Source organism: Tachypleus tridentatus, chromosome 8 (genome assembly GCF_004210375.1).
Source record: "Tachypleus tridentatus isolate NWPU-2018 chromosome 8, ASM421037v1, whole genome shotgun sequence".
NCBI classification, from domain to species: domain Eukaryota; kingdom Metazoa; phylum Arthropoda; class Merostomata; order Xiphosura; family Limulidae; genus Tachypleus; species Tachypleus tridentatus.
This window is the reverse complement of record NC_134832.1, coordinates 35258299-35371101: the sequence shown is the minus strand read 5'-3', so window position 1 is coordinate 35371101 and position 112803 is coordinate 35258299. Positions and strand designations below refer to the sequence as shown.

Genomic DNA, 112803 nt, shown 5'->3' with positions numbered 1-112803 from the left:
TAGACGATTATGTCACAAAGCAGAAAACGTGTTTCAAGCCTGCCATGAGAAGCGGCCATGACTCATACAATACGTGTCTCAAAAAGAATGTAATTAATTAAGTAAATCATCATTAAATAGACGCTTAACACTAATTCATTTATAATTAAATAATTATCTAAAGGACAGTGAATGCTACTTCAGTAGTTAATTAATAATTAAATTATCTTACCACATGTCTCAACCATAATATAATTAACCTCTAATTTGAGAGTTAATTAATTTATTTATAATTATATTATTATAAAAAAGGACAGTGAACACCAATTCATAAGTTAGCTAATTAATAATTAGATCATCCTACTACAAAGTATATAATATATTTCTAGGCGACTATCACTCATGACTCATACAATGTATCTCATCATGTTGATAATCAATCAGTTAATGAAATTTCCCATTCTTAAAAGATGATATCTTAATTAAAACTTATTATTTTAATTATCAATCAAATGTTTTCAGTGGCACGATATATTATTTAATGAAACATATTCACAATTATATAGTTTTACCATGCATACAACACGTGACTATTGGTTTATATCACCCTAAAAGTGGTAATATCATACAATAACTACAAGGTACAAGACAGATACCAATTTTTACATGTCATTTATAAGTTAATAAAATTAATGAAATCATATGTGATGTCTGTAATATAAACGATTCTTTGTTACAACACGTGATCAAATGAAAAGCTTATACTTTTACTAATTTGACAATTTACAACAATTTACATCGTAAATAAAACATTTACAATGCAATTAAACTCTTACTAATTTGACTATGCAACAAAATAATTACACATGTTACTTTATCTCATGCTTTGAAAGGTATAATCATAGAAAATAACAGCACATATTATAGATGATTTACTTCTACATATTTATTTTAACACCGACGTTTGTGTTAGGTGAATATATATATTTAGAAATACATGTAATTTATACTGTTAAACGTGTATTGCGAATTTCCCGCTTACTCCTTACATTTATAGAAGACTCTCGAGTGTAAGAATCAACAATATATGTTTTACAAAAGCACTAGCGTATTGTTGCCAGCTGAAATTTCGAAAACCTCTCCTAACAATTATAATAGATCGACATAGCAACAGGCTGAGAGACATTATATTGATGTTGGTTTGCTGCAGTCGGTAAACTTTAAACCTTCGAAGCTATAACTGTGATTAATGCTTATTAATCAGAAAACAAAAGAGAGTTGACTAGAAAAGTTTATATATTTCTAGCATTACAAGCCATTTAACTTCAACGAAGTCACATTTAAAATTAGCATTTTTACGAAAATATGATATAACTTCAGAGATAGATAACTCGGCATGTGGTCAGCGAACAACACGGAACTTGCTAGCTCCCTGTTGTATCTAGATTAACTCGGAATTATTTTGCTCAGTCGGAATCCTCGACATGATATCAAGAATGTTCCAAAACAGAGAGAGGACTTAATATTGTTTGTAATTTTATAACACTTTTGAAGATAGATCATTATTTTTAATAATTATCATTGCAAATTGAGTTAATTTTTGCATATTAAAATACAACTGTATTAAAAAACTCTGTATACTTAACTTACTGGCATGCATCAAAAACTGAATACGAATAGATATTTATTTTATTATTACACTTAAATTATCATTTAACTTCAGGCTATTCGAGATTAAAATACGTTATATAATAAATTGCAGGTTCATCCAGGATAAACTGTGATATATAACACAATAAACCGGGAATTCATCCCGAGTCTGAATCAGAGACACAATTCAATCTAAATAGAAATTCAAATTATAATTCAATTTATATTAATCAGTGCCAAAAAAATTAGATCGTATTTGATTATCAAGATTTAATTGGATCACCTTCCCACAAACAACTAGTAAAATATAGCAAACTAGATGTTAAAAGATCAACGAGAAAAAACTAACTAAAACATCGTATTACTGAAATAATAGTCGGTCATGAGATATTGCCTGAAGAAGCATTAAAGGAAGATTCTAGTGTCGCCACTGGTCAGTCAAAGTCAAGTAATTAAGATAAGTTAGACATCCGGGTACATTTTAAAAAATCGAACTTGAACAAAGCTGAAAGAAAAAACAAATGTCTGGAGGCCAAAAAGTTCGCATTGAAGCCTAAAAGGAAATTAAACTGAAAGAAATGTAAATTAGACATAACTTTGATTGACCAAGGCAAAATGACAACTTTGAACTTAATCAGTATATCAAAGTACTACCATTTAATAAAAATTAAGTTAATAAATATTTCCAACATTTTAAGAAGGTTGCCCAAAACATGTAATAGCCCCCATAAATGGTCATTATTATTAGAAAATGTTTTAACTGATAAAGCACAAAAACCTTATGCCGCTCTTTTTCTAGAAGACTGTATGGACTATAATAAGGTTAAAGCAGCTATTTTTAAAATATACAAGTTAGTATCAGAAGTTTATCGCCAAAAGTTTCATTGTTATCATAACCAAGAAAGTCAAACTTATATGGAATTTTCTCACTGAAAAAGATGCTTATTTTGATCGATGAAATAATTTGATGCATATTGCAACAGTTCAACAAATTGAGATAATTATGTTTACTTGAAGAATTTAAGCATTGTGCAAGTGACAACCTCAAAACTTTCTTGGGTGAAAAGAAAGTTGAAACACTACAAGAACCAATGGCTCTTTCTAATGATTACATTCTAACCAATAAAACACTTTTTCTAAAAATAAATTATTGTTATCTCAACAATATCTGTATCTGTTCAATCCACTAAAGTAAAAGAATATTTTTTGATCCAGCTTATCTAACTCCAAACGTTATTACAGGCGGGATGAAACTTTATCCAAATCATCAAGGCCTGTCTGTCATTTTGGTACAAAACCTGGTCATGTTATGTTCAATTGTTGGAGTTTGAAAAAGAGACAAAAAAAAGGCAACACCCAGGGTTTTTGTGTCCACAAATGGACGTAGTATCTCCAGATCACCAAAAGTTGTTGATTCGGCCACTAATATAAAGACTGATGTAGTTAGGGAGGAATTTAAAGAGTTTGTTTCTTTCGATTCGGTGTTTTCACAAATACACCGCTAATCGCATACCCAGATATATATATTACGTGATACCGGAACGATTCAATCACTGTTGTTAGAAGGTATATTGCCTTTAGATTCGAGTTCTGCTACTGATGATTCTGTTATTATTCAGGGCGGCTTTATTAGTGTTCCTCTTTATAACATTTATTTAACATCAGACCTAGTTTCTGGACCAGTTGGGGTTGGAGTCAGACATACTCTGCCAATTAAGAATGTGTCATTATTGTTGTGAAACTATTTTGCTTTGGGAAAAGTTGTTGTCGAAACTAAAATGGCTAATAAGCCGATCACTGTTTCGTTTTAGGATGATGTTGTTGAGGAGAATCCCGATATGTTTCTCTCTTGTGTTGTAGTTCAAAGTCCCTTGAGAGTATAACAATCTTTAATATTTACAAATAACACAATTAAAATATATTTTTATAATGAAGAATAAAGGACGACTAGTAAAAAAAGAAAACACTTTTACAACATTAAACGTTCTTGGGTCAAGAAATATCAACGGTTACAAAACTATTGTAATAACGTTTCCCTTCTCTACTGGTCACCTTTTATTCTTTAACGTGAAATGTATTTCCCTCGTGTTATTTGTAAATATCAAAGATTATTATACTGTCAGAAAACTTTGAACCTCAGATAAAAATTGTCCAATTTGTAAGATGGATGATAGTAATATTTCTATACGTGTCTAAATTACATCTTCAAGAAGCTAGACTATCTATATACTTTTGTGTGTTATATTTAAACAAGTATATGTATTTTATATCAAAAACAGACAGAAATATCCTATAAATAGAAAATCACTTCCTATTGAATCATGAAGTATTGTAAAAATACATTTAGTTTTCCGTAATATTATATGAAATATGAGAATATATAAATCTATTTTGATACAAAGCCATTGACAGAGTTAATGTATGGTGGACGTACAGTTTGTTTTAGTTGCAAAGTTTATTCTATATGCATGTGCGATACTTTACTTACATCTATTTTACGCTGTACGGAAGTGGTATGTGACGATCATCACAACGGTATAACAGGCAATTTAGTTTTCAACCATTTTACATAGTTTCTAAAAAAATTTCTTTTTTAATTAGATGCCCTTATGTTTCATTTATAGTAATCTACATGAATAGGTATTATTATATTCAGGTGAATTTTATAAACTAACGAATTTCATTTGATAGCATATTAGCATATCTTGAAGTTTTGTTTCGAATGTATCAGTAAATTTGTTAAATATGTGATTTTACATATTTAAATATATACATAAGTATAATAAGTATTATGTATATAATAGCTATTTTACGTCGAAGTATGATGAAACATGAGTTTTCCGTATGAAATAGATGTTTGTTAGAAATTAATACTCATGGTGTATAACTTACCCATAAAATTCTAAGCTTCACATTTATTTTTAAACTGAGAAACTTTCGTAAATAGTATCATAGTGTATTTTGAAGTTTTTTTAACAAATGTTCTAATATATATCTTCAAAATTATGCTTACATGTTCTAAAAAAGTTATATTAGTCTTTGATGTGGAGTGAATTTAATATAAGAAAAATCACACAATTTTAATGATTTTTATACATTTGATAAAGTGTAAATTAGAGTTAACTAATATAAATACAGTCGAGCTACTCAGTGGTTCTGTGTAACATGAAATAGACTTTTCCAACTTAGAAGTGACCTTTATCACTCTCTTTACGTATTGTTAAGTCTGCATTCACTGTTGCAAAAGATTATATTTGCTGTGATAACAACCTAGGAATATAGCAATGTCAAAGATTGACTTAAATGTTACTGAACTCAAACAGATAATCACCCTTTTACAGTGGTGTAACTCAAGATTGCTTTTCATTGGTGTGATAATACATTGGTCGGACCTGATAATATTCACTATGAAATGTCATGCCATCTCTCTCTTGCCGCTTTTGCTCTTCTTCTGGTTATTTTAACCAGATCTAGCAGGATAGTATTTTTCGTATGTTTGGCACTATGTTATTGTTTCCTTTTTCTAAGTTGGAAAGGATCCTAAGATTCCTTTAAATTACCTTCCAATTTCTGTCCGTACAATTACTTAGAGAGGATTGTTAATGCTCGTCTTGTTTGATTCTTCGAATCAAACAACTTTCTCTTGCTCAACCAGTGTGAGTTCCTAACACAGCGCTCCACCGTGGACCACCTGATTCGACTTGAAATATCAATCAGAGGAGCCTTTCTCAAGTGAAAACGTTTTGTTTCTGTATTTTTTACCTTGAAAAGGCTTATGATACAATGTGGAAGTATGGCATCCTAAGAAACCTCCCCTCATATGGATTGTGTGGCCATTTGCCCATTTTTATTAAACATTTGTAATGAACTAACGATTCCAAATCCCTATGGGTTTGACACTTTACCATTCCTTCCCACACGAACTTTTCATTATAAAGATTAATACATCAGTGGACAACTTCCTCTACAGTTGCAAACGGTCTCTGTGTCAACGACTTCCACATCTCTTGTCAGTCATAGAGCATAAAATTTATTGAGCAGCAGCTACAGATTGCCCTCAATCATTTACTTGAGTGGATAACAGCAAATGGTTTTACCTTTCCTTTCTCAAAAACCGTTTACATGCACTTCTGCCACCAACAGGGTATTCACCCCAATCACGAACTCTGTCAGAGAGAAGTTATGCTTACTGTGGTCCTTCAAGGCAAAGTTCTTTGAGTGCATATTTGACTATAAACTGACTTCCATTCCACAGTTCAAGCAACTATGCATCAAGTGTACAAGGGCACTAAACATCCTCCATGTTCTCTCTTCCACCTCTTGGAAAGGGGATCAATGTTCGATGCTAAAGCGCTAAAATCAGGGGTTCGATTCCCCTCGGTGGGCTGAGCAGATATCCCTTTGTGGCTTTGCTATAAGACAAACACACACACTGTCGATGCTAAAGATCTATCATTTCCTCATTCGATCAAAACTGTACTATTGGTCAATGGTTATGTCCCTGCCAGGACCTCAGCCTTGAATATGTTGGACCCCATTTACCATCAAAGGCTTTGATTCTGCACGGGAGCTCTCCACACTTCTTCAGTCCAGAATTTGCACACTTAGTTTCATGAACCTCCTCTTCACCTCCACCATTTTCTACTGTATTTGCTGTGTGCTTCAAAACTTCGATTCTTACCACAGCATTCCACCTGAGGTTGTGTTTTCCTTCCTCAGTGGTCCAATTTTTTTTCAGGATAGATGGTCTGTAATTGTACCTTTTAGTTTTCATATCCAGGTGCAGTTTGCTGAATTGGATTTGTCCATGGATGACCTTGCTCTCTCCACTGGTCAGCCGACCCTACCATGGCTTATTACCATTCCCAAATGTTACTTTCTTTAAGTCATTTGAGAAAGTTGGATACTCCCAATTGGAAGTACCGTCTTCTATTTACCAAGCGTTTTTTGAACCATCCTTCCATTCCCTTTTATACAGATGATTCGAAATCAGGTGACTACAGGCTCTCTCATGTTTTGTGTGGCTCATTGGTTACACACAGGATTCCCTCTACAGTTTCTATGCTCACTGCATAACTGTACATCATTTTTCTCCCTCTGGATCATGTAGAAGTTATGTGATACACGAACTGTACTATTTATATTGATTTGCTCAGCTCTCTACAGGCCCCGGAATTGCTACACGTTAATTCTCACCCTGTTCTTGTCGATATTCAAAACCGACTGACCCATTTTTCTTTACCACCCATTTCTATCCAGTTTTTCTGGATATTAGGCCACGTTGGTATTCACGGGAACGAGCTCGCTGGCACTGCAACTAAGTCCGTCTGCTTTGATCATGTCTGTCTTATACATGGACTATGATTCTGTATTAAAGGCTCGGCTCCACGCCAGTTGGCAGTCGACTTAAGGTGAACAACGTGGTAACAAGCTTTTCCAGATCAAACCTTTTGTTGCTATTTGGCTTTCTCACTTCCATGAGGATCAGAGGGAGGAAGTTGTGCTGGTTTGGCTACGCAGTGGTCACAGTTTTTTAACTCATCGTTTTATTTATCTGGGACTGATGCACCAATGTGTGGTCTTATGACATTCAAGTCACAATAGACCACATTTTACTGTCATGACGTTGTTACGACCTTAAGTGACGGCACCATTTTAGACATGTTTTTACCATGGATTCACCCTTGACGTTGAAGAGTGACATTGGCGATGGTGACACTGTTCACCTTACTTGTGTTTCTAAAATGTTAGGGACCATGGTCTTTTCAATTCTATTTAAGTTTTTAATTTGAAAATTGGATTTTGTTTTAACATGATTTCTATTTTTATAATTTTACTTTTAATTTTTTACCCGTTGTTTAGCGTAGTTAGCCTAGTTGCTTTGGGTCAATAAACGTCAAACAACCTATTTCAATTTCCACCTGCTTGAAATTACGTCATGTACATTGCCTAGGGCACATGAATGGATTTTTCTATTGATATTTGTGTTTATTGATGACTGGGATATGACTTGTTACAAGTCTTCCTGAATGATCTAGGTTCGCTGAATTGATCACATTTCTTATTTTTCGATGTGATGTAAGAATAAAGAATAGCTGAATCTTAAAAATCATAAAACAACAATAATACAGAATATTTTATGACGGAATTGCCTGTTACGTACCATTTCCAACAATGATAATTTTTGGTAGCATTTTAAAATATATTTTTGCACGTTCTCTTCTCTTACAATTTTATATTGGCCGAGATTTTGATGTAACTTGCTAATTTATTTATTGAAAATTGTTTTGGTATTTATATTCTCTACCCTCCGTAGAAGATCAATGTGTAAATTCATAATATTGGTCATGACAAAATCATAGTTATTTCTTGGCACTTTGGTATAATGTTGAATTAAAAATAACATACAAGGTTAAAATAGGCACGAAATTAAAAACATTTTAATGAAGGCCATATAGAATCACTGAAAATTTCACTCTACGTTTTCTACATTGCAACGTCATCTTCAGGAGTGAGTTGCGAGACATAATTGCGTCTTATTTATACTTTGTTATTAGATTATATAATCTATGTACAGATTTACAATTCCACGTGAATATTTTAGAGAAGGTCACTTCCACATAGATTAAGTGTATGAAATGACATTTTGTCAATAACATTGACACGAAAAGACAGTTATACATATAGCATAAAGTTAAACTAGGGAAAGAGTAGATTTGTATGTTGAATTATTAATTATTCTATATTAGTTAGGAATTTAAAATATCCTCTTCATTATGATATACACTGCTGGCCAAAATCTTAAGGCCAACGAACATAAAGAAAAAAATATGCATTTTGCGTTGTTAGACTCAACCACTTATTTGAGTAGAGCTTCGAAAAATGACAATAAGTTTGTTTGTTTGTTTGTTTTGGAATTTCGCACAAAGCTACTCGATGGCTATCTGTGCTAGCCGTCCCTAATTTAGCAGTGTAAGACTAGAGGGAAGGCAGCTAGTCATCACCACCCACCGCCAACTCTTGGGCTACTCTTTTACCAACGAATAGTGGGATTGACCGTCACATTATACACCCCCACGGCTGGGAGGGCGAGCATGTTTAGCGCGACGCGGGCGCGAACCCGCGACCCTCGGATTACGAGTCGCACGCCTTACGCACTTGGCCATGCCAGGCCAATGACAATAAGAAAAGGGAAAATAAAAAACTTTTTTAGCATTTAATAGGGAAAATGTGAACACTATGAAATTAGCCGAAATACTAACTGGTCAAAGGTTTACGACCATACTGAAATACAGCATTAATCGGTAAACACGTAACGAAATTTAGTAATTTGTGTTCAAGCATCACCGTTGTCACATCTCCCACTGACATCTCTTGTGTTACATCAGGTAAAACATGGCAAAAACTAAAATGTTGACAGAGTTTGAACGTGGCAGAATTATCGAGCTGCAAAAGCAAGGTCTCTCTCAATGAGCCATCACTGGTGAGATTGGGCGTAGTAAAACTGCTGTTCCAAATTTCTTAAAAGACCCTAAAGGATATGGAACGAGAATTTCAAGTGATCAGCCCAAGAAAATTTCGCCAGCGTTGAGCAGGAAGATTCAACGGGTTGTCCACCAAGACACTAGTAGATCATCAAACCAGATTAAATTTTGAATTTATCTACAATATATAGAACAGTACAAAAGGCATGAGAAAAGAAAAAACATGAAATATGTAAAAAAATATATTAAATAGATCCAAAACAAAAACAAATAACATGATATATACAAGTGGAAAAAACAATAAATATATACAAAAAACACATAAGATATAGACAAGTGGAAAAAATATTAAATATATACAAAAATCATTAAATATATACAAAAAAACCATTAAATATATATAAAAAATATATACAAAAACATTTTTGTAAAAAAATATTTAATTTTCTACAAAAACAAAACAAAACTTTAATTATATAAAAAACATTAAATAAATACTAGAGAAAACAACAAAAACCAAAAAGCGAACAAATTGGCGAGACATCCAGCCGCCAGAGATGGTAAAAGGTCCTGGAACCCAGTTGCTGATAGTCTGCCTAAAGGTGGATTAATAGCCTATATCTGACCCTACCCAGCATCGAAAAGTACGACACTGGCGCCTGCTCGAAAACCAATTTGTTTTGAGCAAGCCAGATGACGTATTCAAAGATGGTTATGATATACTGAAAGGAAAAGACCAGATGGCCGGGAACAGGGACTAGTACATTGTACAGTATCGTTTCTGCCACACCTCTCCAGATCGAACCACAGAAATCCATGATGATCTCGATTGAAAGCTTTGCTCTGATCGAGGGACACAAAGATTGCAGGGATATCCTGATCCGTGATGCAATGGAACAGGTACCTGAGAAGCACCAGATTTTGTTGGATGCTTCTGCCCTGCACGCCACAAGTCTGAGTGCAACAGACCAAGGAATGAATGACCGCACCCAAACGGGCACACAGGACGTTAGAAATGATATTAACATCCACGTTCAGGAGAGAAATGGGGTGCAATGAGAAAAGATCTTCAGACTGGCTGGGATCCTTACAGATTAGCGTTCCTGGTGGCAGAGACCCCACAGCTAGACTGTCGTTAAATAGTCGGATAAAAGAGGGTCCGACGACATGCCACATGTGACTGTAAAATTCCACCGGCAGCTCATCTGGCCCAGGACACTTACTAAGCGGCATGAACCGAATGGCCGACGAACACTCGTAAAGGAGACTGGTTTTACCAGCTGTTCATGAAAGGAAGGGTCAAGGGAGGGCTAAAACCGAGTAATGTCATCTCACAACCTCTCGTCCACGGCCGAAGCCGAAAAAAAAACGGCGATAGTAGCCGAGGCACGCGTCCAGAATGTCTGAGATAGCAGATGAAGATTGACCATTCTCCAACACCAGACTGGAGATTGTCGGGTATTAGCCATCTCTCCTGCCTTGCACAGCAGAACCCTAGTGGCAGTACTGGAATCGAGCGACTCGATCAGAGTAGAGACGCTCGCCGCACGGAACAGCTTGGAATAATCCAAATCTATATCCCTACATAGTGTCTCAATGTTCGAGAGGGCTCAGCGATCCGTCGGCCTACCATGAAGCAAGGCAGCCAAGATGTCCCCTTGAGACCCACCCACCAAGACCCGGTGACAGACTCGACAGAACAGAGCCCCCGAACAAGGGCAAGCAAAGTGTCTCCAACTCCATTCTCGACAAGAAGGGAGACGTTGAGCCTCCACACACTGGGGCCCCGATAAATGGGGACAAAATCCCGGAATGTGGCGAGAATCGCCCGATGGTCAGACAATGAAAACAAGACATCCCCAACCCGATGAACAGCAGCCCCGCCGAGACTCTGTCATAGGCCAGGTGTCACATAGACCGGTCGAGGTGGCAGAAACACCCCGACTGATACAGCCATAAAAGCAGATCCATGCAATGCACGCGAGATATCGGAAAAGGCGAAATCCGACAGCACCGCACGCAGAGACCACGTACACTGATCATCGAGGGAAGGATCCAAAACGCAGTTGAAGTCACCCCCAATAACGATATAGGCCTGTGTAACCATGAACTTGTCCAAGCCCGAGAAGAAGGCATCCCACTTCCCGCTCTAGACAGGCGCATAAACATTGACAAGTCGAATCTTACGACCCCAATGACAACATCAATGTATACCACCCGCCCCTTAAGCACTGCTAGCGACGCGAGGATGGTCCCAAGAAAATGCGGGTGGAAAAGAATCCTCACCCCATGGGAACGTGTAGTACCAAACGACCAGAAAACACGGAGAGGGTAACGAGAAGTAAAAGAAAAATGGTACCTCCGAGCGGCAAAATGGGTCTCCTGCAAGAAAATTGCATCAACTGCAAAGCGGTTGAACAGGGAGAATGCGTAGAATTGCTACGCATTCCCCGGATGTTAAGAGAAAGGCAAGAAAAACCCATCAACCAATCAGAGGGAAAAACTCAGTGATGCGACTTTTCCGACAAGGTCGATGGAGGCAGGTGAGCATGCGGCCTCTTGAGGCTACCCGACCCCATCCACTCCTCGCAGCAGCTGCTGCCGACATTCGACCACTGCCGCTGCATGCATGGGACATCCAGACTGAAGTCCGGTAACATAATGGGGCTGCAAGGCCCCCACACCTCCCCACTGTCCTCACTCAATCTGAAGAGACAGGGAAGACTGGGGAAGTCCAACAAACTCATGAACAAGCTTGGTGACAGCAGTTCGTCCAATTTCGTGGTCTGCACCTCGGGGAAAGGGGCCAGAACAAACACCAACTCCAAAGCCAGCACCGAGGGTCTCTCACAACTCCCAGCCTCAGCATCACCAGCAGTGGAAGATAGGGGCTCCTCAGAGTTCCCGACCACCCCACTAACACATCCCAAAGAGGGGGCAGGACCTTCCTCAGAGGGACCCACCACCCTACAAACAGGGGAGACAGGACCCTCCACAGAGGGACCCTCCCAAACACTTACAGGACTGGTTGGATCTTGGACGCCCACACAACCCCTAACCCCCACCCGACAGTGAGGCTGGAGACGCCTCGGGGCCACCCGGGTCGACCTGAATCCCCACAATGGCCCCATCCAAACCCGTGCCTGCAAGATGGGTGGAAGCTCCCTCAGAGGCCTCTCCACCCGAACAGCACCCGAAGCACCACCCTCAACCGTAGTGAACACAGATTCCATGTTCTGAGTGGGCGAGACACGAGCCATCTTAAAGGTCTGTGACACACCCTCCCTCGATACTGCAGCCATCGGGATAGGCGCCCCCTCGGGGACCCCACCACCCACAACCGCCGCAGACGACGCGGGAAGAAGAACTGCCGCCCCCACCCGCTTCGCCCTTGCTTTCTTGGGCTGCACAACCGTTGGCAGCCCCACAGCCACTGAGGCATACGTCGCCACACGCCTTGGACATCGCGAGGGACACCACTATAAATACTACACTTAATAGCACATGCGGCATCCACGTGTCCATACGTCAGACATATCCCGCACTGCAGGGTCTGGCATTCAGTCAACAGGTGGCCCTCTTGGCCACAACGATGACACAGTCGACTCATTCCCGGGTAATTACACATGACCCGGAAACCGTTCACCACAATTAAGATAGGAACTGGCGTCCGCATGTACAAACATACACGCCAGTTCCCCGTGCAAACACTTGGGCGCGACTGCTGCGCTTCATGTTCCATTTTCCTGATAGTCCCATACGTCGACAACACGTCCTTGACGACGTCATGGGACATTTCAAATGGAGCCGACCGGAGGGTGATCCACTTAATGTTCTGCCCGGCCAGCTCCACGGGCACACGCTGGTCCCCAAAGGGAAAGTCCCCCTGGTCTAGTAGGCGACGGGTATGAGCGGCCGACGCCAGCGTCGCCACATAACACCCACCCTCAAAATGCTGAAGGCATTCAGTGTGACTACCCCCGACAGCGGCGTTCAAGGCGTTTATAACAACCGAGGATAGTGAGGCCGCGGGCACCACGAAGCAGATAGACCACGGTTGAAGAGAGTGTTGTCGGTTGGTAATGGCCATACCGACCTACACTGCACAGTCCACGCACACACACACACATCCGAAACGGCTGCTAAGCAGCACGGGACCCGCACACCACATGACCAAGACACACGACAGACAGTAAACACGATACAGCACCCGGTAACAAAACAACCCAATACCCGTAACGGGCACGGCAAACGACGGAAATTTGAAATTTATTTACAGCAATAAACGTCACAAAAAATGACAGGAAAGAGAAAGAAAACCATTTAATATATACAACATTAAATACATACAATGGAAAAAAACAGAAAAACAGATGATATATACAACATTAAATACATACAATGGAAAAAAACAAAAGATACAGACAACATGAAATAGATACAATGGAAAAAAATCTTAATATATACAACATTAAATATATACAATGGAAAAAAATCTTAATATATACAACATTAAATATATACAATGGAAAAAACATTATATATAGACAACTTTAAATATATACAATGGATAAAACATTAATAAATACAACAGTAAATATATACAAAAGAGAAAAAACAACAAATAAATAAAAGAAGTGAGAGAGGAGGCAGAGCGCCTCAGAAGCTGATCTCAACACGACCCCCCACCAACGCACAAAGGGGCGAGACGTCTGGTCGCCAGAGATGGTAAAACGTCCCGGAACTCAGGCACTGGTAGTCCGCCTTAAGGCAGAGCAACAGCCGATACCTGGCCCTACCCAGTATCGAAAAGTACGACACCGGAGCCTGCTTGAAGACCAAGTTGTTTCTAGCAAGCCCGATGACGTACTTAAAGATGGTAATAGTGTACTGAAAGGTAAAAGACAGGTGGCTGGGAACAGGGACAGGTACATGGTGCAGGATGGTTTCCGCCGAGAGGGATGGGACCCAGAAAAGGCCCGCAACCCTTTCCCAGATATCCGCCGACGTCAGACAGAGAACCAACCTGTGCAAGACAGACTCCACCTGGGCGTGACACACGGGTCACAACTTAGTTGGACATGAGTTCCACAGGTAGTAGTGGTCCCTCACCAGCAGGATGTTATGCACCATATGCCAGTTGAAAGCCTGGAGGTGCAACGCTGCCCCAAACAACTTCCCACTGTAGAGCAGGATGGTATAGCTCAATCCTGTGGGTATGTGCAGGGACCAGCAGCTGGTAGAGAGAATGGGAGTCCGTCGGTGCATCGGCAGTACACCGCCGTAACGCGGAGGCAGCGTCGACATACCAAGGAGGAGGGTCAAAACACATAGGTGTCTGCAGGCTCAAAGGAATACCAAAGAGCCTGCACCCCGTGCCAACCAAGAATCGCATGAGGTGGCAGCAGGGGTGACCCTCCAAAGACAGAATATGAAAGGAAACAGACAGGAAAAGGAAAAGACACTGAGTCCAGACACATGGGATGCCCAGACCACCCCTACAAGGCGGCAGCTTCAAGGAGTGCCGAGACACTGCCTCGCACTTGCCACCCAACAGGAAGGCATAGACATTGGGCTCGATGGCCCGAGCAGTGCAGTCATCCAGAGAAAGAATGGCCCCCAGGTAACAGACTAAGGGGCAGATCCTCCTCTGCACCACCTCCGCCCTGTCAAACAGGTTGGCAGGGCAGTAGCGGTAACCATGCACGGCCGAACCAACACGCTGAACTACCCCTTTCAAGGAACCCCAGGGCCCGTGAGAAAACTAACCCCAAACAAGGTGATCGGGAGGAGGTCCAATCCAGGCCAAACAGGGAGTCGGCAGACGAGGCCCATTTGCCAAAACTCCGCGCACGAGACATGGGGACATTCAGCTGGGCTGTGCTGGCCCAAAAGTAACGATGGACGATGGCCAGCGCTGAACCTAAGGATGTTAAGTTCTCAAGGAACAGGTTCACGTCTTCCACATGCGCGACATACGTCACGCTTGAACCCCCCGGCAACTGGAGACCACGCACCGAGACCGAGTGGTACAGATGAGAGAGCAGGTACTCAATAACTAACACGTAAAGTGTTGGAGACAACGGGTAGCCCTGATGAACCCCCTGCAAAATGAGAAAAGAGGATGTCAGGTACCCGTTAACCAAGAGCCTGCTCGAAGCGGTCACGAACAAGGCCTTCACATAGCGTACAAAAACTGGAGGGAAGCAACACCTCCCTAGAACGAACCACAGAAAGCCATGGTGAACTCGATCGAAAGCTTTGCTCTGATCGATGGACACAAAGACCGCAGGGATATCAAGATCCGTGATGTAATGGAACAGGTCCCTGAGAAGCACCAGATTTTGTTGGATACTTCTGCCCCACACGCCACATGTCTGAGTGCAACAGACCAAGGAATGAATGACCGCACCCAAACGGGCACACAGGACGTTAGAAATGATATTAACATCCACGTTCAGGAGAGAAATGGGGTGCAATGAGAAAAGATCTTCAGACTGGCTGGGATCCTTACAGATCAGCATTCCCGGTGGCAAAGACCTTTCAGCCAGACAGATGTTAAAAAGACGGATGAAGGAGGGTCAGACGACATGCCACACGTGGCTGTAAAATTCCACCGGCAGCCCATCTGGCCCAGGACACTTACCAAGTGGCAAAGACCACATGGCCGACCAACACTCACCTAAGGAGACAGGTGTCACCAGTTGATCATGAAAAGAAGGATCGAGGGAGGGCAAAAACTGTGTAATGTCATCCCACAACCCCTCATTCACGGGCAAGGCTGAAAACAAACGGCGATAATAGCCGAGGCACGCGAAAAGAATGTCAGAGATGTCAGATGACGAATGACCATTCTCCAACACCAGACTGGAGATGTGGGGGGTCTTAGCCTTCTCCCGTGCCTTGCACAGTGGAACTCTGGTGGCAGTACTGGAATCAAGCAACTCGATCTCACTAGAGACGCTTGCCGCTCGGAACAGCTTGGAATAATCCAAATCTATATCCTTACGTAGTTTCTCAATGTCCGAGAAGACCCAGCGATCCAACAGTCCACCACGAAGCAAAGCAGCTAAGATGTCCTGCTTGCCCCGCAAGACCAGGCGGCGGGCCCTCGAAAGCCGCATGCCAGCTTGCCTCAGCAAGGAGGCCCAGGCCTCCTTGAGACCTGCCCACCAAGACCCAGTGACAGACTCAATAGAACAGAGCCCCCCGAACAAGGACAAGCAAAGTGTCACCTACCCCATCCTCTTCAAGGAGGGAAATGTTTAGCCTCTACACACTGGGGCCCTTAAAAACGGGGATAAAATCCCGGAATGTAGCGAGAAACGCCCGATGGTCAAACACCGTAAACGAGACATCCCCAACCCGATGAACAAGCATCCCTGCTGAGGCTCTGCCGTAGGCCAGGTGTCACATAGAACTGGTCAAGGCGACAAGAAATGCCCTGACTGGACTAGGTATCCATAAAAGCAGACCCATGCAGTGCACGCCAGATATCGGAAAAGGCGAAATCTGACAGCACCGCACACAGAGACTACGTACACTAATCACCAGAAAGAGGATCACTCCCAATCTTGTCGAGGAGAGGATCCAAAACGCAGTTGACGTCGCGTCAAGGACGATATCAGCCTGTGTAACCATGAACCTGTCCAAGCCCGAGGAAAAAAAGGCATCCCGCTTCCCGCTCTGGACAGGCGCATAGACATTGAAAAGTCGAATTTTACGACCCCAGTGACAACGCCGTCAACGGCTCATATGACGTACGTGATTACATCATAGCCCCCAAACAAGGAGAAAGCACTCACATAATCAATGGACTTTAACACCGGAAATTCACACACTGATAATCAAACGCAGGCAATTAAGACGAACACACTATATTATACGTGATCCATCTATCAAAACACAGATCAACAGAACAAATGCAAAAATTAAACAGGAAATTAAAATAGCAAAAGAAACTAATTGGCAAAACTTTTGTAAAAACTTGGAAAAAGTCAAAAACAATCCAAAAGAATTTTGGAAAAAATTCAAGAGTATTTCTTCCGATAAAAAACACAAATCATATGCTACAACATATCACACACAACAATAGGATCGCAAGGACGGACGCAGAGAAAGCCGACCTATTAGCCGACTACTACGAATCCTCCTTCAGCAACCTAAACTCAGTCGACTTTGACACACAACATCAACATCATGTCAACAACTTCATAAATACAAACCAAGCTTCATTCTCACCACAATTCCCTGGCGAGACACTGGAAACATACGCTCAAGTTCGATCAACAGGAAAATTACCATCACTGAACTGAAAATTAACATTAAAAACTTGAAAAACTCTTCCTCTGGACATGACCAAATACCAAACATTATTCTGAAAAAAAGCTCTACTCTCCTATTACAACACTTCACAAACATCATGAACATTTCACTAACAACTGGATATTACCCCGGACACTTGGGAAAAAATCATCATAACCACGATTCCAAAGAAACAAACTAACAGGACCAATCCAGATAATTTCCGTCCCATCAGTCTGTTAAGCTGCCTTGGCAAACTGATGGAGAGGGTTATCTCCAACTGTCTTATTCACCTTTGTGAAATAAATAATATCCTTCCAGAATCCCAAAATGCCTCCAGAAAAAACAAGCAAACAACAGATCACCTCACACGACTCATCGAATCAGTCTACAAAGTTTTTAACAACAACCAAGTAACCATTGATGTATTCCTAGACGTTAAAAAAGCATTTGACAGCGTATGGCACAATGCCATCAAATACAAACTAACTCATCTAAAAATAAACCCTACTATAGTTAAATGGATATCAAACTTCTTGACAGATAGAACAGCACAAGTAAAAGTAAATAAAACTATATCTAAATCATTCAATATAACTGCAGGAGTGCCCCAAGGATCAGACCTTTCTCCACTACTATATATTATTTTCGTCAGCGACATACCTTTCCCCAATTTAACATACACGCATAATTCACAATACGCAGACGACATCGCTATCTGGAGCACCTCCAGAAACCCAGTAATGGCCATGTCTCGCGTGCAAGAATCACTTAACAACGTCTCGACCTGGAGTAACAAGTGGAGAGTAGTTTTAAATCCAACCAAAACACAAGCAATCACCTTCTACAGGAAACTAAAAAAAACAAAGAAAAAATCTAGAAAAAGCAAAATTATCACTCGGAAATACGCCCATTAAAATGAGCAAAAACATCACATTCCTTGGCATCACTTTCGACACAAAACTAACATGGAAAAAAACATGTTAACAACATGCACTCATCAATTAGAAAACGCATTTCACACTTAATGACTCTAACCAGCAAACACTGAAAATGCTCACCAAAAACCATTGTCCAAATATACAAGGCTTACATCCGTCTACTAATAGAGTATGGATGTCAAGTCACATATAATATGTCAAATAACACACTCCAGAAAATCCAAGTTCAACAACACAAAATGCTAAGAACTGCATTCAGTCTACCATCATCCACTCCAGTAAATTATATACATCAAATCAGCAACTTACCAACACTAAGAAACAGACTAACAGAAATATCACACAAATATTATTTAAAAGCAGAACACAGAAACAAACTAACGGCATCACTCTATAAATTAAATAGTGCACCAACAAAATTTATTTCACCATACAACATATTTCAGGAATCACAAATCACACAACAGGGTACTCAAAGGGAAAAACTCACGTAAATACTATGTATTTTCTTTTTCAGGGCTTTGGCACAGGACAGGTAAAACTTTCGGCGTCTGACCTGTGAAAGTGGGTTTTTCTCGGGGCGCTCCCGTTTCCACTTTAGGCAACTTTATTGCCATGCCCTGAATCGGGTCGTTTATGTTTATGTTCACATTTACTATGACATCTGCCTTTCGGGACGGAATCTGGCTGTTTTCTCCGGTGCTACCTTTGCCTCGTTCATAAATAATATTAATTATGACAAACTTCACTTCTTCACCCAAAAAAAGAGTTAAAAAAAAACAGCTAAATTCAATAACCTTCCACGAAAGGGGACGAAGAGAAACCACAACGTTCCTGAACACCCCAGTTGGAGAGAGAATTCTTCTTCTGACTTCTCTCTCTCTAAATTAAACTCCTGCCACGTTAGTTTGCGTTTGCGTTTGCCAGTGACAACATCAACGTACACCACCTGCCCCTCAGTATCGCAGGTGTAAAAGGATCCCCACCCCACACGAAAGAGTAATACCAAACGACCAGAAGGCACGGAGAGGGTAACGGGAAGTAAAAGAAAAATGGTACCTCCTCTGCAAGAAAATTGGGTCAACTGCAAAGCGGTTGAACAGGGAGAATGCTTAGCATTGCTTAGCAACGCTACGCATCCCCCGGATGTTAAGAGTAAGGCAAGAAAAACCCATCAACCAATCAGAGGGGATGACTCAGTGACGCTGCTTTTTCGACAAGGTCGATGGAGGCAGGTGAGCATGCGGCCTCTTGAGGCTACCCGACCCCACCCCCTCCTTGCAGCAGCGGCCGCCGACATTCGACCACTGCCGCTACACGCATGGGACATCCAGACCAAAGTCTGGCAACATAACGGGGCTGCAAAGCCCCCATACCTCCCCACTGTCCTAACTCAATCCAGAGAGACAGGGAAGACTGGGGAAGTCCAACAAACTCATGAATAAGTTTGGTGACAACAGCTCGTCCAACATCGGTGGAAAGGGCCGAAACAACCACCAACCCCAGAGTTAGTGCCGATGGTCCTTCAGAACCCTCAGCCTCAGCATCACCAGCAGTGAAAGCCAGGGGCTCCTTGGAGTCCCCGACAACCCCTACTGACCCATCCCAAACAGGGGGCAGGACCCTCTACAGAGGGACCCTTCCCAATACTTACAAGTTGGATCTTGGGTGCCCACACAGCCCTCAACCCCCACACCACCCGACAGTGAGGCCAGAGCCCCCACGGAGTCGGGAGACGCCTCGGGGCCACCTGAGCCGACCTGAACCCCCACAATGGCCCCTTCCAAACCCAGCCCCGCAGGATGGGCAAAAGCTCCCTCACAGTCCCCTCCATCCAATCAGCACCCAAAGCACCACCCTCCACCACAGAGGACACAGTCTTTCCCTCATAAGACCATGACACACCCTCCCTGGATGCTGCAGCCGTCGGGACAGGCGCACCCTTGGGGATCCCACCCACAACCGCCGCAGACGACACAGAAGGAAGAGCTGACGCCCCCGCCCGCTTCGCCCTTGCTTTCTTGGGCCGCACAACCATCAGCAGCCCAACAACCATTGAGGCATACATCGCCTTACGCCTTGAAAATTGCAAGGGCGTGTGGCCACAACTACAAATACTACACTTAATAGCACACACAGCATCCACGTGTCCATACGCCAGACATATCCTATACTGTGGGGTCTGGCATTCAGCCAACAGGTGGCCCTCTTGGCCACAACGGCGACAGAGTCGACGCATTCCCAGGTAATTGCACATGACCCGGAATCCGTTCACCACAATAAAGTTAGAGACTGGCCTCCGCATGTTCAAACACACACGCCAGTTCCCCGTGCAAACACTTGGGCTCGACTGCTGCACCTCATGTTCTATTTTCCTGATGGTCCCATACGCCGACAACTCATCCTTGACGACGTCATGGGACATTTCAAATGGAGCCAACCGGAGGGTGATCCACTTAATGTTCTGCCCGGCCAGCTCCACGGGCACACGCTGGTGCCCCAAGGGAAAGTCCCACTGGTCTAGTAGGCGATGGGCATGAGCGGCCGACGCCAGTGTCGCCACATAACGTCCACCCCTAATATGCTGAAGGCATTCAGTGTGACTACCCCCAACAGTGGCTTTCAAGGCATCTATAACCGCTAAGAGTAGCGAGGCCGCGGGCACCACGAAGCGGATAGACTGCAGCCAAACAGAGTATGGTCGAATGGTAATGGCCATACCGACCTACACTGCACAGTTCACTCACACACACACACCCGAAACGGTCGACAGTAAACACGATACAGCACCCGGTAACAAAACAACACATTACCCGTAACCGGTACGGCAAACGACGGCACGATAATAACTGAGCAAAAAGTGAAGAACCCACGCAGAATGCAACTCAAGATCAATAAGACGGTATCTGCAAGAGAAAGGCTTTCAAATTCGTAAACGTCTTCAAAGTCCACGCCTCCTTCCACACCACAAAACAGCTTGGTTAAACTTTGCTGAGAAGCACCAAACATGGGGCGTAGAAAGGTGGAAGAAGGTTTTGTTCTTTTATTAGAAAAAATTAAGCTGGATGGTCCAGATGACTTCCAACGGTACTAACATGAAAAGGATATCTCACTGAAGAAATTTTTTATACGACACAGTGGAGAAGGTTTCATCATGATATGGGGTGCTTTCTCCTTCCATGGAACAACGGAGCTTTATTAGATAATTGTGTAATTGGAGTGTAACGGGCTACTGTAAACATAAACCATTAATATATTTTAAAACAATTTATGAGAAAAAAAATTATTATGCTTTTTAGAAACAATGAATGTAGAGAAAATCAACATATCACCTTTCATTGTGAAAAAGAGCTTGATATTTTACCTTGTCTCCTACAAACATCAGTTGCACATAATCCTACCATTAATAAAATAAAATCTTAACATTTTATTCCTAATCTCCCGCATATTTCTATAATATATGAAGATTGGCATTAGTAGCGCAAACAAGGTACGGAATGAAAACATTATAAATAAAATACCAAAATAATAATGCAGATATTACAATACGTGAGGTATGCTGAATCCTTAAAAACTAGGTGAGGCCATAGGATGTTAACTTATGCATAGGGGGAGACAGTGAGGATAGTGGTGATATTGATACTAGTTTATATTTCTATTGAAAAGGCCCAGCTACACTTAGTGCAACTGTTTTAATGCATTATAAATTGGTAATTATAAAAGTTGTGCAATATTCACATCTGATAGATGTGTTAAGATGATTATAAATGTTAATAGTCCGTCTCCATAAAAATAGAATAAAAGAATGGAACGGAACAGACGTAGTAACGCTGCATCATGCAAGAATAATGTGTACCAACAGCATTACAATGTTATGTTAAATCATCCTTGAAACTTAATTGTTGGGTAAATGATATTAATATCACTCTTTATAAATTTGTATATATGACTGTTTGCGCGAAATTAACACTACCTACCAGCGCAACTGATCTTAACTGGTTAGATAAATGTATTGGGCTGTATGTCTTTTACTGGATAGATGAGATATTATGATGCAAGTGTCGGGGAATACCAGCTCGTGGCGACTGTTCTCAGGTCTATAGAGAAAATCGAAATGTCAAGTAAAAAGCAGCCACTGCGAATTCTTGGGATACTTTACCGAAGTATTGGAATTTGATTATTACTCATACAACATACTCGTGGAGTTAGATTTTTTTTAGAAACAAGACACAAACCATGCCACCTCAGAGTTGCAGTTCGAAGCGCTAACAATCAGCCCATGCCCGGTCCTTTTATATCACAATTTTAATTATTTTTTTGTATTTTGTAACATTTTTATTGAAGTAATTATGGATTAGAAGGCGCTGTTACTAGTGGTGGGCACGTGATAGACTTTCAAAATAAATGAATGGTATCGCGTGTAGTTGTGGTATTGATGTCATATTTATTTATGTGGTAAAGTTGGTTGTGTTATTAATTAAGGGGAAAAGGCGTTAAAATGTTATTTTGTGAGTGGTATGTTTACTTTTTGGTGTCTGTTATTATGGAATAATGGGTATTAAATCATATTTGTGCTGTTGCTTAATTGTAGTATTAATGATAGTGGAATTAATTGAAAGATAAAATAATTTATTACGGGTACTAATAAGCCGGAGTCTAACTTGTTTACGCCTTTGAATTGCATCTCGTTTCGCTTTTGTTTTAGTTATAAGTCTAAACTTCATTCTAATTTTTAGAATAAAGTTATTAATATTCTGGTATCGAAGCGTTTGAAAATTGAGGTCATGTGGTATTCTAAAGATTCTACCGACTCTCCTGTCGCTCAGGATATTTTAAGCGTCACTGCCAGTTTTAACCGAAGGGTAAGACTTCAGATTTAGCTTCACTATAAGCAAAACTGAATGCTGTTAAGTTGTTTTTTTTGTTTTGTTTTATTTGCACTTTATTACCCACTCTATTATATTCTAATAAGTACTAATTTAGTATTAGCACAGGGAATGGTTATCTTTCATAATGATAATGAAAATTGCTATATGTGGGATGTTGTATCTGTTTGAATTATCTCATGTCTTACACTTTCTCTTTTCCTACTCATTTTGAGTGTATAACATTTAATGTGCTATGCCACTATAAAGTCTTACTTTTTCAAATGACTAGTTTTAAAAAAAAATGTTGAAATGGAGATGGTACATCATGGTCTAATTTGGTGACTATATAAATGTTTTTAAATTAGACCTCGATAAATAAGTAAACTAACTATATTTTATTGTTGGTGATGCTTTGTTTTTTGGGTATATTAAGTTTTGATGAAGTTGTTGTTTTATATGTATGCATGGATATGTGTGTAACTTAAAGTAAGCATAATTTTCTTTTATGCAAGGAATAAGTTGCTTTCTGTGTATTCTTGATACTAGTATTTGTTTTTTTTCTATCAACTATGCAAGTTGAATAATTAATCAATTAATAGGTGCTTTGGATAGTTAAATAACAAATGCCACTAATATCTGATATTATTCGTATTATTATTATTATTATTATTATTAGTAGTAGTAGTAGTATTTGGTCAATAGTCAGTTGATAGGCCTATATATTAATTCCACCTGATTTAGTTGTATAGTGTAATGCTCCTGAAACTGACACTATGAGCAGCAACAATGACAACAACTACAAAGAGGGGAAGGGGGGAATTTCAAGATCTAACGATAGGTACTCGCAGACAGCTTTACTGTATCTTTACCACATTGCAAGTAAATATTTAACCTACTGCATATTGAATGTAAGACTCTTAAATCACAATGCACACCTATCCCCCTAGCTCTATTCCTGATGCACTAAACCAAAACACTTTCTAGCAAATTAAAGAACTTTTTTATAATTCTAAACTGACGCTTTAAGCACATAATGTAGCTTAATGCTTAAGAAGATGCATAATGGCAATATTTTGGATATTGAAAAGAGTAATAATAAAAATATTGATTCAGCTGATTACTCATTCTTCCTGACCAATAAGTTAAATGGCTTAATTATAAATGCAATTATTTGTCCAAATAATTAAATATTTGGAATTATTAACTTAGGTTAATAATTGTTGTGAAAATACTTGTTTATTTGTAATTTTGATTTAATCAGTTTCATGTGGCATTAACTGATGCAGTTGCAGCACAAAAGTAATCGATTATATCAATTACTCATAGCTACATTAATGTACACATCTTGCATAGTATTTATTTACAACAGACCATGAACCAGGCTCACTAGTGATTTATCTTTGGTACATCATGTTGAAGAAACTTTTCATTATAATAAAACTGAACTAGCATATGACTAATAAAATATGCTCAGTATAGTAATATGTAAATGCCTCTCTCTCTTTAGTTGAGTTGCATGCCAGTATAATAAGGCAATGAACAAGAATGAACACCCGACTTGTTTGTAATAAGAATGTGGGAGCGTGCACACACGCACGCACACTTGAATTATATATGAAGAAAATTTGTAATCAAAATGTAAAATACAAAACTGATAATTAGTTTTTGGTAATATTAACTAATTAGAATTAATTACATAAGCTACTTGTATCTTATCATTACTATTTAAACAAATTATCTTGTGGACAACTCGTGGTCTGTTTCATTTAGTAATCTAACTGTACCTCAGTAGCTCAACAAACTAATTCAAGAAATAAGCAAATGCCTATTTAAAAAAAAATACAAAAAAAACAAAATAACATAAATCAAAATTATTTTGTGATTGTAAACATTAATTATTCCATTTATTCAAATCTTCTGATTGCATTTTGACAAGTCCAAAAATTTTTGCTAATAATGACAACCAACTTCTGATAACTTCCTAGATCTTTTGAGTATCATTTTAGAAAAGATACTTTTGTGTGTGAAACTATAGTTACTTCAGAAATGTATTAACTTGGGTCAAGTCAGAATTTTAACTCAATATTACTATGAAAATTTTAATACTGGCTTTTTGTATTAGTGAAATCTCGCATTTGAAGATAAAAACTGCACCATTGATTCAATGAGTAACTTAATTTTTTTTATGTTTGGTTACATACGTGTTCTGTTCATGCTAGGACTTTTTTTTTTTTTATTTGTGTAGTTTTGTGATGTCCATGTGTTCTGCATTAAGTAGTAAATAATTTGTTTTTGTTTTTTTTGTTCTCGTATTACATAGTATTTCACTTTATTATAATGAAGAAAGTGAGCACTGTTTTGCAACTATTTCTTTTCTATTAGGCTTAACCTGCTGCAGTTATTGATTATATTCATTTGAAATTAAAGTTTTTTGTTTTTTTAAGTCTATCTTTGTAGAAAAGGTAATTTAATTTTTGTATTGCTTTTAAATAATTTGATTATTTTATTAGAACACAAGAAACAAATATGACAAGGAAGGGAGGAACATTCCACTTGGAGATCATCTTTCATCTACCAAAATGTCAAGACTAAATTGAATAGTCTTATTCAGTAATGAAAAATAGGTTGAACAATTCTTTAAAATTAGGGATGCTAGTCTTAGTCAATGAAATCCTTTCAGAACATAGCTGGAAAAATTAGTGGTTAAATAATGAATACATCAAGTATTTTGCTGCAAGTTGTATTTTCTGAAATGTGTGTGTGGTGATTTCATATTTCTAACTGTCAAATATGAAGAACGTTCTTTAATTATGCAGCTAAGTTACTGTTACATTAAAATGTAATACTTTTGTTAATTGTACAGGACTTGGTTTTCACTAATATTGTATATCTGAGCTACCATCCTGTGGTTACAACATGTACAAGTATAATTACATTCTTAATTTCAGTTTCATTGTTTTGGGCAATCCTGTTCTGAGTGGATTCTACTTGTTTCATCTTTGTTGAACATCTTTGCTGTAACTGTGAGCTCTACTAAAGAGCTATGCTTATTGGTATCTCGAGGTATTTCATATGATCCCTGCTTTACCTTCAGTGTAGCAATACTGTTTGCAGCAGGTGGGTGTACTTTATGCTAACATTTATGATCAAATATTAAGTTATTTGCAATACAGTGTACTTGTAATTTAATTTATTAAACACATTTTGTATTGCTCATTTGTGCAAGGCTAACTTTTCACTTGTTCATGTTGGTAATTTGGAAATTCTTTATGTAAGAATAACTATCTGATGTATCCTCATAAACAAATCTTGATCTTTTGTGCACTAGTCCATATATCCCCTGAAATTCATGCCCTTTCTGAACATGTACATGTCACTACTCGGTCCTCACTTTCTTGATTGGCATAACATTGTTTATATGCATGTTTTACTCTCATGTCACCTACCTTTCATGAATATGCATCTTTATCTTTTCAAATTTGTTTTCAAATTATAAGAAAAATTGACAAATTGTAATTTGGCCAGTAATTTCTTCTTAAACATGATTTCAATCAAGAATACTATCAATGGGAAGATTTTTTTTTTTCTGGCACCTAATTTTGGACCATCACACTGTATATTTCTAAGAACTTTTCACCTTCCACCAGTCGACATGCCACCACATCATTCTTTTCTTCCTATTGCTTCCAATTATCTCAAATCTATAAGCTTTTCAATGTGTACACTTCACCTGGTTGATATACCCATCATAGGTGTGGTTCAGATGCCCTTTTGTGGTTTGTTTTTTTTTACCTTTATTTACATGTGGAAGTATTTGACTTCAGTGCTCAGACTTTGGTAGGTTCAGTAATTGTCCTTTGTCATTTAAGTTCTTTAGGTGATTTGTAACTTGCATATTAATTACTTCTTAATTTAATTATATTTAACTTTTGTTAATATTAGACTTTGTAGGCTTGATAGATTTCTTGGATTTAAGTATTTTAACCAAGTATTCCTTGGATTATTTAAGTCTTGCATATCGTAACTACTACTAACATCTAATTCATTGTCGTACTTCGATAATTTTGTTTATTTTACATTATCCTGACTTTCATTGGTGTAAGACTACTTATTTATTGTCTAGGTTTATATAGATATTGACTATTTTGTTTTCTAGGTAACAAAATTTGTAAACCAACTAAAGTTATTCTACCATACTTTGTGGAATAGATGGTTTATCCATTTGATATTCAAAAGTACTTTAACAATGTATATTTCCAAATTCATAGGGTTGAATTTTTCTTCAGCTTCTTTTGTTTTGTTAAACCTCATTTACTCTTCACAAGCTATGCTTTGGATTTCTTGCCTACAGTGGTAAACTCGGCAGATAGCTTAGTGTTTCTTTTGTTGTAAGGATAGACAATCTCCTTGTCTCCACTTTGATAGTTGTTACTACAAGTTAAGTTTTTTACCATTTAAATTAATCTTGTTATATACCTTCCTGTACTCCTTGTTTTATAATCAAGAGATCTTACTTCACTGCTTCTATAGGAAGTAGCACATGTGGAATTCTTCATGACAGTGCAGAAGTCCAATCAATCTTTCTCTCAATACTCTATTTGTTTTTGTGGTCTTTTTAACTGAAGTAGAGCTCAGTCTCCTCCTTTTTGTTTTTTGGGGTTAAGAGCAGGTACATCATATTTCTGTTACCTCATTTCTTATAACTTGTTTGGGAATGTGAGCTTCATTGGATCATCTGATTTCTATGAGTTGGACTCGTATGCATTCCCTTTTGTGACACCCCTAGAGTAGAACTACTCTTCAGAGCTGTCTTCGTAATTATACAAAGATCATATCACAGCAGAAGTGCAGTTTAGTGCACCTTACTTGTATTTCTGTTCACTCATCTTTATATGGTTAGGAATTTTTACCTTGACGTGGAGGAAATTTATGATCTTTAGTCTTCTCTCCACATTGCCATTCTCAAGCCTTTAGCATTTCAAACTTTCTTCCTTTCCCTCCTCTGGATGGTAGTGGTTATGGTACATCTGGACATTTACACTTTATCACAATGCTAGGGGGCATCAGTTCCAGGTCTATTTTCAAATCCTGGTTCTCCTTTCTGAGTCCACATTCATAACATGTAGTTTTAGTTTGCCATTTTTCTGGCTTCTTAAACCTAGTAATTGATTAATCACCCTTAAAAAGATCTTTTCATAGTGATACCTTGATCCACAAGTTTTTAGGTCAGTGTTCTCAGTTGGGGACACCTCGTATGCCTTTTGCCACCCACTGAAACCCCTGAATTTTCTTCCCTTTTGATATCCCATTTCTCACCCACTAATTCTGGAAGTGGTTACATTTCTGTAAGTTTGGAGGGGCCTTCAAATCTATGCTTATTCTCCTACCTGACTTCTCTCAAGAGTTCTATCCTTATTCCACAACTGTTCCATCCTACTTAAGCCACCATCATGGCTGGCACAACCATTGTTTGTACTGCTCCAACCTTTAGGTATACAACTTCCTCTTCTGTGTTACTCCCTATTCTGTCTCTGTAGAATATTCTTCATACAGTTGTCACCACACTGATTTCATGCATAGATTTTTTTATAAAGTTTATCTCAGCCCAAAGACTGACTTCACGTGTTTACATCTTACTTTCTTGATCTAATTTTTTTTCACGTTATTTTACAATAGGTGATAATACACCATTTGCTTGCAGATGTTGTCCATCAGATATTTTTAATGTTGCCCCTCTACTACTGTTATGTAGAACTATATCTTGACTGGTCCTTCCTCCCTCAGATCTATGTTGCCTGTACCTGTTTAGCTTTCCCATTCTAATTTTAACCCTTTTGTGATGGGTCAAAGGCCATGTCATTGCATTTGTTGACTTTTATTCAAAATTTTATTGAACTATTTTATGAATTTGTCAAATTTGGAATACAACTATAGATAATTCAAATACAGTAGATCCTGGTATTTAAGACCACCCCTTCTGCAAAGCAATAGTGGTCTGTTATTGCAGGAGCCCATTTTTTGCATGTTTTTTATTTGTACATATTTTGAAGTTAACAAAGAAAGGCTTTTCATTTGTTTCTTATTTTTTTTTCTTAGCAACAAAACAAACTAACAGCAATATGTACAAAAACAATTTTACAATACATGTAGACTCTAACTTTATTTATAGTTTGAAAAAGTCCTGAATGCACAACTGTTGTTTTTCTGGTCTGCAGAGCCAACATGGTCACTGACTTCTGTCCACTCTGAACAATATTCAAAAGTTCTGCGTTGTTCTGGGCCACTGCACACTTTCGAAGATACTCCAGGCATCTAGCCATCTCCTTGTTGTCTGGAACAAAGTCGTCTCCAGTTCCCTGGTCTTGTTACTCCTGGTGCTCACCAGCAGCTGCTTTATCGAGCTCCTTCTGCCAGTTGTCTCCAAACTGGACGGTGCTGACTACGTCACTGTTGCAGTCGGTGAAATCCTCCCAGGTTGTACCACCCAGGACATGCTCAAAGTCTGGATCTGCTGTGGGTAGCTCCAGTTGTGGTGTCCTCTGTGGCCAGTGTTAGCACCATTTTGCCACAGTGACATTATTTTTTCTTTGTCAGTTACTATGCTCTGTATTTGTTTTTCCAACGTTCATGGATTCTGCAATTTTTCTGCAGCTTTTGCCACCTTCAAACAACTTTCACACGATCTTCTAGTGAAAGCACTTTGCGTTTTTGACAATCAGCCATGACTTCAGAATGAAGAGAGACGTTTTGAATATGTGTAGAGCAAAAGAATCAAATTGAAACTGATTTTTAATAAATATATGCCTCCTATTTATACTTTAACCAAACTGATCATTTTTGGTATGATTTGGTCTACTAATCTACTAATTGGATGCAACATGTTTGTTCAGCAATTATCAATGAAAAGCTGGCGTGTGGTGTGGTTTTGTTTGTTTAGCAATATTTTACATCAGTACATTGGACAAAACTGTCAATTATCAGACGCGAGGTATTATGAAATGACCATTAAGACCAGCATTTAAGCGACCAAACGACCGGTTTTTGATCACACGGGTGGTCGGTCACTACGGGGAAAATAACATTGAAAGCCGTCCGTTGGCAGAAATATGGTCGGCGACAGCGGGGGTCGTCCAAACCAGGATCTACTGTATTAATATTGTACAAGTTAATTTCTTAATTTAAAAATAAATATTAAGAGAATGCATCCAAATAGATTTTAATGCTACTGTCTAAAATTAGATGTTTGTAATGCCAAATTACTACATTCCTAGTTTTGTACAAATTAAGACCTCAAATTACTAATCACCAAGCTAGAATATAAAAGAACATCTTTTCATTTTGCTGAGATATGGCTTATGTACTGAATTAAACAATAGTTTCATTCACCTTTCAGTTTTTTGAAGTGGTTCCTTATATACACTTGCTGCAATTTATGATGTAAAAAAACAATCAAAAATTTGGAATGGCCCCAGGGTGATCTTTCTCACCCACTTTAACTTTTCAATAAGCTACCACATTCCTTGGATTTAAGGTTTCAATGAGTTAGGTTGTCTTTAGCCTGCTTGAAGTTTCATCTTTTTAATTTCAATACACCTTGTGTGAAACTTTGTTTTGATATCATTTATGTACAAAATGTTAGGTTCAGCAACCTGTCCAGTAACAACCAAGTAAACTCTTGCAAGAAAAGAATTGTTTGCTTTATTGTATGTGTGACAAATAACATGTGACTGTATATTGTAAAATATTGGCCCATTAACATGTAGCCAAAACAGGGAAGACTAAAAATCAATTTTTATATTGGTGGATGCATAACCTAAGTGCACTTGCATTGATGCAATGCAAGTTAACTAATGTTTACTAAACATGAGTGGAAGGTCAATATAATATTAGTGTGATATGTATATAGCATTATGAAACTTAAACTACTTCTGCATCTTTGTTATATGTAGTCATTGTAGCATGAGAAAAGCATAATTTATATTTCCTTATGTTTACAAGGTTGGTCTAGTGACACCTCCACATAGTATATAGAATAAGTTTTACTGAAAACAAATGTTTGAAACATATTTAGAAAGTTTTTTTTTTTTTTAAATTGTGCAGATATTTGAAATTTTTGGAACAAAGTTTTTAATTTTTTAAACATGAAATCACTTGCACTACTAACGAGACTATTTTCACAATATATTTGAGAAATATTTTTACTAATCTTTTTTCTTTGTGTGTGTGTGTGTGTATATATATATATATATATACAAGATGCTGTTAATCTACACTTAAACTACAAAATTCTCTAAAGTACATGCTGTATCAAGTTAGTGCAAATACTTAACATCTGGAAATGTTTAGACAAACTCGTGTATATTATACTAAGCCTTAGTGAAAGGGTTAATGCCTTTTTATTTGTCTAATTCTTTCCTTGCCTTCTTTCAGGATTTACTCTCCCAACATTTATTCTCTGGAACCCTAATTTATTGTATCCTGTCCCTTTTGTTGTGTTAACTGGTTGGGTATTAAACAGGTCTAACCTGTACAAAATCTTTTCATAATGTTTATAAGTAAGGCACTTTAAATATTTGAAAATTCTTTATTTTCATTCAGTAGCCCCAAAAAATTTTGTAATCAGATTTTTTTTCATACAATTTCATTGTTTTGCCTATCACAACTCTTGAAGTAAACATAAAATAAGTTTGAAATTGCTTATTTTCTTGTTTTATTGAATATATTTACAAATCATGACATTAACAAGGTCATGCCCACTTCCATTAATTTCATGAATAAATAATTTGGAAAACAAACTTTTTAAAATACTTAGTTCATATAATATTTGTAACATTGTGTCTAAAGGTCACCTTAAAAGTGACAGAATGTTACATTATACAGTTTTGCATTTTCTTTTTCAGAATTTTATACATCATTAGTTGTACTCTTCTATAGTAAGTTTTTCCAAACTCATAATGAAGTTATTTTGTGCTTTATTCTATTAAAGCATATGGGACTCCCTTCGTTATTCAAGGAGTGCTATACCAGCAGTCTCACAGTTTGTATCTTCATCTGGCTTCTCTTGTTCTAGCTGTTTTTTATAGTGTTGCTGATTATTCCTTTAATAAGGAACACAGAGATGACTTTAAGATGGTAAGTATAGCATACAGGTTTTAATTTTCAGATTTATTTAGAGACTTAGACCTAAGAGATAGTTGTTTTTAACTAAAACACTTTTGATCTCTGTAATGTAATGTTTACATGCTCTCCAGTAATTTCTATGCTGAATCTAAAACTTCAACCATTTTACTCTGTCGGGTACAAAATTTCAGACGTGTATTTTTACATAAGTGAATTGGTTTCATTGAAATTGGGTCACAAATTTGTTATGCTTAAAATGTTGACTGTAGACCAGTCATTGTTAATCTTATCAATCACTTTTAAACTTTAGTATTGTATTAAACATGTTTCTTGTAGTAAGCGAAATAATTACTTGATCAAAATTTTTTGTATTTTGTTTAAATTTGCAGGCCTGTGTAATAAAAGAAATTTTCAAGTTTTATATTTGACTAGGAAAATAACTGATCATCAGTATATAAAACTGATTTTTATTTAAATGCTTTGATCAGTTTCCTTGGTCATGTTACAACCATCCAGAAAAAAAATAGCTGAATAATACCTTATCCAAGAGTTTTTTTAGGTATGATATGGAGATTGTTTTGCTTTGTTCAGTAATTAAAGGGCATCTTGAGTAGCTCTGATTTTTAGATGTTTGAAGTTGCAAGTAATCATTTGAGTGTTTTAAAAAGAAAACGTAGATGGGTTATTCTGAAACAATTGCTATTATTTTAGAAATATCATTCACTAAAAATTATTCATTTTGTCCTATTGTTCAAAGTGTTTATATATACAAATAGTCAATGTGAACTTCTAAATGAATTGTAACTACATCTTGACATTACACATTTTTGTAAGGAGTGTGATATCGTTGAAAGTTGATTTGCTTTTTGAAAAGAGTATGTATGTAACAGACCTTAACACAATTTGTTCACTGAGTGTTATTGGACTGAATATTTAAAATTCCAATATGGCGATATTCTTTGTAATTTAACCTTAGAAACAAATCCACAAAAACATTAATGGACTTTGTACACAAACCATCCAGCAGGATAGTTCCAACATTTTATTCCAGCTGTGGTTAGCAAAGGATGAGAATTCATCAACATGCAAATTGGTTGCAAAAGATGTCCACATAACACAATTGATAGTACCTAATAGGATCATGAAAACTCTTCATCGGGAAAACAAGCCTAAGAGTAGTCTTACAAACTTTCAATCATGCCTCTTGTTCAACTACCACATACATTTGGCAGTTGGAGAATGACAACGTATCTACAATCTTCCCTATGAAGACATGCTGGTTTAGATTGATGGATGCAGCAGCTTTTGATTTTTTTTGGGCAATCAAACTATTAAAATAGCTGTTAGAAACCCACTGTTCTTGTATAATTTACATATGTAAAGTATCCAAAAAGGAGTGGAGTATTTGAGGTATGATAGCTCTACACCAAAACCATATGTAGTGGAACTACACTACAAGGTAATTATTTTAATGAAAAAGTGGGCTCATTTTAAAATTATAAGTAGCTTTTGAATAAAAGTTACTTAGTATCAAACTCCATTATTTTCTCATAAAAAAAGTATATGAAATGCCCATTGACAGCTGTGGCTAGAAACTAGAACAGTTAGGGTAACATTCATAAAACCTTATTAATGATCTTTGTGCAATACCAGTGCTGGAAGTGAAATGTTGAACATTTATAATACAACATGAATTTTCACTGTAGTACTTATGTTGAATGTGAAAGTGTATTTGAAAGGACTTGTGTAAACTTGCTACATATTTTTCTTAAATTAAGACTATGCAACACTTTAAATAAAAGTATACAGTATATTTGGAGTATAGATTTTGAGATGGAGTGTTCCTTTATTTTGCTCCAGGACAAATAACAATGCATAACTTTTTCTATGTGAGTAGGCTATCAATTTAACTTGCTCATTTATACCTTTTTATGCAACCATAAGGTATTCATAATTTCTATTTTAAATAGAACAAACAAGCATGGTTTGACCTTAATATGAAAATGCAGCACTTTCATAACTGGTTAAACTTGATTTATAATGATTAGAGAAAACAAACTAATTTGTATGAATAAATGGAGTACATTATAACCATTAGTAATCTTAATTATTCTATTACAGGCCAGAATGGTCATTGGCCTGGTTTTTGTGATCATTAATATATATCTAACTGTGAAGGTCACTACAAAGATCACATGGACAGAGTTTTTAATAATAGGAGCTTCGGATGGAATGTTATGTAAGTTTATTTTTATTTTTTTTTTAGTGTAAAGATGAAACAATATTTGATTGTTAACATTTTATTTGTGGCTGGTCCATATTCAACATAGTCCACTCATCTTTTTTTAAGATGGCTAATTCTTGATCAGATTTTGTTTTTCTATGGACTACTCTCCTTTTTTAAACCATTGTAGGACAAGTGATAGTCTATTCTAAAACTGTGGTATGTGGAGCTAATGTTTACGGTACACATTTTAAGATGTAAAAATTGTAAAGTCCTATCTGAACAAATTGTAAAGTGCTATCTGAACTTTTCACCTGTGTATGCATAATGCAAGTTTACTCTTCCCATTTTCAATTCTCCCTCTACTTGCTGTCACTTTAGTCTCTTTAAAATTGACAAAAAATGGTAGTGCATTTTTCTATTGTATTGGAAAAAAATAATTGCATTGTTTGAATTAATAGGTAATTGCTATATTTAAAAATTGTTACTAGGTTTTGTTTTGTAAATTAGGCTTGGATTTGTAACAGTAATAAAATAATATAAAAGCTTAATGGTTCAGAACAACTAATCCTTTTAATTTTTTATAAAGGCATGTATAAGAAACTGTGTTATTTCCTGATGTTGTTGAAGCTGGATCTAGAAGCAGGAGTAAGTTATTCTTTTATCACTGTTAATAGTGAAAAAGTAGAAGAAACTAATACTCATAAGTCTTGGATTATGAAGTTGTAAGTGGACTAAAATGTTGTGCACTGTACTTTGAACATATGTTCTTACTTTGTACAAGATAAACCAATGTGTATAAGCCAGTCCTCAACATATACTGGGTGCTAGGTTACCCTAGGGACAAAATATTTCATTGTGGTACCTAGTATTTTCTTCCACTTTATTTATGCATAAAAACGTTAATCTCTCTCTCTCTCTCTCTCTCTCTCTCTCTCTCTCATGTTAATGGAAATTAATCATCTTTTATTTAAAAAAAGACCTTTTGTATTAAACAATCTCTGAACCTAAGAGGCATGTTCAAGAAATTAAAATATATATGTAAAAACGGCTCCTTTGGGCTGAAAATATTTTACTTAGAGGAGAGAAGGTTGAAACAACATTGTTCGCTCCTCTACGTAAAATATTTTCTCAACCCAAATGCTCAGTTTTTACATATATATTTCTCTACAAGTCTTGACATCACTTATTAAATCAAAATATTGTGGTTACACTCAACTTTCCTTTTTCTTTCTTTTAAAGTAAAATAAATTGCTGTGTGTGTGATGGTATTAAACTCTACATAATTCTGAACATTGTTATACAAATTTGTATAATTCTTTGTTTCCTTACAAGCTACAAAAATGTGACTTGCATAACCGATTAAGAAGAAAGAGGGGGATGAAATAACTTTTTCTTTAACCGTAAATAAATTGGTTACAATGAGTTAAGTGGAATTTTCATGCTTAATCATTGATCTTGTCATATTTAACCATTTCAAATAATTTCTATACAATAATAAAATGCTTTGAAAATGACTAAAAGATGCAAGGTTGCTGTTATTTTAAATACATTCCAAAACTGGATTTATTTATCAGTAAATTGTTTGTTTTTAAGCTATATTCTATTCTCTTTTAATGTTAGTTCACCTATGGTATTGGATAACATAAGTAAGAATGCATGTAAATCAGTGTAAACAAGCTAGCATGCATGGAAACCTAGTATTCTTATTGATTAATTAATACTTATGCTGTTAATTTAAAAACATTACTTGTTAAAAAACCATATATATATATATATATATATATAAAAAATATAAATTAAACTAAATTAGTATTCATATCTATTGGCTTTCTTTTAAACTAACTCAATCTTACTGTCTCTCCAACATCTGGGAGCAACCCATTCCATAGGCCACCCACACTATTTGAAATAATGTCTTAGCTGAAGAAAGCTTTTACCTTTTTGACAGATTGTTTAGGGAGAGTATTCATGATGAAAATTTGTAGAATAGACAGTAACTGCCTGTTGCAAAAACACAAGCATAGAGGATGATGTTTCGAGCGTCTTCAGGTCATTTTCAAATTAGTGTGGGTGTTGGCTTTTAAGTGTCCTGGTGAATTATGGAAAGCATGTTATGATTGGTTGGATTATCACTGTTTCTGATTGGAGGAGAGACTTTCTGTAGATTCGACCAATGGCAGCCACAGGTTACTCTCCTCCAATCTGCAATATGTTTAGTGAATGTTTAGTAGTGTTAATATAAAATGATTCTTTTTTTTTTTTTTCTTGTCTTCCAGAATTTGTCTGTGTTGATGATTTTAGTTTTTCCCAGTTTGTTTTGTGTCCAGTTGACGTGGCATACTCTGCAATGGCTGAATTTTGTGTTTCCATGAGTCTTGTACTATCTTTATGTTCTTTTATTCTTGTCGCAAGTTTACCCATTTCTCCAATTATATATCGTTGCAGGGACACTGAAATTCATAAAGGACGTTTTTGAGATTCTCTTTGGTAGGTTGATTTGTTTTTTACCAGAATGGACCTTGAGGTATTGTAGGATTTTCACCGGACTTTTATGTTGACTGTTTTGGCTATACATCTGAGTTTTTCACTCAAATGTTGTAAGTAAATGGTGGTAGTGATGGTAACTTTCTGATCTTTTTCTGTCATTGTCTTCTTCAAGGAGTTTTTGATGAAGGAAGTGTAACCATTTTGTTTAAAACTTTCTATGATCTGCTTGCTTCGATGGATGTCTTATGGCAAATGTTTTGTGCTCTCTTGTTTAGGCATTGGATTATACTAAATTTTATTGAGGTTGGATGATAAGGCTGGAAGTCTGCATGGGTGGGTTTTCTGTATACAGTTGTGGTATTTTGTCTTGCTTGTTTGCTGGTGAGTATGTCAAACAATACTGTTTTATTTCTTTATTTCCATAGTGAAGTGGATTCTTTTGTCAGTGGAATTGAGATCTTCTTAGAAGGCTGGTAAGTCTTCATGACTGTGGAGCCAAATAAGTGTTATCAACACCAAGTCTGTAGAAACATGGTTTTTATAGATTTGGATGAAAGGGCTCTTCAAAGTCTTCCATGAAAGTGTCTGCTAGGATTGGAGAGAGTGGTGATCCCATGGCTAGAGCATCTATTTGTTTATAGGATTCCTCATTGTATTGGAAATACATTAACTGTAGACAAATGGTTGTTAGTTTCATTGTCTATTTACATATCAGTTCTGTGTGGTAGTTTCATTCAGCAATTGTTGTTTGATAATGTGAAGGTTTTCTGAAATTGGAATGCATTGGTAAATAAATCTGATGTCAAAACTTGCCATAATATCCTAGAATTTTGTGTAACTTTCTAAGTTGTCCTATAAAACTTGTCAAGTTTTCTTCTTGGTGGAGACAAGATGGGTACTAGAAAAGTAGCCAGTTCATGGCACTGATGATAGGCCTTAAAGGTATATTAAGTTTTTGTATATCTTAGTCCTAGTTTAAAACTTCCCTTTATAGTTGTTAATAGCTCTTATAAATGTCAGACCCTTTCCTGAGCTATCCATTCCAAAACGTTCTCTTCCCACTGAACTTATCCCACACGTCCAACCAGTTAACTTTCTCATCCATGCATTAATTTCAGGCTAGCATTTAGACTTAGTGACCTACATAAAATTTCATCTCTACAGTTAATTCTTGGAAGTATCCCTGGTGCAACTAATTTAGTCTGTCTTTTTAAATGCTTTTATCAACCTCTTATACTTTAATTAGCTCCTTTGACTTGCTCTTCATGTTGTTAACCCATATGTGCAAAAGACTGCATTGTTGCTAGCTCCTTTCATTAAATCTCTTACTCTGTCAGTTGTCTTTCTCTGCCCCAGGGTAGCACAATTTTTTTTTCCTATTTACCCCAGACTATTATGTCCCCATGCTGTGTGAAGGAATTGCCTATAACTAACCTGCAAGTTCATATCCTTGTTCTTTGATTTCCCTCCCTTCAATAATTCTTTGCCACTGTTGCTTAATAGAATAGGGTCTTTACAATTTTTTTTTTAACCCTAATACTAACCTTTCTAACTTCCTGAATTTTGCTTAGTCTTAGCAAATGCCTCCCTTTATATGTAAAAGTCTAGGCTCCTCTTGGAGCCCTGCTATCATTTCTCAGTTTACTTCTCGTTATTTCTTCAACTTTAATTATGATAGCCTCCAACTTTTACTACATATAAATTGAATATCTTCACTTCTAGCTTACTTAAGTGTATAGTTCTAAAATAAAAACTCATTTGTTGCACCTGCCACCTCTAACAAACTAGGAACTTGAACTCCCAAACTAGTCTTAACCATCTTATTTTAGTATTAAAGATGCTCAATACTACAATTAAATCTTGGTAGCCTGTTGTTTAACACTACTAGGTCTAAGTTTGTGAAATAGTTTTCAAACTGTTAGTTAAATAAAATAATGTATTTAATGTCTTTCAATCTCACTGCAAATTGAATTTTAATTAAGCTTAAATCATTATGCACATCATGCTAAGTCTAATGCTATACTTTACACTACTAAAACCTAAATTAAAAGCTATTTGTCTTCAATTTTGCTAAATCTAGTTGTTTTTGTTATTCAACTCTATTTTTATCATTAGAATTAATGAAACCAAAGCATTCAATAATCCACAATATTATCAGAACTAGGTATTCTAAAAGTCTTTTTTCAGATAGTGCCTTCTATCATGTACCCTAGGTTTTGAAGGTGACTGAAGAGGTAAGACCCACATTGAAGTTAGAATATGGTGTCTATTAGTTTTAACCTTTGTTCTAGTCTTGAAGTTCACAATTTTGCAGTATGAAAATGATTTTTTTTATAATATTGATGTTACTTACATTGCACAAAAGCAGTTATATTTAGAACTTCTGCTTTTTGTTTATTAAATTCAGTTTTAGAGTTTTAGTTATCAGTATGAGATTTCACTACTTCCTATCAAGCCCCCTTAATTTATTAAAGGATATTAACTCATTGGATAACCTAACATTAACAAATTGTCTTCATGGGTAATTGTTCGTATTTGAATGAATTAGTGTTTACACATTACTAAATATTAGTGCTAAGTACTAACTTGTGTATACAGTGTGAATGGAATATTTTTCTAACACACAAGAACATTTATTGCAACATCTATTTGGTGTAATGTATAATCATTGATGCAAGTTATGAAAAATAACAAATATCCTTTAAAAACATGTGTAATATACTTTTTTCTACCATAATTGCTTTATTAGGCACTATATGTGCCAATATACAATAACTTCTAGGAAGTTTTCACATTGCTTAGCAACTTCAAATTAGTTTCACTCCTCTAACCCCCCCCCCAAAAAAAAAAAGACGTATTAAAAATATCACTGTGGATAGGACTTGAGTTAGAGATTTTCTAATGTTCTTCATGTTTAGAAGTGAGCTCTGTTAAGCAAACATACTTATGTTCTCCATCACCTTATGCTTTTCATATGGTATGTTATTAAATCCATTTTTATTAGGTGGATGCCTTTTTACAAGGTGATAAAGCATGTTTAGTTATTTGTCATTGTACTTTTTTGCAGTTACTTCGTCTAGTCCCTTAACTGTACTGTGTTCGTCGTATCCTTGCCAGCTTTTTCTGTTTAAATGGAAAACGTCATTTGTATCAGATACAGTGTAGTTAAAATACTATTATATACTCTTCTAGTTTTTAAAACTCCTGAAGGGGCCAGATTAAGAATGTATTCTCAAAATGTCCAAGCTCAACATATCTTGTGACAAATGTAATTAGGTATGCTTACTTTTTTCATTGCTAGAAGAGTTGTAGTGTTTATATTATAGCTTACATATTGAGTCATCTTCATAATACTTTGTAGAAACTATGAAGGTGTTAATTTACTTGTATCACTCTTTTTAAACTCCTAGAAAGTGTATAGGTAGTACTGATCTTTTTAGTAAGTATGTGTATGTAATATTTTGTTATATTTTAGGTTCTTCTAGCAATTTTCTGTTTAACAAAACCTTTGGAAAGTAACTTTCAAAATATTTTCATTTTCACTGGGATCACAGCTTATTCGCTGTCTATGTGTATCATTGGCAGCATTGCTGTAAGTACATTATTTTTAAGTAGATATGCACTATATATTGCATGACTTGGCTTAATTTAGTGTTTTTTGTGTGCATGTATGCATGCATTTGTATTTTAGTAGGGGCATATAGCAGTATAATTATTACTTCTTGCTATCTGAATGTCTTAATTAAACATTTACAAGGTAAAAATCTTCAACTCAAATGTTGTTGTATTTCTCACCTTCCTATTCATGGATGTTTGTTTTTGTCAAAAGCTATAAAACTTTTTTTTATATTTAAAGTTGTTATATTCATCTACACCAAATTTAAACTTTAAACACTTTTTTCAACAATACTTGCTCTTTATAATTGTACAATGGTTTTTGTTTTTTTAAAATGTCCTGTTTGTCAGTAACAGAATCTGAATATTGGATGATTTTTCTTTTTAGGTTAAAAAAGAAATTAAATTGCTGGTCTTTCTGTTTATAGCATTGAATTTTGCTCTTCCTATATGGGTTCCTTTTCAGGTAAGTGTAAAGTGTTTGTTTATGTTTTTTTAAAAAACAAACTTATTGTCAAAGAAACTTCAAATGAAGGTGTTTGTTATGTTTGTTTAGTTAGTTACCATTGTACAACTAGCATCATTACTTCTTTTTATGTTGAATACTTAAATTTTTTTTTTGTGATTTTTCTTAAAGGTTATGTATTTTGAATGTCCACTTCAGAGTAGCTGTTCACATGAAGATGCTGTTTTAGCATACACCAGACTTGGAACTGGTACGTTGGTAAAGCTTAACACAAGCTACTTTTGGTTTTGTGTAAACACAGTTGTCCTTTTAATGAATTAAACTATGGAAAGAGGAAAAGTGTACCAAATGTCATGTTTTTGTTATTTTTCCACAACTGTTTAAGATGCGCTAAATTAAGTAAGTTTACATACATACTTATGAACTGCTATAAGTTCTTTGTTTTTAACTATTAATTATTTAAAAGTATGTTCCAACTTTATAAAATCTTTTTCTATTTGATTTATAAATGTAGGAATGTTTGGGATTCTTCTTCAAATTTATATCTGTATAGAAGTGATTAAAGTCTACAGAAACTTTGATTATGGGCTTGCAGATCATGGTAAGTTTTTATTTTGATTAGCTTGTTTTTATCATTTAAATAACTTTATTGTTTGGTTCATCCTATTAATGTATTTTGTATATGAAGTATACTGAAATGGATTTGGGTCTGTGATTTTAATATGGAACAAATTTTTGTCTTTAAACATGATTTTTAGTACAAAGCAGACAACTTTTTTTTTTAAAACAGCTTTAAAAGAAACTTTTTATTCTTCCCTAATCACACTTGATTAGGACCTTTCTATTTTTTTGTAAACAGATTAATTTTAATGTATAATTTTTTATATAGTGATTTTCAGTTTATTACTGTGTATTACTGTTAATACCAAACTGTAAAATTATCTTGTAACCAGTTTTTATTTACTTACAGTTCTGAAATGCTTAATTCATATTACAAATGAATGAGATAGTGTAGCTGTTTACATATCTAGTTTGTAAATTAACAAATTCATCTATACTAATCTTGTCTATAGCTTTTGTAGGACTTGTTGCTTCTGAATCAACTAGTTTGTTGTCTCGATCCAGAACTTTGAACACGTGACCAGCAACATTTCCTTTTCCCAGAAAGTGAGAAGGGAAAAAAGTTTACACTGCAAAGAACTACTTTTTATAATATGCTTGGTATTGTTATACATCACCAATCTGTCGGACTTGGACCACCAAGTGACAGTTCTTAGTTTTGTATGTACAATATAATTTTATCAAGTTTCTTTCCAGTATTGCTCATTCAAGACAAGTTTATGAATATTGTAGGTTGAATAGTTCCAATGAGCTAACAAAGGATTGCTAGCATTATACTAACAAGTTTTGAATGTCAAATTTTAATTTAAAACGCATGATAAATAAAAAATGGGGGGGCAAACAGTAAATGGTTCTAAATATTTTTGCATATTTATTAAAACAAAACTACCCAAAAGATTTTGAGGTTTAAGATAAACTACAATAATACTTAATTCTCAAATTAACTCCTTAAATATATTTTGTTGTAAATTTAAATTCTGTTTAATGTTTCTTCCATATAAGTTTAGAAGTTAAACCCTTTTTTCAATTTGAACACATTTGTCTTTTAACATTTTAAATTTGAATTCCTTAATCTATCACAAATGACATGACAAAAGAAATGAGTTTTTGTTTTGTTTTTTCTGACTAGGTGTGATTTGTTTTCTTATTTTAGTATTTTAGCTTAAATGGTTATAAATACTTACAGTGAAATGTGTAAAGAATAAGGCATGTATAGGAGATTAGAATTGTGTATGAATTTAATAGTTAAACAATTTTTTTTTATTGTATGTATATATATAAAGATTGTCCATCTTTCTTTTTGTATAATATTTCTACTTTTAGTCAGAAAGTAAAATTGTAACAATATAAATTTAAAAAAACAATTGTATAAACATCTGTCTTTGTACACAAATATAGCAATTAAATACTGACAGCTCAAACTCACTTTAAACAGATGAAGAAAGAAATCAAGGTTTTATGATAAATGAACTATATAATCTTGACATAGTAATAAACCACAGGCTATTAATATTAGTTTCTCTATGGGTGTTGCTTTCAAACCTGAAACTGGTATTTAGAATTTTAATTCTTGAAGTTCAGAAACATTGTTTCTGATTTTATAGAAGACATCTTACTTTTTGAGTTGATACATGATCTCATAAGAAATCTTCAAACAAATAAAGGGAAAAAAGTGTAGCCCTATTCCTTCCTCCCTCTTTCCCTTTCATCTTAATCATTTTATTTCTTGCAATAGCACTGTTTCTTGAGCCGAAACAACTTTAGATTTTAAGTTTATCAGACTGGTATTCTCAGTAAGGATTAGCATTTAGTAGTGTATGAGGGAGTGGGATAAACTAATACAACTTTGAAAATAAATATATTTAAAATAAAGATTGAAACATTTTAAACATTAAAAAGAAAAGGGTAAAAGCTTGCAACTAAATACCATTTACCTCTTTCAATAATTAAGTGTAATACTGTCTATAGTTATGTGAGTGAACTGCATGTTTCTATTACTCCTTGTTACTGAAGTGTAATTGCTCTTGAAGTTAATGTTTAATCTAAATCTTATCAAGTAACTTAATTTGTTCCTTTTTGTTACTAGGAATCTTCAGCATATGGTGTTTTATTGAGCAACATCCTTTCTAGCTACAAGGTTGATACAGGTTAATACAAATATAATATTTTTTAAGGGTATTTTTTTTTTAATATTTATATTAGTGTCTTAAAACAACATAATACAATTGAAAAATAAAGGTACTCTACTATGTTTTTTCCTTTTAATGTCACCCTTAAGATCTTTCCTAAAACCACTTGAATATGTATACTGAGAATGTATTGAATAGTATCATAAGTTATTTAAATATTCTAATTTGTATATTTTCTGTATTTTAACTTTATTTACTGTTACTAATTAGAGTACATTGCAATAAGACTTTAATTTCATTTATTTAGGTTATTTGTATTGTTATAGTTTTTATTTAATGGATTGCATTAAACAATTTTAAAATTGTTATTTTCCACAATTTACACACAATCGCAATTTGCATGTTTATTTTTGATCAATAATTTTCAATGTTACATCGTTTAACAGTAACTGAAACTTAAAGGCATGGTAGTGGTGACATGATTTTAGACTTAATATTAATTTCTTACAGAAATTTAACCTGCTTATTGATGTATGATTATGCTTTTTTTCCTACTGTGTATGTGTGCATTTGCTTGCCATCTTCTATGGTATGAGAATAAATATTTCTTGATAAAAGTGGGAAATCTTTAAAGAAAACAAGGAATTTCACTTTCATTAATGCAAGTACTAAATCAGTACTAATTTAGGTACTTAAGTTTGTATAATACAATCTAACAAATAGGCTAAAATATTGTCTTTAAGTTTGTACACAACTTATTTGTACTACAAAAATGTGTGGTCAAAGAAAAAACCAAAGTACTAATTAAACACTCTTCAAAAGTATAACCTGATCAAATATTTATTTTCATCTTTCTTATTTCTGGCCTTAAACTACCTTAACTTATTTTTAAATATGGATTTTAAATAAATAACTAAATATAGTGGAACTTTTACAGTATTTTTCATTACAAAATATTTAAGCAAAACAAGTTTTATGTTCACTATTCCTTAATTCTAACTTTAACTTCTTGTATATCACTCTAGTCACTTAAAGTTTTGTTCTTTCACTCTATGTAATGGTACAGAAAACTACATGTTCACATTTTATCAAATATTTCGAAGTAGATAAAATATGACTGGCTGTATTCCAAAAACTGAATTGGTTAGATTTAAGATATTTTGCTGGAAGCATCTAGATTAAGTTAAGCAATTTATTATTGCTACTATCTATATGTGAAAACTTTCAAAGAATGAGATAAACAAGCAAGAAATTAAATAATAAGGATAAGATTCCCATAATAAATAATGCATTTTGGTAGAATATCTAATACTTGATTTTATCAATGTGTGCGATTTTTGTACTGTATCAACAACTATATTTTGATCATTTTATCTAATGCTAGGATAAATTTGCTTAGAGTTTAGATGAAAAGGTTCACTCCATAAGGTAGTAGTGTTTCTATCAACTTCAGAGACTGCTATCAGTGGCCGCAACTGCCAATGGGTTCTTGTTGACTGGAGAACTTGTTTTCTAATGGGGATGAGAACTAACTTTTGAGCTCCAAGAACAGGTTTTGTTTTTATACAACTTTCTGGTATTCTTACAATCTTCCAAATAGTGTACACAACTACTTGCATGTTCTTTGCACTTTCTTGATCTTTTCATACTTCTCAACCAAAACCACTTACTGCTTGGTTTCAGATAATTTCAGAAGGTTTCAGCCTTCTTGTATCAATACACTTTTGAAATGGATACTACACTAAGGTCGCTACTTAGCCGTTTTGTGCATAGTAATGTAAACATTTGCCATTGCCTCTTCATTACTGTGGCACAAGACTGTAGATAATCTAATTTCCCATCTCTGGAGAGTTTTTCATAACCTTTCTCCATCTTTTGATAGCATCATTTGTAGTTAGAATAAGCAGGAATGTTTCTCAAAATCTCTTTTAGACAATTGTTATTATATAGAGAGTTTTTTAATTTTATCAGTCTATAAAGAATAAATCTACATCATATTCAGATGGATTACCATCAGCTAATTCAAGAACTTTATCTTCTGACTAAAACAACCTATTGTTGCTTATCCTTGTTCAGGTTTTCTTTTTTGAACATACTTGGCTGATGTGATTTTCAACCTTTCCTTAAAGCCAATTTCTCATACTCTACATAAAAAATATACTTACTAGTACAACTACTAAGCATAACATTATCATTGCCAAATTAGCTTCTACTTATAGATCCTAATTTTTTCTACTGTGGCCATCAAACAGTCTACATGTTAAAATTCTATTTATACTTAATCTTGCTCTTGTATGGAGGTAAGTACTGAATTTCCTTTGTTATTTAAGGACTACAGTTATATTGGAGAATAAATAGTTTCAATTCTACTATCATATCTGCAGCTGCATACAGTACTTGTACTAACTTCACTAACTCTGCCCTATTTCCAACCATAAATGATAACAGTAAGTTTATTCCAAATCCTATAATTGAAAATTAACATTTCAATTATCAAGGCATTAGTAGTACTTATTAGTGATCTAGATACTTTCTGAATGTTTTGATCATCAAACTCAAGTGTCTGATTTAATGAATTCATTAGTTGCCTGTTCACCTAATTAAACGAATCATTTCTCTAGATATGTCGTTGTTTAATTTATGTAAATTGTCTGTGACTGCAGTTCCTAACAAAAACTTGCACTTCCACCTGCATTTATTAAACCATGTTTTTGTAGTCTAATCTGAAATTGAAACAATATCTTTCTTTTCAACCCTAACACATCCTCTACTCAACAAGGTAATCTAACAGCATTAATTTTAATCAGTTCTTCGTGTAAAATCCTCTTTCAACATCAAATGGCTGTTCCCTGAGTTGTAGTTTCCGAACTTCTATCATCGAAACTAACATGAGTACTTCTGTCAAAAGATCTCTCATATGCTGCTAGTTCCTCTCATAACAACTAAAAACCAAACATGCTGCAGGAATGGAATATCTTGAACAATTATCCAGTTATTTTCAGATACAATAAAATTTCCTTCAACTAAAATCATACCCATCTTCTCTCCTGGAAAAAAATACTTTTCATTCTGTTGAGCCAAGTTTCTGACTCAATAGCAAAATGATTCTGGTGAACCTGTAGGTATGTCTACTATTAATAAGCAAAAAAGCCTAACAAAGTATATCCAGTGATACTAGTCTCTTATTGTACTCACTTAATACTTACAGTTGTAATTAAAATTAACAGCTTCTTTATGCTATTTATTAGAGTTAACACTAGTTACATTTAACATCATTTTTAAATCTCGGGTTCAATTCAAGTGATTGTACATCCTAATTTCCTTGTTGAGATCACTTCTGGTTGAACTGGTACAGCACCTTGTTGTGTAAGGTTAGTCATGGATAACTGTTGGCTTGTTTCGTCACTGGAGTTCTTAAAGTTACCACTAAGTACTAGGACATTGTCACTAACAGTACTACTAACTGGGTCATCTGTTTAACTTCATTGCTTAACATGTTATTAGCATTTTCAAACTCTGTTTTTCCTCAATCTCTCTCTATTTCTCCCTCTTTACAAGATGAATCAAGCTCCCAATCAGTTTCAAAAAGATTCTCATTTTTTATTATCTGCCTTTGTTTTATTAGCAAAACATTCATACTGGTGAGGTTTATATTTTAACATTTTTAATGTTTTTTATGTACAAACTGTTTACTCTTTCCATAGATATCTTGAATCTAAGTGGGCTTCTTAAAGAACTCTAAAAGAACCTTTCCATAATTGACATTTGTTTCTTTTCTTTAATAGGAGTATAACTATCTTATTCTCTGATCTTGTCATTAGTTTTAGCTTTATTTGCTTCTCTCTATGCTTGGTGGCTTTGGTTAAATGTTCATTAGCTAATTCAAATGCTAACTGCATTTACTGTAATAATTTGCCTTGTAATCATAATTACTGCATAACTCACTTTTCTAATATTTTATTTCCTATGTGGGTAGCATTACATCTCAACCATGCAATAGAAAGAATGAACTTTCCCGAGTACACTTATTTTCAGCACTTCTAAATGCTAACCTCAGTAAAGCAATCTGCTCATCCCACTTTTTCTGATCCTTCTTACAGTATTGAGAGATCATACCAAATGTTCTCCTTTCTACTAACCTGTTACCAGCTGGTTTCAATTTTCATAACACTGAGCCACTTGTGTATTTATAAACTTTTTAAAGTGAAGTTTCTACCTATATTAGTAACTGCTGAGGTATACCAGTTGTGACTACTAAAATATTTTTGAATTCTTTAGCCATTTCTTTTTGAGGCAAATGTACTGCCTCAGGAAACCTAGCTATCTACAGTTACAAACATGCATTTGTTTCCTGCATATGATGTGGGCAACACCTTTAAAATATCTATAACTAGTGATTGAAAAGGTATGGTTAAACTTGGTATTTGTTTTAAGGGGAGATTTTTAAGTGTGGACTTGTTTCTCATGTTTGACGTTCAATGCACGAATTGCAATGTCTTTTTGTATATTTAACCAAAAGAAAATTTGCTTTACTACATCTTTTGTCCAAAAGCTAAATGTGCTATAAATGGTACGTCTTGATACATTTTCATAACTTTTAATTTGATACACCTGTCTGTAATGACTTGTCATTTCTTTTACACCAAGATACTTGTATTCTTCATTTTCTACCAGTAGTACTTTAAATTATTATGACTCATCTTTCTATTGTTTATTACTCCACAATCTAAATCTTAAATTACTTCAACTCATTCTCATTTGCTATTTTTACTTCTTTCTGTAATTCTACTTTGATTGCCTACAGTAAAGTGTCTTCTTGGTCTGTGATTTTGAAATCATCAACCAATAATATTAATAATAATGTCTTAAATGAACAAACAGTGAGGCATGGTTAACTAAGGACGGAATAGTTGATGTAAATCTCGTATCGATGCCACACATGTAGTGGTCAATTATGTTCCGTAAGTCGCACGCTCATTCGAGTTTCGCAGCACATGTTTTCACTCGTAAAGTGCGTTTTTACTAAATGTATCACTTACAAACAGTTACGTGTGTACAAACGAGTTTACGAAATCCATATTGTTTTAATGAAAGTAATGTACATGGATACACTACATTTAATTTATACTAGATGTGACAGCGGACTTACCACCCGGCATAGCCAAGTAAGTTAAGGCGTTCGACTCCTAATCTGAGGGTCGCGGCTTCGAATTCCCGTCGCACCAAACATTCTCGCCCTTTCAGCCGTGGGGGCGTTATAATGTGACGTTCAATTCCACTATTCGTTGATAAAAGTAGTCCAAGAGTTTGGTAGGTGGTGATGACTGGCTTGCCTTCCCTCTTTTACACCGGTAAGTTAGGGACGGCTAACGCAGATGGCCGTCTTGTAGCTTTGCGCGAAATTCAAAAGATAAGCAGACTTGCAATGCTAGAATCCGTATTTCGACCTCCATACCCCAAGACTTAAAATTATTCCTGTACGTCAAGCACAGCCCCAAGAGGGAGACTGAAGAAAATGGCGTTTAGATGTCCACATTATTACTCCACGATCACAGACCATTATACCTCGTTACTATCAGTTCCGTTATATCTCCATTTGCTATTGAATACAAATAATACAATAGCAAACATTACAAAAACTTTACAACACGATTTGAAAGGGGGATGCTCAGTTGAAGGCATGGCATTTGAACAGTACTTTCTTTATCCCCATAAAGCTAAAGCTGTATTGGTGGCAACTTCTCGCTAGAAACAGAGTTTAGTTTAAGGATATATAACGTAAGTGTGACATGCTACAAAAAAATTAGTGTCCTAGTGTAGTAGGAAATGTTGAAATAAAGAGCTTGGACTGAAGACGTCATTCAATGTATTGGAAGTAAAATTTGGCATATGTGGATTTAAATATTTTTTCAAGTCTGAAATCTAAACTTTTTATATAAACTTGATCGTTAAATTACGTTTTAACCTAATTTTTATATGCCTTGATAATGAAGTACGTTCAAAATTTAATTAAATTAACTTTTTTTAAATTTTGCTCAAAACTTCAAAAGGGCTGTTTGTGCTAGCCGCCTCTAATTTAGCAGCTAGTTATCACTACTTACCGCCAGCTCTTAGACGACCTCTTTTACCAGGGAATAGAGGGGGGTCACTTTCACGATATTATACTCCCATGGATGAAAGAACGAGCATGTTTGGTGTGTCGTAACTAATCACTTGGCCAGGTGGAGCCAAAAGGTAACTGTTAAGCTTAATTGTCTCAATACGGACTCTGTCCCAGGGATCGATGACCTAATAATTTTCTCCTTTCGTATGTAGTCTTAATACTATTGGCCTAGCGCGTAAGGCGTGCGACTCGTAATCCGAGGGTCGTGGGTTCGCACCCGCGTCGCGCCAAACATGCTCGCCCTCCCAGCCGTGGGGGCGTTATAATGTCACGGTCAATCCCACTATTTGTTGGTAAAAGAGTAGCCCGAGAGTTGGCGGTGGGTGGTGATGACTAGCTGCCTTCCCTCTAGTCTTGCACTGCTAAATTAGGGACGGCTAGCACAGATAGCCCTCGAGTAGCTTTGTGCGAAATTCCAAAAAAAAACAAAACTTAATACTATAACTTCTAATGCACTAAGTGTACCTTTACTAAAAGTTTGCCACTTTTATGAGTAATATAAGTAGTTTATATACAGAATTACTTTGTAATAAAGTATTGTTGCTAAAAATTTCCTCATCGATTCTGCTTTTCACTAGTGTGAATGTAAATTGATTTTATATGAATGTTAAACGTACGTCTTCATCCCGAAAATCTTGAATGCCATTTACATAACCTAAAATAGTAATACATTTCAAACGTTTTTCTCAGTAAATTTATTTTATTTGTTCTCTTCCCCAACTCGATAAAAGATTAAAAGATTGGTCAAATTGACTGAACTTATAACCACAAGTCAATATGAATGTAAATTACCATGTTGTCATTCTAGAATGACTTCATTATAAAACGAAATTGTATTTATTTATCCTTTATTTTAAGTTTGTTTATTGTGAAAATACCTATTCGGGAAAATTTTCCATTTGTCCATTAACCTTGTATCTTTCTCTTGTTTTGTTTTTCATTCCTTGTCCATTGTAAACTTTACATTCTCGTTTGAATTCTTCTAAATATTTAGTTCTATTTATTGTACAGGGAAAAATTAAATACTCTAGAGTTTCCTCCTTCCTTTACAACTATTAATATTGTACTAACATAAAATGTTTACTATAGGAGATGGGGCCTCTAGTTCAGCGGTTAGCCTGCGGACTTACAACGCTAAAATCGGGTAAAATCGGGGATTCGATTCTGTTCCCTTCGGTGGGCTCAGCAGATAGTCCGATGTGGCTTTGTTATAAGAAATTCACTCAAACACACTACGCGAGGGCCGTAGCTCGTACCTCGGAGCACGAGTACAACACTTGACCCCTTTCAAGGCCATATCCATGTATGTAATGCATTAGTATACCATGTTTTGCGCTGTAAAGTGACAAGTTTACCTGCTAGCAGTAAATGACTTGTCTTTATATTTATAATATTAATGGGCAAGTGAAAAAATCATGAACAGACATTAGTTTTGAGGTGTCTGTCCATTTAAATGAAGAGTTGTAACAAGTTTCCGGTTTCTCGCCAATTTAAAGATGTAATCATACGAACAAAGAATAGGGATGAAACTTAAATCATTTAAAGTTGTAGGATAAACAGTCTGTTTGCTGCTTGCCCATAAAGTTGACACAAAATTCATAAACTAGTAGATATCAACTGTTAGATTTTTGGTAGTTTTCAAATAACCATCTTAAGATATCGCCAGTAGAGACGTTTTGACAGTGTATGAATAATAGATATTTTTTTTTTATGTTGCAGACTGCCTTTTCACTAGTTTTAAAAGAATTTAATTGTATATTTCAAGAGAGGCCGGGTGGCATTTCATAGAAAAACACAAGTTAGTGTCGAATGCGCATGACCAGGTGGGTTAAGGCACTTGATTCGTAATCTGAGAGTCGCGGGCTCGAATCCCCGTCGCACCAAACATGCTCGCCCTTTCAGCCGTAAAGACTAATGTCTTTATGTTCAATCCCACTATTCGTTGGTAAGAGTTGGCAGTGGGTGGTGATAACTAGCTGTCTTCTCTCTAGTGTTACACTGTAGAATTAGGGACGGCTATCGCAGATAGCTTTGCGCGAAATTAAAAAACCCAACAACAAACTATATTAAATGTTGCTAGTAAAAACCAGTGTCACGTATATGTAAACAAGTTTTCATATGGTCAATTACGTTTGAGTGAGAAATGCTCAAATAGAATACAGAACATTTAATTCGAGGTTATTAGTGGTCTTTAAACATGCAATTAATTAATCGTTATAGTTGGTGCTCATTACTCAAGATTATTCTTGTTTGTTGAGCACAAATCCACGCAAAGGCCTGTCTGTGCTTTGCCTACCATGGGTATAGAAACAGTTTCTAGCAGCAGAAGTCTGTAAACATATCGCTGTGCACGTGGGGGACCATTATACAGGAATATCATTAGATGTTCCACAACCACTAAATTTAACATGCATGAAAATTTAAATTCAACATTCCTGTGAGTAATCTAGCTTTGAAATGCTTCACATGAAATATACAACTATTATAATGATTGTAATAATTCTCAATTTTTTTTTTTTTATTCTTTGATTAATTCTTTCATGTAGCGTGATATTAAATACCGGAAATGAGAAACAATATATCAAATACCATATTACCCATTTCCTAGTTTGTTTTTTGGAATTTCGCACAAAGCTACTCGAGGGCTATCTGTGCTAGCCGTCCCTAATTTAGCAGTGTAAGACTAGAGGGAAGGCAGCTAGTCATCACCGCCAACTCTTGGGCTACTCTTTTACCAACGAATAGTGGGATCGACCGTAACATTTTTATGCTCCCAGGGCTGAAAGGGGGCGAGTATGTTTGGTGTGACGGAGATTCGAACCCACGTCCCTCGGATTATGAATCGAGTGCCTTTACCTGTCCATGCTGGGCCAGTACTTTAGGAAGTAAAGGCTTAAGTTTGTATACTGTTAGAGCATTACTATAAAATTAAATGTATTTATATTTGAAGCTCAGTAGTTGGTTTTAGAAGCGTTTTAGTTGAATATTTTTCAAAAATATTATTGCTAAGAGTTTTATATATTTGGTCTTTGATTATATCAGTCGTATTTTATTTTCAGTTTGCAAACAAATTTCTTAAAGGTACATTAACTTGCGTTGTTAGAATATATTTACCTTTACCCTCGAGTAGGGTTTGCTACAAGAAAATGCACGCACTATTTACTTTTGGATATACATTTTTGCTTAAATTTAACTTTTTTTTTGTTTTTGTTTTATGTGATTGTTATTTACTAGTTTCCACATAACGAGAACTGTGCGTTAACAGACCTGCATCAGTTGTTTAGAGCTAAAAGTTTCCAGTAATAATTATATGTACATTGTTGCCAAGTGGACGTTCGAGAACGTCTTTTTAAAACGTTTGTAAGTTGATGCGACAAGAAGAGTATTTGTCAGCTACAGTCAGTTTTCTATACGCCTAGGAAGCTACAATTATGATTAACGACTCTTAATGGAAAAACTCCAGAATTAGGCCACTCAACATCAGTGAATTAATTTCGGACGTTAGTATTTCTACTAGGATATTAAATATACTTGCCTGAAGAAGTCAGATGATGAGGGTGTAAAGCCAATCAAGCTAGATAGCTTAAACGAGGTGTGACAATGTCAATTCAGAATTGATTTGCTCGTTGTGGACATGGATTGTCGATAAAATATTCTTCAGTTCTAGATTGGGATGAATGACTTATTGTTATTTGTAAGTTTGTAAAACACTTGTGTATAAACTATCATTTGTAATAATTATTAGTAATCTCAGTTATTAAAAATTGTATTTTTTGTTTGTACATTAAAATGTGTTGAAGAATGATACAATTTTCTATCTTGTTGGCAAATATCGTGTATTTAATACATATTTACTTTAAATTAACTTCAAATTCAGATTTCCGGTTATTTGAAATGGTAATACAATAGCATACGTAACATAATAAAACGGAGACTCGTCCGGGGTACATTTATAATATCTAACAAAATTCAATATTTGCCTAATCAATATGACAGCTGCTTGCTTTTTGATGCAAGAGTTTTGTGACTAGTTAATGACCACAAAATACCTAAATCACCTATACCAAGAAGAGGTGGTAAAATGCTTGTATCCCTATATTAACATACATTTTCCATCAGCATTAGCTTAGTGTGGCAGATTCTGAACGCAAGTTTTGAATATCCTGTATACCCTCGTGATGATATACCTCATGCTGTTCCTAAGATTGTGCATGGTACTGCGTGCTTGACCCTAGAAAGTCTGACATTCTGACAAGTAATGTCTTTCATTCTTCGAAAGTCATTTATAACATCCTTCTCGGAGACTGGTCTCAGCGTGGGATTTTATCTACGTGGCAGTCTTAAGGTAACTATTGAGAAAGGAGAGGGAAGAGAAAAGTAATTCTGCGTTCATACACAGGTACACTTCCCTTGGCGGGAGCCCTAATAACTATATTCTTGTCTGGTCTGACGAAAGTTTGTCACAGTAGAAGTTATACGATGTTTTCATTAGAATACTAACATGTAAATTTTAATTCTCAGAATTTGAATGGTTTGTAATGTTCAAAATATATAAACGTGCCTAGTCAAATTCTGTAGTTTTCTGATTAATAGGCGTTAATCACAATCAGTTTCTAAGACTTAAAGTATAGTGACTGTAGCAACCCAACAATATTAAATTGTCTCGCCGCTTGTTGCGTTGGGTACCTCTTCTAAGCTTGAGAGGAAATTTTTGTAAGCATTTCAGCTAAGACAACAATACTTATATTTTACATTCACATATACGTTGTAGATTCCTACGCTCGAGAATCTTCAAATTTAGAGAACAGGCGGGACTTTCGCAATATATATCTAACAATGTCACATGCATTTTTAAATGTCTATTTAACGAAGACAAACATCGGCATTAAGATAAATATGCATTAGTAAATGCGTTACATTGGCAAATTGTAACACGTAACGTAATAAATTGGAAATTCAGTCGGAATAATTTTAAAAATACGTAATGTGCATGTAAAGAAGGTTGCTGTGTCCAAGGCGAGTTTGTACATGATACTTTAATGTTCACGCGATTTTGCAAGTGACTAGCCAAATGTCTACATTTGAAATTAGTTTGACATTGAAAAACGTGTAGATTTAAGATTCGTATTTACTTGCCTTACTAATTTTCTAATTGTTAAAGCATTTGTGCTTCGTAATGTGTTGTCTAACTACAGCTACATTTTGCAAACGGTATATATTGCAGTTTATGCCCCAGTATAAGGTTTTAGTCTTTGTAAGAACTTTGATTTTTGATATTACACTTGCTCTGTCTCAAGTTGCTAGTAACAATAATTAGAAAAAATATATAGATGTTATTTTGTAATACTGAAATCACATAGTGTATTAATTTTGTAATTGCTGTCCACATGTCTTAAAACTTCTTTATACATACATAAATGCTACAATGAGTGGATACTGTTGATTCATGATTTGTTCACCCTTTTCACACTCGCCAATGAGCCTATAATACGTTTATGCGTTTTCTTAAATTAATAAACATTACATGAAGTAGATGGGCAATATGAATGATGTTTTTTAATAGGAAATTGCATGTGTAGCTCTGACAATAGTAAAAGCCTAACAGTTTTGTTAAGTCAACAAACAAAAGTGAACTTTCAGTTCTTAGCGGGATTTCTTTTCGAAGCTTTTGTAACGCACCTTAAACGTTTTACATTAAAAGTATGGCAGGTTATTTTAATAAGACTGCAGTACTCCATCCTTTTTCTCTTAAACACTCATAAATTGGCTTAAAAAATGAGAAATTTGTGCGAGGATTAATTATGAAATACTTCTATAATTTACTCTTAAACGCATATTCTATCCCCAATATAAACTGGAAGTTAAATAATGTAACTCGGAAAAGAGTGGGAAACTTAAACATCATCATATTTATTCCCTTCATCATAGCTGAATACTAATGAAATAATAAAAGGTATATCTTGGTTATTATGGAAAACAACTCAAAATATTATTTACCATCTTTGACTTGTGCAATTTTGTGGTGATGAGTTTTTTATTCAAGCTCAACAAGTTACAATAGTTATTGCAGCAACGATATAGGAATTATTCTATAAAGTATTTTTGTTTTTCAGTATATAGAAAAAATCTATATGAACTTGATTTGGATAACTAACTTACCATCAGAAGTTTGGCCTGGATCAATCAATTCCTTTTAATAAATGTTTTCTTAGGCAGACAGTGTAATAGATTTACTATGTATTTATTTTAATATCTGTTTGTTTCAGTGTAATATATATTTGTAAATATGTATAACTTAGTGTTAAATATGTTGCAAAATTCCAGCCTGTTCTGAATTTGTTGAATATTCTTAAATGATTGATTGATTACTTGAAAATTAAGGTAAACAATCTATTCTGTCCACCAAGAGTATCAAAACCTGCTTTGTGGCAGTGAGAGTCCACAGACTTACCACTGTACCGAATTCTCAAATCTAAGAATCTTTACCTAAAACTTTATAAAGCGGCACGCCACGAGACAGTTTGAAATTGTTGGTTCGCTACTATAAACCTTCGAAGCTGTAACTGTTTCATGCTTATTAATCGGGAAACTACACGTATTGGACGTTATTGAACTTTCCTCCAGGAACGTTTACAGATTTCGAACATTACAAAGTTCAGCGGATTACCATCGGACGTATTTCTACGAAACATTAGATTACTTCAGCAGTAAAAATTTTCCCTGCTATAAGTGAATGGTATTTGTATGGACTCGATATTAATTCGCTCGTCGTGAGCCCTCGATAAGATATCAAGGAAGTTATGGATCGAATATAACTCAATATTGTAAGATTTTAAAACTTTTGTATGTAAATTATTATTATTTGTAAACACCATTATTTTAAATTGTTATTGCTTGTATATAAAAAATTTGTTTTGGAAAATGAAATTTTCAGCAAATATCATAAATTTTATCCATATCGACATTCGGTGCACTTTTGAATTAAAATTAAGTTTCGGCTATTTTTATTAGTAATACCTAAAGCACTTATAATAAATCGGAAACTCGTCCGGGATAAATTATAATACGTAACAACAGAAACTTATCCTTGAAATTGGGTAGTTACACGCCTCTATGACTCGATATAGCTGAATAATTCTGTGTAGTTAATATTTATGTGCTTGAATATGTATGTTTTGTAGAAGAATTGTTGTGGGTATTTTTGTACGATTTACCATTGAAATGTTCCATCTAGAATTTAAAATTGGCATTCAATTAATAAAAAAATAGCTATAATATAATATCTTTCCATCGCAAATGGCTGACTAGTATGCCACGTAGATTTTGTGCTCAATGTAAAGTTTATATTAAAGTTGGTGATAAAGCCCTTCATTGCTCTGGTGAGTGTCAAAAATGGTATCATTTAAGATGTAAGAACTTAACTGAACAGGATTTGGAATATTTAAATGAAATTGGGAAAAGTTATGAATGGGTTTTTTGTATGAGAAAAAGAAAGTTAAGCCTAAATAGTGAAACTCCATTAAGAAGGACTGTGTCCATTTCGTTAGAGGGGGAGACAGTGAATCTTGTTGAGAATAGTGAGCTTGATTTAAATATGGGGGAGGCAGATATGAAGTGGCTTAAGACAAAGTTACTGAAATTTTGTCAAGACTTGATGACTTTCACTTAATTAAAGTAAAGGTCGAAGAATTAGTGACTTCCTTTCAATTTTATTCAGAGAAGGTAGAAACTATGAGTGAGGATATCACAACTTTGAGAGCTGAAGTTAAGGAGTGTAAACAGGAAAATAAAACATTAAAGCATGAAATGAAGAATTGTGGAAGGAGATGGCAAGTTTTCGGAGGAAGATGTGTGAAGCGGAACAATATTCTTATAACTATAATGTTTTGATTGGAGGTATTCCAGAGAAGCCTAATGAGAATTTGCAAGAAGTTGTTGAGAAGATTACAACTACTTTTGGGGTTGACTGTGCTCCTACAGATATTGACACTGTTCATCGTATAGGAAAGAAAACAACTGAAAATAAGAGTCCGAGACAGATTGTTGTTAAGTTTTGTCGTAAGCAAATTAAATTTGATCTGCTTAAACTTAAGAAAACTAAATTTCGCTCTTAATACTAATGATATTAAGGTCTGTAATGAATCTTATCCAGTTTATGTTAACGAACATCTCTCCCCATATTATCGTGATATTTTCATGCAAGCAAAACGAAAACAGAAAGATCTTGGCTATAAATTTCTTTGGGTATCGAATGGTAATATTCTTATTAGGAAATCAGAAACTACTCAGCCCATTGTTTTACGTTGCTTGATTGATCTTAATAATTTATAAATACTGCAATGGCTGATGATTTTGATGATATTGTTGGTGTTACACCAACTTTGTCTTCTCTTTCTGATTTACCAAATGTTTTTTCTGTTTGTCATTTAAATTTAATACATGTTAATATTTGAAGTCTTACTCAAAATTTTGACCAATTTCTTGTTTTTTTACAATCAAGCGTTGTTAAATTTCATATAATAGCTTTTTCTGAAACTTTGGTTTGTTGAGGATGGATTTGTTTCCTTTTCGATTCCAGGTTACTCCTTTTATTCTTCATCTTCTGGTCTAAATAAGGCTAGTGGAGTGGCAGTTTTTGATAAATTTGAGATACTGACTATGATAAAAGAAGTACAGTACATTAAGTCTGATGCTTTAATTTTATTTTGTATGATTCAAAATAAGAAATTTAATCTCTTTGTTGTTTATCGATCTCCTAGATTGCCTGTATTGAAATTTATTGATGAGCTTTCATTAGAATTGAATTTATACAAATATGATATTAATATACTTGTTGGTGATTTTAATATAGATGTTTTGGCATTTGATGATGTTTGTTATAAGAATGCATATTTTAAGTTTTTGTCTGAGAACAATCTTCAGTATTATTATTTCTTCTCCTACACGGATAACCAATGTTACTAATTCTTGTATTGATCATTTTTTAATTAGTGGAAATACTGTTAAAATTGTTATTCTTATATTGTTGAGAGTTTTTGACCGATCATTTTCCAATTGTTTTATGTATAGACATTTTATCGGATCTAGAACATGTCTCAAATGTTCAAAAGATTAAGTTTAATGAATTGAGTTCTTGTTTGAATTTTTCAGATTGGTCCTGTGTTATGAATTGTTCTGATGTTAATGTTGCGTATGATAATTTTGCTGAAGTGTTAACTGATTGTATTCAAAGTTGTACTACTACTGTTTCTGTGTCACAAAAGTTTAGAAAAATTAAGCCATGGATTACCAGTGAATTGGTTTTGTTAATGATTAAAAGAGAAGTTAAAAAGGAAAGTACATCAATTTCCTGATGATATTTATCTAAAGATTAGATTTAAGTGTTTAAGGAATTATGTTGTTAGCTTGACCCGTAAGACTAAATGGACTTATCATAACCTGTTTAAGAATGCTAAAACTATTAAACAGAATTGGAATATTGTTAACTCTATTATTGATGTTAAAAAAAAAAAAGAAATTTTGTAATTTTGGTACTACTGATTTATCTGATTTGAATTATTTTTTTGTTAATGTTGCTAAATCTACTTGCTCCAATCCTAAATTCTGTTCTCAGGGCATGCCTCCTGCTCCTTCTTCTTCTTGTTACCTATATCCTGTTACTGTATCTGAAACTATGAATAATATTTTCTCCTTATCAAATTCAGCTTCTAATGGTGTAGATGGTGTTTCGGTTAAGATTTTGAAAGCTAATGCTAATCTTTTTGCACCAATTTTGACTTTTTTAATTAATTTATCTTTTACTCAAGGGAAGTTTCCTAAAGCTTGAAAGTTATCATTGGTCATTCCTATTTATAAATCTGGTAATATTTCTGATTTTACGAATTATAGACCTATTTCCTTATTAATACATTTCTCTAAACTATTTGAAAAATCTATGAAGATTAGAATTTTATCATTTCTTGATAGACATTCAGTTTTGTCTCCTTCTCAATTTGGCTTTCGGCCTGGGCTTGGAACGGAGGTTGCTATTGCTAAACTTGTGGGAAGTATTACAGAAGCTTTGGATTCTGATCTTCATCCAATTGCTGTTTTTCTTGACTTACCCAAAGCTTTTGATTCTGTTAATCATAAAATATTGTTAAATAAATTATCTTATTATGGTTTTAGAGGCATTGTTTTTGATTGGTTTTTTTCTTACTTTCACAATAGAAAGCAATCGGTTTGTATCCATAATAATTATAGTGATTGGCTTACAATTAATGTTGGAGTACCACAAGGTTCTGTTCTGGGCCCTTTATTATTTCTCATTTATATAAATGATATTCTTTACCAACAGTTTTTTGGAGATATCCAAGCCTATGCCGATGATATTGCTGTTGTTTATAGTAAGCCAAATCTAATTAATGAAGCCATTATTTCTAGTGATCTTAATAAAATTAAAAATTGGCTTTTCTGTAATGGCTTATCCTTAAATATATCTAAATCTTTTCTTCTTCAGTTTAACCTTTATGGTGTCATTCCAGCTTTTCCTTCTATTTTTATCATTCTAGTGATTGTTATACTTACCCTAATTGTAAGTGTCCCAAATTGACTCAAGTTTCCTCTGTTAAATATTTAGGAATTATTTTAGATCGAAAATTAAATTGGCAATTTCATATTAATTCTTTAGTTAATAAATTAAAATATAGTTCTATGCTAATTTTTGAACTTAGTCATTGTGCTCCTTATCATATTTTGTTAAGTGTATATTATGCTCTCTTTCAATCTTTCTTACAATATTGTATTTCAATTTGGGGTGGCACATATAAGACTTTTAAATTCCTATTCACAAGTTGCAAAAAAAGTGTTTTCTCTCTTATTTTTACTCATAGGCTTGATACCGATTTCAGTAAATTTAACTCCCCTCTTTCATATGATAAACTTTATTTATATTTTTTAGCTTTATCTACATTGCATGTTTCTTTTAATAGGCCTTTTAAAGTCACTTCATATTTTACACGACTTCAATCTTTTTTCCAATTAATGTACCCACACCACGTAAAACAGTTACACTTCATCAATATCTTTATTTGGCACCTCGTATTCATAATTTTATTCCTTGTAGTATAAGATCTTCTATTAATCGTGTTAATCAAAAGAAATACTTAAAACAATGGATCTTAAATACTGATGATAATATTCTGGGAACTTTATATTGATTTTGTAAGTTTTGATTTTACTTTATTATGTGTTTAACCATCACAGGACGAGTTAACTCTTTGTTGATGGTTTTATATTGATATTTGATTTTTTGTGTCTAATTTATTGCTTAATAAATTTATTATTATTATTATATGGTATTTAATTTCGCTTGTAATCACTCATTCACTCTCTCCTCCGCTTCCAAAATTCTACAGTTTTAGTATATAATATGCAGATGCGACTTACTACTTTTTATTAGGCGACGTACTTTTAGTTGTATGTTACAATATATTAAAAATTCCTTAAAGTTTGGTACACTGGTACAGCACTTAATGGGGAATGGCTGAAAGAGTCTTATTTTTAGATTAATTTGGAGTCACTATTCTCACACGTTCAATAATCAGAATACACATCCTCTTTTATCTTACGTTTGTTCGAAAATAGTATTGTTACGTACTATAACTTATTTCAGGCGAGATTCCGATTTATTACGTGAAGTACGTTACGTTTGTTTGTTTTGAATTAAGCACAAAGCTACACAATGGGCTATCTGTGCTCTGCTCACCACGGGTATCGAAACCCGGTTTTTAGTGTTTAAGTCCGCAGACATATCATTGTGCCACTAGGGGTCAGTACATTACGTATTACTATTTTTAAATAACCGGAACTTTGAATTTAGAAGTTAGTTTAAATGGTGTTAAATATATGTTGCGAAATTCCAGCCTGTTCTCTAAATTTGTTGAAGACTCTTCAGTGATTGATTGATTGATTATTTGAAAATTAAGGTAAACAACCTATTCTCTGCCCACCACAAGTATCGAAACCCGCTTTGTGACAGTGCGAGTCCACAGATTTACCACTGTATATGTATTACGTTAATGATATTTTCCAACAAGATTGTTAATAAAGAAAACTGTGTATCACATATATTTTAATATACAAAAAACATTACACTTTATAATAACGGTTATTACAAATAATTATTTATAAACAAAAAATTTTAGAAACTTGCAAACAATATTAGTGTTCTATCTGGTCTGAAACTGAATATTATATCGCTGATTCACAATGATGGATTACTTTTATGTTGATACACTTCATTTCACGGGAATGCTAGTTTATGTATATACATACATTGATAACAATGTATGGAATAAATATCTTGTCAAAGAATTATACAACTTAAAAAAATCGTGACGGTAACAACACAATCAAAAGTGATCTGATGAATTTAAATTACATAACACGTGAATGTGCATCACCACAAATGTTACTAACCTCTTTGATATGGATTATCTTTAAATCGTACTCTTGTAATGTTAAGCTCCAATTTTACAGCCTTCTGCTTTCATTCTTCATTTGGCTCCAAACCTTTAATGAATTGTGATCAGTTTACTTCTAGCAAACTGAACTTCAAGTGAACTAACGTCACTCAGCAATGAATTTTCAGTACGACAATTATTCACAAGATCTCTGTGGCATCCAAAAATTCTGAGACAAATCTATAATATCATCCTTTGAACAAGTGTCTATAATTTGTTTTTCGTTTAATTTCTTCGCCTGAGCTCGAGTCGCAGCACACAAGGGAAACACGTCTGGATTTTTCTCAATAACACCATCCTTAAATGAAACGGTGGTTGACTCACCAACCATCTTTGGTTCGGCAGCAAATCTTCAAGCCAAATCCTCTCCCAACAATAACGATACTACTTAATTAGTAGAACTGGTCTTACTCTAACCACAACTGGTCTCGAAACTAGGTCTGATGTTAAATAAATGTTATGAAGAGGAACATTAACAACCCCACCCTCAATGCCCTGATCAACAACAGATTCATCAGTGGTGGAACTCGAACCTAAAACTGGTATACCTTCTAACAACAATGAGCGAGTCGCCCCAGTATCACGTAAAATACGTACGAGTATGAGATTAGCCGTGTCATTTGTCAAAAACACAGAACCAACAGATATAAGGTCTAAATTCCTCTCAAACTACATTAGCCTGTTTTATCAGTGGCCACAACAACATCTGGGGATCTGGTAAAATTACATCCATATGTGGACACGGATTCACTGGGTTTTGCCTCCTCTTGCAAACGCCAACAATCGGACATAACCATGTTTGGCAGAAATAGCAGACAGGCCTTGATTACTTTGATAGTTTCATTTCGTCTGTGATATGATTTCGAACCAGAGAAGCTGGATTTTTTAAATGAATCCTCAACTTTGGTGGATTGAACAGGTAAATTTTTTTTCTAAGGTAGTAGGAATTCTGTTTTTATGAAAAGTGGTTTTATATGTTAAAGTGTAATCATTAGAAAGAGCAGCTGTTACCTGTAGTGTTTCAACTTTCTTTCATCCAAGTCATCACTTGTACAGCGTTTAAATTCCTCAATTAGACGTAATTGTCTTAATTTGTCAAAACTGTTGCCAGTATACGTAGAATTACACCATCGATCAAAATAAACCTCTTTCGGGAGTAGCGAATTCCATAGAAATTTGACTATCTTGCTTGCGATAATCTCAAACTTATTTGCGTTAAGTCTCCGGTACAAACTCGTATGCTTTAAGAATAACTCCTTTAATTTTATCATAATTCGTACAGTCTTCTAGAGAGAGAGAGAGCAGCATAAGCCTCTTGTGCTTTACCAGTTAGAAGACTTTAACAATAATGACCATTTTTAGTGGGTCATTACATGGTTTGGGCAACTTTCTCAAAATGTTGGAAATATTTATCAACTTCACTTTCATTACATTGTGCTACTTTAATATATTGATTGGTTTCAAAGATAGCCTTTGAGTTACTTTGCGCGAAGTTCAAAACAAACCTCTACAGCTTCGATATAGGCTTGCTCTTTCTGAGTTTCGATGCGGGCTTGTTCGGCTTCGAGACGTTTATTTTCTCTTTTAGCTTCAATACGAGCTTGTTTGAACTTGGTTTGTTGAGTTTTAATTGGATTTGTAACTTATTTTTATCATTCAACTCTGATTGGCTAGTAGAAACGCTAGAGTATTCCTCTAATATTTCCTCAGACAACAAATCTTCATCGACCAGTATTTTAATAATACGCTTTGATTTCATTTTTTTTCTCATGTTTTGTTATGTTTCTAGTTGTTCAAGAAACCTTGATAATCAGATGTGATCAAATCTTGTTGGCACTGATAAATATGAATTGAATTAAGATTTGAATTTTGATTTATATCGAATTTTGTCCGATTAAGATCTCGGACGAGGTTCCTCAATTTATTATGTTACCTATTACTATTACGTATTACTATTTCAAATAAGCGGAAATCTTAGCTTTAATTTAGAAGTTAATTAAATGTCATTATGTTTGAAATTTATGATATTCGCCGAATGATTCATACAATTTCTTTCTTAATATAAATATATTTTAGTATACAAAAAATACAATTTATATTAACGATTATTACAAATAATGATTTATATACAAGCCTTTTACAACTGATAAACAGAAATATTCAGTCTTCTATCTGGTCTGGAACTGAATATTTTATCAACGGTCCAGGTCCACGAGGCGTAAAACCTTAAGTGGAGCAGAGGAAAGACAGTGTTATGGTTTGTGTTTTTCTGCCGAGGCGACAAGAGATTTTTACAAATAGATGTAATAATGGACCAGTGTAGGTACCATCAGATACTGACTCGTCATGGTATATTTAGTATTTTGCATATTATTTGTAAAAAATCCTACTACCTACAGGTAATGACCTCAAACACTCATCCAACCTATACAGAAGTTTCTCCTTTTCTGATGATGTCGTTTGTTGTCATATTAATTTGTAGTTGTTCATGATTGACTTTTTGCTATCAGTACATTGCTCGTACCGTGTTCACTGCCATTTGTTTTTCGTTTTATTCATCCTTATTTATCTTTTCACAAGTTTAGTTCTAAACTTAATACGAAAGCTATTTAAAATTTTCTAACTTTTTGTGTCTCATATGTTCGTGAGTTGAATGAAACTCTTGAATTGTCCTGAAGTCCATGAGCTTTGTCCCGATATATCGCCGTTTAGAAAGAACCCAATTGTTTTGCAACCGAGACAGGAACCATCCAAACAACCGTATCAAGGCTGAGTACACACACGTTCTTGTTGAGTGACGCACAAATCTGAACTATCTTGGCTCTCTATGAACTATTAACTAGACAATTAAATATTTATTAACTTGAACAACAACAACAACAAAAGATCAATTTCTGATTAACACACCATTATACTGGGCAATTTTGTACAGCTATTACATATAAAACCTAGTTTTTTGTTAGGAATCCTATATAAATACTTGTCATTCTCTTACAAAATCTTGCATGACAGTGTTAACTGCCCCCATTCACCGAAACGTGCATTTCACTAATACAATAAACAATTACAAACAATGTGGCTTTGTGTGTATGTTTTGAAGGCATATACATATATATATGTATATATATATCTAATATTAGATAGAAATAAACTTCCTCCGTTTCTTCTACTCATCTACATACCTATTAGCATCAAGATACTTAATGCATTTTAATATTTTAGCCAATCATTACTTAGTTTCATTTGAAACCACAAATCTCTGTATGAGTTTGAACTATAGGCTTGTTTAAGCTCATTATAAGTTTTAGTACAACGACTTCGATGTTTAAATATTACTTCTTATTTGTTACAGTGTTTAAACATTTATTCATTTGTGTCAGTAACGTTCGTCACTTAATTCTCTTTCATTTTCTTGTCTTTTATTCAACATTAAAAGATCGCAAATATATGTTAAAAGAAAACTGTAGAACCGATATTCATCAACTTTTATATGATAGTTAAAGTAGATATTTTAAAGTAGCTTGAAATTATTCACTGTCCAATTAAACGATATTCTCGCTGAAAGAATTTTTCAAATCCCCCGCTAGTACAGCTGTAAGTCTACGGAGTTGCAACGCTGAAATCAAGAGTTCGATTCCCTTTGGTGACTCCGCAGATAGTCTCATGTGGCTACGTTATAAGAAAACACACACACTTTTCCAACAAAGCATAAAATAATATATTATATAAATTTCAAAATCAATATATAAAACACAAACAACGTTTATGTTTGCACAGTTAAAAGTATTTTTAGTGAAATTAATCCATGGATTTCACTGAAGCCTCACCACATGGTTAAATAGCTGCCCGTCGTTGAAGAACGTAGAATGGTTTTAGAGATAGATAATCATTTCTTGTTTGGGATGGGTACTTTTGCTTGTAACTTTATATAACGAGCTTAATCAAATGCATAACAAGCAAGTTAAAAGGGATGAACGTCAGAAGATATTACATATTCAAAAATTTGTGTACATTATTGTCACAAAACAGAAAAAATCTGAAATCCAATATTTGTTAACATTAGGAACTTGAAGTAGCATTAAAAGACGAAATAAATAAAGGAGTTATAATACGAGTAAATACATTCATAATTTATATAAAAAAAATATCGGACAACGGCAAAATATGAACCATAAAACATGCTTTAATTTTTTTCCCTTGCCATGCAAATATACTTTCTGGATGTTCAGCAAAGTCAGTATTCACTGTATTCCACTTATGTGAATGCAGCTACTGCTTGTGCCCATTATCTTTCTCAGTTGTACCTAAGAACAATTCTAGCATTAATCAATAAACCCTGGTATCAACATTGTCTTTCATTCTCAATGTAGAACAATATTTCTGACGTGTTTTCATACTGCTTGGTACTAATGTGATATGTAAGAATAACTTCATGGAAACGAATGTTTCCAAATTTGTTATTTACCCTATTATGTGTAGCTTTTTCACAACATTTAGGTCAAGAAGGTCGTTTAGTTCCTTCGTCTTTAGCTGTCTATTCTTCTAGATTCTTTACCTAGGGTGGGATCGTTTGTCTTCCCGTAGTAAAAGCAACTGTAAAGTTACATGTATTGTGTGAAGCTGGGCAGACGATTCTTGAAGTTATGATTTCTCTTAGTTTGCATTGGGAATTATAGTCTTATGACTAACATTAATCACCCTGGGTAAGTCTGAGGTTAAAAAGTTAAGGAAGTTAATTAATTTCCATAAACTTCTTAATTAGATCAGACCAACAACACGCCTCATTTTAGAAGTTGAAAAAGAGGATTGTTTGATTTTTTTTATTTAAAAAGCAAGGGTGGCTTTCTGTATACGAGAAGATGGGAAAAAAAATGCATTGCATATGAACAGCTTGCACGAATGTTGAAATTACCATGGAGAAATAAAGTAACAAACATCGATTTGGTCAGACACAGAAGACTGGGGTGAATGTGTCAAATCATAAAAACGGATAACGAACTAATTTCGAATCAACTAATGAACTGAAAAGTTGAAGATGGAAGTATAAAAAGAGAACAAACAAAGCTCATGTGAAAAGAAAAATGTATTGAGAAAGATCAGCGAAAGAACTATCACATGGAAAGAAATGGAAAAGATGACGTGTAGAAGAAATTATCGCCATGGACGGGCCTCTATGATATCAAACAGAATGCTAAGTAAACAACCTGATATTATAGATAGGATCTATAAAAGATATTGTAATAACTTACAATTTTCTGAATACACCAAATTACAGGAAAATAAAGAAAGAATATATTTGTCATACATTCCATCATTGTCAACAAAAGTAGGTAATGTGTTTATAAAAAATACGAGTTGTTAAATAACCTTTTGTTTCTTTTGAATTTCGCGCAAAGCTAAACGAGGGCTATCAGCGCTAGCTATCCCTGATTTAGCAATGTAAGACTAGAGGAAAAACAGCTGGTCATCACCACCCACCGCCAACTCTTGTGCTACTCTTTTGCTAACGAATAGTGGGATGTTCCGTAATTTCATAACGCCCCCATGGCTGAAAGGATGAGCATGTTTGGTGTGACGGGGATTCAAACCCGCGACCCTCAGATTAAGAGTCGGGCGCCCTAACCACCTGGTCATGTCTGGCTTCAAATAACCTTTACTTTTCGATTAAAGTTAATAAATATCATTAATGGTGTTAGAGATAAAATGGAAGTAAAGGATATATGTGGAATGTATAAAATCGCTTAAGGCTGTGATTTAAGAGAAGCACAAATTTGAAATTTAGGATTAAAGAACATAAAAATACCGTAGATAAGTTAGTGATTCGACTTTGATGGAGCACATGACGATGTCTTTATATGTTATTGACTGTGAAAGGGAACAAATACTTAAAGAAATAAAGTTAAAAAAATGAACGAAATATAAAGAATAATTAGAAGTTGCAAAAAACAAAATAATTTTGAATATAGATTCAGGTCCTGGTTCCACGGAAGTAAATTTTTGGAAATCAGTTTTGTAAATGGCGCCACCGTATAATGTAAAAATGTTGTAAACATTGTTTTTTATTCTCAATTTGATACAAAAGCTATACACCTTTGATTCAAATTAACATAGCTTGGTATCAATAATATCCTTCATTTTCAATTGATCCAATTTATATTTCTTATACATAAGAGCACAGGAAAAAAAACACATAATAATTACTTTCAAAAACAACTGATTATAAAACATTCAAAAAGCAGGTACATTGAATTTCAATTTAATTAATAAATCCGAACCACAAAAATACATCAGTACGTTTTTCTTGCTCATGGATAACTTTCGAATCAAATCTCTAAAGCTTATTTGTATAGTTATTGTAACATACTCTTATAATAAAATATTTTGTCAACCTATTTCTTCTATACACATGCAATAATTAATATAAAACAACAGTGGTGTGTATGTTTCTTTATAGCATAGTTACATCGGAATACCTGTTGTGTCCACTACCGAGGGAATAGGAACCACTGATTATAGCATTGTAAATCCAAAGACTTATCGTTGTCCAGTCGGCGAACCATTGGTGGCTTAACTGACTATCACTTATACCCAGTAAGTAGCATCTTGTGGTCGAATACACCTAAAGTCTTTTAGCTTTATTAGTTTAACTTATTGCAGGGCGCGGATACAGTTTTAAAATTTTCTGTACGTATATTTATTATATTATAGAAAAGCTCATTTAGTTGCCAAAGGTGAAAAGACAACTGAATATGAAGCAATTTGGAATAAGTCAATTGTGCTTAAGGTGGTAGTGCCACGTCATGATTTCTTAACATTATAAGCAACACGTATGTTTAAATCACACACAAAAATGTGCATAACATATTTTAGAGAATAAATTCACGAGAAAATATCGAAACTTACTTTATACACTACATCTATAGTTGTTTGAAATAGCAGGGACTGTAGCTTCTTCCCCTAGTATACAGAAATAACTTTCTATTTTGCATATGGTTAATTAAACTTAAAAAAATTAAATGGCATAATTACGGTAAAATGTATGAGAGATTGAGAGAACTTTATCCACCATCACACAAAGTTATACTGCTACATTCAATATGCATGGCATTGAGCTTGTAGCAGCTTTAAATTACATTTTATTCCACTCACGTACCAAACAGAATTAATAACCTCAGTATCTTCTTCGTTTCCTAGGTACACCTTCGAAATGATTGTGTATATATTCTCCTATAATATGATCAAAGACCAATATATCCATGATATCATCGGTTTCATGCCAAATATCTTAAGATTAGAGCGTATTATTTACCGGAATAGACTTCGAAATGATTGTGTATATATTCTCCTATAATATGATCAAAGACCAATATAAATACTCCTTATAACAAAAATTAAACATTTAAAAAGCCATAATATTCGGCAATAAATTATGCTTTAAACTTGAAAGCTTGTTTTTATAAACTGTAATAACAAGTCTATTCCGGTAAATAATACGCTCTAATCTTAAGATATTTGGCATGAAACCGATGATATCATGGAGCATGAGTTGCATAACAAACTAATCTCGTTAAATTTATTTTTAATCAAACTAATAGGTTTTACAGTTGAAATGGTGTGTTATAATAAAACAAGGGGAAATCCTCAATAGCAATAGCACTTGAAATTCTCTTAGGCAGGATTAAAGTAAATTATACTTTTCTTCCCTCTTTATTAACTATATTTTTGTGCGTTTATGCCCGATTCAATTTTATTATTCATCAGGATCTCTAGCAGCTCATTCTCAAATTAAATTCTTTAAGGAAGGATAAGAGTAAATTAATAAGTCAATCGAAAGAGACTGAACTCTTGAGTCCAAAACTGTAATTATATCTCAAATCGGTGAAGAGATAACTGAGCTATGAGCTAAAAGTTTGCACTTGCAAAAAACAACTACTCCGAGCCGTTCCATAAGCCGCTGTGCCGCAGTTATAAAAGATTAGACAGCTTAAAAAAAGAGACGCGATGTTTTAGATGAAACATTTTACCAGTTACTATTCGAAATTATACCACATGATTATTTGACATGTAACGAATTAGATTAACTTCTTTACTACTGGACCGACAGTAAATTTGGAGATTTGAATGCTAAAATTCACTGTTGCTAGAGCATAGTTGATTCAATGTGCAGATTTGGGCTTAAAATATATATATTCTTACAAGTAAAAATTTTATAATAAAAATGCATGAAACCGAAACTTAATATGGAACATACAGATTGGGAAAAATATCATTTCCCTTTTTCAGGTCTTAAAGGTTATTGTTTACTCTCAAAGAAGCTCATGAAGTTATCAAGTTTAAAATTTATTCAATGCGGTAAAAATAACCTATTTATGAATAATTGAATAAAACAAAATACTTTTTGAAATAAATATTTGTTGCTATAACTAGTATTACAATAAAATAAAAGTGGTATCATACGGTGTTCCATGTAATAACAGAAGCTAAAAAGCATTGGAAAATAGCATTTCGTAATAAAAATTATCCATGAAATTCATAAAATCACACTTGGTACCAACTGAGTATTTATACAATAATTAAATCAAATCTTTATCGAAGGTTTTGGGTTTTCATTTATTTTATCTGTGTGTGTGCCTGTAAACATTAACATTTGTAATTTTGTGCTTATTGACCTTTTTGACCAGTAACAATATGTTTGTTTTCTAAATAATTGCTTTTTGTTAATCCAGATATATATATTTTTAAATACTCAGCTTATGTTCTTTATAGTTTCTAATACTTTTGGCATTTGCTTTCATATATTTTTCTTTCGTTGTTGTTCAGTTCAGTTTGTTTTGTTTATTTCAAATCAAAGCCACATTGCAATATCTGCTGTGTCTAATAAACTGTTATTCATGATATGTATGAGATGTTGTAATAAATATCGTGAATATCTCACTAAAAGCAGAACAAATCCTGATAACTTCCGTCCCGTCAGTCTGTTAAGTTGTCTTGACAAACTGATGGAGAAAATCATTTCAAATCGTCTTCTTCATTTCTGTGAAATAAATAACATCCTACCCGAATCTCAAAATGCTCCTAGGAAAAACAGACAAACAATAGATCACCTCACACTACTCACTGAATCAGTTTACAAAGCATTTAATAACAATCAGGTAATCATAGGCGTATTTTTAGATGTTAAAAAGCATTTGACCGTGTCTGGCATAACGCCAGCAAGTATAAATTAAACTACATGAAGCAAGTATAAATTAAACTATTATCAGATGGATATCGAACTTCCTAACAGATAGAACAACTCAAGTAAGAGTCAATAAAACTTTATCAAAATCTTTCAATATAACTGCAGAAGTGCTCCAAGGATCCGTCCTGTCGCCACTTCTTTACATTATTTTTGTCAGTGATATACCCTTTCCCAGTTTAACGTACACTTACAATTCACAATACGTAGACAACATTGCTATCTGGAGTATTTCTAGAAACCCACTAATGGCCATGTCTCGCGTTCAGGAGGAGACACTAAATACTGTCAAGAGCTGGAGTAACAAGTGGAGAGTGGTTTTAAATCCAACAAAAACGCAAGCAATCACTTTATAGGAAATTAAAAAGGCACAGATAAACGCTAGAAAAAGTAAACATCTCACTCGGCAATACACCTATCATCATGAGCAAGCACATCACATTCTTTGGCATCACTTTCGACTCCAGATTAACATGAAAAAAAAATAACAACATACATTTATCCATCAAAAAACGCATTTTACATTTAATGACCATATCTAGCAAACACTCAATCTGCTCACCAGAAACCATTAACCAAATATATAATATCTGTCCTTTAATAGAATATGGAAGTCAAGTCACATATAATGTCTAACAATACACTACAGAAGATCCAAATACAACAAAATAAATATTAAGAGCAGCAAACCGACTGCTATCATACACACCTGTTAACTGCATACACAAAATCAGTAACCTATCCATCATTAGAAACAGGCTCACAGAAATATCATACAAATATTACTTAAAATCAGAACATAGAAACAAACTAACTGCATCATTATGTAAATTAGTAAGTGCACCTACAAAATGCATTTCACTATAACATATTTCAACAATTACAAATCACTCAACAAAATACATAACCACGGATCAAATGAATATATGTTTAAATTTACATGTATCTCCTTTAAGATCCGGGCACAAAACAGGTAAAACTTTCAGCGCCTGTCATGTGAAAGTGGGTTTTCTCGGGGCACTTCCGTTTCCCCCCACATCCAAATCTCAGGCAATGAATCTTTAGATCCCAGTCAAGGCAATATTTTTACCCAGTTCTGAATCGGGCCGTTTTAACTTAATATTTCCTCGGCTTTTTGGACTTCGGGCTCTGGCCTGGCGTACTTCTCTTATATCGCCTTTGTCTCGACCCCTCTTTTCTCACCCGTCATTTTTATAATGCCCCACCGCACTTTATCACCTTAAACAAGTCAAAGTAAAATACAGGTAAATTTCTAAGTAAAATTAAATAATCTTTCATGTGATGGGACGAAGAGGAACCACAACGTTCCTAACCACCCCTGTTGCGGAGAAAATTCTTCTGACATTTCTCTCTCTAAACTAAACCACTGCCAAGTTCGTTTGGGTTTGCTGTGTCTACCACGGGGATTTGACCCCTTGGTTTTAGCGATGTAAATCCGTAAACCTACCACATTCAGTTAAGCATATCGAATCTTTATATAATCTACACTGGGGTGTAATGGTGCTGTGAGGGAGGTGGGGGTATCGTGAAACCTTGTAAGAATAGAAAATATTGGTATAATAAGTCAGTGTGAATATAAAGTAAATTTTCTTACCCTTTTGAGTTGTATTTCAAGCCCAAATTTTCTTTGAGATTCGAAAGATCTTAAACCTAAATTATTGCCATGGGTTAGATAAGATATTATAACCCTAAAATAAAGACGTACTGTGTGATCACCCAACCTACAGAAAAGGGCATACAATTTATCATGAAAGAAAAAAATATTGATTCAATTTTAAACTTGAATGGTTTCTGAGTTATGTTATATCACCAACGTTTTCAGTAAGAAACAAACCTTTTTAATCAAGAAGACTCTAATTTTAAAAATCAACAAATATTTTCCACTTTTATTGTCTATACATTTCACGTTTTCAGTATATAGATTAATAACAATATTAGGTTACACGTATGTTACTTAATAACATGACTCAACTGCACATTGTTTGGTTCTGTATTGTAACATCTCCCTTTTCACGGAAGTTCCAACTACTGAAACCCGTAAGATAACTTTAGAATTTTATATTCAAGACCCAAACCTTTTAATATACATCCAAACAACCAATTAGCAACATTTTTAAAATTCACTATCATCAAAACTAATTTTAACTAACTAATAAATAGTTTAAGTATAGACAACTCAGTGTCATCAATTCCAGCCAACATTTTCATGACACAGGATCTCAAGCGATCAATTCAGCGTTACGTCCCCCACTATAATGGCACAGATATGTAGACGACATAATTGCTGGATTTACATCTACAGAACACACACTTAGCTGTTTTTAACCACGTTAACTCCATACATCCCAACATTTAACTCACCTTTGAACACGAGAAAACTAACCAAATAACGTTTCTTAACCTCAAGATCAAATGAACCGATACACAATGCAAAACAAGTCACCCATACTGGACTATACATTCCGTGGGACTCGGCACATGAAACAAAACCAAAACTCAACCATATTAATATTAAAAAACAAAATAAACACAGCTCCAAAATTACGCTCAACCGATTAAATTAATGATGAAATCAACCAACTAAAATACAACTCATCATCAATATCAACCAATCTCTCAATGACCGCTGAAAGAATTACACACACACACACACACCTAAACCAACAATACAGTCAACAACGAATAATAAATTTAATGAAACAACAAACTGTAAAACCTTAGAGTGTTGCATACCATACATTCCCGACATTAGCGATAAAAAACTAGCATCTGGAAAACACTTATAACAATCATAACATTTCAGTAAACATAAATTAATTCAAAAATCAGGTACAAAACTAAAACCCATCCTCTGTAAAAATTACACTTACAAATATAATACCAACATTATTTACAAATACAATATAACAGCTGTCATGAATTCTATATCGGAAAAACAAGCAGAAAAATGAAAACCTCATTTCAAGAATACAATCAGCACCTTCTCACATTTTTGAACACTGAAAATCAAATAAGCACAACGTAACCATAGAAAACACAGTGAATAGGGAAACAAATACAAACACACGCAAAATTAAAGAAGCCTTATTTGTACAATAGGTCAAACCAAAATTAAATCTATATGAAGTAATACCCATATGCCTATATTAATTAATAACCTAATATATAACTGCAATAACCCCTATAATCTCGTACCCATTCACACTCTTGTCCCTAAGACATGCGCTCAGCAACAGTCAGTTGCAAACTCTTTGTTAACCTGAGGATGACCTTGGAAGGTCGAAACGTTGTTATGCACTTTATTTTGATTAAAGTTTTAATACCTATAACAGCCGTCTTTAGGATATACTATAAGACTACATGTCAAATCCCACTAGTAGGTTAGAAAAGAGCAATCAAAGAGCTCCCTCTTCTAGTATATCAATCCATGATTTTGTAGTCGCCAATTTTTTTAGTTTTTGCAAAATTTCAAAGAAAGTAAACTATGTTTGATTGAAATTCCACAATGTTATAAAACATTAAAAAATAGAATATATGAAAATTACACGTGGGTAAGAAACAGAGAGCTAAAATGAGAATACTTTTCTTTCCCCTGTCGTTCACATTTCCTTTGTTAGGGTAACGAATCAAAATAATAAAATGCAAAGTTTTACCTTTAAGAAGAATAATACTTATAAAAAAGGGCAGTTACTGAAACTGCGCATTTCAATCTCAACGGTACTTTATGGTTTGGTTTATTTGGAATTTTGTGCAAAGCTACACGAGGGTTATCTGTGCTAGTCGTCCCTAATTTAGCAGTGTAAGACTAGAGGGAAGGCAGCAGCTCATCACCACCTACCGCCAACTCTTGAACTTTTCTTATACCAAGGAATAGTGTGATATACCGTTCCATTATAAAGTCCCCACGGCTGAAAGAGCGAGCATGTTTGGTGTAACGTGAATTCTAACTCGCGACTCTCGGATTACGAGTCGAGTGCCTTAACCACCTAGCCATGCTGGCCCAGTACTTTATTAACGTTTGGGTTAAAAGTATAGTCCAAAAATTTCAAGACTCAAATACAGACTTCCTTAATTTTGAAATACTGACCAGGTGAAAGGCTAGCATTCAGTTGTATCTTCCGCCTCAAGAGCTTTTTTGATTGATTGTCATTCTTACAATTATCCCACGGCTCAAAGTGTGGAGCGTGTTAAGTGGCATCGCTTCTAAAATCAAGGGGCCTTTCCATCTATAATACTCAAACCCAGCCTTGTACTTACATATATATACAATATAAATGTAGAATAGAATAGAGCACAGTTTGGGTGTAGCATGCCAGACTTCTCAGATATTTCTTTTCAATTAGGTTATAAAGATTAATATTTCATTTTCACCAAACTTTAAACATATGTTCCCATTTACTCGTGCTTGACGTATGCACATGTAGCATATTTTGACACTTTCAAGATTTGTCTCATTTTTGTTTTTGTATACATTTCCATAAACGTTGTCACTGAACAACTTCCAATATTTGTTCAAATGGTTTTTTCCAGTGCATCAGTCACAGAGACGTTTGGGAACACCTGTAATATGTCTACTTCCTATTTTTATTTAGACAGTGACATGGGTAACATATGGTTTATGGTAAATTTGTCACTATTTGCTATGTAGATATTAGTTAATTTTCCCGATCTTATTTAGGTTCTTTAAAAAGAGAAATGTTGTTGTTTCTGTGTACATGTACCATACGTTGTATTTTGTATGTGCGTATAATAAAGAGTTTTGTTTTCATTTTATTCAAATTAGTGTCCATTCTCATCTTTAAATTAAATAAGTATAAACAATTCAGATTTAATTCAGTAATACACATTCTCCGAACATGTGAATAGAGCAGATGTTACTCTTAGTTGTATGTATTCAGTTCCTGGGGCAAAACGTAAATAAACGCGATTTGTGTTTGCGCGTGTGTGTGTTACCAAGGTTAAGGTATTCGCAATCGTAATAAACTACAAACCAATATTTAAGAGATACCCTACATGGCTAAAAGCATACGAACACCCCATATAATTAGTGGGTTCGGGTATTTCAACCAAATCCATTGCTAACAGGTGCATTAAATCAAGCATAAAGTCATGCAATCTCCATAGACAAACATTGGCAGTAGACTGGGTCTTACTGAAGAGTTCAGTGACTTTGAACGTGGCACTGTCGTAGGATGTCAACTTTTCAACAAGTCAATTCATCAAACTTTGACCACGCTAGAGCTACCCTGGTCAACTATAAGTGTTGTTATTGTGAAGTGGAGGAGCAACAGTTCAGATATGAGGCGGTAGGCCACACAAGCTCACAGAACGGGACCGCCGAATGCTGAAGCGCGTAAACATTGTCTGTCCACAGTTTCAACACTCACTACCGAGTTCCAAACTGCATCTGGAAGCAATGTCAGCACAAGAACTGTTCGTCAGGAGCTTCATGAATCCATGGTCGAGCAGCCGCACACAAGCCTAAGATCATGATGGGCAATTTCTGGAGCGATGAATCACGCTTCAGCACTCTGATGAACAAATCTGGGTTTGGCGGATGTCAGGAGAATGCTACCTGTAAAGTTTTGTGAAGGAGGAATAAGGGTCTGGGGCTGTTTTTCATGGTTTGGGCTAGGCTCTTTAGTTCCAGTGAAACGAAGTCTTAAGGCTACAGTATACAATGACGTTCTAGAGAATTGTGTACTTCCAACTTTGTGGCAACAGTTTAGGGAAGACCTTTTTTTGTTTCAGCATGAAAATGCCCCCGTTCACAAAGCCAGATCCATAAAGACATAGTTTACCGAGGTTGGTGAGGAAAAACTTGACTTGCCTGTACAGAGCCCTGACCTCAACATCATCGAACACCTTTAGGATAAAGTGATTCGCCAACTGTGAGCCAGGCCTTCTCGCCCGAAATCAGTGCCTCACTAATGCTTTTGTGGCTGAATAGGAGCGAATCCTTGCAGTAATGTTCCAAAATCTAATGAAACGCCTTCCCTTATAGCAGCAAAGGGGGGACCAACTCCGTATTAATGCCCATGGTTTTGGAATGAGATGTTCAACAAGTACATATGGTTGTGATAGTCGGGTGTCCACATACTTTTAGGCATGTAGTGTATCATCGAGTTCAATGTTTTCTTATGTAAAAGAAGATTAAGAAATGGCATACAGCAAAGTACAAAAGGCATAAAATTTTAGGCCCGGATGGCCAGGTGGTTAAGACACTCGACTTGTAATCTGAGGATCGAGGGTCTGAATTTCCGTCACACCAAACAAGCTCGCCCTTTCAGCTGTGAGGGCGTTATAATGTGTCGGTCAATCCTACTATTGTAAAAGAGTTAGCGGTTGGTGGTGATGACTAGCTTTCTTCCCTCTCGTTTTACGCTGCTAACTTAGGGGCGGCTAGCGAAGATAGCCTTCGTGTGGCTTTGCGCGGAATTCAAAACAAACAAATAAACTTGTATGATACTTTTTATTTCGTGATTTCGTGATGACAAGAACCTATCTTTCCAGATAGAACTGAAAACATCTATTTCCCAGAAACACTAATATTCCTCTTCAGAGAAGTCCCAAATACTGAAGCCTGTAAGATAGCTTTAGAATTTTATATCCAAGACCAAAACCCATTGATACACATCCCCAGCAACTAATTAGCAACTCTTATAGAATTCACTACTACCGAACTAACATTATGTTCAATGACCAAAACTATTTACAAATAAATGGCCTAAGTATGGGGAATTCCGTGTCAACAGTTCTGGCGAATATTTTTATGATACAAATTGAATCTGAAGCGATTAATCCAGCTTTACATCCTCACTATGTTGGTACAGATATGTTGACGATACAATTGCTAGATTCACATGTACAGAACACACACTTAGTTTTTTCAACTACGTTAACTCCACACATCCCAACAAAATTAACCAAATAACATTTTTCAAATTCAAGATCAAAATAACCGACACACAATGCAAAATAGAAATCACTCATACTGGACTATACATTCCTTGGGACTTAGTACATGTATAATAAACACAGACACAAAACTAATGATAAAACTAACGAAGAAATCAACATATAGTTGCTGTCCATTATACAAAGTTTCATCATGAATATTCTGCCTAAACAATCTATTAAATAATATAGATAATAAGTAGGGAAACAAATATAAACAAACGCAAAATTATACTAATTAATAACTTAATATCCAACCGCAACGCCCCTACAATCCCGTACCTGTTTATACTCTCGTCCCTAAGACATGCGCCTAGCAAAGGTCAGTTGCAAACTCTCTTTGTTAACCTGAAGATGACCTAAGAAGGTCGAAATGTTGTTCTCTATATATACACTGCCAGACGTCTTTAAGATATGCTATAAGACTGCATGTCAAATCCCACTAGTCTGTTAGAAAAGAGCAATCAATACATTTATACTTTTAATTTTTCTTTTGAATTATGTTGTTAATTTTCAAATAATATCCAATAATTTTGGATCAGGTAACCTAACACTTGCTATAGGAAAATAACACTATACAAGTTAAGTATGCATTTTGCTCTGAAAGCCATAGTTGTCAAAATAGACTCAACCACTTGGCCAAAATCTTAAGAGTAGGAAAAATATGCTTTTGCGAAAGATGAAAATGAAAATAAGAAAAGGGAAGATAAAAATAAAAATCTTTTTTAGCATTTAATAGGGAAAATGTGAACACTATGAAATTAGCCTAAATACTAGCTGGTCAAAAGTTTAAGACAATACCAAAAAGAAGTCGTAAACAGGGTAGGAAATGCCTAACAAGAGGTCTCAGTAATGAGTTGCACGGCTGTCTTTGTGAATAACTGCAAACATTCGCTTTAGCATGGTCGACAAAAGCATTTGCAGAAGGCTGGCTGGAATGTTATTCCAAGTGGTGAAGACGAAGATCATGCACTCTTTGGAATTGACGTCCATTTCTATAGATTTCCCTTGCCATCCACCCCCAAACATTTTCAATGGGTTTCAGTTCGGGCGAACACGCTGGATGGTCCAAAAGAATCACGTTATTCGCCATGAAAAAGTCCTTTGTCCTGCGGGCATTGTGGATTGCAGCGTTGTCATGCTGAATATCCAGTCATTTCCACACAAGCGAGAGCCTTCAGTAAATAAGGATGCTCTCTCCAACATGCCAATGTAGCCAGCTGGTGTTTGACGCCCTATATAACCTAAAGCTCCATTGTTCCATGGAAGGAGAAACTACTCCAGATCATGATGGAGCCTCCTGCACTGTTTCGTTTAAAAAATGTCTCCGGTGGGAGATCCTTATCGTGCCAATAACGTTGGAAGCCATCTGGACCATCCAGGTTAACTTTTTTCTCATCAGAGAACAAAACCTCATATTTCGTGCTTCTCAGCAAAGTTTAACCAAGCTGTTTCGTAGTGTGGAAGAAGGCGCGGCCTTTGAAGACGTTTACGGTTTTTAAAGCCTTTCTCTCGTAGATATCGTCTTATTGTTTTTGAGCTGAATTCTGCATCCGTAAGGATCTTAATTTGGTTCAACGATCGGCTGGTGTTTTGCCGGACAACCCATCGAATCCTCCTGTTCAACGCCGGCGAAATTTTCTTGGGCCGACCACTTGAAATTTTCGTTCCGTATCTCTCAGGGTCTTTTAAGAAATTTGCAACAGCAGTTATACTACGCCCAATCTCACCAGCGATAGCACGTTGAGAGAGACCTTACTTTTGTAGCTCGACAATTCTGCCACATTCAAACTATGTCAACTTTTTAGTCTTTCCCATGTTTTTACCCAATGTAACACAGAAGATGTCAGTGGGAGAGGTGACAACAGTAATGCTTGAACACAAATGACTAAATTTCGTTACGTGTTTACCGATTAATGCTGTATTTCAGTGTAGTCGTAAACCTTTGACCAGCTAGTATTTCAGCTAATTTCATAGTGTTCACATTTTCCCTATTAAATGTTAAAAAGGTTTTTTATTATTATTTTCCCTTTTCTTATTGTCATCTTTCGAAGCTCTACTCAAATAAGTGGTTGAGTCTAACAACGCAAAATGCATATTTTTCTTTATGTTCGTTGGCCTTAAGATTTGGGTCAGCAGTTTATGTATATGTGTGCGTGTAGTGTTACATTTTTTGTACTAAAATGACTCCCCTAATTTCGATCTTTTATTCATTTCTATCAATTAAGGAAGGGCATGGCCACGTGGTTAGTGTGCTAAAATTTTGCGAACTGTGGGTAACGAGATCAAAATCTCCGTCCATATATGCCCTTTCAGCGATGGGAACGTTACAACGTGACGGTCTGTTCTACATTTGTTGATAAAAGGTGGAGCAACAGCTGAGGATAGGTCCCGTTGGCTTGTTACCTTACAGTGGTCGGTGGATCACAAACAGGAATATCAGAAGATAGCTTCGATAGCTTTTCCATAAATAAATAAACTATCAATGAAACCCAAGTATGTGATCTTGAAAAATATAAAAAGCTTTGGTACCACAATAACCATAATGGGCGAGGTCTACTGATCAAGAGATGAAGGCAAAATTGAAACGATGAAAGCTTTGTTGATGTAGCCTAGAAATCCTCATAGTATCGAATATTAAAGCACATAAAAACTTTGTTATTTCATTACCCAATATTATCAATAACGTTATAAATAAAATCTATGTCTATAATAAAGTTCGTAAAAATGATAAAGTTTTGAATTTCATACAGTATACAAGTTTAAAGATATTATGAGGCAGAGGCGTAGCCAGAAATGGCCATGAGAGGGGAGTTAGTTTAAGTGCTTGATACAAGCCACGCTAGGTGGATGCCCCCCGGAAATTTTTTAATAAAAACACAAAAGAAAAGCCTGAATTATGCATTCTGAGACCACTTTTTTGGCAAATTTCAGAATGGCACACTGAGATGTTTGTCTTATTTTCTAATCATAAATAAATATATCGGCCTACATATATAGCATATAACTTAAAGTTATCAGGCCCAGCAAAGTAGGCCTACAGTCCTGTCATCAACATATAAAACATAGAGTCACTCAGGAGAGTGCAACATATATGTATAGTGTCTATAATCTGTATTCAAATATCATGGACAGTGTATGTTCAGATTCCCTGGATTTCAAGAATTAACTTCACAAATAAACAGTGAATTTATAGTGAATCATTTACTATAAATTGCGCCAATGGTACTAGGTTAGTGCCATGGTGTTGTCAGTCTGCCACGGTGCCACCCACTGTTTATTTGTGAAGTTAATTCTTGAACAAACAGAAGTTGCGATACAATCATTCACTATGTCAAGCCTGTAAAAGCAAAAGTCACTGCATGGGTTATTTAAACCCATTCATGAGACTGAACCTGATCAATCTGCTGCAGCCAATCAGGTTGAATCAGAATTGTCAACTGAATTGTCAGAGTCATCACCGTGGCCTTCTACCAGTGCTGCCACTACCACCTCAAGTCCAGTGTGGGACATTGGAAATTACATTTCTGATGATGTCAACATTAGTAAACAGGTAAGTCGACTTGTCATTATATTAATTTTGTATTAAAATCATGCAAACACTCTAATGAGTTTTGGACTGAATATTCATTGCCACAGGATGTTAGGCCTGCTCTGTGTTGTACAGCTCTAACCCTTTCTCTTCGAGGTTATTGTACTCTCATAACAAACTTTCCTATGTGCAAAATAACTTAATTAGAACTACGTCTTTCTGTCTCTTTTAGATAAACGCTGAAACCAAAAAATGCTTCCTTGAGATTGCCTAGAAGCCAAGGAGTGATTATATTTTCCCCCAGTGTGGTCCAAGAAAGCTGCGTTTTCAGCATCGTTGGCTTTCACAGTAGAGATGGCTACTCTACAGTCAACATGCAAAGGGTGCTTTCTGCAAGGACTGTTGTATTTTTGCTCCTGATGGTGCTGGTATTCGAAGCCAGAAATTGGGACAACTAGTGAAATTTCCATACACAAACTGGAAGAAGGCTGTTGAAGATTTCAAGGCACATGAATTGAAACAGTACCACCAAGACAGCAAAGAAAATACTAACAATTTTCTACAGGTCGTAAACACAAGTTCATCTGTGCACTTGCAGCTTGATGCAACTTACAAGCAAGAAATTGAACAGAAACGGCAATATTTAATGCCTATTTTTAATACTGTATTGCTGTGTGGGAGACAGGGTTTAGCTTTGAGGGAAAATATGATTCTAGTCCAATGTTTGTTGATGAAACTGATGACGAGCCCATCAATAATGATGGGAATTTTCGAGCAATTTTGCGCAACAGAGCAAAGGGTGATGTCAAGCTTTCAGCAAGCCTTAAGAGTACAAAGAGGAATGCTACGTATCTGAGTTCTCAAATTTAAAATGAAATCATCAATGCCTGTAATACTCATGTTCTTGACGGTTTGGTCAACAGGGTTAATGCTGCAAAGTGTTTCTCAATATTAGGTGATGAAACAACAGATATTTCAGGCATTGAACAGTTTTCGCTGTATGTCATTTCTAGACTGTTGAAAGTATTTGCTACGCTGCCTGTGTCAACGTGCTCAGTGGAGCGTTCGTTTTCAACTCTCAGAAGACTCAAAACGTATTTGAGAAATACCACCACTGAAGATCGGTTGAATGGCATGGCCTCATTATACATTCACCGTAGTATTAAAGTTGAACCAAACTGTGTTGTAGATGTCCTGGCAAGAACGAACAGGCGTTTGAGCCTTTCATAGACATTCAATTCTATTTCTTTAGTTCTGACAAAACTTGCTGTATTAAAAGAGTGTTCAATCAGAAATTTGCATTTGACCATTCGTTATGTGTGAAATTGTCTGCCATGCAATCACAGATCTTTATGAAACTTCACACGTGGCAATTGAACTTGTCTAAAAAGTTTGGGTCCATTGAGGGTTAACCCCCAAACCCTTCCTTGGCTACGCCCCTGTTATGAGAAAAATTAAATGTGTGTTGTACGAACGTCATTTGATGTCTTCATATTTCAGCAACAGCTATGTTGTCCTGTTTTATTCATTTTGTAGAATATACGTTATATATATGTATTAATTGAGCTTTATAGTAATATCCTTTCTCTCGCTGTATACATATATAAAACTAGCAGAGAGCAATTGCCAAGGCTACAGACAGAAAAGGTATGTTGAAAGATTGTTTGTTTTTGAATTTCGCACAAAGCTACTCCAGGGCTATCTGTGCTAGCCGTCCCTAATGTAGCAGTGTAAGACTAGAGGGAAGGCAGCTAGTCATCACCACCCACCGCCAACTCTTGGCCTACTGTTTTTACCAACGAATAGTGGGATTGACCGTCGCATTATAACACCCCCACGGCTGAAAGTGCGAGCTTGTTTGGCGCGACGGGGATGCGAACCCGCGACCCTCAGATTACGAGTTGCACGCCTTAACACGCTTGGCCATGCCGGGCCATATTGAAAGAACTGTAAATATCTTCATTTTTAAATAGTCAGCAATAGAGTAAGGATTATTTTATTTACTTTATGATGTTAGGTGATTCATAATGCTATATAAACAATAAAAATCGAAGCTGTTCGCCCTGGTTTTTTTTTTAGTTAAAGTCCAGTATATATTTGTACGCTGAACGTACTAAACTACATTTAAAGTCAAAATTAAAGCTAACATTTTGGAAATTATCACGATTAAATAACTATATTAAGCACAGTTTTGTTTACTAGTCTTATAAAGTATTAACGAATAGTCTAAAATTACTATTCAAGAACATTTTGTATAATATTTCTGATTTGAAGGTAGCTCGTTATATAACCGAAAGAGAAGGTTAGTCATGTTTAGGACAACACTACACTTTTATGACCTTGTGCGACAGATAAAACTTGTAATCTGTCGTTTCTTTTTTTTTATGTCAAAGTTACTGTTAGTAGAGATGGTATTCGTAAAAATACAGCGCATAGGCAAGAGCCGGCTATATTATTTTCCTGCGTGAAAGTACGAAGAAAAATATTTGCATGTTTTTACAGGTCATTTTCCTTGCAGCTTTCTGTATTTAAGATCTATTTTGCTCTTTTTGGAATTTTACTAAATTTATATGAATGTTTCGTATAAATAAAAACCAGTTTACATTTGAGAATAATTGTTTTGGATGTATTTCAGAAATCGATAATAATACCCAAGGTAAGCCAGCTGTTCAAAGTTTAACCTACCACTACGACACCGGAAAGAATTAGGATCCTGATGTTGCAGTTAACGGTCAACCAGACAATCTAGTTGACACCTGTTTGTTTCAACATACATATTTTCCTGATATTTTTCCATGGTGGCAAGTAGATTTGCAGGGTATTCAACTTGGGTGGAATGTCTCTATTCTGAATAGAGAAGACTGTTGCGGTAAGTTATGTTTACACCTGTAAGAACAAAAAAAAAGTATACAAAATCAAAATTAGACTATAAACTTGTGAAATAACGTGTCTAACGAAACAGAAGTGGAACTGATGATACAACACTAAAATGCTCTGTTAATCGTAATGTAATCCCATTTTTCAACGACAGAATTTTAGAAACTCTCTTTATGTACTCAACACTCTTTAAATATAAAGAAGATATCTTACCTCAGTTTTTGAAATGTGGCTAATTGAAGTTGTGAAATCGAAGGGCCAGACTGTGGTTTCGAGAATCTCTGGTTCATGTCTACTTGGGGCACATAAAACAAAATCTTTCTCCACTTTCAAACTGCGGAGGCGTAATAAAAGTGATGGTCAAATCCAACAACTCACTAGTGAACCAAATGACTAGTGAAACTAAGTTCCCGCTGAAACTTTAAGTTATTGCGATTGTATCGTTTTGAACTCTTATTTTTTTTAAATTATTTTATTATGAACTATATTATCGACATTTAAACTGCCCAATCTTTAATGTTTTAGGCCTGGTATGGCCAAGCGCGTAAGGCATGCGACTCGTAATCCGAGGGTCGCGCCAAACATGCTCGCCCTCCCAGCCGTGGGGGCGTTATAATGTGATGGTCAATCCCACTATTTGTTGGTAAAACAGTAGCCCAAGAGTTGGCGGTGGGTGGTGATGACTAGCTGCCTTCCCTCTAGTCTTACACTGCTAAATTAGGGACGGCTAGCACAGATAGCCCTCGAGTAGCTTTGTGCGAAATTCCAAAAACCAAACCTTTAATGTTTTATTTCCTCGAAATTTTGTGAAAGGGCAAATAATAAAAATTAAGATTTATCACAATAAGGTAGAAGTTAATACTGGTAAGGCAAACACATTGTCTTAAAAATCAGTTTTAAATTAGTTTGTCGAGAACTGAAATTGCAAAAAAAAAAGTTAACACTATCAACATAATTCAATTTAGCCTTGTGTTATAACTATGTTAACCAGATTTACAAACCGAAAAAAGCGGAACAGCTTAACTATTGTTCCTAATTTCAAAATGGTTATTACAAAGTTGAAATAATTTAACTTTTATTTAATTTACTTTAAACCTATTGAACTGTCTACAGTGTTTCCATATATATTAACTTTTTTTCTTTTAAGTAATTTTATCTAAAGGTTGACTAGAGTATTACTAACTAAAATATTTGCAAAGACCTGTATTTATCATCATGCACAGATAGAACTTTCCAGAGGGTTTCTCAGAACACCGGGACAAAATACCAAAAAACGGGAGCATCCCGACAAAACCAGGATGTCCGATCATATTGGTTATGACGCTTTGATATAGATTATGTATCATTCTATACTCTCTAGATGTGTTCTGCTAGTAAAAATGTCATAATGAAGTAAGTAACAAAATTCAGCAAATAAAAGTTCACATTATGAAAGTTAGTATCATTTCGTACAATATTGTAGTTTTATCACAGCTACCTCGATAAGGCCCGGCATTGCCAAGCATGTTAAGGCGTGCGACTCTTAATCTGAGGGTCGCGAGTTCGCATCCCCATCGCGCCAAACATGCTCCCCTTTCAGCCGTGGGGGACGTTATAATGTACGGTCAATCACACTATTAGTTGGTAAAAGAGTAGCCCAAGAGTTGGCGGTGGGTGGTGATGACTAGCTGCCTTCCCTCTAGTCTTACACTACTAAATTAGGGACGGCTGGCACAAATAGCCCTCGAATAGCTTTGTACGAAATTCAAAAACAAACAAACAAACAATACCTCAATAAACACCTAACAGTTTTGAATATTTTATAACAAAAGAGTTCTTGCCTTGCTTCGCTTGCCAGTTCTTCATTGCCTTTAACCCCCGTTTTAAACAGAGTTAAATAATAGGATTATCTAATGGGTAACATTCTTCATATTCTAATTATTTTGGCAACTTCAAATACGCAAATTTTTGTACAGAAATCATCAGACATTATTCCCCAAAATCTGTAAATTAATACTGTCTGTTAGAGAGGACATGTTTTTGGTTGAACTGAAGCTTTCCAAATTCGGCTTAAGGTTTACAAATATTTTAATATCCTTATCAGATAAAGATTGTGAATTTTAAGGAATTAAAACTGCGACGTTCGACTCGCTCTTACTGGTTTAAAGTTAAACGTCGAAAATGTGATTGCTAACAAATTTTCTTCTGTAAAACTAATAAGTATATTAAAGTTAATCATCCAATAGAATTTACTAATCGTAATGTGTAAAAAGAACAATTTTTGTTATATATTTAGATATTCGCATAGGCCTTACTCCAATCAGTCGCCATGTACACAAGAATAAGTTTTACGAAAAAAACCTATTATCAGCATTATTCAGGAGCCGAGATTGGGGCTGCAGAATGGGCTCACTTTTCCTGCCATTTTCAGCCGGTTACTGGCAGGCATGTAACCATCCAAATCGTACAATTCTGTCCCACTTGCAAGGAACAAGACAACAACATTTTGACCATGTGCGAAGTGGTGTATTTGGGATTAGCGTGTAATTACAACAAATTTGTTTTCCAAACCAATAATTCGGTTTTCAACTTCGAATAAAATTTTGAACTTCTTTCCTTCGAACTCGATGTAATTACGATCTTTTTTAGTGCTACCCACCTTTTAATCTTAAAGATATTACATGAAATTGTATTATGTGTATTTTACTTTTGTTTTCTGTACTGAAATGTTAACTGGTCTGTCGTACATCCCTGTCATTTGTTTCGAGAATGCACATTTTCAACCGTGCTTGAAAACTCTAGTCTACGTACTTATTGCAGTATTTTTAAAGTCAAGCAAAATAAATATAGGCTTGTAATTTTAAAGCACTTACCCCTTTAAAGTTAAGTTGAAGATCAAATAATAGAACAAAAGTAGGTGTTTATGTGTTTTAAAATTGCTTTACATTATTTATAGGAGGGTTTATGCAATAATTATTGTTTGTTATCATAGAAACTATGAGTCTTTTCAGGTACTGTAAAAATCAACACTGGTTAACATTCATTTGTGATTACCCCTCAACAGACAGCTAAAACATTGTTATATCTTCTAGCACGAGTAACCTTTTAACTTTATCAATAAAGTTCTTTGTCTGTCATTAGTTGTTACGCTTTCTTAAAATTTTAATAAAATAGTTTGCCCTTATTATTTCAGTTGTACTGTGGTGTGTATTTGTTTGATAAGGGTAAGTTTTATAGAATAATGTGAAGTACCTCAGCTGGCTAAATTTTAGCAACATTAATTAGTCTGTTTGTTGTTAAAACACGGTACCAACGACACTGAGCCAACATACACTATCACAGCCAAAATATTACTTTATACAAACAGATGAACACAAGTATGGCAGAGAAATTTGAGTCTCAATCACTACTATGTCTCTCGTATCCCAGCCGGCATGAAGAGCCTGGTATGTACCGAAAAGCCTCGTTGACACTGGATATAGTGTGGTCTACATGTTATTGTACACTATTCTCGACTTTAACCCAAAAGTCATTATTAAATTATTAATAATTACTGTTGAAAACTTTTTTGACACTGTGATCTCTTGACCTGCTGCAGGATGATCCTAGTTTATTAATTTGCTGATTCTTCTAAATAAACGAGCAGGTTAGTTAAAGAAACTAATAATAATAAATGATATATGTTGTTAAAATATATGAATAACATAGTGTTAAATAACCATTATTTTGATTATTATATGTTGTGACATAAATAGAATTGATGAAAAATTATATTTCACCATCTGGTATCAATGAAAAGTCTCGTCGGCATTAGATGAAGTGCGGAACACAATCCCTATTTTACTTTCACTCAGAATTTCTTAATAACAAATAAATACTAAATAATATCAACCAACCATTACACAATATTTGGATAATATAGTCTAGTCATTTTAACATTACCAAACCAAAAATACCATAGATATTCCTATGTTAATATTACTTTAGTATGATTACATTATGAAACCATTAATGATACTTACAAGGCCAGACCACAGTAGAGTAAAAGATATCTAGTCGGTATTTATAGCAAAGCTGAAAGGCGCCGCTGTTCTTATTTTGAACTAACAACCAGTTAGCTACACTCAACTATCAACCCTACACGCTAAGGAATTGGCCATCACTTTTATAACCTACCAACAGCTTAAAGGCGGTAATATTTCGTGGTATCCAATGCATATGAACCTAGTTTGGTAGTTCCGAAATCCAAAGCTCTACCATAGAACGTAGACATGCTTTACGCGGTTAATATAGACCAGGGGTGTGCAACATTTTTCGTCGGTGGGCCATATAACCAACTTCATCAATCAAGCGGGGCCACTTAAAAAACAAGCTTATTCGTGTACATGCACAATAAATTAAAAAAAAATTCTCAAAATGCAAGCAATAATATTTTATATTTTTGCATGAGTGATCATTTTAGTGCGACACTTGAAATTTAGAGTCCTTGCAGAGCTTGTCAATATCAGCTTTGACAGAAGTGGTTGCCACTCTTAACTGACTGGTCAAATGTTCATCAGTCAGCTGACTTCTACATTTGGTTTTGATGAGCTTCATTTTGGAGAAAAATTGCTCACAGCAGTAGGTGCTACCACAAAGGGAGGCAATTCTTTGTGCATGACGGGACAAATTGGGAAACTTTTCACGTACACAGAGTTTGTAAAAGTCTAGCAAACTGTTTTCAGAGAATTTCCTTTTAGTGTCCATGTCAGCCTGCAGTTCAATGAGTTCCATTTGGCAATCATCAGGACTGTCTTCCACTGCCAAATCAAAAGGTTGAGCGAACAATTTCAATCTAATTTCAGTTTGTCTGAAATCTGGAAATCTGTTTGCAAACTCATCACGCAGCTTTTGTACACTGGTTCCATATTTGGTGCAATCCAGATTAGGAAATTCCAGTTTCCTGGTTGCAAGACATGTAAAATGGGTCAATATGGCTCTTCTCAACTGAACCTGGAAAAGTTCCAATTTCTTTTCAAAAGCACAAATATGCTCAAACAACTTATTCACAAGTTGACTTTTCCCTTGTAGTTTTAAGTTTAAATCAGACAGATGCTGTGTAATGTCTGTGAGGAATGCTAAGTCATTCAGCCAGTTCTCATTGCTCAAGAAGTCCACATTCTGACGTTTGCTCTCCACGAAGAACTTAATCTCCTCTCGCAGATTCCAGAATCTCTTCAAAGTAGCAGCTCTACTAAGCCAACGTACAGCAGAGAAGTACAAAACATCTGAATACTCACTGTCCAGCTCATCTAAAAAAGTTTTAAATTGTCGATGATTTAATCCTCGTGTTCGAATATAATTTACGCATTGGACGACATTTTTCATGACTTCTGCAAAATCCAGAACTTTGGTGCACAAGCTCTCTTGGTGAATAATGCAATGGCTTACAACTACGTCTTGTGCTCCAATTGCAGTTAGAAATTTCTTGGTGAATCCATTTGTCCTACCTGTCATGGAAGGAGCACCATCTGTTGTAACACCACATAATTTATAAGGATTCAGTTCAAACTTTTCTACAACCTTAAGCACTTGTTCACAAATATCCTGTCCTGTGGTTGTGGAGGAAAGGCTTGCCATATCTAAAACTCTTCGAAAACATCAAAGCCTGCAGTAACAGCTCTGATGAAAATGACAAGTTGGGATGTGTCATTGATATCAGTGCTTTCATCCAAAGCCAGACTGAAAGCTTCACACGAATTCAATCTCTCTTTCAAAGTTTCTTTGATGTCCTCTGAAAGATCTTTTGTCCTGCGTGAGACAGTAAAGCGGGAAAGGCTAGTTTGCTCCACCAAATATTTTTCTCTGGACATGCATATTCTGTGAATATTGTTAAACAATTTTTAATAAATTCTCCATCACTGAAAGGCTTTCCCTTTTCTGCCATACATTCACAAAGCTTAAAACTCAGTTTTGTCACCAGTTCTGAATTTTTCTTGAAAGTGGTAAAACACCTTGTTGCTTTTCAATGGATGTTTTAAATGTTCAATTTTGTCCTTTCGTGCCTGACCAACAATTTCATCAAACTGGGAGGAGTGCTTAGTTGCGTAATGTCGCTTAATATTGTACTCTTTCATGACTGCAATTGTATTTTGACAGACGAGGCAGACAACACCTTGATTATGTGGGACAACAAGATATTTTGTGCACCATTCACTGTTGAATAACCTTCCCTCATCATCAATTTTTCGTTTCTTAACTGCTGACATTTTACTAGCCCTGAAATCAAAACAAAAATTATTCTCACGAAAATAGCAAAGTAGAAAAAACATAGAATTTATTTACACATGGAACCTCTTATGGACAGAAACACATGTTTCTAAATTGGCATCCCGATCATAGCCTTCCGGTACTTAAATTAATTGAGAATAGCAAAATACAGTGTGACCTCGCCTATTCGCGGTTCGCCATTCGCGGCCCCGCATATTCGCGGGTTATGCGCGAACTGCGTTTTGTAGGTCACAGAGACTGAAAGGGCTTTTCGAGGAGATTTCTGTTGTATTTACTCAATCAAGCCGTTTTATCAATTGTCGTCTTCACCAAACAAGATTGACTGTTATTGGCTGACTGCCTCAGCTTCCCCAACAACGCAAACGGCAAAGCACAGCCCGGTAACGCACGGTACAATTTAGTGAAATACATAACAGTATGCAATATTGCTACATTATTACTGCATCAATGAGTATAAGTATCATTAGTGTTTGGGAAGCATTTCATATAGTATATAATCGCATACATATACGTTTTAAAACTGCATCCAATATTCGCGGTTTTCGCTATTCGCGGAGGGTAAAGAACGTAACCCCGCGAATAACGAGGTCACACTGTACATAGAATCAGATGCATCTGAAAGCAAAAATTTTAATAAATTCAGTAAAGTCACAACAATATGCTAAATAATAATCAATTTACCTTCAATCTCTTGTAGTAACTGTAAAAGGTAATAAAATTTTCACCAATAATGAATGACGGACAGCAGAGGTTAGGGAAAATCGTCGCCAGCGGGCGAAGGCGAGGTTCAGGACATGACGTTGAGTCTTAGACAATAGTGCTAGTGCACGTCACCTATTCATGCCCTAAGGAGGCCGACCAATCGAATTCGGCCTGCTCCTCTCTAGCAAAGATAATTTTAGAAGTTTGTCGAGTCGAAGCCTGGGAATCCCGTAGGATCGATGCTTTTAAAAATATTCCATTTGCGTTGGATTACAGATCAGGCCACATGGTTAGATTACAACAACTAGGGCCACACTAAATGGCTTGGCGGGCCGGGTTGTAGCCCGCGGGCCGCCTGTTGCACACCCCTGATATAGACCAAGAATACATAATTGTGAAACATTAACGAACTTCCTGCATTTTCCACAGATTTTAGTTCAGGTTGGATATTAATATGTATCTAGCAAAACTGGAATATGATTTACAGAGAAGAGGCCATAGGTCGCTATTTTAATATAAATTAAAAACGTAAGGTATATGTAACCATCCTAAAAGTTTTGACAGCCAAAGCGTCATTTAGCTCGAACCGAAAACTAAACAATTTCCTTGTAATTTTAGTTTTTATACACTGTGTAAATATAACCACAAAATAAACATTTTAATAATAGATAATCGTAATTACACTACGATTACTTATCCCTTTTGTTTTAAAGGATGCTAGATGAAATTAAATGATTACAAAATATTTTCAAAATGAAACGAGATAGCAGAGCAAAAAATGAAATGCTATGTTTTGAAAGGTTGCTTGATTAGATAACGTCTCTATTATTTCATAGTATTTGATTATTTATCCATAAATGTTAGTGATATTTAACGTAGCTAACAACTAAGTTGTCAGTTTTCCAACTTCCTCCACTATACTTGAACTCAACTTTAAAGTGAAGTTCAAGGTCAGAATGATGAAGAGACTGCATAGACCTATGATTGACTCATGTAATCTGTGAAAAGAATGCGGTAGTTACTTATTAAAGATTTTAAAATTTTGTTTACTGGCTATTAGTTTATAGTTTATCTCCAGGGAGCCGACTAAGTGTCTACCATTTATTCCTTACAATGTGAAACTGCCTTGGGGAAATATGTGCAGAATAAGTCAGGAAGTTTCTATGCTTTTGTAACAATAGTAAAACAAATATTTTATGCTTAACTTAGATATTATGCTGTTTCTACAGAATTGGTACTTTTATTGAGCAACAAAACAATAAAAACTCATCATTTTGAAATTAAATAAACTTAGCACTTGAATTATTGTTGTAACCCACGTAGTACGAGGGTATGTTTGCAGACTTATATGCTAAAAAACCAGGTTTCGATACCCGTGTATCTTTGTGCTTAAGAACAAATATTGATCGTATGCTAAATGCATTTTTGAACTGTTTGTTTACCAAATTTTTTGTGGGTTTGTGGCTTTGTTGGTTACAGGGTCCTAATAAGGTAAGAATTATACAAAAAATTAAATAAAAATACCGTTAAACTGCAATTAATCTCAATAATTTCTAATGGTGTTTCCTATGTATTTAACATACAAAAAATGTCATTTCTATGTAACAGACAAAAATATAAAATTACGAAAATGATGCATTATATGTATCCCACCATTAGTGAATGGTACCTAAAGTAAATGGTAACTAGAGGATTAAACTGTTGAAAACATTAAGCATATTAGACATAACAAGAATAAAGTAATAAAAATTGAACATATTACTGCTTACACTTTTTTTTCCAGTTAAAAGGCATAAATTATGTCGTATTCTAAGTGTACTGTTAATTTTCTCTACCCCTAAACCGTTCACAAAACAACAGTAATAACGGGTTTAATGCTGAAATTTTTATCATTTACACATCATATTATGATATGTCAAGTTTAACAGTGATTAGTAAAACATGTTTTTTCTTTAGTTCATGTACATATGTAGAACGGTTTGGACTAAACTATTATTTTCTACATAAAATGTAAAGCAACAGAAAGATAGGTAGTTAGAACTTCGAGAGACTACCATGTGACGCCATACTGGATGCAAATAGGTTGTTTGTTATTAAGCACAAAGCTACAAAATGTACCCACCTCAAGAACTGAAGCTTGTTTTACCATTGTGAGTCCTCATAATTATTACTAAGTCACTGGAAGGCCGAAGCAGATAGAATATAGTCGAATACGATGTGCAGTGATAATATTGATTTTTTTCTCGAGAGATAAAGACGATAAACTCATATTACACAGGAAACTGTCACAATGTTAAAGATGAATCACCAAAGATGTTGTTTTAAATAATACATGAAGCCTCATTTAATCCAGTTAGACGTGATAAATGGATCGTAGTTATACGTAGATAACTATAAAAGTTTTCTCACTATTTAATGTTTGCCTCTCAGTTGCATCTTTACTTTTTAAACACTTAAAAGCAAGTAGTAATTTATATACAGTGTACTTTACAATGTTCTAATTACGCACAATGAATAGAGAAAACATAATATTTTTATTTTGACTTTAGCATTTACTATAGAATTGCAAACTAGTGTTTTATATATGTTAAATTAATAAATTTGATATTATATACGAAGTAAGCTAACTTTTTCAAAAGTGATTGTAAAGTAGAATTTATTACAAATACTCAATTTGATTTTCTTAATGAATAAAACTGTTATTATTTGTGAATTCTAAATATGAACATTTTGTACATCATCTAAATAATACAACTTCTTCATGTAGCAAAAAAGTATAATATACATATACCATGAATTTGACTTTTTCCTGCAGGTACGTACTTCAGAATAACATTTTCAAATAAAGAACCAAGCATATTTCACACGGAGATTTTACAGTTCGAATTACCTAGGATGTAAGTTATGTGCATCATAATTAAAGACATTTAGGTTAAACACCCTTTTGAAACTCTTATTGAAAAAAACATGATATAATTGTTTGTTTGAAGTTAAGCAAACAGCGACACAATGGACTATCTGTGCTCTTCTTCCCACCACAGGTATCGAAATAAGGTGTTTGGCGTTGTAAATCCAAAGATGTACCGCTGTACCATTGGGGGGAGTCAGCACTATAAAAAGAAGCCAGATTCATGAAAACATCATGTCGCGTATCAAGTTCTGTATAAAAATATCAAATAACAGTAATATAAAGCACCAAGTTGTTGTTGTTTTCAACTTGCATTAAACTTTTATTGATTACTTTCCATTGGAGAGGGTATCGCACTTAGAAAACAACTTTGAGACCCATGCATGTACAATATAATATTTTATGAGGCAAGTTACAAAATTTGATAAGGTGATGTTGGCAGTGCCATAGGCAGAATTATATTCGAGGGAAAAAACAATGAGTGGCGAGACCATTACCGAGAAGTTTGGGTGCATGTCCTATTGGATATGTTTTTAAATCTTCATAGAAAATGGTGAATTTTACTTTTTAAATATGTCATTTATATGGGTGAAATTTAGGGGGTACAAATGCATTCCCTCCTTCCCCTCCACCTCCGTGCAAGGCTTTGACTTAGTTCTACTTATTCTTGCTCTCACAGAAACAGCTATAAAGAATTTATACTCAGCCACCCTTTATAAACCATCATCTACTTTCATATGTACGCTAATTCGAATTTCATTAAATAATTCCAAATGTCTCGAACCTCAAATCCGACTAGTTAGTTTCAGGCATTCTTCCGTATTTCACTTCGTTGAACATTGGTTTAGGAAGCAATTAGGTGACATTTACCCTCATTACAGAAAACTTTTCTAAGTATCTTATCTTAAATTCTTTATTCAAATGATTCACTTCAATTAAAAATGGTGAATTGATTGTATTTTTTCACACATGTAATTATACTTGTTGAAAGGCCATTATCGTTGTAGTCTTGCCATTAATTTCATACCATAAACAGTTGTCATGTGACTTTAGTCACGTGCATTCTATAATCAAGCAACAGAAGTATTTATTATGCTATCTAGGCACAAACGAACGTTCTGATTGACCAGTCTACTATTGTTTAGTAGCTAGTAGAAAGCGCGAGTAACCTGTACTTACTTTTCCGTTAAATTCTGCAAAATAATTCTACGTTAGTGAGGAAATACTTTCCCAACGACGGTAAATATACTATTTCAACTGTCCATTATTTCTGCTAATTTGAGGAAATAATAATGAGATAAAAGTGAATTAACAATGTATGAATTATAAATTTGACAGTATACGTAGATAACTTACTTGGCAGTTCAAAGGAGACGAAGTAACAATAAATGCAAGGTCGTTATTAGTTGAAGAAAAACTAAAAATTAGATGTATATAATTAAATTAATAATATATTCCAATAATATTTTATGGTAAGCACATAGAACGTTACATTACAGTGCTATGTTACGAGTTATAGTTTATCTCTGAGTCTCCTATTTCTAATATTAAGTATTACAATTTCAAATAGCTGGAAATTTTAATTTTAATTTAGAAGTTAATTAAATGTCAATATGTATCAAATTTATGATATTTGCCAACAATATTGATACAGATAATTTTCTTTTTTAACAAATATATTTTAATATAATACAAACAACAATGCAATTTGTAATAAAGGTTATTACAAATAGTTAACAGAAATAATTATTTATATTAACAAATTTTACAAACTCGCAAATAATATTCAGTCTTCTGTTCAGTCTAGAACTGAATATTTTATCGACAGTCTAGATCCACGACAAATAAATTCTGAATTGATATCGTTACGCTAACTTAAGCTAGCGCTGTCTTTTCTTACAGGTTTTACACCCTTACAAGCTGACTTCTTCCAGCGAAGATATTTAACGTCCTCGTAGAAAAAATTGCGTCCCAAGTAATTTACTAAAGTTTAACGATTTGTAATGTTCAAAAATATATAAACGCTCCTATTCAAATTCTGCAGTTTTCCAATTAATAATCATTAATTACAATTGTAGTTTTCAAAGCTTATTATACCAATATAGTTGACCAATAATAATTGTCGCTTGGCGAGTTGGATTATATAGTTTAAGGCGGGATTCTTGAATGTTCAACAATGTCCGAAAATAAGATAACATTTTCCTAAAACAAATGTTGTTGATTCTAACTCTCAAAAATCTTCTACAAATTTAGAGAACACGCACAATGCACATCCAACAATATACGTCAAGTGCATCAAATTGAAACAAACTTACAACGATAAATCTGTTACAAGACCTAGAATAGCAAATTTGGTACAATAGATCTCGAATATTCGTATTTAACAGAGAAGTGGATAAAACGACACTCTAGCTTCAATATTAGCGTACTTAATAGACATTATATTGATAGACATAGATTATGGTACGTAAGATATAAAACATTTACATTGGCTTTAAATTCCTAATATGCTAAGTTAATAGAATTTCACAATAAATTTAAATTGCTGATACTAAGTAGACAAAAAATTAATAGCTCTCGATTGTTTGTAATTTATAAATGAAACATATTGTTAGTTTTAAGTTTTTGGTACTTAAAAAAAGCATAATATTACAACAGATCTAGATTGCTGGTAGGTGCTAGAAAAAACGTTATATTAGCTTTAGCTTGTTGGTGTTTAAAAGGCATACATAAGAGTAAGTCTAACCATTAAATAAAACGTTATACTAGTTTTAAATTATTGGTGTACTTATTACATGTAACATCACATTTGATCAAAATTAGCGGATGTTAAAATATAGAACTCTAGTCTTAAGTTGTTGATTAAATTTAACAGTTAAGTCTTACACTAGTTCTAGACGGTAGCTACTTAAAGTAAATTTAGAATTTAATGGTAATAAACGTAATTCTGTAATAGATTTATATTTCTGGTAGCTAACGAACACATTGATCCATTTAATTTCTAGGATACAACGCGAACACCATAATAAAATATGCAATATTGGAATTTAGTAAATAACTCCGAGTAAAATATTATTGCTTACAAACCTATATAATTCATTAACTATTTAAATATATTATTGGCGAAAAATAACAGATTATTTCTTTTTTACTTTTATATACTATTTGTTAGCTTGCCAGTTAGAAGTATTTTTCCTTATTTATTTGTTTGAATTATGCGCAAAGCTACACGAAAGTTTTTTGTGTCAGTCGTCCATAATTTTGAAGTAGTGGACTACAAGAAAAGCAGCTAGTAAATGCTACCCACCTCCAACTCTTGAGCTAACGGGAATAGTTAGCCATGGGAATGCACCCATGGCTCAAAAGTGTGGACAGAATTCAGTTAGTATATTTATGGACGTCGAGCATGTTATATCAAAACGATTTTGAATCCCTATCATTCTGTTACCATCCTTGTAATAGCCTTGTAGTACAATTTCCATTGTAAAAGGATCTATCTTAATACTGTTACATGAAAAGCACATGGTACTTCCTGCGTATTTTCTATAAGCCACATGATGAAGACAGTTTTCCAGATCCCATTTCAACATGTCTTAGTACAGAATAGCATTAATACATGCTATTCTACAGCTACTTAAAGTAAGCGACAGTTGAATGAATATGTCTGAGAGGCAGCTCGTGTCCCTCTTAAAGATAGAGGTATTTCTTGATGTTGCATACTGGTTTTTAGGACACGTAGACAGCTTTTGCCACTGACCTTTCTGTTAGTCTGCCTTTACATGTTACAAAATGCTGCACTTTAATTTTCATACCCCATGGTACAATCCCCCAAATCCTCTATTGCAGTCTATTTAATCAATCATATTATATTTCTAATGCTTTCCTTTATTTTGGTTTTGTTCGACAACCTGTTTTTTGTTGCTTTTGCTTTTAGTTCCAGATACTTTTCTTCAGTTTTTACTGAAGAAGATTTAAGCAATATTCCTCATCCTAAACAGTTAGTTGGACAGATTAAACAAGATGATCATATTAATTCTGAATGTGTTAAGGAAAAATTGGGAAATTTAAAGAATGATACAACTTCTGGGCTAGACAATATTTATATGTTATTAAAAGAGCTTAAGGATTGGATATGTGAGCCACTTGCTGCAATTTTTTCTAAATCCTTCAATTGTAGGAAGGTGTCAGAAGATTAGAAATTACCTAATGTTACTTCTCTTTTTCAAGGCCCATTAGTATTACATCAGTGAAAAGTATAATGAAATACTCTGTTCAATTCCATTTAAGTTAACAACGTTTACAATTTTGTTAGATAGTCAGCATGGTTTCACAAGTGGACAAATATTGGGTTACGTTCTTTTAAGAGATCACTGACATATGAAACGGAGAGTATCCACACTTTCCAATCTATCCCAGTAAAGGTGCATAACATTACTCTAAAAAGTCACGAGAAAGCACAAAAGTTAATCCATAACCCAAGAGTTTCTTGGGTCTTAAGACAAACCCTGGACCATCTAATAATGGGTACACCTATGGCGCATATTTCTTCGCTTGCTCGATTACACAGATCTTGCCTTTTCCTTTTAATTTGCCTGCTAGACCTCTGTTACGTCACCATTAAATTATGTATGTTATTCCATAAAATTCACAATTGGAATGAATTACAGAAAAGTGCATTTTCTAGGTATACTAGCAAAAAATCTGGTAAAAAGGTCATTACAGACATGCTATGAAGACGCTGATGCTCAGCTTGATTTGAAATTGTATTCATGCTATCCGTTTCATATAAAGATGAACATTCCGTACAATTTGGAGCAAAAAAAATCTGTACAGTTGTGTCTGATGAGAAGACCAAAGAAAACAAAAAAATAGAAAAACACAAATCATATTTAAATTGCATTATCCTACAAATTTAAATTCCGGTGTTGCAAAAGTCAAGAATTCCACGGTCAAAATTAAATGTAGCAAAAGAAAAAGATATTGAAAGTGAACTAAAAAGATCCCTCTCATAACAACATAGAATCCAATTAATTTCAATATAATCAATGTAAATTGCACAAATAATGGAATGTGAAAACAATGTCAAAATCTGAAGGATGTTATAAATGAGTGAAATCTAATACATTGAAGGTAGCAAAAAATTAAAAAAAAAATGTTTAACATGTGTAAAGTTTACAAGGAAAACTGAAAATGCAACGGTGAACATTTCTGGTAACAAACGAAGTAACATGTGTACTTAAAAACTGGAAAATAAATCCTCTTCAAGTCGAGTAAGATCTTTAGAGTTAATGCCAACAAACTATAAATCTGAAGAGAAAGCTTATTTACTGAACTAGTATGTTACAAGTGCTGTGAAATCTACATCGGTCAAACAGCAAAACTATGTGAGAAAATATTATTTATTAATAATAATTTTAAGATTAACTAATATGAAAGAATCTATTAACTGAATAACTGGACACTTGCTGAAATGGATGACTTGTAATTTTCACAAAACAAAACAAAAATATTTAAATTTCTTCATGTTATCACTTAATTGTTAAATAGATAATGGACTATCTGTAATCGGTACTCCTTGAGGAACTGAACTCCGGATTTTACTGTTGTAAATCCGTAAACTTATCGCTGACCAAATCAGTTTTGTTTTCATTCTGTCGAAAAGAGAAAACATTAACTTTAAGATGACCTCGACAACATTACAAATTGATACAAATAACAACCATAATTTCGTTTAAATTATTTTCTAGAACGTACATTTCTTACCAGTTAACAGTAATCTGGTAACTATTTTTGTTCTAGAAGTTAAACAGTGATTGAGGCATAAGTGTGAGCTACTGATATCTAAAATGTAATAGTATTCTTATTGTTTGTCAAGCATTGTTTCTTTTCTTTGTGTTAAATGTTGTAAACATTCATAAATGGTTTCGGGAGTGTGAATATCAACGAAGTTCGAGAATTTAGGTTTATTCATGGATGACAAAGCTTAAAAAGTAACATTACTCAAGAATAATCTTTATATTTGTAGTTTCTATTGCTAAACTCGCTATGCTTTTTATGTACACTTTTGCATACTTTTTCTAGATATCTTTAGATAGTGTATGTCTGAAGATAACAATCGGAGATGTAATTGTCCGGGAAACCTTGCATCTAAAATACATCTGTATGCATTTTAATGTGTTTTCGTCAAACCATCTTTAGATAAGTTAAAAGCTCAACAATGTGACGATAAATGATAATGTAGACAATATTTAAACATCTACGAGTTCTTAAAAAAGCATCTACGAAGCTAATAAAAAAAAAATTTAATATGTGGGAGTTCACTTTCCTTCCCCAAGATGACTCTGTTAAAGCAGCATACGATTGCTGTTCCAGTCTAAACGTAAGGTAGAATAAATGTATTAATCTTTTTTTTTTTCGTTTTTAATTTACTTGAGTAAATTTTACTCATGTAAAATATTTCTAAAATCAAATATTTTATTTTACAGTTCACTAGGATGGATTTCACGCTAGTGGTTTGGCCAATCATGTGTTTCATGATAATTAAGATACATTATCCGGTCTTAGCCAATGATGTCGCAGAAGACAAGAATGTGAAGACAGCTAATTACTATTTTCCTAATATTGGTCAGTTCCTTGGATTGTACTCATTAGGAGTTATGAAACTGATGGTCGGAGCCCAACTTTTAGACTTGCTAGGCTTCAGTTATACTGGTTCTGTGCTTCTTAATGTTAAAGACGGTTTTTTGGATAGTGATGAGTTAAGTAGAACTGAAGAAGATATTTGTGAAGAAGAATCTTCAAATGATACAACCACGGAATCTCCCGTCTCCACTTCACCATATTCTAATTATGACAGTGCAGTTGGACAAAGTTTTCATCCTAACTTTTATCAAGAAAGTTACTTCTCATCTTATCCCACACACAACAAATTTCTAGAAGTTGATAAGTCTAGATCTCGGCGTAATACAGACAAAGTCGAACCAAATATTCAACACAGATTTGGATCCTTGTTTAATCATCACCATAAACATTCTTCTTCTCTTCACATGAGTAATGCCCCTTTCAACCGTTATCCATTTTACCGTCGTGAAAACCATATAAATCAGGAAGATCCTGAAATGGTAAAGAAAAAATGCAAGAGTAAGAAAGCTGGATCTGAACAACAATCTCTATCTATATCGAATGGTTATGGTACGAAAAATACTATGCTATTATATAATTCTGGAGATCTAACTATGACCCCAAAAAATGAAAAAGTATTAGAAATGAGCAAGCCTATGTTTCAGAATAATGGTATAATACCACCTTTTAACTCGTACATCATGTCAACTAATAACCCAGGCATGACCCATAATAACATGAAATTTGATTCTAATCCAAGTATGATCCACAATAGCATGATGTTTACTATGAATCCTCAATTTATGTCGCAATATAATCCCCTGGCTAACACTAACAAAATAAATAGATTACACAACAAACGAATGGCGCATGTGATAAGCACAACAAAGAAATCAAATAATACGCCATTGACAACACACTATGAACCATCAGAGGATGTTAGAGAATTTGTTGAAGTTAGTCAACACAAGTCAACTGAAAATTCTTCACTTCAAAAGTATCCTCAACCCAGGAATAGAATGAAGTATCCATGGCAGAGGTTTAGAAAAACATAGTTTCCAGTATAGTTGGTGTAGTCGTAAAAACTATACTACCTTAGGAAACTCTCGGGTAAAGTTCTCACTGAAATGCGTACTAAACTTATTTGCTATTTTTCCCTTTAAATAACTTCTAAAATTGTGTTATTCTATTATCAGAATGTTGATTAAGTGCCTCGGCAAAATCTCTTTTTAGAGAGCTAAGAAGGATATAAGACGTATTTCATCCCTGAGACGTGAACATTAATAATGTTATTCACGGATAAAAGATAAAAGTTTATGAAATCCAATTCAGCTGAAAAACCTTGATTTCAATACTGATCTTTTTCTCATAATTGAGTACATGGGTCATAATCTTGTAGATTCTTTTTTGTTACGGAACAAAAATTTGCACCCTTAGAAGAATAGTGTTCAGATTATTGCTCTCGTGAAATGAAAACATGTTACATAGAAGTAACTAATTAAATAATGTAAATGTTAAATGTCATAATATTTACTCACACACAGAGTAAGCATAAAACTAATAATGTTGTTAATTATATTTGCTTTATGTTAAGACAACTACTCATGACACTTAACATAGAATTACAAAAAATAGTGCAAGTTGGAAATAGTGAGCCTATTTCCATGCTGGTATGTTCTTGATTAGTGTCCATGCTTTCTTTAAGGCTTTATAATATAATGCTCCTCTGTGTGTTGATTTCTTTGATATATACGTCTTTGTGTTAATATCTTCACGATATTATGTTTGTTTCTGTATGAATGTTTGCCTCTTAAACTAATGAACGTGTTATTAAATGCTTCTACTCAAATAGTTGTTTCATCCACATACTGGAAGAATATTTGCTGACAAATGGAAACGTATTACACTTAAGTCACAAGATCAAAATAATGTCAGGAGTATCTAAAAACCTTCTCTTTTCCTTTCATATTCAGTCTAAAAAGAACTTTACAAGGTGTAGGAACTGTTCGCTGGAGATTATGTAAAACAAAACATTCCAGAATGTACCAGGAAACCACATTTTATTCCAGTTAGTAAAATCTTTTTCAAGCTTTAGAACTAACTTCTGTGGTTCTATATCTACAAATTTGTTTTCATTTTTTCGGGAAGGAATCCAGTCCTTTTAGATTTAAAATAGGAAAAGCATTTGTAAAACACAGAAAACAAAAACTATAAAAAAGGTCCTTTGAAATGGTATTATATAAATTATCATTAAACATTGTACCACGGAACACGTATTTGCCCTATGTTTTTTGTTTTTTTTTACTTGAGTATGTCACATTAAAACTATCACTAATTTAAATGAAAAGTCACAAAATATATTACACAGGCCTCATATACAAGTTTTTTGTTAAAACGGCTGGTTTGGGTTGAGAAAATTTTTTATGTAGAGGAGCAAACAGTGTTTCGACCTTCTTTGGTCATCGTCAGGTTCACCGAAGAAAGTCAAATCGTTGTTCGCTCCTCTAAGTGAAACATTTTCTCAACCCAAACCAGCCGTTTTTACATATATATTTTCTCTACAAGTGGGTTTTCTCGTCATCACGGATTATTCCTTTTATTTTGTTATACTACTTTCTAAAACATCAATTCATCAAGAACAGCAAAAATAAGGAAATATTTTCTTTATTAATAACTCAAATTATCAAATTAAAACATTTCTAAATTAAAATAGGCCAATGCATTTACAATTCACATAATACATTATTACACCTATCGCAAATACGATATTAAAATTTATTATAATTATAATCTGAGCCACATTAAAAATAACCTTATTTCACTTTAAAACTGCATTACCTACCATTTACAGAATTAAATAAAGACAACTGATGCGGTTCAAAACTATTATTTTAAAAAATAGAGGTAGTGCGGATTTATACATATTGAATTAGCACATTCGTTTAACATTTAAATAAAATATATACATTGTGGAACAGATGTTGTAGTGTATTTTTGGCAGCATAAACGTTATTCCAAAAATGCAATATGTATAAAGCTTCATTGAAATATTTCAAGTACCGTATTTGTTGCCATTTTAGGATTTAGAAGCTTAAAATGTTAAAATCACCCCAGGGTATTTGCTTGTGTGCTCTTTCTAAAAATAGTGCATCTTGACAAAAGTCTTGTAACATACCTTTCATAATTACCACTCTTTCTACAGACTTTTCGTAAGCCATCTAGCATACGTGGGCGACGGTTTCCTAGCGCCCATTACAATTTTTTTTGACTGCAAGTAAATCATTAGTCAGAGCATCTAATGAATTGGCCGGTATGTATTTGTACGGAAAAGTACGAGTTTAAACCATTTTCATACTTCATCTGCTTAAAATATGTGATAGTTAAATGGCCTTGTTTTCAGGCACAGATTCTTTGTGGTTGCGATACCTGTTGGCACGTGGACGGCTTTTGCCACTGTTTTTCTGTTTAGGGATTCTCACCTGGTACAAAATACCACACTTTGCTTACCACATCATGGTCCCTTTCTGAATGGTTTTGGTGTCCCGAGATGACCAGTTTGCTTTTAGTTTGTTAATGCTGTTAAGTCTTGGAAATTCTAAGTTCCTGATCTGAATAGATCTTTACGACTTTAGTGTATGAATATTTTCCATCAGAAAGGGATTTTATATTTTCTTCTCCAAACAAATCAATTATTAAGGAACAGGCGGCTTCCACTATTATGAAACTTTCGGCTGACTGTTGTACCAGTTGAATGGTATGTTTACGCGGATATTTAAGGCTAGTTAGCCACAAAGGTATCCCTCCAGAATAGTTGCTGTAAGACAGTACTCTTTCTTTCAATTTTCTGGAAGCGCATGAAAAAAATGACAATGTCACACAATGGATGTATTAGTGAGATAATTAGCAATTGCACAACTTCCTACCTGATCCTGGAAGCACAAAAGTTATTGTATTTTACTTCTCAGTATCTGCGTGAATTTACGTACTGTACAATGTTGCTAATAACCACAAGAATTGTGTACGTATGATGATTTCATTCATCAGAGCTGTTTAAAATACTAAAATAAATATTAATCCGATTTTAATTATTCGAAATGCCACTCTTCACTGAGTTATACTGGTTTCGGGGAATTTCTTCCTACATCAGTAACAATGTACATAAAAATCGAAGAAAAAGAACAAGACAGTATTTCTTATAGGAGTGTAGTGTATATATAATTATATATTATATAATTATATTTATGTTTCAATTATGCTAACCAACATGCAATACCTTGCGTTTATCATAATTAAACCGCATTTGCTATTTATTTGCCCAACTAGCTAAATGATCTAAATTCTTTGTAAAGCAGAGGCATCCTCTTTATATGTAGCACAATTTAAGACTTTAATATCATCAGCAAATTTAAGTAATTTATCGACCATTACTTCATCTCTGTCTTTAATGTAAATCAAAAAGAGCATTAGTCCTAAGACTGAGCCCTAAGGTACATGACTTGCAACATTAATCTAGTTTGACTGAACTCCGTTTATAAACAACCCTCTGCTTTCTTCTATCAAACCACTCTTTAGTTAGTTATCGCTCACACTTATAGGATTCTTTCCAAGCCCTTTATAGGGCACTTTGTTAAATGCTTTTTAAAAATCTAGATATACCAAATCCACACCTTTACTCTCGTCTACATATGCAATAATATTTTCAAAGCATGTCAAAAGATTTGTAAGAATGACCCTTTCTCACCAGTTTGTACAATTTTCTCCTTAGCTATTGTTAAGATGTCAGCATATTGAAATTGACAGTCATGAGATTTGGGATTTCTCTGAAAGACTTCTTGTATTTAAATATGAATACGACGTCAATTGATAAATCTACGTTTCCTATGATTTTGATACTGATAAATGTTCGAAGAAAAACCCTAACAAACATACAGTTGTTATTTTAGCACAATGAGTTGAGTTTCATCCACTGTGGCGAATCAATCCTCTGGTTTTCATATTGTAAGTTCCGTAAACTTACCGCTGACCCACCAGAGGACAGCGCAGTTACCTGATGTTAGCAATAACTGGAAATTCGTGGATCTATTTTGCAGAAGGACGGGTATAGTGGTTTGTTATAAGTGGAATGAAAGAGTCAAGACTCAATATGAAGACAAACGAAATGTATAGTTAATTAACTGAAGCTACAGGAAACAAATAAAAGCTGAATGGTATTTTAGTCGGACTGCTGCATAGTTGAAAAAAGTAAAATAAACTGTACTGAAATAGAGATAAAATCACAGACTAAATAAAAAAACTGAGGACAAATTTCACTTGAAAACATGTACGATAATTAGGCACTAAGATAAATACAAATACGAGAACGAGGCTTTTAGACAAGTTTTGGCTCTTTCATGTAAGAAACGAAGTTGCCTGAAAATTCGTCCTGTGTTTGTAAACTAAGGAGCAATTGTGCGCATACCTATAAAGCAGCTGGTCACATAGACTTAACATTGTTCATTATTCAATATAGCTGCATGCATTTCAATTTCGACTGCATTAAGAATTATTTCTAAACAACTTGCTCATTTGGATACAGTGGCTTTAGGAAACGTAATTTTGAGATTAACTTTTAAGCATCTGAGACCAATGCTCTGATATATATAACAGTATATATATATATATATATACTGTTTTAGGTAATCTCCTCAAAATTACCTGACTCTAATAGTGTTTATGGGTGGGAAGATTTTCCCAAGTACTCAAATATCAATTATGGTGACATTTACACGTATATTATCGACTAAAGTGAAGCCCAAAGCGTTTACACCAAAGACACAATGAAACATGATTGTTCACAGAAAGCATTTACCATATTTTCAATGTCTGTTGGTCCCATACTATGTAATAAATATTTGTTAAACATTACTAAATTATGAAAAGTGTGAACAGAACTGTTATACGTTGATAATAACTATACATAACGTGTTGCAATAACGTTTGCTATAGAAATAGAGCAATTTTTAGTTATCTTTACCTTCTGAATATTAAAAAAAAAAAAGTTCTTGACGTAATATAGATATCGTTGAATGACGGAAAATCAATTTATGAGCACAAAGTAATTAACATAAAACCAACCCTGTCTTCTCACTGTATACTGTATACAGTATCGTTTCTCTAGTGTACCCTAACTTTGGACATAAAAGTTGAGCATCAGGTTAGCAACGCAATTTCTAGTTTTGCTTATTTTACTGAATCACTTCATACTCTTTTTTCCTCAATAATATTAGGACATTTCATGGTCAATGGGATAATTGAAGTATGGCTGTCCGTGAGACACATTTTCTGGATCTAAAGCTTCAAATAGTTGTAAATACGTGAACAAACCAGCAAAGAACAGCAAAAATAAGGAAATATTTTCTTTATTAATAACTCAAATTATCAAATTAAAACATTTCTAAATTAAAATAGGCCAATGCATTTACAATTCACATAATACATTATTACACCTATCGCAAATACGATATTAAAATTTATTATAATTATAATCTGAGCCACATTAAAAATAACCTTATTTCACTTTAAAACTGCATTACCTACCATTTACAGAATTAAATAAAGACAACTGATGCGGTTCAAAACTATTATTTTTAAAAAATAGAGGTAGTGCGGATTTATACATATTGAATTAGCACATTCGTTTAACATTTAAATAAAATATATACATTGTGGAACAGATGTTGTAGTGTATTTTTGGCAGCGTAAACGTTATTCCAAAAATGCAATATGTATAAAGCTTCATTGAAATATTTCAAGTACCGTATTTGTTGCCATTTTAGGATTTAGAAGCTTAAAATGTTAAAATCACCCCAGGGTATTTGCTTGTGTGCTCTTTCTAAAAATAGTGCATCTTGACAAAAGTCTTGTAACATACCTTTCATAATTACCACTCTTTCTACAGACTTTTCGTAAGCCATCTAGCATACGTGGGCGACGGTTTCCTAGCGCCCATTACAATTTTTTGACTGCAAGTAAATCATTAGTCAGAGCATCTAATGAATTGGCCGGTATGTATTTGTACGGAAAAGTACGAGTTTAAACCATTTTCATACTTCATCTGCTTAACATATGTGATAGTTAAATGGCCTTGTTTTCAGGCACAGATTCTTTGTGGTTGCGATACCTGTTGGCACGTGGACGGCTTTTGCCACTGTTTTTTCTGTTTAGGGATTCTCACCTGGTACAAAATACCACACTTTGCTTACCACATCATGGTCCCTTTCTGAATGGTTTTGGTGTCCCGAGATGACCAGTTTGCTTTTAGTTTGTTAATGCTGTTAAGTCTTGGAAATTCTAAGTTCCTGATCTGAATAGATCTTTACGACTTTAGTGTATGAATATTTTCCATCAGAAAGGGATTTTATATTTTCTTCTCCAAACAAATCAATTATTAAGGAACAGGCGGCTTCCACTATTATGAAACTTTCGGCTGACTGTTGTACCAGTTGAATGGTATGTTTACGCGGATATTTAAGGCTAGTTAGCCACAAAGGTATCCCTCCAGAATAGTTGCTGTAAGACAGTACTCTTTCTTTCAATTTTCTGGAAGCGCATGAAAAAAAATGACAATGTCACACAATGGATGTATTAGTGAGATAATTAGCAATTGCACAACTTCCTACCTGATCCTGGAAGCACAAAAGTTATTGTATTTTACTTCTCAGTATCTGCGTGAATTTACGTACTGTACAATGTTGCTAATAACCACAAGAATTGTGTACGTATGATGATTTCATTCACCAGAGCTGTTTAAAATACTAAAATAAATATTAATCCGATTTTAATTATTCGAAATGCCACTCTTCACTGAGTTATACTGGTTTCGGGGAATTTCTTCCTACATCAGTAACAATGTACATAAAAATCGAAGAAAAAGAACAAGACAGTATTTCTTATAGGAGTGTAGTGTATATATAATTATATATTATATAATTATATTTATGTTTCAATTATGCTAACCAACATGCAATACCTTGCGTTTATCATAATTAAACCGCATTTGCTATTTATTTGCCCAACTAGCTAAATGATCTAAATTCTTTGTAAAGCAGAGGCATCCTCTTTATATGTAGCACAATTTAAGACTTTAATATCATCAGCAAATTTAAGTAATTTATCGACCATTACTTCATCTCTGTCTTTAATGTAAATCAAAAAGAGCATTAGTCCTAAGACTGAGCCCTAAGGTACATGACTTGCAACATTAATCTAGTTTGACTGAACTCCGTTTATAAACAACCCTCTGCTTTCTTCTATCAAACCACTCTTTAGTTAGTTATCGCTCACACTTATAGGATTCTTTCCAAGCCCTTTATAGGGCACTTTGTTAAATGCTTTTTAAAAATCTAGATATACCAAATCCACACCTTTACTCTCGTCTACATATGCAATAATATTTTCAAAGCATGTCAAAAGATTTGTAAGAATGACCCTTTCTCACCAGTTTGTACAATTTTCTCCTTAGCTATTGTTAAGATGTCAGCATATTGAAATTGACAGTCATGAGATTTGGGATTTCTCTGAAAGACTTCTTGTATTTAAATATGAATACGACGTCAATTGATAAATCTACGTTTCCTATGATTTTGATACTGATAAATGTTCGAAGAAAAACCCTAACAAACATACAGTTGTTATTTTAGCACAAAGCTACACAATGAGTTGAGTTTCATCCACTGTGGCGAATCAATCCTCTGGTTTTCATATTGTAAGTTCCGTAAACTTACCGCTGACCCACCAGAGGACAGCGCAGTTACCTGATGTTAGCAATAACTGGAAATTCGTGGATCTATTTTGCAGAAGGACGGGTATAGTGGTTTGTTATAAGTGGAATGAAAGAGTCAAGACTCAATATGAAGACAAACGAAATGTATAGTTAATTAACTGAAGCTACAGGAAACAAATAAAAGCTGAATGGTATTTTAGTCGGACTGCTGCATAGTTGAAAAAAGTAAAATAAACTGTACTGAAATAGAGATAAAATCACAGACTAAATAAAAAAACTGAGGACAAATTTCACTTGAAAACATGTACGATAATTAGGCACTAAGATAAATACAAATACGAGAACGAGGCTTTTAGACAAGTTTTGGCTCTTTCATGTAAGAAACGAAGTTGCCTGAAAATTCGTCCTGTGTTTGTAAACTAAGGAGCAATTGTGCGCATACCTATAAAGCAGCTGGTCACATAGACTTAACATTGTTCATTATTCAATATAGCTGCATGCATTTCAATTTCGACTGCATTAAGAATTATTTCTAAACAACTTGCTCATTTGGATACAGTGGCTTTAGGAAACGTAATTTTGAGATTAACTTTTAAGCATCTGAGACCAATGCTCTGATATATATAACAGTATATATATATATATACTGTTTTAGGTAATCTCCTCAAAATTACCTGACTCTAATAGTGTTTATGGGTGGGAAGATTTTCCCAAGTACTCAAATATCAATTATGGTGACATTTACACGTATATTATCGACTAAAGTGAAGCCCAAAGCGTTTACACCAAAGACACAATGAAACATGATTGTTCACAGAAAGCATTTACCATATTTTCAATGTCTGTTGGTCCCATACTATGTAATAAATATTTGTTAAACATTACTAAATTATGAAAAGTGTGAACAGAACTGTTATACGTTGATAATAACTATACATAACGTGTTGCAATAACGTTTGCTATAGAAATAGAGCAATTTTTAGTTATCTTTACCTTCTGAATATTAAAAAAAAAAAAAGTTCTTGACGTAATATAGATATCGTTGAATGACGGAAAATCAATTTATGAGCACAAAGTAATTAACATAAAACCAACCCTGTCTTCTCACTGTATACTGTATACAGTATCGTTTCTCTAGTGTACCCTAACTTTGGACATAAAAGTTGAGCATCAGGTTAGCAACGCAATTTCTAGTTTTGCTTATTTTACTGAATCACTTCATACTCTTTTTTCCTCAATAATATTAGGACATTTCATGGTCAATGGGATAATTGAAGTATGGCTGTCCGTGAGACACATTTTCTGGATCTAAAGCTTCAAATAGTTGTAAATACGTGAACAAACCAGATGATACTAACCGTTTGTACATTTCCTTGCTTAGATTGACGTAAAAATTCAATGTCTTAAGCTGAAATTCTTCGAGTTCTTTGTTTTGGATTTTGGAAGAATATTCTAGAAAGATACTTTCAGTTCTTTCACTTAAGGGAAGGTAAATTGAAGGGTCTTTGATGTTAACCTTCGATATGTCTGCATCTTTTAGTACTTCTCTTTTAATAAAATTACCAAGAATACATTTTTTCATACTACTGTTGATAGAGGCACGTAGCCTATAAATTCCGAAGCTCTCAGCTTGAAACTCTAAATTTATTTTATTTACATATGGCAGAATAAAAGGTAGAAATGCAATGTACATCTTTACAATTGGATTCTGTAAACCTTCTTGTATTGTAGATGCTAAAGTCATCCCATCTTCTAATGCCGCTGAAGTAAAAAACAAGACAAGAACTGGCCATTGATTCAGTAGTCTTTCTATCACATGCTAAAATGATAACCATCGAGTTGGTTAAGGCGCTCGGCTCATAACCTGAGGGTCGCGGGTTTGAATTCCCATCGCACCAAACATGATCACTCTTTCAGCTGTAGGGGCGTTATTATGTGACGGTCAATCCCATTATTCGTTGGTAAGAAGAGTAGCCCAAGAGTTGGCGGTGGGTGGTGATAACTAGCTGCCTTCCCTCTAGTCTTACACTACTAAATTGGGGCGGCAAGCACAGATAGCGCTCGTGTAGCTTTGTGCGAAATTAAAAAAAACAAACATTTCTTTATGTTTAGAATTGATGAACCCCATTAGATAAGTTTCCTTTAATGACTCACTTATATGACGAGTTACTATCATCAACAGAACAAAGAAATATACAAAAATAACAAAGTAGCCAACGTATTTACTTCGTTAATAAACTTACAGGTCTACTTAATATTCGCAATCAATATACGTACAGGAAACAGGCAGTTAGACGTCACTTCCGTTCGGCAGTGGCTTCACACACTGTAATAAAAGTTTAAATGACAGCCAGTCTCGAACCGTTTGTCCAATGAATTT

The 112803-nt window shown here is 34.6% G+C and overlaps 2 protein-coding genes and 1 long non-coding RNA gene across 9 annotated transcripts; all 3 read left to right on the top strand.

The window, feature by feature from the left end:
* Positions 1-22745: 22745 nt before the first annotated feature.
* On the top strand, positions 22746-61386 carry LOC143222162 (uncharacterized). 7 transcript variants are annotated; one of them, XM_076448227.1, is made up of 11 exons: positions 22747-22866; positions 23095-23220; positions 26175-26343; positions 32213-32358; positions 34468-34585; positions 35160-35218; positions 40536-40652; positions 41064-41141; positions 41313-41391; positions 41656-41742; positions 42215-44508. In XM_076448227.1, exons 2-11 carry the CDS (start codon positions 23143-23145, stop codon positions 42280-42282), a joined length of 999 nt encoding a protein of 332 aa, XP_076304342.1. In that variant the 5' UTR covers positions 22747-22866; positions 23095-23142; the 3' UTR covers positions 42283-44508. The 7 variants fall into 7 exon arrangements, 6 of the variants coding, with proteins under 6 accessions (XP_076304343.1, XP_076304342.1, XP_076304341.1 ...); XR_013012043.1 differs by adding an exon at positions 57772-61386 and having other exon boundaries at positions 22749-23220; positions 42215-56878; XM_076448226.1 differs by having other exon boundaries at positions 22749-22873.
* A 944-nt stretch (positions 61387-62330) lies between these two features.
* LOC143222165 (uncharacterized) lies at positions 62331-87187 on the top strand. Its single transcript, XR_013012044.1, has 4 exons — positions 62331-63476; positions 69012-69148; positions 84941-85174; positions 86406-87187. It is a non-coding gene; the product is annotated as an uncharacterized LOC143222165 (long non-coding RNA).
* Positions 87188-96125: 8938 nt separating this feature from the next.
* On the top strand, positions 96126-104922 carry LOC143222161 (uncharacterized). Its single transcript, XM_076448225.1, has 2 exons — positions 96126-96280; positions 101527-104922. Exon 2 carries the CDS (start codon positions 101536-101538, stop codon positions 102715-102717), a length of 1182 nt encoding a protein of 393 aa, XP_076304340.1. The 5' UTR covers positions 96126-96280; positions 101527-101535; the 3' UTR covers positions 102718-104922.
* The last annotated feature ends 7881 nt before the right edge of the window (positions 104923-112803 follow it).

What these genes read in the sequence shown, in the direction of transcription:
- LOC143222162 (XM_076448227.1), top strand. Translation starts at nt 23,143, where the DNA reads ATGTGGTATTCTAAAGATTCTACCGACTCTCCTGTCGCTCAGGATATT. An exon ending in AGCTTCGGATGGAATGTTAT is followed by an intron (nt 34,586 to 35,159) that starts GTAAGTTTATTT and finishes TTTTTTATAAAG; the next exon opens with GCATGTATAAGAAACTGTGT. An exon ending in GTATCATTGGCAGCATTGCT is followed by an intron (nt 40,653 to 41,063) that starts GTAAGTACATTA and finishes TTTTCTTTTTAG; the next exon opens with GTTAAAAAAGAAATTAAATT.
- LOC143222161 (XM_076448225.1), top strand. Translation starts at nt 101,536, where the DNA reads ATGGATTTCACGCTAGTGGTTTGGCCAATCATGTGTTTCATGATAATT.